This window comes from Manis pentadactyla, chromosome 6, assembly GCF_030020395.1.
Source record: "Manis pentadactyla isolate mManPen7 chromosome 6, mManPen7.hap1, whole genome shotgun sequence".
NCBI lineage: Eukaryota > Metazoa > Chordata > Mammalia > Pholidota > Manidae > Manis > Manis pentadactyla.
This window is the reverse complement of record NC_080024.1, coordinates 109639958-109764759: the sequence shown is the minus strand read 5'-3', so window position 1 is coordinate 109764759 and position 124802 is coordinate 109639958. Positions and strand designations below refer to the sequence as shown.

Sequence of the window (124802 nt, the reverse complement as noted above, 5' to 3'; positions counted from 1 at the left end):
AATGACATGGTGTCTGGACTTGCTTTCAAACACTGCAGTGGTTGGTGGGCTGGGGGGCGGGGTGACAATAATGCAGGACTGGCTGTGTATTGATAACTGTTGAAGCACAATGATGGGTGTATGGGGGTTCCTTATACTGCTCTTTCCACCTTTGGATATATTTGAAATGTCCCATAATGAAAATTTTTATACTGAAAAATTTTGCTTAATTTCACCTTTTCCTTGAAAATGTTGTTGTTTTAATGAGAACAAAAAGAAAGTTTCCTATGATGAATCAAGAGGAATTAGAGTGAGAAACCAAGAATGAGACAGGTCAGAGGTTGGCCTCCCAGTAGATGGGATGTTTGTATCCCCCCAAATTCATATGTTGAAGTCCTAAGCCCCGATGTGATGGTGTTAGGGGCCTTGTGGGGTGCTTAGGTCATGAAGGTGGTACCTCTTCAATGGGATCAGTGCCCTTATCAAGCAGGCCCAGAGCTCGCTCTTTCCACCACATGAGGATACAAGAAGTCAGCATATGCAGCAAAGAGGGTCCTCACCCCAACCCGACCATGCTGGCACCTGGATCTTGGACTTCCAGCCTCCAGAACTGTGAGAAATAAATGTCTGTTGGCTATAAGCCACCCAACAGTGGGAGGTATTGTTAAAGCAGCCAGAACAGACTGAGATGGCCCTTAATTCCTGAGGAGTGGCAAAGCCAAATTAGACACTCACCCTGGGACACGCTCTGCTCTTCCCTGATCAAATGTGTCAGGACAGACACCCATGTCAGTTAAGAAACAGGTCCTCAGATGAGCCGGGGCTGTCTGGGGATGCTGACAGCACAAGGAATGTCGTTTGCAGGCACTGACTCCCTCTTTACAGAGAGAGTGCAAGAGCTCGGCCATTACCTGGGCAGGGACAGGAAAATGGGCTCAGGTGAGAGCCTAGGAAGTCCGTTCTCCTCTCTGAAACTGGGCTTTTATGATGCGTGTCTAGTGAAAGCTTCTATTGTTTTTCTGATTTACTTAACAAGGCACAAAGTCATGAATACATAGACAAGAATTTCTGGCATGGGGTCACTGCTGAAGTGGCCTGGGCTTTGGTACCAACTGTATTAGTTTCCTATTATTGTTCATAACAAATTACCCCCACAAACACAGTGGCTTAATATAACACAAGTTTGTTCTCTTACCATTTTGGAGGTCAGAACTCAAAATCAATTTCATAGGGCTAAGGTCAAAGTATCGGTAGAGTAGCTTCCTTCTGGAGGCTCGGAGGGGAGAATCCATTCCCTTGCCTTTTCCATCTTCCAGTGGTGCCTGTGTTCTGGGCTCGTGGCCCCTTCCCCATCTTCAAAGTGCATCACTCCAGTCTCTGCCTACTTCCTGCCACTGCCTTCTCTTCTGGCCCCAACCCCTCCTGCCTCCCTCTTACACAGACCCTGTGATAATGCTGGGCCCACCCAGAGAATCCAGGATCATCTCAAGACCCTTAACTTAATCACACCTGCAAAGTCCTTCTTCCACTGGAGATGATATTTGCAGGGAATGAGGACGGCCATCAGTCAGTGACTTCACCGGCCACAGTGCATTGCAGGGAGCACATTGCAGCTGCTCCAGACTCAAGTCATGCTTCTCAAACTGAGGTGTGTTCATCCAGGGCCACTGGACTAGGTTGGGCAACTCTCTAAGCCACAGGAAGACTGTGGCACATTAACTGTGTTTCATGAGAAGTGATTTAAGACATTGATATTTAAATAAACATGAACATGTCTAGCATAGAATGCAAAGTTCTCATGCAACTTAAGGATGAAAATGGAAATCTTCAAAAAGAAATGTTCCCAAAAAACAAACAAACAAACAAACAAATAAATAAATAAAAGAAATGTTCCCATTAGTGTTACTTCATCCCAAGATCCATAGGTTGGTTGACTCTCCTCCACCATTGGAGGCATCCAACCCCTGGCTTTGCAACTGAAGAAGCAGAGCATAGAGGCTAACTGCTTCTTAAAAGCACAGGGGGCAGAGCAAGTGCAGCCCCATTCGTGGGAGTTGCTGTGTGTTGCTCAGACACCCCAGCTTTCCGGGCCAAGCTGCCTGGGAGTCAGTGGGACCGAGGAGGACACGGCACCGGGTCCCACTCCTGATGCAGCTGAAGAGACTGCTGCATGTGCTGCCTGGGCCAGCTTGTCCCAGGCACCACCCACCCCAAGACCTCCCTGGTGGGGCCATAGCATCCCTGGGAGGCAGATTTTCTCAAGGGTAATGGGAAGACTTTAGGACATAATTTGCCCACCTGCTAAATACTTGATTCTGTTTTTCTTAGAATTTCAGCAGTGTTATGGACTGATTGCTTGTTTGCTTGTGTCCCCCCAGATTTCATTTGGTGAAGTTCCAACACCCAGTGGGATGGTATTTGGATGTGGGGCCTTTGGGATTAGATGCAGATGAAGTTATAAGCGTGGAGCTCCCATGATGGATTTAGTGTCCTTATAAGAGGAGGAAGAGACCGGAGTTCCCTCTTTCCACTCTGCCATGTGAGGATATGGCACCACAGGGCCCTCACCACACACAGAATCTACAGGCACCTCGATCTGTGACTTCTAGTCCCCAGAACTGGAAGAAATAAATGCTTGTTCTCTGAGCCGCCCTGTATGGGGCGCTTTGTCATAGTAGCCTAAGCTAACTAAGGCACGCAGGATTCTGATAAAACACTCATTTACATTTATAGGCATACATGTGAAAAAGCAATTAGTAAAAAGGAAAATTACAGATTATTATCCCTGATGAACATAGATGCAAAAATTCTCAATAAAATGTTAGCAAACCAAATCCAAAAGTACATCAAAAAGATCATCCATCATGACCAAGTGGGATTTATTCCAGGGAGGCAAGGATGGTACAATATACATAAATCAATCAATTTCACACACACTTAACAAAAAAGACAAAAATCAAATGATCATCTCAACAGATGCTGAAAAGGCATTTGGTAAAATTCAAAATCCATTCATGATAAAAACTCTCAAAAAATGGGTATAAAGGGTATGTACCTAAACATAAAAAAGACCATATATGACAGACCCATAGCCAACATCATACTTAATAGTGAAAAGCTGAAAGCTTTCTCTCTAAGATTGGGAACAAGACAAGGACGCCCACTCTCCCCACTTTTATTCAACATAGAACTGGAGGTCACAGCCATGGCAAGCAGAAAACACAAAGAAATAAAAGGCATTCAAATTGGTAAGGAGAAGTTAAACTGTCACTATTTGCAGATGATATGATATTATACATAAAAAACCCTAAAGACTCCACCAAAAGACTGTTACAACTAATAACTGAATTCAGCAAAGTAGCAGGATACAAAATTAATATACACAGAAATCTGTTGCATTCCTGTTTACTAACAATGAACTAGCAGAAAGAGAAATTAGAAAAACAACTCCATTTACAATTGTACCAAAAAGAAAAAAATACCTAGGAATAAACCTAACTAAGGAAGAGAAAGACTTGTACTCTGAAAACTAGAAGACCCTCATGAGAGAAATTAAGGAAGGCACCAAAAAATGGAAATCTATCCCATGCTCATGGAGAGGAATAATTAATATTGTCAAAATGGCCATCTTTCCCAAAGCAATTTACAGATTCAATGCAATCCCTTTCAAAATAAGAACAGCATTCTTCAATGAACTAGAACAAATAGTTCTAAAATTCATATGCAACCACAAAAGACCCCAAATAGCCAAAGCAATCCTGAAAAAGAAGAACAAAGCTGGGAGGATTATGCTCCCTGACTTCAAACTTGGCTACAAACCTACAGTAATCAAAACAGTATGATAGTGGCACAAGAACAGACCCATAGATCAATGGAACAGAACAGAGAGCCCAGATATAAACCCAAGCATATATGGTCAATTAAAATATGATAAAGGAGCCATGAGTATACAATGGGGAAATGACAGCCTCTTCAACAACTGGTTTTGAAAAACTGAACAGCTACATGTAAGAGAATGAAACTGGATTATTGCCTAACTCCATACACAAAAATAAACTCAAGATGGATAAAAGACCTGAATGTAAGTCATGAAACCATAAAACTTTTATAAGAAAACATAGACAAAAATCTCTTGAATATGAACATGAGCAACTTCTTCCTGAACACATCTCCCTGGGCAAGGGAAACAAAATAAAAAATAAACAAGTAGTACTACATCAAACTAAAAAACTTCTGTACAGTAAAGGACACCATCAGCAGTACAAAAAATGCAATGTACAGTATGGGAGAAATATTTGTAAATGATTTATCAGATAAGCAGTTAACATCCAAAGTATATAAATAACCCATATGCCTCAACACCCAAAAAATTAATAACTCGATCAAAAAATGGGTGGAGGACCTGAACAGACACTTCTCTAAAGAAGAAATTCAGATGGCCAACAGGCACATGCAAAGATGCTCAATACTGCTAATCATCAGGGAAATGCAAATTAAAACCACAATGAGATATCACCTCACACCAGGTAGGAGGGCCACTATCCAAAAGACAAGAAAAAGCAAATGCTGGCGAGGGTGCAGAGAAATAGGAACCCTTCTACACTGTTGGTAGGACTGCAAATTGGTGCAACCACTGTGGAAAGCAGTAAGGAAGTTCCTCAAAAAACTAAAAATAAAAATACCATTTAACTCAGGAATTCCACTCCTAGGAATTTACCCAAAGAAAACAAAATTCCTGATTCAAAAAGACATATGCACCCCTATGTTTATAGCAGCACTATGTACAATAGCCAAGATCTGGAAGCAACATAAGTGTCCATCAATAGATGAATGGATAAAGATGTGGTACATATACACAATGGAATATAATTCAGCCAAAAAAGAAAAGAAATTCTGCCATTTGCAACAACATTGATAGATCTAGAGGGTATTATGCTCAGTGAAATAAGCCAGGAAGAAAGACAAATACCATATGATTTCACTTATTTGTGGAATTTAAAAACAAAGCAAAACAGAAAGAAGAAAACAGCATTAGACTCAAACTGAGAAGTGACTAGTAGTTACAAAAGGGAAGGGAAGTGAGTGGGAGTGGGGGGGAGTGAGAGGGGTCGTTGAACCACTGTGATGTACATTTGATTTTTTAAAAAGTAATTAGTAATGCTTATTTGGAAACAGTGGGTTTGAATCTAATGACTCACTTGAGAAAGTGGGAAATCCACATTCTGAGCCTCCTCCTCCTCCTTCTTTCCCTCTCCTCTCAAGATGCTTCTAGATGCCCTTTGCTGTTCCCTAAAGCAATTATCCTCAACCAGGGTTGCAAGGCTCTGGTTTGGGAATGACATCTGTCAGGTTCCTTTAGAAGATTCATATGTAAAAATTCAAATATGCTGCAACAGCATAAATCACAAACGGACACAAGCCAGTGTGGACCACTTCCCACAGCACATGATCACCTGGGACCATTGTTGTCTGATAGTTATTTTTTAATCCAATACAACTAGCACCAGTGTGTGAAGGCAAAAGAAGTGACTGCCCTGGTGAACTACGTGCAGAGAATTGGACAGAGATGAGCCGTCTCCATCCAGTGGGTGGCTAAGACTGCATTTGCCTGTCCACACTCAGGGCGTTTCTTGGCCAGCATTCTGTTGCATGGTTCAGAACGCCCTGGTTTTGCTCAAATTCAGTAAGCTTTTAATTGCAAGCCCTTTGGGGCTATTTCACTCCCTCAGAAGACTCCACAGGTTTCCTGACAGAAGCTATTCTATACCTTCATACACGCCAAATGAAAGACACTCACGGTGCAGTGACTCAGGCTATCATAGGTCACTAAAGATGTCCAGAGCTAGCACCAAAATATGGGAAGGGCAAATTGTTACTATCCTGTGCCAATCTCAAACCATGAAAGCTTGAGTAGCATTGGGTCAAGAAGAATCTTTTCAGGTTGCCTATTTATGGGTCAAGAAAAAGAAACTCCATTCAATAGCTGGGAAAGTACTGAAAACTTGGATTTTGGCAAAAGGCAAAAAAAGTGTGTTGGAAGTAAGAATAAGTAAGCAGTTTTTAGAAGCTCCGTTGTTGAACAGCATGGCTCATTCAAAATTCATGAGGTTCCCAAAACTAGGTTTACATGATGAGCAAATCAAAGCATCTGTGAGCAGCAAACACATTAAAATCGTATGCCAGGCAAAATCACATTTGCATGATGAACACTGTAACATTGCTCTAAAGAAAGATCAGTTCCTGGAACTTGATGAAAACTCAAGAATGCAAAACAATGTCGGTTCTTAAGCAAATGGGGCCAATGGCAAGATGGTGAACAACTCAGAAAAGGAAATCTCCCTATTTTACACACTTATACCTCTAAATACGTTGTGTGCATTTTTGCATTCTTAGCTGAGGGAGTTTGGCTGTCCCTTTTACAACCTTCTGTGGGCCACTATTAGAAATGGTAGTCTCTTATGTCGAGCTATAAAGCTGTACATCAGTACATCTTTAAAATGACATGTGTGTCAGGTCTCATTTCTCTTAACTCTCCATATAAGTAACATGTAAACCTAGTTACACTTTTTTTGCAATGTCTGATACAATTCATGCTAATATTAAAAGTGGCCACATTTGCAAATCCCTGCTTCAGCCTTTTGTTTTTTCCTTCTTTTTTTTTTTTTTACTGAACTGATTTTATTCATAAGGAGGTTGGTTTTTTGTTTTGTCCGCATTTCATTTCACCAAATTATCAGGTGCAAGCTCAATATTTACTTTCAAGGCTCATACTCCTTAGGTAATATTTTTCCTACTGTGATTCAAATGTTGCTATGTAAACAGAAATAATGATAAAATAAGTTTTGCAGAATACGTTCACCGAGCTGATGGGTTCAACAGCAAGGATGACTGCTTCGCTAGTGCTGATTAGACTATTCCTGATAGACTGGTTTAATATCCCATTTTTGGGAGAAGCTGAAACTATGAGCTAAATCTCAGTTTGATTACATGGGCTTACTGTAAGTGACATTTGGGCCTATTGTCTAGTTTTTAACAACTTACATATGTACACTGGGTGTGAGTGTGTGATTCCATTAATTTTTTAAAAACCATGCATACACATACACACTTAAAAAAACATGAATGCAATCATATTGAATTTATTTTTCTGTAACTTGCTTTATCACTTAATATAGTGCATTATTCCATGTTGGCATATGTACAGCCATCTCTTATTTTTTTAATGTATATTGGTTTCAAATACACAACACAGTGGTTCAACAGTTACACACATTATTAAACCCTCACCTCCACTAGTGTAGTTACTGTCAACATAGAAAGATGTTACATAACCAATCGTTATATTCTCCATGCTGTACTACCATCCATGTGACTAACTTATATTACGATTGATAATTTTTGTGCCCCTTTATCTCCCTCAACCTCCACATCCACCCACACCAACCCCTCCTCCATGGTAACCATCAGTCACTTCTCAGTCTCTAAGGGTTGACTGCTGTTTTGTTCATTCTGTTTTGCTTTGGTTTTACATTCCACAAATAAGTGAAATCACACAGAATTTGTCTTTCTCCACCTGGCTTATTTCACTGAGCATAATTCCCATTAGCTCCATCCATGTTGTTGCAAATGACAGAATTTCTTTTTTATGGATGAATAATATTCCATTGTATATATGAACAATATCTATTTTTATCTATTGACAGACACTTTGGTTGCTTCCATAAATTGGCTATTGTAAATAGTGCCATGATGAACATAGATGTGCATGTATCTTTTCAAATCAGGAATTTTCTTTTCTTTGGGTAAATGTCTAGAAGTGGAATTACTGGATTGAATGATATTTCTATTTTTAGCTTTTTGAGGAACCTCCTTATTGCTTTCCACAGTGGCTATATCAATTTACATTCCCACCAACAGTGTAGGAGGATTTCTATTTCTCCACATCCTTGCCAACATTTGTTATTTCTTGTCTTTTGGATAGTGGCCATTCTAACTGGTGTGAGGTGATCTTATTGTGGTTGTGATTTGCATTTCCCGATGATTAGTGATGTGGAGCACCTTTTCATGTGTCTGTTGGCCATCTGTATTTCTTCTTTGGAAAAAATGTCTGTTCAGTTCCTCTGCCCATTTTTTAATTGGGTTATTTGTTTTTTTGGTGTTGAGGCATATGAGTTCTTTATATATTTTGGATGTTAACCCCTTATCTGATAAATCATTTACAAATATTTCTCCCATACTGTAAGTTGCTTTTTTTGTTCTGCTGGTGGTGCCTTTGCTATACAGGAGTTTTTTAGTTTGGTGTAGTCCCACTTGTTCATTTTTTATTTTGTTTCCCTTGTCTGTGGAGATGAGTCCAGGAAAAAATTGCTCATTCTTACGTTCAAGAGATTTTTGCCTATGTTTTCCTACTAAGAGTTTTATGGTTTCATGTGTTATGTTTAGGTCTTTGATCCATTTTGTTTTCTTTTGTGTATGGAGTTAGACAATAATCCAGTTTCATTCTCTTACATGTAGTGTCCAGTTTTCCCAACACCAGTTATTGAAGAGATTGTTTTTCCCCATTGTATATTCATAGCTCCTTTATCATATATTATTTGACCATAGATGCATGGGTTTATATCTGGGCTCTCTATTCTGTTCCATTGATCTGTGGGTCTGTTCTTGAGCTAGTACCATACTGTTTTGATTACTATAGCTCTGTAGTATAGCTTGAAGTCAGGGTGCATAATACCTTCTTTCAGGATCAGTCACATCATTCTTTTAAACATGTCTGTCTTTTAAAATTTGCAGATGGATGTTTGTGCTCTTTTTGCTTTTGTTCTTATTGATTTGGGATAGGAAGCAGGCAATTATAATGACCTGGAGAGGGCTGGAGGGGTGTTGGTGCGACCACCTACTTAAGCATGCAATGACTCATCCAGGAGGATGATAACCAGGCTATGTGTGTGTTTGGTTGCGGGGGGAGGGCACAAACATTACTTGGCTTTCCATCTCTACAGAGGAGGGAGGGGAAAGCTGGAGGGTCCCCAAATTCCATCCTTTGAGAAAATGTTCCATTTCATTCTGTGATAGATTTTATCAGGACTTCAAAGACATTGTAATGATATTAAATGCTTTCCCGTTTCTTTTTTCTCTTTAAGAAAGTATCAAAGATAAACTTCAGATGTTTAGAATGTCAACTCATCTAGCTCAATACTTATATGTGTTGCCAAGAAAGAAATTCCCAGAGGAAACATGTCAAAATGATCTCTGTGAAAGGGAAAAAAAAAAGCTCATTGCAAATGTCAGTGGTCAGCAATATTCTTGAAATATAGCTTTTGAAATATCGAAAAGACTAGGAACAAATAATTCTGGCAAGGATGTGAACAAATGGGCACCCTCCTACACTGCTGGTGGGAATGTAAACTAGTTCAACCATTGTGGAAAGCAATATGGAGGTTCCTCAGAATGCTCAAAATAGAAATACCATTTGACCCAGGAATTCTACTCCTAGGAATTTACCCAAAGAAAACAAGTTTCTCATATTCAGAAGGACATATGCACCCCTATGTTTAGTACAGCACTATTTACAATAACCAAGATATGGAAGCAACCTAAGTGTCCATCAGAGATGAATAGGTAAAGAAGAGGTGGTATATATATATACAATGGAATACTATTCAGCCATAAGAAAAAAACAAATCCTACCATTTGCAACAACATGGATGGAGCTAGAGGGTATTATGCTCAGTGAAATAAGTCAGGCAGAGAAAGACAAATACCAAAGGATTTCCCTCATTTGTGGAGTATAACCACAAAGCAAAACTGAAGGAATAAAATAGCAGCAGACTCACAAACTCCAAGAAGGGACTAGTGATTACCAAAGGGGAGGGTGAAAGGTATTGAGAGGTATCATGATTAGTGCACATGGTGTGTGGGGTGTCATGGGGAAGACAGTGTAGCACAGAGAAGACAAGTAGGGACTCTGTGGCATCTTACTACACAGATGGACAGTGACTGCAATGGGGTGGGGGGGGACTTGATAATAAGGGTGAATGTGGTAGTAACCACATTGTTTTTCTTTTGAAACCTTCATAAGATTGTACATCAATGATACCTTAATAAAAAATAAATAATAGCTTTTGAAAATCATGTTTCTTAAAATTAATTGTCTGAAAATCCTAGTTGGACTTTCCTTCCCCATAACTTTCAAACAACCTCAAATGTAGTATTAACTGGTGATTTGTTTTTTATAAGAATGGCACTGAATCTCCTCAGCAGTTAGCTTGCATAAGTTAGTAAAATGAGATAACATCATGAGTGCTGGGGTAGGAGGTCAGGAGAAGGAGCCAAGCAGATGTGCCTCTGTGGTCCAACTCCCAGCCTGGAGCTTTCCCAGGGCAGTTCTGCTTTCCTAGCCTCAGAATTTGCTATTTTAACAACTGCCATCAGGGGAGACCTATGAACCCAAAATTGACACTGGGGATTTTAATCTTCCTCAAGTTAGTGCAGAGGGGATTTCACAAAGTGTAATTCTCTTGACAAAAATGCTGATGCTGCTTTCAAAATGTAAAAGTGTATTTCCAAATTCTCCTCCCCAGCATGTGGGGCACAGAGGACCCATGTGAATGGCTTATCCCATGGAGCCAGAGAGGGAGAAATGAGGCCTGAGAATTTTAGAACAGCATTTCCCACTGTTAGGGAGGGAGCCCCCTGGGGCATCCTAGATGATTTCTAAGCAATGACTTCATAAATCAGGTTTATGGCAGCAAGCTGGCACTTCCCACAGGAGGGCTAAGGGGTCCACTTTGTTAGAAGATAGAACAGTCCTTGTTTCTATTTCAATTTTAACAAATAACACAGCAATTACTTTTAAGATTTTTCAGCCTTAAAACGGAAAATTTGAGAGTCACCAAATGTTTATACAATAAGCAGTTCAAATGAGCCAGCTCACACATCAGTTACCCTGGGGTTTGGCTCTTTGCATGAGGGGACCGTTTTGTAGTTTGCATTATTCTATCCTTAGTTCTGTATTGTTAAATTCAGTCTTCATAAAACTGCTGCCCAAACTAGGAAAGCAGAATGAAAAGGAAATCCATGAAATGGGAGAACATATTTGCAGATCATCTATCTGAAAAGGTATCAATATACACAACATATAAAGAACTCCTAATACTCAATAACAAAAACAAATCAATTAAAAATGAGCAAAGGTATTGAATAGATATTTCTCTGAAGAAGATACACAAATATTTTCATTACATCTTTAACATGTATTTATCTGATCACAATTCCTACATAGCATATCAAACAATCTCTGGTTCTTCATAAATCAATGTTAAAAGGGAAAATATAGTTTAAAAAATCCAATTTGGTTTTTCACTTAAAGAGAAAGTGCTCTAGTCACGTGATTTCTGAACAAACAGTAACAAATAGTTTGATACTAAACCGAAAAATTTTTTTAATCAACTGATATTTTCTAAACAAAAACTGAAACCATTTCAGACAGCTACTTTGGTCTATTTTTCATGACATAATGCTCATACACTACAATCTAAATTTTTTTTCTTATTTCAACAAAATCGTATCAATATAAGATATAAATTACTTTTTTAAAAAATCACAGAGTACATACAGGAGGACTCGTGATGAAAAGCATTGTGTCTCGCCCACAGCAGGCCTGATCACATAGGCAATCACTCTTCTATTTTTCATTCTTCTGGTAGTTACAGTCATGATTCTAAACCTTGTGTTCATATCATTACTTTTAGATCAGATAGATATTAACTAACAATTTCCCAAAGTTAAGGATTTAACTCACACTATTGCTCTTCTCTTCTCATTTTTTGGTAGTTATTTTTAGTTCTTTTTTTAAAACCTTTGTAACTTGAAATAGTACACTTAGACCTCTATTTCTTATTTTATTGAGTTTATATAATATTCCTTGCCTCCGCAGGATATAAGATTAGGATTCCTCTTCAACTTTCACCTCTCACCTTAGGTTCCTTGTTGTCCTCTGTGGATTGTCTATAGGTTGAAACCCATTAAACAGCATGTACGTTATTATCACTATGTAGGTATTATTAACTGCAGAGGTTTTCTTTTTAATGCTAGAATTCTATTTCCTTCTGTAAGTGGCCACTGTAAGTCAGCACTCTAGTGTCACCTCAAAAAAGTGTTCCTAGAATCATAAGCAAAAAAGATTCTCTTTTCTAATACTCTACCAATTGCTAAAATCATACTACCTTCTAGAGTGCTTCCTGTTTGCCCCATGACTATCTTATGCAACTTTCTCTTTTTTCTGGAGTTTCTAAGTGCCTTTCTTTCATCTTTTCAAAAAGAAACATGCCTTCTGCCTAATAGGCTTCCGGGTCAGCTTCACTCTTTCTTGTATCCCATGTCTTCCATTCTCTTGGCTTTCTGCTCATCTTACTGAAATATATCAAGAACTTCCTAAAAGCGAATGTGTGGGAGGTACATTTAAAAATTCTTGGATATGTGCAAATATCTTCATTTTGCTTTCTCATTCAATTAACAGGTTGAATGCATATGGCATTTTAAGTTAAAAATCATTTTAAATTAAGTCAGGATAACTAGATGTACCACTTCTTGATCTAAAATAAATTCATCTGTTTATTTTGGTATTTTTCTTCTTGGTGCTTGTTTTCTTAAATACCTGGGGATCTTTAATTGTTCATATTTACTCTCTGGCCAATTATTATTAATGAAACTACCTTACATGAAGGGTTGCCATGGATACAAGATGAGCAGAGACTTTTTTTTTTTTCTTCTTAAATAATTATTTTTTATTGAAGGGTAGTTGACACACAGTATTACATTAAATGAGTTTCAAGTGTACAACACAGTGGTAGAACATTTATATACATAATTCTAGGTTCCAGCTATCACCCTACCAGGCTGTTACAAGATCTTGACTATATTCCTTATGCTATACATTACATCCCGGTTACTAATTTATTTTACCATTGGAAGTCTGTCCTTTTTTTTTTTTTTTTTTGTGAGGGCATCTCTCATATTTATTGATCAAATGGTTGTTAATGACAATAAAATTCTGTATAGGGGAGTCAATGCTCAATGCACAATCATTAATCCACCCCAAGCCTAATTTTTGTCAGTCTCCAATCTTCTGAGGCATAACAAACAAGTTTTTACATGTAGAACAAATTCTTACATAATGAATAAGTTACATGGTGAACAGTACAAGGGCAGTCATCACAGAAACTTTCGGTTTTGCTCATGCATTATGAACTCTAAACAGTCAGTTCAAATATGAATACTCATTTGGTTTTTATACTTGATTTATATGTGGATACCACATTTCTCTCTTTATTATTATTATTTTTAATAAAATGCTGAAGTGGTAGGTAGATACAAGATAAAGGTAGAAAACATAGTTTAGTGTTGTAAGAGAGCAAATGTAGATGATCAGGTGTGTGCCTGTAGACTATGTGTTAATCCAAGCTAGACAAGGGCAATAAAACATCCACGTATGCAGAAGATTTCTCTCAGAACGGGGGGGTGAGGTTCTAAGCCTCACCTCTGTTGATCCCCAATTTCTCACCTGATGGCCCCCCTGCGACTGTGCCTGTCTTAGGTTGTTCCTCCCTTGAGGAATCTTACCCGTCTCTGGCTAACCAGTCATCTTCCGGGGCCATACAGGGAAATGTGAAGTTGGTAAGTGAGAGAGAAGCCTTATTATTTGAAAAAGTTAGCTTTTTACTTCTTTGCATATTTATGCCCTGTGGCTTCTATGCCCAGCATTTGTCTTGAGGTATCTTTACCACTTGGAAGAATTATGATACTCGGTAAATTTGATATGAGGCACGAATTCTATTTAAGGGTTGTAATTAGGAAGGAAGAAGAAAAGCTATAGAAGTAGCAGGCGGAAGAAAACATGGGAAGATTGATTATTTCTTTGATATATCTTCTTGTAGAGTAACTTCAGCATGTACAGGTTTTAAGCTACTACTTAAATTGCACACACACATTAACATAATAGGAGTATAGTTACATAACCAAAGCATATCTGTAATTATCAGCCATCTCCAGTGAAACCAAGAAAACCAGTTAGGCACCTTAGGCATTTGTGAAAACTTATCTATGATATGGTGGATATTGTCCAACTGAACTTGAACAGTCTGAGAGAAATCAGACAAATTAAAACAACCCATTCCTGGGGACTGTTCACATGCCATATGTTCTTTTAACAGTAAATAGTCTGTAGTTGTAAGACTTTGGAGTGCTACAATTTGCACTTCTCCAAATTCTTGGTTGAGTTCCAACAGTATAGATCCAGTCAAATTTTGTTGTTTTACTGTATGCACAGGCCAGCTTAGATATCTCCTTCCTCATTCCCATGGCAAGTCCAGGAACTGGTGGGATGAGTGCATCTACAGCTGTAGCAGTGCGTGGATCTTTGTTGCGGTTTTTTGATGATCATCTTCTGGCATGAGTCTTCCAGAGAGTGCTGATGTTGGAAGTTCTCTTTCATATCGTATCTTAGTTCATTTTCGGGGTAGCCCAATTAGGCTTTGATCCTCTGTATAAACACAAACAGACCCTTTGCCTACACTTTTATATGCCCTTTATACCCTTGTGTAGAACTCGTTGGAGGTTACCACACAGGAACTGCCCTTTTTTTTTTCTATCACTAATCTACACTTACATGACGAATATTATGTTTACTAGGCTCTCCCCTATAAACCCCTTTACAGTCACTGTCGATCAGCATAGCAAAATGTTGTAGAATCACTACTTGTCTTCTCTGTGTTGTACAGCCCTCCCTTTTCTCCTACCCCCCCATGCATGTTAATCTTAATACCCCCCTACTTCTCCCCCCCTTATCCCTCCCTACCCACCCATCCTCCCCAGTCCCTTTCCCTTTGGTACCTGTTAGTCCATTCTTGAGTTCTGTGATTCTGCTGCTGTTTTGTTCCTTCAGTTTTTCCTTTGTTCTTATATTCCACAGATAAGTGAAATCATTTGGTATTTCTCTTTCTCCGCTTGGCTTGTTTCACTGAGCATAATACCCTCCAGCTCCATCCATGTTGCTGCAAATGATTGGATTTGCCCTTTTCTTATGGCTGAGTAGTATTCCATTGTGTATATGTACCACATCTTCTTCATCCATTCATCTATTGATGGACATTTAGGTTGCTTCTAATTCTTGGCTATTGTAAATAGAGCTGCAATAAACATAGGGGTGCATCTGTCTTTCTCAAACTTGATTGCTGCGTTCTTAGGGTAAATTCCTAGGAGTGGAATTCCTGGGTCAAATGGTAAGTCTGTTTTGAGCATTTTGATGTACCTCCATACTGCTTTCCACAATGGTTGAACTAACTTACATTCCCACCAGCAGTGTAGGAGGGTTCCCCTTTCTCCACAGCCTCGCCAACATTTGTTGTTGTTTGTCTTTTGGATGGCAGCCATCCTTACTGGTGTGAGGTGATACCTCATTGTAGTTTTAATTTGCATTTCTCTGATAATTAGCGATGTGGAGCATCTTTTCATGTGTCTGTTGGCCATCTGTATTTCTTTTTTGGAGAACTGTCTGTTCAGTTCCTCTGCCCATTTTTTAATTGGGTTATTTGTTTTTTGTTTGTTGAGGCGTGAGAGCTCGTTATATATTCTGGACGTCAAGCCTTTATCGGATGTGTCATTTTCAAAGATATTCTCCCATACTGTAGGGATCCTTCTTGTTCTATTGATGGTGTCTTTTGCTGTACAGAAGCTTTTCAGCTTAATATAGTCCCACTTACTCATTTTTGCTGTTGTTTTCCTTGCCCGGGGAGATATGTTCAAGAAGAGGTCACTCATGTTTATGTCTAAGAGGTTTTTGCCTATGTTTTCTTCCAAGAGTTTAATGGTTTCATGGCTTACATTCAGGTCTTTGATCCATTTTGAGTTTACTTTTGTATATGGGGTTAGACAATGGTCCAGTTTCATTCTCCTACATGTAGCTGTCCAGTTTTGCCAGCACCACCTGTTGAAGAGACTGTCATTTCGCCATTGTATGTCCATGGCTCCTTTATCAAATATTAATTGACCATATATGTCTGGGTTAATGTCTGGATTCTCTAGTCTGTTCCATTGGTCTGTGGCTCTGCTCTTGTGCCAGTACCAAATTGTCTTGATTACTATGGCTTTATAGTAGAGCTTGAAGTTGGGGAGTGAGATCCCCCCTACTTTATTCTTCTTTCTCAGGATTGCTTTGGCTATTCGGGGTCTTTGGTGTTTCCATATGAATTTTTGAATTATTTGTTCCAGTTCATTGAAGAATGTTGCTGGTAGTTTCATAGGGATTGCATCAAATCTGTATATTGCTTTGGGCAGGATGGCCATTTTAACGATATTAATTCTTCCTAGCCACGAGCATGGGATGAGTTTCCATCTGTTAGTGTCCCCTTTAATTTCTCTTAAGAGTGACTTGTAGTTTTCAGAGTATAAGTCTTTCACTTCTTTGGTTAGGTTTATTCCTAGGTATTTTCTTTTTTGATGCAATTGTGAATGGAGTTGTTTTCCTGATTTCTCTTTCTGTTGGTTCATTGTTAGTATATAGGAAAGCCACAGATTTCTGTGTGTTGATTTTGTATCCTGCAACTTTGCTGTATTCCGATGTCAGTTCTAGTAGTTTTGGGGTGGAGTCTTTAGGGTTTTTTATGTACAGTATCATGTCATCTGCAAATAGTGACAGTTTAACTTCTTCTTTACCAATCTGGATTCCTTGTATTTCTTTATTTTGTCTGATTGCCGTAGCTAGGACCTCCAGTACTATGTTAAATAACAGTGGAGAGAGTGGGCATCCATGTCTAGTTCCCGATCTCAGCGGAAATGCTTTCAGCTTCTCGCTGTTCAATATAATGTTGGCTGTGGGTTTATCATAGATGGCCTTTATTATGTTGAGGTACTTGCCCTCTATTCCCATTTTGCTGAGAGTTTTTAACATGAATGGATGTTGAACTTTGTCAAATGCTTTTTCAGCATCTATGGAGATGATCATGTGGTTTTTGTCTTTCTTTTTGTTGATGTGGTGGATGATGTTGATGGACTTTCGAATGTTGTACCATCCTTGCATCCCTGGAATGAATCCCACTTGGTCATGGTGTATGATCCTTTTGATGTATTTTTGAATTCGGTTTGCTAATATTTTGTTGAGTATTTTTGCATCTACGTTCATCAGGGATATTGGTCTGTAGTTTTCTTTTTTGGTGGGGTCTTTGCCTGGTTTTGGTATTAGGGTGATGTTAGCTTCATAGAATGAGTTTGGGAGTATCCCCTCCTCCTCTATTTTTTGGAAAACTCTAAGGAGAATGGATATTATGTCTTCCCTGTATGTCTGATAAAATTCCGAGGTAAATCCATCTGGCCCGGGGGTTTTGTTCTTTGGTAGTTTTTTGATTACCTCTTCAATTTCGTTGCTGGTAATTGGTCTGTTTAGGTTTTCTGTTTCTTCCTGGGTCAATCTTGGAAGGTTATATTTTTCTAGGAAGTTGTCCATTTCTCCTAGGTTTCCCAGCTTGTTAGCATATAGGTTTTCATGGTATTCTCCAATAATTCTTTGCATTTCCGTGGGGTCCGTCGTGATTTTTCCTTTCTCGTTTCTGATACTGTTGATTTGTGTTGACTCTCTTTTCTTCTTAATAAGTCTGGCTAGAGGCTTATCTATTTTGTTTATTTTCTCGAAGAACCAGCTCTTGGTTTCATTGATTTTTGCTATTGTTTTATTCTTCTCAATTTTATTTATTTCTTCTCTGATCTTTATTATGTCCCTCCTTCTGCTGACCTTAGGCCTCATCTGTTCTTCTTTTTCCAATTTCGATAATTGTGACATTAGACTATTCATTTGGGATTGCTCTTCCTTTTTTAAATATGCTTGGATTGCTTTATACTTTCCTCTTAAGACTGCTTTTGCTGTGTCCCACAGAAGTTGGGGCTTAGTGTTGTTGTTGTCATTTGTTTCCATATATTGCTGGATCTCCATTTTGATTTGGTCATTGATCCATTGATTATTTAGGAGTGTGTTGTTAAGCCTCCATGTGTTTGTGAGCCTCTTTGCTTTCTTTGTACAGTTTATTTCTAGTTTTATGCCTTTGTGGTCTGAAAAGTTGGTTGGTAGGATTTCAATCTTTTGGAATTTTCTGAGGCTCTTTTTGTGGCCTAGTATGTGGTCTATTCTGGAGAATGTTCCATGTGCACTTGAGAAGAATGTATATCCCGCTGCTTTTGGATGTAGAGTTCTAGAGATGTCTATTAGGTCCATCTGCTCTACTGTGTTGTTCAGTGCTTCCGTGTCCTTACTTATTTTCTGCCCAGTGGATCTATCCTTTGGAGTGAGTGGTGTGTTGAAGTCTCCTAGAATGAATGCATTGCAGTCTATATCCCCCTTTAGTTCTGTTAGTATTTGTTTCACATATGCTGGTGCTCCTGTGTTGGGTGCATATATATTTAGAATGGTTATATCCTCTAGTTTGACTGAGCCCTTTATCATTATGTAGTGTCCTTCTTTATCTCTTGTTACTTTCTTTGTTTTGAAGTCTATTTTGTCTGATATTAGTACTGCAACCCCTGCTTTCTTCTCACTGTTGTTTGCTTGAAATATGTTTTTCCATCCCTTGACTTTTAGTCTGTACATGTCTTTGGGTTTGAGGTGAGTTTCTTGTAAGCAGCATATAGATGGGTCTTGCTTTTTTATCCATTCTGTTACTCTGTGTCTTTTGATTGGTGCATTCAACCCATTAACATTTAGGGTGACTATTGAAAGATATGTACTTATTGCCATTGCAGGCTTTAAATTCGTGGTTACCAAAGGTTCAAGGTTAGCCTCTTTAGTATCTTACTGCCTAACTTAGCTCGCTTATTGAGCTGTTATATACACTGTCTGGAGATTCTTTTCTTCTCTCCCTTCTTGTTCCTCCTCCTCGATTCTTCATATGTTGGGTGTTTTGTGCTGTGCTCCTTCTAGGAGTGCTCCCATCTAGAGCAGTCCCTGTAAGCTGTTCTGTAGAGGTGGTTTGTGGAAAGCAAATTCCCTCAGCTTTTGTTTGTCTGGGAATTGTTTAATCCCACCGTCATATTTGAATGATAGTCGTGCTGGATACAGTATCCTTGGTTCAAGGCCCTTCTGTTTCATTGTATTAAATATATCATGCCATTCTCTTCTGGCCTGTAGGGTTTCTGTTGAGAAATCTGACGTTAGCCTGATGGGTTTCCCTTTATCGGTGACCTTTTTCTCTCTAGCTGCCTTTAACACTCTTTCCTTGTCCTTGATCTTTGCCATTTTAATTATTATGTGTCTTGGTGTTGCCCTTCTTGGATCCTTTCTGTTGGGGGTTCTGTGTATTTCCGTGGTCTGTTCGATTACTTCCTCCCCCAGTGTGGGGAAGTTTTCAGCAATTATTTCTTCTAAGATACTTTCCATCTCTTTTCCTCTCTCTTCTTCTTCTGGGACCCCTATAATACAGATATTGTTCCTCTTAGATTGGTCACACAGTTCTCTTAATATTGTTTCATTCCTGGAGATCCTTTTATCTCTCTCTATGTCAGCTTCTATGCGTTCCTGTTCTCTGATTTCAATTCCATCAATGGCCTCTTGCATTCTATCCATTCTGCTTATAAACCCTTCCAGAGTTTGTTTCATTTCTGCGATCTCCTTTCTGGCATCTGTGATCTCTTTCCGGACTTCATCCCATTTCTCTTGTGTATTTCTCTGCATCTCTGTCAGCATGTTTATGATTCTTATTTTGAATTCTTTGTCAGGAAGACTGGTTAGGTCTGTCTCCTTCTCTGGTGTTGTCTCTGTGATCTTTGTCTGCCTGTAGCTTTGCCTTTTCATGGTGATAGGAATAGTCTGCAGAACTGGGACGAGTGACGGCTGGAAGGACTTCCTTTCTTGTTGGTTTGTAGCCCTCCTCTCCTGGGAGAACAGCAGCCTCTAAGTGACTTAAGTAAAATAATAAATATTAAAACAGAATAAGATAAATGAAAAAATTTATATTGACATTGTATATCCTAATTTTTTAAATAGATCAGTTTCTTGATTATCTGTTACAATTATTTATTGCAAATTTTTAATATTAGCCTATTAAGTCACTATATTTTCAAATATTTCTACTGTTTAACTTTCAAAAGTAGAAGTTTAATTCCTAATAATTCTTCAAAGGTTTTCCATAATTATATTTTTGTTTACTAATGAACAAATTCTTTAGTTAGAAATGCTACTTTAGGAGGAGATTCAAATATGCAGTATAAATTAGACAAGCATTAAGAACTAGTGACTATTTGTTCTTTAATTTTTTTCATGCTTACTCCTTCTAGAGCATGACTATTCTGATCAGTCTAATCAAACTAATCCAATACCCTATTCTAAAAAAATGAAAATATGACAAACACATCACACTGTCAGGTTTTTCTTTCCTAGTTAATGTTAACCAAATTACATAGCAAATATCACTTGTTAAATTTAAAAAGTCTAATTTGGCTTTATGTATAATGGATTTACAAGTATGAAATAATTGTGAAAATTACAATACAGTTGTTAAAATGTTTTTCTTCAAATAACTTATCTAGAGGTGGAGCCAAGATGGCGGCGTGAGTAGAGTAGCGTAAATCTCCTCCCAAAACCACACATATTTTTGAAAATACAACAAATACAACTCTTCCTAAAAGAGAGACCAGAAGACACAGGACAACAGCCAGACTACATCTACACCTGCAAAAACTCAGCGCCTCACAAAGTGTGTAAGATACAAGCTGCGGCCAGGCGGGACCAGAGTGCCCCTCACCCCAGCTCCCGGCGGGAGGAGATGAGTCAGAGCGGGGAGGGAGAGGGAGCCTAGGACTGCTAAATACCCAGCCCCAGCCATCCGCACCGGAGCGCAGACACAGTGCATGCATGGGGTGCTGGAAACTAGGGAAACAGGACAGTAAGACCTGTGAGCGGGTCCCTGTAGCCGGCGCCCCTGGGACAAAGAAAAGCGAGTGCTTTTTGAAAGCCTTAAAGGGACAGGGACCCCAACCTGGACGGAAGCATCCTGGGACACTTAGCCCAGCAGCTGGGAATCCCGTGGAACTCTGGGCACTCTAACCCCCTGAGCAGCATGGCAGCTTGGAGGCCCCTCATGGATATAAACAGCCTCCTGGCAATTTCCCCTTTGACGCGGCTCCACCATATTGTAGCAGGAGCCTGAGGCAGGCCACGCCCACAGCAACTGCGGAGCTAAACTCCATAGCGGCCGGGCAAGAATCAGAAGCCCCGTCTCCATGCAGCTGCCCAGCACAAGCCGCTAGAGGTTGCTGTTCTCCAAGGAGAGGAAGACCACAAACCAACAAGAAGGGACGTTCTCCCAGCCGTCACTCGCCCCAGCTCCACAAACTATCTCTATCACCATGAAAAGGCATAAAAATTTGATACAGAGCAAAATAACAACCCCTGAGAAGGAGATAGACCTAACCAGTCTTCCTGAAAAATAATTCAAAATAAAAATCATAAACATGCTGATGGAGCTGCAGAGAAATATACAAGAGCTAAGGGATGACGTCCAGAGGGAGATTACAGAAGTGAAACAAACTGGAAGGATTTATAAGCAGAATGGATAAGATGCAAGAGGCCATTGATGGAATAGAAACCAGAGAACAGGAATGCATAGAAGCTGATGCAGAGAGAGATAAAAGGATATCCAGGAATGAAACAATATTAAGAGAACTATGTGACCAATTCAAAAAGAAAAATATCCACATTATAGGGGTACCAGAAGAAGAAGAGAGAGTAAAAGGGATAGAAAGTGTCCTTGAAGAAATAATTGCTGAGAACTTCCCCAAACTGGGGGAGGAAATAGTTGCTCAGACTAAGGAGGCACACAGAACTCCTGAGAGATGGGACCCAAAGAGGACAACACCAAGACACATAATAATTAAAATGGCAAAGATCAAGGACAAGGACAGAGTATTAAAGGCAGCCAGAGAGAGAAAAAAGGTCACCTACAAAGGGAAACCCATCAGGCTATCATCAGACTTCTCAATAGAAACCTTACAGGCCAGAAGAGAATGGCATGATATATTTAATGCAATGAAACAGAAGTGCCTTGAACCAAGGATACTGTATCAAGCACAATTATCATTTAAATATGAAGGAGGGATTAAATAATTCCCAGACAAGCAACGGTTGAGGGAATTTGCCTCACACAAACCACCTCTACAGGGTATTTTAGAGGGACTGCTCTAGATGGGAGCACTCCTAAAAAGGGCACAGAACAAAACACCCAACATACGGAGAATGGAGGAGGAGGAATAAGAAGGGAGAGAAATAATCATCAGACTGTGTTTATAGTAGCTCAATAAGTGAGTGAAGTTAGACAGTAAGATAGTAAAGAAGCTAACATTGAACCTTTGGTAACCATGAATCTAAAGCCTGCAATGGCAATAAGTACATATTTTTCAATAATCACCCTAAATGTAAATGGACTGAATGCACCAATTAAAAGACACAGAGTAATAGAATGGATAAAAATTCAAGATCCATCTATATGCTGCTTACAAGAGACTCACCTCAAACCCAAAGACATGCACAGATTAAAAGTCAAGGGTTGGAGAAAGATATTTCACGCAAACAACAGAGAGAAAAAAGCAGGTGTTTCAGTACTAGTATCAGACAAAATAGACTTCAAAACAAGGAAAGTAACAAGAGATAAAGAAGGACACTACATAATGATAAAGGGGTCGTTCCAACAAGAGGATATAACCATTATAAACATATATGCACCCAATACAGGAGCACCAATATATATAAACAAATACTAACAGAATTAAAGGAGGAAATAGAGTGCAATGCATTCATTTTTGGGAGACTTCAACACACCACACACTCCAAAGGACAGATCCACCAGACAGAAAATAAGTAAGGACACAGAGGCACTGAACAACACACTAGAACAGGTGGACCTAATAGACATCTACAGAACTCTACACGCAAAAGGAACAGGATACACATTCTTTTCAAGCACACATGGAACATTCTCCAGAATAGACCACATACTAGGCCACAAAAAGAGCCTCAGAAAATTCCAAAAGATTGAAATCCTACCAACCAACTTTTCAGACCACAAAGGTATAAAACTAGAAATAAATTGTACAAAGAAAGCAAAAAGGCTCACAAACACATGGAGGCTTAACAACATGCTCCTAAATAATCAATGGATCAATGACCAAATTAAAATGGAGATCCAGCAATATATGGAAACAAATGACAACAACAACACAAAGCCCCAACTTCTGTGGGACACAGCAAAAGCAGTCTTAAGAGGAAAGTATATAGCAATCCAGGTCTATTTAAAGAAGGAAGAACAATCCCAAATGAATAGTCTAATGTCACAATTATCGAAATTGGAAAAAGAAGAACAAAAGGGGCGTAAGGACAGCAAATGGAGGGACATAATAAGATCAGAGAAGAAATAAATAAAATTGAGAAGAATAAAACAAAAGAAAAAAATCAATGAAACCAAGAGCTGGTTCTTCGAGAAAATAAACAAAATAGATAAGCCTCTAGCCAGACTTATTAAGAGAAAAAGAGAGTCAACACACATCAACAGAATCAGAAACAAGAAAGGAAAAATCACGACGGACCCCACAGAAATACAAAGAATTATTAGAGAATACTATGAAAACCTATATGCTAACAAGCTGGAAAACCTAGAAGAAATGGACAACTTCCTAGAAAAATGCAACCTTCCAAGACTGACCCAGAAAGAAACAGAAAATCTAAACAGACCAATTGCCAGCAACGATATTGAAGTGGTAATCAAAAAACTACCCAAGAACAAAACCCCCGGGCCAGATGGATTTACCTCGGAATTTTATCAGACATACAGAGAAGACATAATACCCATTCTCCTTAAAGTTTTCCAAAAAAGAGAAGAGGATGGAATACTCCCAAACTCATTCTACAAAGCCAACATCACCCTAATACCAAAACCAGGCAAAGACCCCACCAAAAAAGAAAACTGCAGACCAATATCCCTGATGAACGTAGATGCAAAAATACTCAACAAAATATTAGCAAACCGAGTTCAAAAATACATCCAAAGGATCACACACCATGACCAAGTAGGATTCATCCCAGGGATGCAAGGATGGTACAACATTCAAAAATCCATCAACATCATCCACCACATCAACAAAAAGAAGGACAAAAACCAAATGATAATCTCCATATATGCTGAAAAAGCATTCGACAAATTCAACATCCATTCATGATAAAAACTCTCAACAAAATGGGCTTAGAGAGGAAGTACCTCAACATAATAAAGGCCATATATCATAAACCCACAGCTAACATCATACTGAACAGCGAGAGGCTGAAAGCTTTTCCTCTGAGATCGGGAACAAGACACGGATGCCCACTCTCCCCACTCTTATTCAACATAGTACTGGAGGTCCTAGCCATGGCAATTAGACAAAACAAAGAAATACCAGGAATCCAGATTGGTAAAGAAGAAGTCAAACTGTCACTATTTGCAGATGACATGATATTGTACATAAAAAACCCTAAAGACTCCACTCCAAAACTACTAGAACTAATACCAGAATTCAGCAAAGTTGCAGGATACAAAATTAATACACAGAAATCTGTGGCTTTCCTATACACTAACAATGAACTAGCAGAAAGAGAAATCAGGAAAACAATTCCATTCATAATAGCATCAAAAAGAATAAAATACCTAGGAGTAAGCCTAACCAAGAAAGTGAAAGACCTATATCCTGAAAACACTCTTAAGTGGAATTAAAGAGGACACTAACAAATGGAAATTCACCCCATGCTCCTGGCTAGGAAGAATTAATATCATCAAAATGGCCATCCTGCCCAAAGAAATATACAGATTAGATGCAATCCCTATCAAATTACCAACAGCATTCTTCAGTGAACTGGAACAAATAGTTCAAAAATGCATATGGAACCACCAAAGACCCTGCATAGCCAAAGCAATCCTGAGAAGGAAGAACAAAGTGGGGGGGGGATCTCACTCCCCAACTTCAAGCTCTACTACAAAGCCACAGTAATCAAGACAATTTGGTACTGGCACAAGAACAAAGCCACAGACCAGTGGAAAAGTATAGAGACTCCAAACATTAACCCAAACATATATGGCCAATTAATATATGATAAAGGAGCCATGGACATACAATGGGGAAATGACAGTCTCTTCAACAGATGGTGCTGGCAAAACTGGACAGCTACATGTAAGAGAATGAAACTGGATCACTGCCCATACACAAAAGTAAATTCGAAATGGATCAAAGACCTGAATGTAAGTCATGAAACCATAAAACTCTTAGAAAAAAACATAGGCAAAAATCTCATGGACATAAACATGAGTGACTCCTTCATGAACATATCTCCCCGGGCAAGGGAAACAAAAGCAAAAATGGACAAGTGGGACTACATCAAGCTAAAAATCTTCTGTACAGGAAAGGACACCATCAATAGAACAAAAAGGTATCCTACAGTATGGGAGAATATATTCATAAGTGACAGATCCGATAAAGGGTTGACATCCAAAATATATAAAGAGCTCAGGCACCTCAACAAACAAAAAGCAAATAATCCAATTAAAAAATGGGCAGAGGAGCTGAATAGACAGTTCTCTAAAGAAGAAATTCAGATGGCCAACAGACACATGAAAAGATGCTCCACATTGCTTGTCATCAGAGAAATGCAAATTAAAACCATAATGAGATATCACCTCACACCAGTAAGGATCACCATCATTGAAAAGACAAACAACAACGAATGTCGGCTAGGTTGTGGAGTAAGAGGAACTCTCCTACACTGCTGGTGGAATGTAAATTAGTTCAACCATTGTGGAAAGCAGTATGGAGGTTCTTCAAAAAACTCAAAATAGAAATACCATTTGACCCAGGAATTCTACTTCTAGGAATTTACCCTAAGAATGCAACACTCCAGTTTGAAAAAGAAAGATGCACCCCTATGTTTATTTCTGCACTACTTACAATAGCCAAGATATGGAAGCAACCTAAATGTCCATCAGTAGATGAATGGATAAAGAAGATGTGGTACATATACACAATGGAATATTACGCAGCCATAAGAAAAAAACAGATCCTACCATTCGCAACAACATGGATGGAGCTAGAGCATATTGTGCTCAGTGAAATAAGCCAGGCGGAGAAAGACAAGTACCAAATGATTTCACTCATATATGGAGTATAAGAACAAAGGAAAACTGAAGGAATGAAACAGCAGCAGAATCACAGAACCCAAGAATGGACTAACAGTTACCAAAGGGAATGGGACTGGGGAGGATGGGTGGGAAGGGAGGGACAAGGGGGGGAAAAAGAAAGGGAGCATTATGATTAGCATGTATAGTGTGGGGGGGCATGGGGAGGGCTGTGCAACACAGAGAAGACAAGTAGTGAATTTACAGAATCTTACTACGCTGATGAACAGTGACTGTGAAGGGGTATGTTGGGGCGACTTGGTGAAGGGAGGGGGCCTAGTAATCATAATGTTCTTCATGTAATTACAGATTAATGATACCAAAAAAAAAGTAATCAGTAAGTCAGGAATTAATTTATAGCTGAAGTCAGTTTCTGTGTATGCTGCCTGGTTCCAAATATATACCTCAAAGCTGTGCATGACATACAGAACCATACAAAGATCAGAAAACATACAAAGGTCAGATCTTGTTATTTGTGAATTTGGTGAGTGATACCATTCGGATCACTGCTTCAGGGGTGTTTTCCTACAAGTCTTATATTTTTCTCAAAATAAAGGAGGTCTTCCGATTAAAAAAATAAATAAATAAATAATAAGTTATCTATGATACACCACACAAAAGCTCACTTATCTCTCTGCCTACTTATTTATCTATATTCCAATGACTGATTCTAGAATTGATATGATAATGCTAATGACCCAGATTAACCAAAAGTAATCACAAAAAAGGGGAACGAAATTTAAGAATTATGCTATCTTACTTTAAGACCACTCTTAGGCTATACTAGTCAGTGTGGTACTGGTATAAAATAGATAAATCAATGGAACTGAATAAAGAGCCTAGAAACAGACCAACATTTATACATTAAAAAGTTATTTATTTTTTTACCAAAGCAGCTCAATGAGGAAAAGAAACGCTTTTGGTAAGTGGTACTTCAACAACCAGGTATGCATATTGAAACAAAATGAACTGCCACCTAAATCTCATCCTTAACCAATAAATAACTCAAAATGTATCATAGACCTAGACTTAAGAGCTAAAACCATAAAGCTTCCAGAAGAAAACATTTAAAAAGTCTTTATGATCACAAGGTAGGAACATATTTCTTAAACAGGACCTAAAAAGTAGTAACCATAAAACACATTTAAAATTTTGATTTATTAGACTTGTGTGAAATTTTAAAAATTCTACCCCCTAAAAGACACAGTTAAAAAGATAAATAAGCAAAAAAGGAGAAAATATTTGCAAAATATGTATTTAATAAAGGATGTATATCTATAATAGAGAACTCTTACAACTCAATAATAGAAAGACAAAAAACCCTATTTTTTATAAAGGCAAAAGATTTGAGGAGACACCATAAGAAGGAAAATCTACTAATGGCCAAAGCAAATGGAAAAGTGTTCAATATCATTAGTTATCAGGAAAATGCAGATTAAACCACAACTGAGTTACCAGTACAATCAACAAGAATGGTCAAAAATAAAAAAACTGGCAACACCAACGTGGTGAGAGTCAGAATAACAAGAACTCTCATGCGTTGTTGGTGGGTGTATAAAATGGTGCAATCATTCTGGAAAAAGTTTGGATTGTTACACAAGCATCTACTTCATGACTAAGTTATTCTATTTTTAGGATTTTGCCAAAGAGAAATTAACAACATGATCATAAAAAACTTGTACGAGGTTGTTTGGTTGGGAGACAGTTTTCCACAGGTCTCTGGTCTTTCAAGGAGAAGAACTGGCTATCTTTTCTGAGATGCAAGTGTTTAAAGAGAGAATAGCCTTACAAGATAAAAGATAATGTCTCCTTCAAAGGCAATCATAAAAGATTCAGCATCCCCAAGCTCAGAGTTTGTCTTCTGTGATATAAATCATGAATGCAGTTGTCACTTGGCCCTGTCATGTCACCCAATGGAAATGGAGCTTAGGAATTGGTACAAACAGTGACACTCTGGCTATTATTACTGTGTGCAATAAAACACCTTGTCTGACTTAGGAGTCTTGCATCTCCTGCTAGCATCCACGAAAATAAGTAGCAGGCTATCCTGCAAGTGGGGTAAAACCTCAGGCCCTGCACAGTTCTTGACATGTTCATGGCAGCTTTTCTTCCTAATTGCCTTAACGTGGAAACAACCCAAATGTCCATCAATGGGAGAATGGATGAAATGTATTGTGATATATTTAGATGATAGAATACCAATCAGTAACAAGGAATGAACTACTGAAACACGCACATGAGTGATTCTCAAAAACAGGTTGAGTGGAAGAAACCTCACACAAAATAATACTAACTGTATTATTGCACTTGTATGAAGTTCTAGAATAGGCACAACAAATCAATGGTGTAAAAACTGAGAACAGCAATTATTCCTTGGTGAGGGTCAAGCAAGGGGACTGAGTAGGAAAAGGCATGAAAGAAGTTTCTTGGGTGATGAAAATTTCTCTATCTAGACAGGGATTGGGCTGAGCGTTGCATTTCTCAAAATCATAAAATTGTACCCTTAATATTGATCTATTTCACTGCATGTGAATTTCCCTTAGAAGAAAAAAGGGCTACAAGCATATATTAAGATCTAGTTAAGAAAACATAGGTAAAAATCTCTTGAATATAAACATGAGCAACATTTTATTGAGCATATCTCCTCAGGCAAGGGAAACAAAAGCAAAAATGAACAAATGGGACTACATCAAACTAAAAAGTTTCTGCAGAGCAAAGGACACTATCAGCAGAACAAAAAGGCATCCTCCAGTATAGGAGAATATATTCATAAATGACATATCTGACAAGGGGTTGACATCTAAAATATATAAAGAACTCACATGCCTCAACACCCAAAAAGCAAATAACCCAATTAAAAAATGGGTGAAGGATCTGAACAGACACTTCTCCAAAGAAGAAATTCAGATGGCCAACAGGCACATGAAAAGATGTTCCATATTGCTAATCATCAGGGATATGCAAATTAAAACCACAATGAGATATCACCTCACACCAGTTAGGATGGCTCACATAGAAAAGACTAGGAACAACAAATGCTGGCAAGGATGTGGAGAAAGGGGAACCCTCCTACACTGCTGGTGGGAATGTAAATTAGTTCAATCATTGTGGAAAGCAATATGGAGGTTCCTCAAAAAACTAAAAATAGAAATACCATTTGACCAGGAATTTCACTCCTAGGAATTTACCCAAAGGAAACAAGATCCCTGTATCAAAGAGACATATGCACCCCTATATTTATCACAGCACTATTTATAATAGTACACATATATGGAAGCAACTTAAGTGTCCATCAGTAGATGAAGGGCTAAGGAAGATGTGGTACATATACACAATGGAATATTATTCAGCCATAAGAAGAAAACAAATCCTACCATTTGCAACAACATGGATGGAGCTAGAGGGTATTACGCTCAGTGACATAAGCCAGGAAAATAAGCGGGAAATGACAAGCATCAAATGATTTCACTCATTTGTGGAGTATGGTAACAAAGCAAAACTGAAGGAACAAAAGAGCAGCAGACTCACAGATTCCAAGAAGGGACTAGCGGTTGCCAAATGGAAAGGGTTGGGGATGGTGAGTGGTGAGGGAGGGAGAAGGGGATTAAGGGGAATTAGGATTAGCACACATAATGTAGGGGGGTCATGGAGAAGGCAGTACAGCATGGGGAAGACAAGTAGTGATTCTATAGCATCTTACTACACTGATGGATAGTGACTGCAGTGGGGTGTTGGGGGGACTTGATAATATGGGTGAATGTTGCAACCATATGTTGCTCATATGAAACCTTCATAAGATTGTGTATCATGATATCTTAATAAAAAAGATCTAGTTAAGTATATACAAGTTAAAAATTTTAAGGATAAAGTATACTTATGTCTGCAATTTGCTTTGAAATGCATTTAAAAATGGATCAATGGTTAGATAATGGATGGAGAACAGATAGATATGTGATCAAACAAACAGAGAAACATATTATCCATTGTAGAATCTAATAGGAGCGTATCACTGTATAATTCTGCCAACTTTTCTATGCGTACAAAACTTTTCATTAAGAAAATTGGGGGGAAATGCACATTAATAATAACAATGCAGTTAGATATATATTTCACTGGAAAGCAGTTTGTTAATGAAATTAAGATCGGGAAATATCACTCAAAAGCCAGACATGTCAGTCTTTTCAGTACTTGCAAATAAGCCAAAAATCCAGAGACGTCTATCAGACGAGAGAGAGAGAGAGAGAGAGAGAGAGAGAGAGAGAGAGAAAATGAAAGATGATGGCAAGGTTTCTAGTCAGCATTAATAGAGTTTTTTAATTTTTCCTTTTAGCTACATAAAACTGAACTAATAAGAAAGTATCTTTGATTAAAGATGGTGGCATAAGATGTGAGACAGAGGCTTCCTCTTAAAACCACATATAATATGAAAATATAATTAATAAAATGAATCCTGAAAGACCACCAGAAAGGAGGACTGTGCCAGACTGCATATACCTGGAGAAAAGAGCAGACCTCATGGAACAGGGTAACGTATCAAAGCTGTGGCCTGGTGGGACCCAAGCCCTTCCCCCACCCCAGCTCACCGAATGGAGGAAGAGAAACAGAGCGGGGAGGAAGTGGAGGCCTGGGACTGCTGAATACCTAACTCCGGAGATCTGCTCTGGGAGCACAAACCTACATTTCATGGTGCTTTCATGAGACTCTCGTGATTGGGGGATTGGAAAGCTAGGACAGGCAGAATTCCTGGAGAGACTTAGATTCCAGCCACTTGTGGAAAGCAGGGGTCCATATCTGGTTGCTCTGGGAAAAAAGAAAGGTAGGCAGTCTGAGAGACTTCCTAACAAGGAAGCCCTTAGCAGGAGGGCTGCTAAAGGGGCAAGGATCGCACAGAGTTTACTGCTCAGGAGAAAGGACAGGTAGACAAAATTGTCCGGGTGTGCTCTGCCCAGCAGGTTGGGAGCTTTCATGATTTCCAGGTGCTCCAGTTCCCTGGCTGGCTACACAGCTTCAAGCACCCCCTCCATGATAGGCAGCCTACTGTACCTTTCTCCCAGCCAGCCCCACCTGGCTCACAAACCGGCAAACCCTACCCTGTCATTAGGCCAACCAGACTGAAGATCTGTCTACAGCAACTTTAAATGCAAGGCATAGAGGCTTACACCTGTGTGCTCGGCCCACTGGTTCAGGCAGTGGAGACACACATAGCAGCCAAGAAGCAGGAAACAGCTCTTTCCTTCCCCCAGGCACCAATACCACTCCCCTGCAACCCCTGACATTGCTTCAGGGGCTGAGCAGCTCCAGAAAGTAGAGCTTCTGGGCACTACAGGGCGCCATATACAAATATGAAATGCCAAAGGAACCTGGTTCAGAGTAAAATTAATGTAACTCCTGAGAAAGATGACATGGACCTCATGACTCTTCCTGAAAGGGAGTTCAAAATAAAAATCATTAACATGCTAATAGAGGTACAAAACGATATTCAAGAACTCAGAAATGAATTCTGGTCAGAGATCCAATCATTGAAGAGCACAATGGAGGGAATTAAAAGCTGATTGGATATGGAGGAGGAGATGATAAATGAAATAGGAACTAGAGAAGAAGAATACAAAGAAGCTGAGGCACAGAGAGAAAAAAGGATCTCTAAGAATGAAAGAATATTGAGAGAACTGTGTGACCAATCCAAACGGAACAATATTTGCATTATAGGGGTACAAGAAGAAGAAGAAGAGAGAGAAAGGGATAGAAAGTATCTTTGAGGCGGTAATTGGTGGAAACTTCCCCAATCTGGGGAAGAAGATAGTCTTTCAGGCCATGGAGATCCACAGATCTCCCAACACAAGGGACTGAAGGAAGCAACACCAAGATATATAGTAATTAAAATGGCAAAGATCAAGGATAAGGACAGACTATTAAAAGCAGCCAGAGAGAGATATAAGATCACATACAAAGGAAAGCCCATCAGGCTATCATCAGATTTCTCAGCAGAAACCTTACAGGCCAGAAGGAAGTGGTATGATGTATTTAATGCAATGAAGCAGAAGGGCCTCAAACCAAGCTTACTTTATCCGGTGAGATTATCATTTAAATTTGAAGGAGGGATTAAACAGTTTCCAGATAAGCAAAATCTGAGAAAATTTACCTCCCACAAACCATCTCTACAGTCTATTTTGGACAGACTGCTATAGATGGAAGTGTTCCTAAAGTTTAATAGCTGTCACCAGAGGTAATAAAACAACACAGTAAAGAAAGTAGAACAGCTAATTACTAAACAAATGCAAAATTAAATTAACTATCCCCAAAGTCAATCAAGGGGTAGACAAAGAGTACAGAATATAACACCTAATATATAAAGAATGGAGGAGGAAGAAAAAGAAGGAGAAAAAGAAAAGAACCTTTAGATTGTGTTTGTAATAGCATATTAAGTGGGTTAAATTAGACTCTTAGATAGTAAGGAAGTTAACCTTGAACCTTTGGTAACCATGAATCTAAAATCTGCAATGGCAATAAGTACATACCTATCAATAATCACCCTAAATGTAAATCAACTGAATGCACCAATCAAAAGACAAAGAGTCACGGAATGGATAAAAAAACAAGGCACATCTATATGCTGCCTACAAGAGACTCACTTTAAATCCAAAGACATACACAGACTAAAAGTGAAGGGATGGAAAAAGATATTTCACACAACTAATAGAGAGAAAAAAGCAAGAGTTGCAGTACTTGTATCAGACAAAATAGACTTCAAAACAAAGTCACAAGAGACACAGGATATTACATAACGGTAAAGGGGTCAATCCAACAGAAGGATATAACCATTATCAATGTATGTGCATCCAACACAGTAGCACCGACATATGTGAAACAAATACTAACACAGTTAAAGGAGGAAATAGAATGCAATGCATTCATTCTAGGAGACTTCAACACACCACTCACTCCAAAGGACAGATCAACCAGACAGAAAAGAAGTAAGGACACAGACACACTGAACAACACATTAGAACAGATGGACCTAACAGACATCTACGGAACTCTACACCCAAAAGCAGCCGAATACACATTCTTCTCAAGTGCACATGGAACATTAAAAAAAATAGACCATATAGTAGGCCACGAAAAGAGTCTCAGTAAATTCAAAAAGATTAAAATTGTACTGACCAGTTTCTCAGACCACAAAGGTATGAAACTAGAAATAAATTATGCAAAGAAAATGAAAAATCCCACATGGAGGCTTCACATGGAGGCTTCACAACATGCTCCTAAATAACCAATGGATCAATGACCAAATAAAAACAGAGATCAAGCAATATATGGAGACAAATGACAACAATAATTCAACACTGCAAAATCTGTGGGAAGCAGCCAAGGCCATGCTAAGAGGAAAGTATATTGCAATACAGGCCTACCTTAGGAAAGAAGAACAATCCCATATAAGCAGTCTAAACACACAATTAATGAAACTAGAAAAAGAAGAACAAATGAGGCTCAAAGTCAGTGGAAAGAGGAACATAATAAAGATTAGAGGAGAAATTAGTAAAATTGAGAAGAATAAAACAATAGAAAGAATCAATGAAAGCAAGAGCTGGTTCTTTGAGAAAATAAACAAAATGGATAAACCTCTAGCCAAACTTTTCAAGAAAAAAAGAGAGTCTACACACATTAACAGAATAAGAAATGAGAAAGGAAAAGTCACTACATTCACCACAGAAACACAAAGAATTATTAGAGAATATGATGAAAAATTATATGCCAACAAGCTAGATAAACTAGGAGAAATGGACAAATTTCTAGAAAAATACAACCTTCTAAGGCTGACCAAGGAAGAAACAGAAAATCTGAACAGACCAATTACCAGCAATGAAATTGAATTGGTAATCAAGAAACTACCTAAGAAAAAAACTCCTGTACCAGATGACTTCACCGCTGAATTTTATCAAACATTTAGTGAAGACCTATATCCATTCTTCTTAAAGTTTTCCAAAAAATAGAAGACGAGGGAATACTTCCAAACTCATTCTATGAAGCCAGCATCACTCTAATACCAAAACCAGGCAAAGACATCACAAAAAAAGAAAATTACTAACCAATATCCCTGAAGAACATAGATGCAAAAATACCTAACAAAACATTAGCAAACCAAATTCAAAAATACATCAAAAAGATCATCCTTCATGATCAAGCAGGATTTATTCCAGGGATGCAAGGATGGTACAACATTTGAAAACCCATCAATGTCATACACCACATCAACAAAAAGAAGGACAAAAACCACATGATAATCTCCATAGATGCTGAAAAAGCATCTGACAAATTCAACATCCATTCATGATAAAAACTCTCAACAAAATGGGTATGGAGGGCAAGTTCCTCAACATAATACAGGCCATATATGACAAACCCACAGCCAACATCATACTTAACAGTGAGAAGCTGAAAGATTTTCCTTTAAGATCAGGAACAAGACAAGGATGCCCACTCTCCTCACTTCTATTCAACATAGTACTGGAGGTCCTAGCCACGGCAATCAGACAACCCAAAGTAATAAAAGGCTTTCAGATTGGCAAGGAAGATGTTAAACTGTCCCTGTTTGCAAATGACATGATATTGTACATAAAAAAACCATAAAGAATCCACTCCAAAACTACTAGATCTAATATCTGAATTCAGCAAAGTTACAGGATACAAAATTAATACACAGAAATCTGTGGCATTTCTATACACTAACAATGAACTAGCAGAGAGAGAGAGAAATCAGGAAAACAATTCCATTCACAATTGCATCAAAAAGAATAAAATATCTAGGAATAAACCTAACTAAGGAGGAGAAAGACTTGTACTCTCAAAACTACAAGACACTCATGAGAGAAAATAAAGAAGATATCAATAAATGGAAACACATCCCATGCTCATGGATAGGAATAATTAATATTGCTAAAATGGCCATCCTGCCTAAAGAAATCTATAGGTTCAATGCAATTCCTATCAAAATACGAACAGCATTCTTCAACAAACTAGAGAAAATCATCCTAAAATTCATATGGAACCACAAAGACCCTGAATAGCCAAAGCAATCCTGAAAAGGAAGAATAAAGCAGGGGGAGTTGTGCTCCCCAACATCAAGCTCTACTACAAAGCCACAGTAATCAAGACAATTTGGTACTGGCACAATAACAGACCCATAAACCAATGGAACAGACTAGAGAGTCCTGATATAACCCCAACCATATATGGTCAATTAATATATGATAAAGGAGCAATGGGAAAATGACAGCCTCTTCAACAGCTGGTATTGGCAAAACAGGACAGCTACATGCAAGAGAATGAAACTGGATTATTGTTTAATCCCATACACAAAAGTAAACTCAAAATGGATTAAAGACTTGAATGTAAGTCATGAAACCATAAAACTCTTAGAAGACAACATAGGCAAACATCTCCTGAATATAAGCACAAGCAGCTTCTTCTTGGACGCATCTTCTCAAAAAAGGGAAACAAAAGCAAAAATGACCTCATGGAACTACATCAAACTAAAAAGTTTCTGTATGGCAAAGGACGCCATCAACAGAGCAAAAAGTCATCCTACACTATGGGAGAATATATTTGTAAATGACATATCCGACAAGGGGTTAACATCCAAAATATATAAAGAACTTACATGCCTCAATACCCAAAAAGCAAATAACCCAATTAACAAATGGGCAGAGGAAATGAAGAGACAGTTCTCCAAAGAAGAAATTCAGATGGCCAACAGACACATGAAAAGATGCTCCACATCACTAATCATCAGGGAAATGCCAAAATTGAGATATCACCTCACACCAGTAAGGATGGCCAGCATCAAAAAGACTAAGAACAACAAATGCTGGCACAGATGCGGAGAAAGGGGAACCCTCCTACACTGCTGGTGGGAATGTAAGCTAGTTCAACCATTGTGGAAAGCAATATGGAGGTTCCTCAAAAAACTAAAAAGAGAAATACCATTTGACCCAGGAATTCCACTCCTAGGAATTTACCCAAAGAATACAACTTCTCAGATTCAAAAAGACATATTCACCCCTATGTTTATCACAGCACTTTTTACAATAGCCAAGATATGGAAGCAAGCTAAATGTCCATCAGTAGATGAATGGATAAAGCAGAGGTGGTGCATATACACAATGGAATACTATTCAGCCATAAGAAAGAAACAAATCCTACCATTTGCAACAGCATGGACAGAGCTGGAGGACATTATGCTCAGTGAAATAAGCCTGGCAGAGAAAGACAAATACCAAATGATTTCCCTCATTTGTGGAGTATAACAATGAAGCAAAACTGAAGGGACAAAATGGCAGCAGACTCACAGACTCTAAGAAGGAACTAGTGGTTACCGAAGGGGAGGAGTGTGGGAGGGTGGATGTATAGGGAGGGAGAAGGGGATTGAGGGGTATTTTGTTTAGTATACACGGTGTGGGGGTTCACAGGGGAAACAGTGTAGCACTGAGAAGATACATAGTGTATCTGTGGCACCTTGCTGCAGTGATGGACAGTGACTGCATTGGGGTATGGGTGCGGACTTGATAATATAGGTAAATGTAATAACCACATTGTTTTTTCATGTGAAACCTTCATAAGAGTGTATATTACTCATACCTTAATAAAAAAATTTTTTTTAAAGATATCTTTTAAAATATAATGGACAAGTTTATTAGTAACATGAACCATACAAGTTATCCCCTAAATCCATCAAAATTCTATTAAGCCAATCAAAATTTTATTAAATAATTGACACTTATTATATAATTGTGTGAGTTTAGATAGTTCAAATTTATGACACTGTTGTATTATATTTCATATGTTGTATGTATATGCACATATATTTTGTGTCTTTTTATGTTTATGACATGATTTTGATTATATTTATAATGCTGTTATTGTTTAAATGAATTCTTATATTTTTCCAAAGGATAATTTGTATCACATGTCTCAGCAACACAATTTGGAAAAAAGTGCTACTTGTATTTTTAGGTAAAGAATTGTGGTTGATGAGTTTTTTAAGTGTTTCACTATCTAGATCCCATGTGGGGAGATTGGACTGGCTGACCATGGATTCAGCCCTGTATTTTGCTCTTTGCTTTGTCCCCTGAGCACTGAAAATGCAAATTATAGGTGCTTTTTTCCCAAACAGAGAGCATCATTATTTTCCTCATTCATAATGTGTTATTTTTGTAAATAGTTCAAAGAATATAGACAGAGTGAACACATTCTCATATATATTCCATCCAGGAAACTACATTTGCTGTTTGCTGTATGTCACCTACATCTTTCATGCCAAGACATAAAGATACATAGTACTTTTTAAAAAGATACATAGATTTCTATGGCAATAGATATACCATAATTGATTTTAATTTTGGTCCCTTATTGATGGACTTTTAGGTTCCAATGTTTTCATTATTTAAAATAACATTATAAATATTCTTGTGCATGACATACTTGTCCAATTGTAACATAGGAATATGTTTTTGGATCACAGTTCATGTATACTTTAAATTTTTTTAGATATTCTTGGAAATATGACCTCATGGAAGTCTTGGAAGTCTGCACCAATTTATAGTCCACTAACAGTATAAAAGTTCTTTAGCTTACTACTTCAGCTTACAGAAACCTGCAGCTCCTATATTGCAAAGTAAAATATTTAACCAAAGAACTTTCCTAAATATTCATTAGAGGGACATTTCTCATCCTTTGTTTACCAGAATGACTCCCAGTCATTTCAATCAAAGAGTCAATAAATGTTACTGCAATTGATATTCTTTTGTTGTCTTAGACCCAAATATAAACTTCCCAGGGAGATGGTAGCCCACCTTATTTTTAAAAGTCTATCTTGTTTTAAAAGCTTCTAACACCCACTGCAAGGAAATCTTTTAGATGGTAACATCATTTGTTTTGATTAAGGCTCTTTTCTTTTTGTTTCAGCTTCAGTGGAAAGATGAAATACCTGATCACTTAAGAACTAGATTTTCAGTCATTAAAGGCATGTCTCCTCAAGCATAACTAAATCCAACAGGACTGAGATACTCAGTTAAACAAGGACTGATCTCTATCCTCCGGTTTGGAAAGCTCTGTGTTAGGCACCAGAGGAAGGAGTGGGTAAAAGGGAGGGGCAGCAGCCCAATGTCTGTTTGAAAAAATCACAAAACAAAACTATTAAGTGCTTCAGAAAGACTATAAAGTGAATGTTTTTGGTTGAGTCACAAATGGCATATCTAGGTGGCTCCAACCAGAGCCAGACCATAAATAGATCAGTGAACCAGAAATTCTAACTCCCCATGAAACAGCCCAGTGTGAATTCAACTATTTGAGGCTTTGGCCAGTCCAGTCTTTAGGGAGGTTAAGAATCTTGCCCCAGGTCAACTGTAAGTAGTTAGTGACAAATCCCAGGCTAAGCACAAAATCTGACTTTGGAGCCAATTTCACTGCATTGGTCCTTTTTTTTTTAGCTTAGAATAAGAGTTTTATTTTATTTTTGTTGAGATATAATTGTCATACAACATTATATTAGGTCCAGGTTTACAACATGACCTGATATTTGTATATATTGCCAATTGATCAGCACAATAAGTCTCATTAACATCCATCACTTCACATCATTACAAATTCTTTTTCTTGCAATAAGAACTATTAAGAGCTATCATATTATTTTTTGAAAGTGCCAGAACAACCTTATAAAGTAGGTAGCATTAGGACCATTTTTGCAAAAGACCTAACTGAGGTAAGAAAATACGCTTAGCAAAGTATGGCCCATGGGCCAAATCCAGTCATTTACTTTTCTAAATACAGAATTTTTGAAACATAGCCATACTCATTTGTATACATATTGTCTATGGCTACTTTTGCAATACAACAGCAGAGTTGACTAGTTCTAGCAGAGACCCCTATGGTCCCCCAAAACCTGTTTTAATTTGGCCCTTTAAGAAAATCTTTGCTCACCCTTACATACAGTGGGAATTAGGATCAACATTCAAACTCAGGCCTGCCAAATTCCAATTTGTGCCCCATTACCTAGTCCAGTTATATCTGCTCATGGTGTATACAGATTTTTGCAAAGCTTTTGACAGCATTTCTCTTATCCCTCCTGTGGGCACGTTAGAGTACTGTGGCTTGCATGTATAGTTACATGTTCATTCAGGGTCTGTAGATAAAGACCATCCCAGTTATCCCAGCTGAGCCCCTTTGACCTTACTGGTCACTACAGTAGTTGCAGCCTCCTCGTTATTGGACGTTAAGTGCTGCCACCTGGCCTCTTTTACTTTGGGGCCCCATCTTCCCCATGGGTATAGACAAATCCAACTCTACGCTCTCCTCCCATCATCCCAGACCTGCAGAGACTACTGAATGCCTTATTGATGCTGCTGGCCCTCTCACAAACACATTTCTAACGGCCTTGGTGAATGGTGAGTCCTGGGACCCTCCTGTGAAACAGAATCCTCTGGTGGGTCTTCTGGCCACATATAATATTCCATCCCATATCCTTCGGCATTTTTTTTCTTTCCTCTACCATCTGCTAGAGAAAGTCAGACATTTCTACTTCACTGAGTGTTTGGCATTGCTTTTTCCAAGCTTCTAAAAGCTGCCTGTAAGTCTGGGGAGAGAAAATCCCGGGGCAAAATACCTCTAAAAACCGAAATCAGTCAAAGGGAGAAATAAAGTTTAAAACCTGTTTATTGCTTACAGACTGCAGTCCAGGGCCTTCTTTCTCCTCTGCTCTGGAAGAAGCAAGCAAGCAAGTAAGCAAGCCCCTCCCTTTAAACTCTCAGGTTCAGACACACCCTCGGTTGCCCAGGTAATTACCCACTGACAGGGAGATGAACCTCTCTCCACCCCTGAGGATATGCAAATGCACTAAAGCCAGGCGAGATAATCTGGAAATGCTACAATTTTACCCACACTGCCCAAGCATTGGGTTAGCCTTATTCCTGGGACTCCTTGTCATTTTGACAAATCTCATGTTCTGAAAAAATGTCCCAAGATAATACATTCTTGCTTGTCCAGTCTTCCATTCTGACCCCTTTGAACAAGAACCTTCAAAATCCAATCCCTCCTGTGTGGTGACCTCCAATGAGTTCTACACAAGGGTATAAACGGCATATAAAAGTGTAGGCAAAGGGCCTGTTTGTGTTTATACAGAGGATCAAAGCCTAATTTGGCTACCCCAAAAATCAACTAAGATACGATATGAAAAAGAACTTCCAACATCAGCACTCTCTGGAAACTCATGCCAGAAGATGATCATCAAAAACCCCAACAAAGATCCACGCACTGCTACAGCTGTAGATGCATTCATCCCACCAGTTCCTGGACTTGCCATGGGAATGAAGAAGGAGATATCTAAGCTGGCCTGTGCATACAGTAAAACAACAAATTTGACTGGATCTATACTGTTGGAACTCAACCAAGAATTAGGAGAACTGCAAATTGTAGCGCTCCAAAATCTTACAACTACAGACTATTTACTGTTAAAAGAACATATGGGATGTGAACAGTCCCCAGGAATGGGTTATTTTAATTTGTCTGATTTCTCTCAGACTGTTCAAGTTCAGTTGGACAATATCCACCATATCATAGATAAGTTTTCACAAATGCCTAAGGTGCCTAACTGGTTTTCTTGGTTTCACTGGAGATGACTGGTAATTACAGGTATGCTTTGGTTATGTAACTATACTCCTATTATGTTAATGTGTGTGCGCAATTTAATTAGTAGTTTAAAACCTATACATGCTGAAGTTACTCTACAAGAAGATATGTCAAAGAAATAATCAATCTTCCCATGTTTTCTTCTGCCTGCTACTTCTATCACTTTTCTTCTTCCTTCCTAATTACAACTCTTAAATAGAATTCGTGCCTCATATCAAATTTACCGAGTATCATAATTCTTCCAAGTGGTAAAGATACCCCAAGACAAATGCTGGGCATAGAAGCCACAGGGCATAAATATGCAAAGAAGTAAAAAGCTAACCTTTTCAAACAATAAGGCTTCTCTCTCACTTACCAACTTTACATTTCCCTGTATGGCTCCGAAAGATGACTGGTTAGCCAGAGACGGGTAAGATTCCTCAAGGGAGGAACAACCTAAGACAGGCACAGTTGCAGGGGGGCCATCAGGTGAGAAATTGGGGATCAACAGAGGTGAGGCTTAGAACCTCACCCCCCCTGTTTTGAGAGAAATCTTCTGCATACGTGGATGTTTTATTGCCCTTGTCTAGCTTGGATTAACACATAGTCTACAGGCACACACCTGATCATCTACATTTGCTCTCTTACAACACTAAACTATGTTTTCTACCTTTATCTTGTATCTACCTACAACTTCAGCATTTTATTAAAAATAATAATAATAAAGAGAGAAATGTGGTATCCACATATAAATCAAGTATAAAAATCAAATGAGTATTCATATTTGAACTGACTGTTTATAGTTCATAATGCATGAGCAAAACCAAAAGTTTCTGTGATGACTGCCCTTGTACTGTTCACCATGTAACTTATTCACTATGTAAGAATTTGTTCTCCATGTAAGAACTTGTTCGTTATGCTTCAGAAGATTGGAGACTGACGAAAATTAGGCTTGGGGTGGATTAATGATTGTGCATTGAGCATTGACTCCCCTATACAGAATTTTATTGTTGTTAACAACCATTTGATCAATAAATATGATAAAAAAAATACACACTTCCATTTGTAAAATAAATAAGTAACCAGGATGCAATGTATAGCATAAGGAATATAGTCAAAATATTGTAACAACTTGGTATGGTGATAGCTGGTACCTAGAATTATCATGTATATAAATGTTGAATCACTGTGTTGTACACCTGAAACTAATGTAATACTGTGTGTCAACTACCCTTCAATAAAAAATAATTATCTAAAAAAAAAAAAAAAAAAAAATCCAATCCCACGGGAACTCCCTTGGCTCCACCCAGTAGTACAAGCTGGCCAAGTCAAGCCTCCTTTGGTGGAGTCTCCTTCTCCAATATCAGGCCCAGCATGTCCCCATCCAGTTTATGCTGGGAACCCTAATTATTGCGCTGGCCCCCAGGACAGGTGGTGGGAGCAGTTTCTGAAGGGTACACCTGTTACATTGTCAGGGAGAGGCCTATGCTGTGAATTTCAGCACGGTGAAGGTATTTGCTTTTACAAGGGAAGGGTGGAACACTTAAAGTCATAGAGTTAAGAGGTATCTACAGAGGGAACATTCTCAAAGGCATACCTCCAGTTGTCTCAATTCTGTATTTTAGAGTTCCAGGTTTTCCTAACCAGGACTTTGACTTTAGCATAACAGACCTGTATTTGGCTGACAGTTCAAACATCCCTGAAGCTCATCTGTGTCTGCTCTTCTACTGCAGGAGATAAGGGTCTGTTTGTATGCTGTCATAAAAAAAAAAGCCTATGACTCTTTTCTATTAACTGCTTATTAATGATACTCAGTCTTCAATTACCCTTCTGCAGAGCATTAATACAATTTATTGCCAACTGTCCAACTCAGTTGTCATGGAAGACATTGTATCCCTCATATTTCTCAAATTTCTGAATCATTTTATCTGAATGAGTATTCTCCTTTCCCCAGATATTTTCCCAGTTTATCACTAGTAAAATATTTAGTAATTGGGTCACAATCTTGTGTCAGCACTATCTGTGCCCACCTACCATTCAGGGTAGCATTCTCAAAACCTGCCAAGTGGTAAGTCAATAAATCCCAAATCCCATCTTTCCATCTGTTTTCTCACACCCCAATTTCTGTATGATTTGCAACAACCTGAGTCTTCTGAGTGGCAAAAACCGGTATGGGACATGAAGTATAAGAGACTTATTAGTGGAAACAAATGTTAAGGGAAGATGAGTACACTGGGAAAGATATCAGTCATGACACTGGTATGATCCCTGTAAAGGGAGGGAGCAAAGGAAGGAAGGAAGATAGGAAAGAAGGAAGAAATAATGAAGGAATGTTCAGAGTCCAATGCAGTTATAACACAGTTTTGGCAAGGCTATGGAGAGTCTTCAAGTCAAAGAGACTCATGAGAGGGATTATGCATCTTACAGGAATGGGTTTGTCTTAGGATTCCTGCCACTGACTGGGAAGCAACCAATGTGGAAAACGTGGCCTTTGAGAGAATGCAGTGGGCCTTTGGGGCCTAGTATCTAGGACCATCAGTCAATTAGATTTCCGACAGTCAGAGATCCAAGAGGTACATTCCTTAGCTACTACCTCACATGCCAAAGGAAAAGGGGGAAACATTTTTTTTTAATTTTAAAAGATTTTTTTCTAACCTTATTGAGATATTATTGACATATAACATACGTAAGTTTAAAGTGTACAATATGACAACTTCATACATGCATATATGGCAAAATGATTATCACAATAAGGTTATCAATACTTCCAGGGGAAACATCTTTTGGAGGAAACTAGAAGTTTGGCATACCCAACAAAATAACCCTGTCAGACCACCTGACAGTGAATGAGGTCTATAAGTCCCAACTGGTGGTGGGAATCTTAAACTCAGGTCCTTATTTAAATGTCCAGACTGTATATGAGCAGGATTGTAATACTGTAAAATGCTTAGGCAGCAACTCAGAAACAGCTGTTTTCTTATCATACAAGGTCTCAAAAAAATGGAATCTTCACATATCATTCTCTGAAAGCTACTGGAGGATGTGCTCTGCCAAAATGAAAAGTAAACCAAGAAAGAGTAAGACATAGCCCAGGAAAGAAGGGATCCATTATGGTCTGAATTGTATCCCATGTGAATTCATATGTAGAAGTCTTAACTATAGTACCTGAGAATGTGACTATTTTTGAAGATAGGACCTTTAAAGAGGTGATTAAAGTATAATGAGATCATATGGGGGGGTCTAATCTAGGGTGATTGGTGTCCTCCTAAGAAGAGAAGATTAGGACACAGACACACACAATGGGAAGACTGTGTGAGGACGCATGGAGAAGGCCATCAGAAGCCAAGGAGAGGGATCTCAGTAAAAAACAATCCTTGCCAACACCTTGATCTCTGACTTCCAGCCTCCAAGACTTTAAGATCAAGTCTTATTGATAAGCCACCCAGTCTGTGGTACTGTATTATGAAAGTCCCAGCAAACTAATACAGAATCCAATGTAAAAAAATGAAGGGAAGGCCCAGGATGATGATAAAGGAACACCTGAAGCAAGTAATGGAAATTGGGCAAGTCAGAAGTATCCAGGAGAGATGTCATCAAGAAGGTGAAATAAATAGAAAATTAAGTATGTTTAAATATATTGAACATACAAATGAGAGAATTTGGGAACAAATTACTTATTACTTAGAAAACTAAATTAAGTCATTCAAATATAAAGCAATTATCAACTCTCCAGAAAAGAAAAAAATACAGGAAAGGAAAGGCAGTCATGGCACATTACATGATGTATCTGTGAACATAGTCTTAGTCATGTAAACACTGAATGCTGATCATATGTCCCAAAACTAAAAGTTGTGCAGGAAGGCAGAAGACTTGAAGAACTATATTATATTTTAAGCTGCATGGATACTTGACAAAATTGAAAACAAAAATTTTAGAATGTCATGGAAGACAACTGTATACTTTTAGATGTTGAAATTTATCTAGACTAAAACTATGATCTATGAGCTCAAATTCTAAATTGTTAATATTCTAAAAAGTCTCAATATAATCACAAATAACTTTTAAAAAGCAAATGTTTTAATTTAAATTTATGACATACATTTTACCATTTCCCCCCCAGAAATGATTAAACAAAGCACCATCCTTACAACATATGATGGAAATCAAAATAACTTTGCTACAGTGAATGGATGCTTATAAGGCAATTTTTTAAATCTGAATCAGCTATCTAGTTCATCTACTGCTAGAAAATTTTTTGGATTAGGAAGAACTGGAGGGAGGATAGTATTCATTTACTTTCAACAAGTCAGTCACCACAATTATCCACTCTATATTTTCTTCTATATTTAGTCTATGGTGGTGCTAGGAAAAAAGTCTGTAAGTTGTAAAAACTCAACTAACAAAAAGGCTTATCATGCTTTGTTTAGAGAAGAGGGGATTGACAAGCTGTATCAGGGAAAGGTGAAAATTTAGAGAGAGGGCTCCCTCAACTTCATCAAGTAAGCAGAAGAAGAAAGAATTTGGCACAAGTATAAAGGCACAAAATAAATAATTTTCCTGCATCCTCCTCCAATCCCCAGGCCAAATTTTGAGTCACATGATTTAGTATAGTTTTACTGTTAGTTTGAAAGATTGCAAAGAACATTCAAACATGATCATAATTCAAATGTAAGAATAAAATGCATTCTAGTATTAACTATAAATTATTTAGTATAATCTCTGGGATTGCATCAGTTAGGGTTAAATCCAGTCAGACTGGCTCTAGAATTCATGATCTTGACCACTGTGTGATATAAATATTTAACTGAAAATAAATGTATACTTAACTTAAATGTACAGTGCTTGGCACAGAGAAGTCATTCCATAAATAGCAGATGTCATTTTAAGGGGAGAAAGAAGACATACAAAGTTAAGAGGTAAGCCATCCGAGAACGCAAATGTAGAGGTGTGTTTGTCAGCCCATGGAGGAGTCTACCAGGAATGAACCCAGCACAAAGGAAAAACCAAAGCTGCTGCATTTGAAGCCATAGAACCAACGTGCTTGAGTCTGTATCTTGGGCTTCTTGGCTGTGTATGCCAATAAACTATTTGTTAAAGCAAATTTGAACAAGGTTTCCATCAGTTGCTAGTGGAAGAGCTCTAATAGCCTTATTGCACCAAATTTTATTAACCATCTACTAAGACACTCCCAGTCATTAATGTTAGACTGGTGAATATGCTTATGATTTTTATTCTTGTACTTACTTCCACAGTGCTAGCCAACTGCCTAACAGACAGCCAGTTCAACAAAAGGTGTCAATTCACAATAATTTAGATTCTGGAGGATATAAAACTGTTCCCAGGAGAGTGAAGAATTCTTGCCACAGATTGCAAATAAATGGCCACGAATTCTTTTCTGTGCCTCCCATCTAGAGATCAAGTCTATTTCTCCATCAGTTGAATCTGGAGCTTTTCATGTGACTTGCTTTGGCCAGTGGCACTTCAAAAGGACTTGTGCACTGAGATTGCAGGTTAGCCTTTTGGAAAGTGAGAGCCCATTGCAGAGACAGGCTCAGCCATCCTAATTGCCCCAGGTGAGTCTAACCCCCACCTAATCCACCAACTGACTAGATTGAAAGAGTAGCAGAATAGCTAAAAGCCACTAAATCATGGGGCAAATTGTTGCAAGGGGCAATTTGTTGCACAGAGCAAAGGTGAACTCATACACTTCTGACACTTATTTTTGTAATTAGTTCTGAATACTCTATCTTTTATATGATATATACAAATATAAAATTTATTAAATATAAATTTAATAATACAAAAATGGGAAATTTTAACTATGTAACAGGGCTATGACCCAGTGAACTGTTTAGGGATCAAGCCTCAGGTGCCAGTCCTAAGGATTCAGGCAGCAGCTGTTGAATTCTTTACTCTGTTCATCGGAAGCTGGGATTGTCTTTAGTATATTTCACTCAACTTATCTTTCAAAAACATAACAGCATTACTGAGATATAATTTCCATGCCATAAAACTGATCCTGGTAAAATAAAGCATACAGTTCATGATGGGTATCAGTCTATACTTGTTTTACTGTGATATTCTTGCTTTTGGTACCAGGGTGCTATTGGTTTCATAAAACCAACTCAGAAGTGTTCTTACTCCTCTATTTTCTAGAAGGTTATTAATAGGCTTGGTATTTTTATTCCCGTAAAATATATATTTTTTTATTCATTTTATTTGTATTTTTATTTTGGCATCATTAACAATTAGATGACCAACATTATGGTTACTAGACTCCCCCCCATTATCAAGTCCCCACCACATACCCCATTACAGTCATTGTCCATCAGTGTAGTAAGAGGCTATAGAATCACTACTTGTCTTCTCTGTGTTGTAGTCTTCCTGATGCCCACCCCCCTGCTACATTATGTCTGCTAATTGTAATGCCCCCTTTTCCCCCTTATCCCTCCCTTCCCATCCATCCTCACCAGTCCCTTTCCCTTTGGTAACTGTTAGTCCATTCCTGGGTTCTGTGAGTTTGCTGCTGTTTTGTTCCTTCAGTTTTCTCTTTGTTGTTATACTCCACAGATGAGTGAAATCATTTGACACTTGTCTTTCACAGCCTGGCTTATTTCACTGAGCATAATACCTCTAGCTCCATCCATGTTGTTGCAAATGATGGGATTTGTTTTCTTCTTATGGCTGAATAATATTCCATTGTGTAGATGTATCCCCTCTTCTTTATCCTTTCATCTACTGATGGACACTTAGGTGGATTCCATTCCTTGGCTATTGTAAATAGTGCTTCGATAAACATAGGGGTGCATATGTCTTTTTCAAACTGGGCTGCTGCATTCTTAGGGTAAATTCCTAGGAGTGGAATTCCTGGGTCAAATGGTATTTCTATTTTGAGTTTTTTGAGGAACCTCCATATTGCTTTCCACAATGGTTGAACTAATTTACATTCCCACCAGCAGTGTAGGAAGTTTCCCCTTTCTCCACATCCTCACCAACAATTGTTGTTTGTCTTTTGGATGGTGGCCATCCTTACTGGTGTGAGGTGATATCTCATTGTGGTTTTAATTTGCATTTCTCTGATGATTAGCGATGTAGAGCATCTTTTCATGTGTGTGTTGGCCATCTGGATTTCTTCTTTGGAAAAGTGTCTGTTCAGATCTTTTGCCCATTTTTTAATTGGATTATTTGCTTTTTGTTTGTTGAGGTGTGTGAGCTCTTTATATATTTTGAATGTCAACCCTTTATTGGATCTGTCATTTATGAATATATTCTCCCATACTATAGGATGCCTTTTTGTTCTGTTGGTGGTGTCCTTTGTTGTACAGAAGCTTTTCAGATTGATGTAGTCCCACTTGTTCATTTTTGCTTTTGTTTCCCCTGCCTGGGGAGATATGTTCATGAAGAAGTTGCTATTTTTATGTCCAAGAGATATTTGCCAATGCTTTTTTCTAAGAGTTTTATGGTTTCATGACTTACATTCAGGTCTTTGATCCATTTTGAGTTTATTTTTCTGTATGGGGTTAGACAATGATCTAGTTTCATTGTCTTACATGTAGCTGTCCAGTTTTGCCAACACCAGCTGTTGAAGAGGCTGTCATTTCCCCATTGCATGTCCATGGCTCCTTTATTGTATATTAATTGACCATATATATTTGGGTTTATTATCTGACTCTCTCTTCTGTTCCACTGGTCTGTGGGTCTGTTCTTGTGGCAGTACCAAATTGTCCTGATTACTGTGGCTCTGTAGTAGAGCTTGAAGTTGGAGAGTGTGATTCTCCCTGCTTAATTCTTTCTTCTAAACATTGCTTTGGTTATTCTGGGTCTTTTGTGGTTCCGTATGAATTTTAGAACTATTTGTTTCAGTTTGTTGAAGAATGCTTTGGTATTTAATAGGGATTGCATTGAATCTGTGGATTGCTTTAGGCAGGATGGCCATTTTAACAATATTAATTCTTCCTAGCCAAGAGCATGGGATGAGTTTCCATTTGTTAGTGTCCTCTTTAATTTCTCTTAAGAGTGTCTTGTAGTTTTCAGGGTATAGGTCTTTCACTTCCTTGGTTAGGTTTATTTCTAGTTATTTTATTCTTTTTGATCCAATTGTGAATGGAATTGTTTTCCTGATTTCTCTTTCTGCTAGTTCATCATTAGTGTATAGGAAAGCAACAGATTCCTGTGTATTAATTTTATATCCTGCAATTTTTCTAATTCAGATAATAGTTCTAGTAGTTTTGGAGTGGAGTCTTTAGGATTTTTTATGTACAATATCATGTCATGTGCAAATAGTGACAGAATGACTTCTTCTTTACCTATTTGGATGCCTTTTATTTCTTTGGGTTGTCCGATTGCTGTGGCTAGGACCTGTATGTAGTACTATGTGGCTAGTCTGTATGTAGTACTATGTGGAATAACAGTGGTGAGAGTGGACATCCCTGTCTTGTTCCCAATCCTAGGTGAAAAGCTTTCAGCTTCTTGCTGTTAAGTATGACATTGGCTGTGGTTTTGTCATATATGACCTTTATTATGTTGAGGAACTTGCCATCTATACCCATATTGTTCAGAGTTTTTATCAAGAATTGATGTTGAATTTTTCAAATGCTTTTTCAGCATCTATGGAGATGATCATGTGGTTTTTGTCCTCCTTTTTGTTGATGTGGTGGATGATGTTGATGGATTTTCAAATGTTGTACCATCCTTGCATCCCTGAGATGATTCCCACTTGATCATGTTGATCCTCTTGATGCATTTTTGAATTCGGTTTGCTAATATTTTGTTGAGTATTTTTCCATCTATGCTCATCAGGGATATTGGTCTGTAATTTTCTTTTTTGGTAGGGTCTTTGCCTGGTTTTGGTATTAGGGTAATGTTGTTGGCTTCATAGAATGAGTTTGAGAGTATTCCCTCTTCTTCTACTTTTTGGAAAACTTTAAGGATAATGGGTATTATATCTTCTCTGTATGTCTGGTAAAATTCAACCATCAATCCATCTGGCCAGGGTTTTTTTTCTTAGGTAGTTTTTGATTACCAATTCAATTTTGTTGCTGGTAATTGGTCTGTTTAGATTTTCTGTTTCTTCTGTCAGTCTTGGAAGGTTGTATTTTTCTAAAAAGTTATCCATTTCTTCTAGGTTATCCAGCTTGTTAGCATATAGATTTTTCATAATATTCTCTAATAGTTCTTTGTATTTCTGTGGTGTCCGTCATGATTTTTCCTTCCTCATTTCTGATTCTGTTTATGTCTGTAGATTCTCTTTTTCTCTTAATAAGTCTGGCTAGGGATTTATCTATTTTGTTTATTTTCTCTTGGTTTCATTAATTTTTTCTATTGTTTTAGTCTTCTCAATTTTATTTATTTCTTCCCTGATATTTATTTTGTCCCTCCTTCTGCTGACTTTGGGCTTCATTTGTTCTTCTTTTTCCAGTTTCAATAATTGTGACTTTAGACTATTCATTTGGGATTGTTCTTCCTTCTTTAAATAGGCCTGGATTGCTATATACTTTCCTCTCAGAACTGCCTTTGCTGTGTCCCACAGAAGTTGGGGCATTGTGCTGTTGTTGTCATTTGTTTCCATGTATTACATGTTGTTAAGCCTCCATGTGTTTCTGAGCCTTTTGTTTTCTTTGTACAATTTATTTCTGGTTTTATACCCTTGTGATCTGAGAAGTTGGTTGGTAGAATTTCATTCTTTTTTAATTTGCTGATGCTCTTTTTGTGTCCATGTATGTAGTCTATTCTGGAGAATGTTCCACGTGCACTTGAGAAGAATGTGTATCCTGTTGCTTTTGCGTGTAGAGTTCTGTAGATGTCTGTTAGGTCCATCTGTTCTAATGTGTTGTTCAGTGGGTCTGTGTCCTTACTTCTTTTCTGTCTGGTTGATCTGTCCTTTGGAGTAAGTGGTGTGTTGAAGTCTCCTAAAATGAGTGCATTGCATTCTATTTCCTCCTTTAACTGTGTTAGTATTTGTTTCACATATGTCGGTGCTACTGTGTTGGGTGCATATACATTTATAATGGTTATATCCTCATGTTGGACTGACCCCTTTATCATTATGTAATGTCCTTCTTTGTCTCTTGTTCTTTCTTTGTTTTGAAGTCTATTTTCTCTAATGCAAGTACTACAACACCTGCTTTTTTCTCCCTATTGTTTGCATGAAATATCTTTTTCCATCCCTTCACTTTTAGTCTGTGTATGTCTTTGGGTTTGAGGTGCATCTCTTGGAAGCAGCATATAGAAGGGTCTTGCTTTTTTATTCATTCTATTACTCTGTGTCTTTTGATTGCTGCATTCCATCCATTTACATTTAAGGTGATTATTGACAGATATGTACTTATTCCCATTGCAGGCTTTGGATTCGTGATTACCAAATGTTCAAGGGTAGCTTCTTTACTATCTAACCATCTAATTTTAACTCTCTTATAAACACAAGCTGATGTTTCTTTATTTCTCTCCCTTATTATTCTTCCTCCTCCATTCTTTATATGTTAGGTGTTTTATTCTGCAGTCCTTTGTATTTCCTTTGACTGCTTTTGTGGATAGTTGGTTTTTTTTCTTGTCTTTGGTTAGTATTTGGTTGGTCTGCTTTCTTTGCTGTGCTTCTATTTTCTCTGGTGACATCTATTTAGCCTTAAGGGTACTTCCAGCTAGAGCAGTCCCTTTAAAATATCCTGTGGAGGTGGTTTGTGAGAGGCAAATTCCCTCAACTTTTGCTTATCTGGAAATTGTTTAACCCCTCCTTCAAATTTAAATGATTATCGTGCTGGATACAGTATTCTTGGTTCAAGGCCCTTCTGTTTCATTGCATTAAATATATCATGCCATTCTCTTCTGGCCTGTAAGGTTTCTGTTGAGAAGTCTGATGATAGCCCAGTGGCTTTTCCTTTGTACGTGATCTTTTTTCTCTCTCTGGCTGCCATTAATACCCTGTGCTTGTCTTTGATCTTTTCCATTTTAATTATTATATGTCTTGGTGTTGTCCTCCTTGGATCCCTTGTGTTGGGAGATCTGTGGGCTTCCATGGTCTGAGAGACTATTTCCTCCCTGGAAGTTTTCAGCAATTATTTCTTCAAAGACACGTTCTATCCCTTTTTCTCACTCTTTTTCTTCTGGTATCCCTATAATGTGAATATTGTCCCATTTGGATTGTTCACACAGTTGTCTTAATATCCTTTCATTCCTGGAGGTCCTTTAATCTCTCTCTGACTCAGGTTCTCTATATTCATGTTCTCTGATTTCTATTCCATTAATAGTCTCTTGCACCTCATCCATTCTGCTCTTAAGTCCTTCTATTGATTGTTTCATTTCTGTTTTATCACTCCTGACTTAATCCCTTAGCTCTTGCATATTTCTCTGCCAGTCCATCAGCATGGTTATGACTTTTATTTCGAATTCTTTTTCAGCAAGATTGGTTATATCTATCTCACCAGGCCCTCTCTCTGGGGTTGTCTGAGTGATTTTTGACTGGACCAGATTCTTCTGCCTTTTCATGGCGATAGAAGTGATCGCCAGCAGGTGGCGCATGTGTCAGCTGGGAGAACAAAGTCCCTTCCTGTTTGCTGGTTGCCTTTCCCTTCTCAGCTGTGCTGGTTACCCGCACACTGGGAGCAGTCTCTGGGATAATCTCCTGAGCTGCCATGGGCAGGGCGGCCCTTGGGATAGCCTAGGGCATTGTGGGGGGTCGCAGATGAGCCAGGTGTGTTCTCCTGCGAGAACAGTGCACTTTCCTTCCTTCCGGACCTTGCTCCACCTTTCTCTGTCTCCCATGCCTCCACGTTGAGCTGTCTTTCTTAAATATTTTGTAGAATTCACTGGTGAAGACATTTGGACCTGGACTTCTCTTTGTGGGAACATTTGTATTTACTGATTCAAGTTTTTACCCTGGTCTGTATCTATTCAGATTTTGTGTTTCTTTTGAGTTAATCTTGGTAGTTTGTTGTGTCTAGGAGAACTTGCATTTTCATCTTCTTAAAAAATTATTGGAATTATGTCCATAATACCCCTTTATGATCCTTTCATTCCATAAGGGCTATAATGCTATCCCTCTTTTGTTTTTCATTTTGGTAATTTGTATCTTCTTTTTCTTAGCATAGTTCAAAGTTTATCAATTTGGCCTTTCCAACAAACAAGATTTTGGTACTTTTCTCTATTTTCTTCTGTTTTTAATCCATTGATTTTGATGTTGATCTTCATTATTTCCTTAATTCTTCTTAATTTAGGTTTGATTTACTCTTTTGCTATCTTCTTGAGATGGAAGCTTAGATTATTGTCTTCCCTTTAATGTAAACATTTAATTGCCAATGGTTTCCCTCTGAGCACAGATTTTGGTGTTTTCCTTAAATTCATTATGCTGTATTTTTGTTTTCATTCAGTTCCAGATAATTTCTAATTTTCCATATAACTTCTTCTTTGGCCCATGGGTTATTCAGAAATGTGTTAATTTCCAAATATTTGGGGATTTCTCAGATTTTTTTCTGTTGATTTTGTAAATTAATTCCATTGTAGAACATTTTGAGTATGTTTTCAGTCATTTTAACATGTATAGACTTGTGTACATCTGACACCAATATAGTATTACTATCAACCATATTCTAATAAAAAATAAAGATTTATTGAGTCTTGTGGCTTGCTATATGATCTATCCTAGACCATGTTTTGTTTGTGCTTGAAAAAAATATGTATTCTACTGTTGTTGGATGGATTTTCCACATATCTCAAATATTTCAAGTTGGTTGATAGTGTCACTCAGGTCTTTTATACCCTTGTTGACTTTCTTTCTTGTTCTATCAATTGCTGAAGGAGAATTTTGAAACATCCAACTATGCAGAATTGTCCATCTCTCCTTTCAGTTCCAATGATTCTTGTTTTACATGAACTAGAATTTCCTTTCCTTTTATGGTTAAATAATATTCTACTGCATAGAAGTCCACATTTTATTTACCCATTCATCTCCCAATGGATACTTGGGTTACTTCTGCCTTTTGGCCATTGAGAATACTACTACTGTGAACATGTATGTACAAGTATCTCTGAGCCCCTAATTTCAATTATTTTGGGTATATACTTAGAAATGGAATTGCTGGATCAAAAGGTAATTCTACTTCATATTTTGAGGAACCATCATACTGTTTTCCATAGCAGAAGCACCATTTTATATTCCCTCCAACCATGTGTTTTTGAACTCACAGCACATTATCAAGTCCATTCACTCTCACAGCAAAGCTGGCAGGTTTTTGGCTAGCCCCACCCACACTAGTTAAACTACCATTCTGGGGCAACAGGGCAGTATAGAAGGTGGCTCTGGGAAGAAGGTCATGGACATCTACTATTCCTACTGAAATTTCTGGCAGTTTCTCAAGAACAAATGTTTCTCAACAAAGATGTATTTGATTTCCAGTGCCCTGAAATCTTTGCTTTTGACAATTTTGCCTAGTTTTATACTTGTATGCAGAGGAATTGTTGACTGTGTCACATAGCCATAGCTGAAAGTCTCTTCCAGTTTAGTTTATAAGGAACCTGTATTAGTGAGGACCTTCCAATATCATGTAAAAGAAATCCAACTGAATTAGTTAGGACTTTTAGAATTTTTAGTCTTAGAATCCCCCCTGCTCCTCCACCCCTCCACCCCCATACACACTGGCTGAAAATGTGCAGGACATTTATGGCTCACAATTCTGAAGTCTATAGGATGGTCTGCAGGATAGGCCAAGCAGGTAGTGCAGCTCCAGTGATGCCACCAAACAGAAGGTTCTTCCCCTTTCCAGCACTCATTGGACAGTACTGACATCATCTTCAGATTGTGCTAGTGCCTTTCCCCTATATCCTATCCCTCCAGGTTTTCCCCTTATAGAAGCAAAATAGTTGCCACATTCCCAGACCTCCATGATACCAGGAGAGCCAGGATGCTGCAGTTTACTAGAAGCCCCAACTCAAGACTCTGTGGCGCTCATAGGCTTTGAATGGATCACATGACCATCTCTAGAACTCTCAGCCACCAGAGGGAATTGGTTATGCTGCATGGCTTAAATGGGAGAACGAATGCCTGGAAGGCAACCAACAAATCTGTTCCACAACCATACAAATTAGCCCCATGTAATAATAAATAACTGTATTGGCTCACCCAGTTAGGCTCACATGCTCAAAGCATTTAAGGAAGAACTATACAAACCTTGGCCTCTGAAACTGAAACCACAGTCTTCATGGTCAGGTTTAGGTTTCTCTCCATACCCCCACCCCCATTTTTGGCCTCATTCTTGCTACTGAAGAGACTCTTTATATTAACATGGTCATCAGCAGTAAAATAAAAAAAACTCCTCTCCCCCTTCCTTCTGTCTGTCCATATGGCAATCTCAACCAAGGGCTTAATATGCCCAGCTTGGGTCAGTGCCTCGGCATTGGCTCATCAGTCTTCTGAAGCCTAGTACTGTAATTGGCATAGTAACATGTCCAACCCACTGGTCAAGAGGACACTGTTCTGCTGTCAAGAGGGTCAGTAAAAAAGCTTTTCAAGCAGTCAGAAAACAAAGGCTACCACAGACCACCTTGTTTTTTAAATTGTGAGAGGGTCTTGAATGTCTGGCCGAGGGGATGAACTTTACAGAGTAGGAAATGCAGAGTACAGGGGAGAAACCTACTGTCAGATTTGAGAAAAGCTGATCTGGGAGGTAGAGTGCATCTTGGATTACAGAGGTTAATTTACACATGTAATTAAGTTCTGAAGAGAGAATAGCACTTAGAAATGGAAGTGGTTACGAAGGACCATTCATTACAAAATAGAGTGCCAAATTTTATGAAGGAACACTTTGAAAGAGCCGATTTCCAGCCATGCAATAACAGCACGATTCTTCCAAACTTTGTCAAGGAATTCTGGAGGAGTTCTAACACAGCTGTTCCTTTGTAAATGATGAGCCAAAGAGGGAAGTGATAAGACAGCTGACCCACTGCCCCCAAGAACCAAAGGCTGGCCCTTATCAACACCCATTTAGGAATTCTGAGGAGGGTCCTGATGCAGTTCTACACCCGTTAATCCTCAGAGGCCCACGGTGCTCTCTTTTATCAACCCTCCGCTCCCCCCTCCCACCCCGCTCCCCTCAAGAGTCCCCACCAAGCCCAAGGTCGGGCAGATGCCACCACCCAGCAGCAGGCTGGGCCGGCCTCCGAAGCTGGTTTAACTGGTTAGGACGACTGAAGCCCGCAGGCACAAAAGGTGTGCGTTTCGGAAGATGAGGAACAGGCTGGCCAGGCCGTGGAAAAGACTATGTCAGCACCACCACTGGTGCAGCCCCAAAGTCGTCCTCACCGACACTCGACCGCGGTAGGATTACGTCCCACCCAGTCCCCCAAGACCAGGAATTGCGCAGGCGCCCGCTGGGCACTAGCGCGGCGCGTTCTCTCGCGCGCTCCCTCAGTCGCCTCAGCGATCCCCTCGGCCGAGAGAAGAGCGGTGCTTCCTGGGTGTTGTAGTGTGTTTTTCGACAACGGGCCCTCAAGTAGAAAGGACGGTGCGTTTCCGAGAACTACGTCTCCCAGCGTGCTCCACGCGAGGGCGAAGGGCGTTTGCCCTTGTCGGCCTTAGCCGTCAAGCGCAGAGAGCAGGACCCGGGAAGTGGGCTGCGGCGGGAGGAGGGAATGCGCGTGCGCGCTGGGCCGGCTCGTCCAGTTCTGTCCCAATCATTGTAAACAGGCGGAGGCTGGGGCGGGGTAGGAATGGGGCGCTCGAGGCCGTCCAGGGGTGCAGCGCAGGCGGCGGCTGCGGTGGGTGCGGCGGCAGTGTGAGCGCGAGACGACGGGGGCGGGCGGTCGCGCGGCGGCAGGTACAGGTCAGTAGCGGGCAGCGGCGGCATGCAGGGGTCGTGGCGGATCCCCCGCGTGCCGGGGAGCCCTCTCCGCACCACCTCGCAGCCTTGTCTGTCAGGCGGCGTGCGGGGCTGGAGTTGGGGGAGTGGGGGGCGTGGCTGCGCCTAGTGCGGTTCCTGCCTGTAGGCATTTCCCCAGTTCTCGCCCCCTTGTTGGCCGTTCCTCCCACTTGCCGGCCGGGCCTTGCTCAGCACCTCTGCGTTTGTGACTTGGTGCTCTCGGGGTCTGGAGGAGAGTCAGGAACCGAGCCCTTCCCCCCTTGAGTCGGCCAGGCCTTAGGGCAGCTCTTGGGCACACTGGAACGGAGAGAGGGCACTCAGTCTTTTATGTAATCACACTATTTTTATGCATCCGGAATATTGCCCCGTCTCCAGTGCTTTCTAGTGACTAGGAAAAGGTTCATGGTCCCAACCGCTGGCGTGGAAGCAGTGGGGCTCCTGTGGGCGCTGCGGTCCTTAGTTCAGGTTTTAGTGCGAGTATACGGACAGATGTGTTGATGAGAATTCTTTTTGCAACTCATTTTCAAGTCTGCTCGTACCGAAATGCTCTTACTGAGGTCTTTTTTTTTTTGATTTATCGTTGTGAGTGAAACAGGTTTTACAAACTATTCCACACCTCGGTCTCATCTGAAGTAATTACGCAGTTTCAAGTTTTGGTATTCATTATTGCAGAGCCTCCCTCTTTACCAAGCAGCCTGTCCACCTTAAGGCCTAATAGACTTCTGGAAGATAATAAAAAATTAATTCAAGATAATTTGAATGTGCATGAAAAGAAGTATAGTCGCTTGAACATTGCGTGAATACCCCATCTCACCTCATTAGGAAAGCTTTCTCTTAATTATTGTTTAGTGGAGTGGGCAAGTTCAAATACTTCAGCACTTTGGGTAGCATTCCATCATTCTTAGCAGTTATTTACAAAAATATTTCAGTGGTGGTAAGGAACAGGCCTACTTTTGGTTTGGTGATTATGGAGGCAGCACTTCTAAATGAATAAATGGAACCATGAATGAGAAAGGTAACCTCACTTTCTGCTTTTTGAATTACCTTGATGATTTGTTAATTCTTTTCAGATATCTTCCCGAAAATGAGTAATTGCTTTAAGCTGTACTGGTAGTCGGAGAGGTGGGAAGTTAGTAGAATGGTTCCCACTTTTCAAAGTGACCCATAGGTTTAATTAAGCTGAGTTGGCTAGTTTAACAGTAACCATTGAGGAGTAATTTTTTAAACAAAGTACCTTGAAGCAATGTGACATAACTTAATTTACTATTCTCAAAACAGTATTTCTTATTTTAGATTTTCAGGGACCATTTCTCCCCTAATTTAGAAATCAGAAAATGCACATTTACTTTAATTTGTACAGTTGTATTTGTGTACCTGTTTACTTTGCAAGGAGAGACTGGGTCCAGAATGTAACCCCAAAGTATGTTCTTTCTTTTTTTTTAAAGAAAATCCTTAATAGAAACTTATGATAGTATCTGTGGTAGGAGTAAGGAAAAATGCAGATGATTTAATATAAAGGAATTACTGTGTAGTACGTACTCTGCCACGTGAAGAGGACTTACGTATGGATAGGACAGTGCCCCTGCCTTCAGGGTGGTAAAACTTTATCTCTTACTTGAAATGTCAACAAGCACAATCTGTTTTTAAGATTGCTCTTGTTGCAGAAAGTATGTGGGGGTGGGTGCAGTGGGTGCACAAAGGAGATAAAAATCAGTTCCGTCAGGGAAAGAGGGAGAGATTGAGTAAGGGGGCAGTAGTAAGGAAAAGGTAGGTATAGGAAGGGTTGAAAACAGTAAGTATACAGGCTTAAAAAGGATGGGCATTTTGGTAGAAGGAACAGTGTGAGCAAAACATGGGAGTCTAAACTTACACAGGGAGTTGTAAGGTTTGCAAGTATAGCCAGCAAGGATGTAGGGTGGTGGAAAGACATGAAATTGGAGAGGTAGGCAGAGACCAAATTATGGGTAGTCTTGTATACAGTCAAAGTAACTTCGACTTTATCTTGTAAACATAAAAGTCATTGAGACAGGATAAAGATGAGGGGCCTAAACCAGCTAAACCCATTTCAACTCTCTGTTGTGTATCAAGCATTATATTAGGTACTTTATGTTCTTTAACTTAAAAAAAGTTTAGGCATGACTGAGGCAGAAAATGAGGGAAAGGAAGTTAAGGCAGAGGGAAGGTTGGACATGATGGGTCAGAGAGAACCTGGAACACTAAGAATGGGAAGTTCTGTACAGCTGGTGCACTGGCTTTAAGTTGTTAAGTAGTAGATGATGAGGCTACACAGGTAGGTCCCTGCCATTCTAAGTATTCTAGAGTGTTTTCTCTAGGGATATAATAGATTTTATGTATTTTAATTTAATCCAGGGTCATGATCAGGTTTTCATTTTAGAAAGATCATTCTGCTATTGTAGAGTATAGATTTCAGAAGGGATGGTGGGGAGATAAGAGAGGATGCAGAAAGACTGTTAAGAATTTTTGTAGTAATTGAGGTAACAGATGTGGCCCTAAACTAAGGTAGTGTCAATGGAGATAGAGAGGAGTAGGTTAATAGCACAAATATTTAGAAGATAGAATTCATAGGATTCAGTAATAGATTTGGGGAGTGAGAGAGAAAGTAGGATAAGATGACTTGGATTTTAACTTGGGTCATTGAATGCACAATGGTAAAGTATACTGAGAGAAATTCAGGAAGAGGAGCAGATTTGGGAAGAAACAATATTTAGCTTTTGGATATGTTGAGGGGGAGTCAAATATAAAATATGCAGGTGGAAATCTGCTACAGAATTTAGTGCGTGGTGTTTGGAATACAGGAGGGAGGTCTTGATATGAGAGTTACCAGGCTGTTAATGGGTGGTAGCCAAAACCTTTGATTTAAGTAAGATCACATAGGAAGAGTTTATTGATGGAGGGTTAAGTAGCTCTGGTAATAGGCCATGGAGAACAGTAACATTTAAAGCCAGATAGAGGAAGAACTGGATAGGGAAATTCCAAAGTGTTTAGAGCTGTAGAGAAATCATGAAAAAATGTCATAGAAACCCAAATGGGATCATTTCAGAAAGAAGCTATACTTAGCTATACAGCTGACTCTCCAGAAAAATAAAAATAAAAAAGGGAAGCTGTACTTAAAGTGCTTTGAGAACTTGATATTAGGAGGAACAAGGATTATTAGAAGTCTAATGAACTTGACAACTAAGTGAGGTTTTGTAGCAGTCTACTTAACGCTACCATTTGGGGAAGGAGCTAGGTTTCAGTGAACTGGAGTTAATAGGAGATCAGGGAGTGGAGAAATCAAATGTAGATTATTTTAATAATAAGCAAGTCTTAGATATGAAGGGAAGAATGGAAAGAAGAGTTAGCAGAGGGGTAATAAAGGAATAAGGGAGGGATATATAACGTGGCAAAGACTTGAGCCTATATTTTTCTTATATAACAGCTTTATTGAGATACAACTTACGTACATAAAATTCATCCTTCTGAGGTGTACATTTCAGTAGTTTCTAGCATATTTAGAGTTGTGCAACCATCTCCACAATCAATTTTAGAACATTTTCTTTACCCCAAAAAAGAAACCACCTACTCATAGTCAGTCACCTTTCCTCCTGTTCCCACCCACTAGCAACCACTACTCTACTAGCAACCATGGATTTGCCTATTCTGGACTGTCATATAATTGAAATCGTATATGATCATTTGTGACTAACTTCCTTTACTCAGTATAACGTTTTCAGGGTTCAACCATACTGTAGCACATATCAGGACTTCGCTTCTTTTTATTGTTGAATACTGTTCTATTGTTTTGTCATACTATGTTTTAGTTATCCATTCATCAGTTGATAAACATTTAAGTTGTTTTTACTTTATGATTCTTATGAATAATGCTGGTACAAAAATTCATGTGCAGGTTTTTGCATGAATGTATTTTCATTGCTTCTGGGTATATACCTAGGAATACAATTGCTGGATCATATGATTAACATTTTAAACATAAAATGGAACTGCCAAACTGTTTCCCAAAGCAGCTACACCTTTTCACTATCCAGCATAAGGATTTTAATTTCTCCACTTTTATACCATCACTTTTTATTTTCTGGTTGTTAAAATTTTAGAAATCCTAGTGGGTGTGAATGTTACCTCATTGTTGGTTTTATTTGATGATGTGCTTGTTTTGACTGTTTGTATATAGTTTTTGGAGAAACAGCTATTCAAGTCCTGTACCCATTTTATAATTGGATTGTTTGTTTTTGTTGAGTTGCCAGAGTTCCTTCATATATTCTGAATGGTAACCCTTATCAGATAGGTGATCTGGTATTTTCTTTGACTCTGTAGGTTGTCTTTTTATTTTCTTATATATAATGCCCTCTAATGTACACAAGTTTTTAATTTTTTCTTTCTGTTTTTCACAATTTTGGTATCATATCTAAGTATACCCATTGCCAAATTTAAGGACAAGAAGATTTATGCTGTGCTTTCTTCTAAGAGTTTTATGGTTTTAATCTTTATGTTTAGGTATTGATTCATTTTGAGTGAATTCTTGTATATGGTCTGAGATAAGTCCATTTTCTTGCATGTGGAAATCCAAATGACTCATCCTCATCTGTTTAAGAGACCATTCTTTCCACATTGAAAATTCTTGACATTCTTGTTGACAGTCAGTTGGCCACAGATGTTTGGGTTTATTTCTGCACTCTTAACTGGATCACTTTGGTCTATATGTCTATACTAATGCCAATACTATTCTAGTTTTGTAGTACCTTTTGAAGCCTGGAAGTGTGAGTCTTCCAACTTTTTTTTTCCATTATTTTTTTGTGACTGCTCAAGACCCATTGCATTTTCATACTAAACTGAGGATCAGATTTTCCATTTCTTCAAAAAAGACTTGAAATTTTGATAGGGTTTGCATTGAATCTATAGATTGCTTTGAGATACAGCAATACTTTCCTGTCTTAACACTACTAAGTCTTCTAATCCATTAGCAAGGAGTGTTTTTTCTATTTATTTAGGTCTTTAAAATTTTTTCTTAGCATTGTTTTGGAGTTACTGGTGTATAAGTCATTCATCTCCTTGGTTACATTTCTTCCTATTCTTTTGGATGCTATTGCAAATGGACTTTTTAAAAAATTTCACTTTTGGAATGTTCATTGTTAGTATGTAGATACACAATTTATTTTCTGTCTTCCACTTTTGTTTGTAAATTTGCTAAACTCATTATTAGCTCCAATAGTTTTTTTCTCTTTATTTTTTAAATTGAAGTATTGTTGATATACAGTCTTATATTAGGTTCAAGTATATAACACGGTGGTTCAACAATTACCCATATTAAATCCTCACCCCCACTAGTGTAGGTAATATCTGTCAACATAGGAAGATGTTACAGAATCACTGACTATATTCTCCATGCTGCACTACTGTCCCTGTGACTGACTTATATTATGATTAAGAATTTTTCTGTCCCTTTATCCCCTTCATTCTCCCTATACACCCACCTCAGCCCCTCCCCCAAGGTAACCACCAGTTACTTCTCAGTGTCTATGAGTCTACCGATATTTTCTTCATTTTGTTTTGTTTTGTTTTGTTTTTGTATTCCACAAGTAAGTGGAATCATATGGTATATGTCTTTCTCTGCCTCGCTTATTTCACTCAGCATAACACCCTCTAGGTCCATTCATGTTGCCCCAAATGGCAGGATTTCTTTTTTTTTTGATGGCTAATAACATTCCATGTGTACATGTACCACATCTTTATCCATTCCTCTATTGATGGACACTTTGGTTGCTTTCATATCTTGGCTATTGTAAATAATGTGGCAGTAAACATGGGGGTGCATATATCTTTTTGAATCAGGGATTTTGTTTTCTTCAGGTAAATTCATAGAAGTGGTGTTACTGGGTCATATGGTATTTCTATTTTTAGTTTTTTGAGGCACCTCCTTACTGCTTTCTACAGTGGCTGCACTATTTGACATTTCCACTAATAGTATATAAGGGGTCCCATTTCTCCACATCCTTGCCAACACTTGTTATTTCTTATATTTTTGGGTAGTGGCCATTCTAACTGGTGTGAGGTGGTATCTCATTGTTTTTGATTTGCATTTCCCTGATGATTAGAAACATGGAGCATCTTTTGATGGGTCTGTTGACCATCTGTATTTCTTTGGAGAAATGTCTGTTCAGGTTCTCCACCAATTTTTAATTGGGTTATTTGTTTTCTTGGTGTTGAGGCACATGAGTTCTTTATGTATTTTGGATGTTAAGCCCTTATCAGATAAATTGTTTATGAATATATTCTCCCATACTGTAGGATGCCTTTTTTGTTCTGCTGATAGTGTCCATCACTGTACAGAAGCTTTTTAATTTGATGTAGTCCCCCTTGTTCATTTTTTATTTTGTTTCCCTTTCCAGAGGAGATGTGTCCAGGAAAAAATTGCTTGTGCTTATGTTCGAGAGATTTTTGCCTATGTTTTCTCCTAAGAGTTTTATGTTTTCATGTCTTACATTTAGGTCTTTTATCCATTTTGAGTTTACTTCTGTGTATGGAGTTAGACAGTAATCCAGTTTCATTTTCTTGCATGTAGCTGTCCAGTTTTCCCAACACCAGTTATTGAAGAGATTATCTTTTTCCCAGTGTATATTCATGGCTCCTTTATCATATGTTAATTGATCATATATGTGTGGGTTTGTTTTTGGGCTCTCTGTTCTGTTCCATTGATCTATAGGTCTGTTCTTGTACCAGTACCATACTGTTCTGATTACTGTAGCTTTGTAGTATAGTTTGAAGTCTGTGAGCATAATACTGCCAGCTTTGTTCTTTTTTCTTAGGATGGCTTTGTCTATTTGGGGTCTTTTGTTGTTCCATATGAATTTTAGGATTATTTGTTCTACTTCATTGAAAACAGCCATTGGCATTTTGATATGGATTGCACTGAATCTGTAAATTGCTTTGGGCAGGATGGCCATTTTGACAATATTAATTCTTCCTGTCCATGAGCATGGGATAGATTTCTGCTTATTTGTGTCGTCCTTAATCAGTGTCAATTTTTTGTGAGACATTATTTTTTTGTGTTGTAAAATTTTATTAGAATAATTCATAAGGATAGTTTAAGAAATAAAATACAACTTGTACAGCAATACTACAGCAGGCCTGAGACTGCTGTTCCCAAGGTTGGCCCTTGGCTGGTAAAGTTCCCCACTGTATATAAAACTTTTCATAAATGATAAGAGTGGCTCATTGTGCCTCAACTATTTGTAAAGGAGGGTCGTTTATGCTGAATATCTGCTTTCTTTCTGGGAGTCTGGAATTTTGGTACCTGCTAGGCAGAGGGTGCCTATATGATCAGGATCTATAAAGACCTTAGGCTCTGAGTCTAAGGAACTGCCCAGCACACACTACTTCATTACTGTGGCTGGAAGACTTCAGTTTGCCCCGGTGTTTCCACTCGGGCAGTCTTGGAAGCTTGTGCCTAGTTTCCTTTGACTTCACCTCATATGCCTTTTCCTTTGCTGTTTTGCTCTGTATCCTTTCACTGTAAAAATTCTTAGCAATGAGTTTGTATGCTGAGTTTTGAGTACTTCTGGTGAGTCACTGATCCAGTGGGTGGCCCTGGGGACCCCCCACACAGTATACTGAAAGACTTCCAGTAGAAAATGCTATTCTCTGCCTCTTCTTGCATCCCTTCCGGACTTAGTTGGGTTTTTCTTAGCTATTTTTATTGGTATTTATTTCCTTATTTATAAATAATAAACTGCTGTTTCTTAAGATACCAGTTTTAAGCATTGTCCATTCAGTAGGCATTAAGGTAGGTGAGGATTTAGGTCTTACATCATTACCTGAGTTTTCTGCCCTCAGGCCTCTTACTATAATTGTGCCTGTCACATGTTTGATTAAATCAGTATTCATTGTTTTCAATGTGATGATTAGACAAATATTGTGTAGTGCTGAGCCAGGCAGCGACTGCAATTTCATTTTCTCATCTATCTTTTTCTTTTTCTTAGAGTCAATGGTCATGTCTTTTTTTTTTATTAAGGTATCATTGATATACACTCTTATGAAGGTTTCACATGAACAACATTGTGGTTACTACATTCACCCATATTATCAAGTCCACCCCACACCCCATTGCAGTCACTGTCCATCAGCATAGTAAGATGCCACAGAAACACTACTTGTCTTCTCTGTGCTGTACTGCCTTCCCTGTGACACCGCCCCCCAACCATGTGTGCCAATCATAACACCCCTCATTCCCTTTCTTCCTCCCTCCGCACCCACTATCCCTAACCCTTCTACTTTAGTAACCGCTAGTCCCTTCTTGGAGTCTGTGAGTCTTCTGATGTTATGTTCCTTCAGTTTTGCTTCATTGTTATACTTTACAAATGAAGGACATCATTTGATACTTGTCTTTCTCTGCCTGGCTTATTTCCCTGAGTATAATACCCTCTAGCTCCATCCATGTTGTTGAAAATGGTAGGATTTGTTTTCTTCTTATGGCTGAATAATATTGCATTGTGTGTATGTACCACCTCTTCTTTATCCATTCATCTACTGATGGACACTTAAGTTGCTTCTATATCTTGGCTATGTAAATAGTGCTACAATAAACATAGGGGTGCATATGTGTTTTTGAATCTGAGATCTGGTTTTCTTTGGGTAAATTCCTAGAAGTAGAATTCCTGGGTCAAACGGTATTTCTATTTTTAGATTTTCGAGGAACCTTCATATTGCTTTCCACAATGGTGAAATAATTTACATTACAGCCAACAGTGTAGGAGGGTTCCCCTTTCTCCGCATCCTTGCCAACACTTGTTGTTCATTGTCTTTTGGATGTTAGCCATTCTAACTGGTGTGAGGTGATATCTCATTGTGGTTTTAATTTGTATTAACCTGATAATTAACAATGTGGAGCATCTTTTCATGTGTCTGTTGGCCATCTGAATTTCTTCTTAGGAGAACTGTCTCTTCATATCCTCTGCCCATTTGTTAATCGGGTTATTTGTTTTTTGGGTGTTGAGGCATGTGAGTTCTTTATATATTTTGGATGTTAACCCCTTATTGGATAAGTCGTTTAAGAATATATTCTCCCTTTTTGTTCTACTGATGGTGTCCTTTGCTGTACAGAAGCTTTTTAGTTTGATGTAATCCCATTTGTTCATTTTTGCTTTTGTTTCCCTTGCCCAAGGAGGTATGTTCATGAAAAAGTTGCTCATGTTTATATTCAAGAGAGTTTGCCTATATTTTCTTTTAAGAATTTTATGGTTTCATTATTTACATTCAGGTCTTTGATCCATTTCGAGTTTTCTTTTGTGTGTGGAGTTAGACAGTAATCTTCTTACATATAGCTGTCCAGTTTTGCCAACACCAGTTGTTAAGAGGCTGTCATTTCTCCATTGTATATCCGTGGCTCCTTTATCATATATTAATTGGCCATATATGTGTGGGTTTATATGTGAACTCTCTATTCTATTCCACTGACTTATGGATCTGTTCTTGTGCCAGTAACAAATTGTCTTGATTATTGTGACTTTGTAGTAGAGTTTGAAGTTGGGAAGCGTAATACCCCCACCCCCCGCCTGGTTTTATTCTTCCTTCTCAGGATTGTTTTGGCTATTTGTGGTCTTTTGTGGTTTCATATGAATTTTTGAACTATTTGTTCCAGTTTGTTGAAGAATGCTGTCAGTATTTTGATAGGGATTGCATTGAATCTGTGAATTGCTTTAGGCAGGATGGCCATTTTGACAATATTAATTCTTCATAACCATGAGCCCTGGGATATATTTCCATTTATTGGTGTCTTCTTTAATTTTTCTCAAGAGTGTCTTATACTTCTCAGGGTATAGGTCTTTCACTTCCTTGGTTTATTCTTAGGTATTTTTTTCTTTTTGATGCAATTGTGAATGGAATTGTGTTTCTGATTTCTTTCTGCTAGTTCATCATTAGTGTATAGGAATGCAACAGATTTCTGTGTATTAATTTTATATTCTGCAACTTTGCCGAATTCAGATATTAGTCAGGGTTTTTTATGTACAGTATCATGTCATCTGCAAACAGTGACAGTTTAACTTGTTACTTGCCGGTCTGCATGCCTTTCATTTCTTTGTGTTGTCTGATTGCTGTGGCTGAGACCTCCAGAACTCTGTTGAATAAAAGTGGGGAGAGTGGGCATCCTTGTCTTGTTCCTGATCTTAAAGGGAAAGTTTTCAGCTTCTCACTGTTAAGTATGATTTTGGCTGTGGGTTTGTCATAAATAGCCTTTATTATGTTGAGATGCTTGCCCTTTATACCCATTTTGTTGAGAGTTTTTATCATGAACGGATGTTGAAGTTTGTTGAATGCTTTTTCAGCATTTATAGAGATGATCATGTGATTTTAGTCATTCTTTTTGTTGATGTAGTGGATGTTGTTGATGTATTTTCAAATATTGTACCATCCTTTCATCCATGGAATAAATCCCTCTTGGTCATGATGTATGGTCTTTTTGATTTATTTTTGAATTTGGTGTGCTCATATTTTGTTGAGTGTTTTTGCATTTATGTTCATGAGGGATATTGGTCTGTAATTTTCCTTTTTTGTGGTGTCTTTGCTTGGTTTTGATATTAGAATGATGCTGGCCTCATAGAATGAGTTTGGAAGTATTCCCTCCTCTTCTACTTTTTGGAAAACTTTAAGGAGAATGGGTATTATTTCTTCTCTAAGTGTCTGATGAAATTCAGTGGTGAAGCCATCTGGTATGGGATTTTTGTTCTTGGGTAGATTTTGATTACCAATTCAATTTCATTGCTGGTAATTGGTCTGTTCAGATTTTCTGTTTCTTCCTGTGTCAGTCTTGGAAGGTTGTATTTTTCTAGAAAGCTGTCTGTTTCTTCTAGATTATCAAATTCATTAGCATATAATTTTTCTTGCTATTCTCTATTAATTCTTTGTATTTCTGTGGTATCTGTAGTGATTTTTCCTTTCTCATTTCTGATTCTGTTTATGTGTGTAGACTCTCTTATTTTCTTGATAAGTCTGGCTTGGGGTTTATCTGTTTTGTTTGTTTTCTCAAAGAACCAGCTCTTGGTTTCATTAATTCTCTCTATTGTTTTTTTATTCCTCCCAATTTTATATATTTGTCCTTTTGTTGTTATTATGTCCCTCCCTGTAGTGACATTGGGCCTCATTTGTTCTTCTTTTTCCAGTTTCATTAATTGTGAAGTTAGACTGTTCATTTGGGATTGTTCTTTTTTGAGATAGGCCTGAATTGCTGTATATTTTCCTCTTAGAAGGGCCTTTGCTGCATCCCACAGAAGTTGTGGCATTGAGCTGTTGTTTTCATTTGTCTCCATATATTGCTTGATCTCTGTTTTAATTTGTCATTATCCATTAAGAACTAAGGAGCATGTTGTAAAGCCTCCATGCTTTTATGGGCCTTTTTGTTTTCTTTACACAATTTATTTCTAGTTTCATACCTTTGTGATCTGAGAAGTTGGTTAGTACAATTTCAGTCTTTTTGAATGTACTGAGGCTCTTTTTGTGTCCTAGCATGTAATCTATTCTGGGAAATGTTCCTTGTCCACTTGAGAAGAATGTGTATCCTGTTGCTTTGGGTTGATTGTTCTGTAGATGTGTGTTATGTCTACCTGTTCTAATGTGTTGTACACTGCCTCTGTGTCCTTACTTATTTTCTGTCTGGTTCATCTGTCCTTTGGAGTGAGTGGTGTGCTGTAGCCTCCTAGAATGAATGCATTGCATTCTATTTCCCCCTTTAATTCTGTTAGTATTTGTTGTACATATTTCGGTGCTCCTATGTTGGGTGCATAGATATTTATATTGGCTATGTCTTCTTGTTGGACTGACCCCATATCATTATGTAATGTCCTTCTTTGTCTCTTGTTAGTTTCTTTGTTTTGAAGTCTATTTTATATGATACAAGTATTGTAACTCTTGCTTTTTTCTCCCTATTGTTTGCATGAAATATCTTTTCCTATCCCTTCACTTTCAGTCTTTGTAGGTGTTTGGGTTTGAAGTGAGTCTGTTGTAGGCAGCATATAGATATATCTTGCTTTTTTATCCATTCTTTAAGTCTTTTTATTGGTGCTTTCAGTCCATTTACATTTAGGGTGATTATTGATAGATATGTACTTATTGCCATTGCAGGCTTTGGATTTATGGTTACCAAAGGTTAGATGGCAGCTTCTTTACTATCTAACAGTCTAACTTAACTCACTTATTATGCTATTATAAACAGAATCTAAAGATTCTTTTTTTTCCTCCTTTCTTTTTCTTCCTCCTCCACTCTTTATATGTTAGATATCATATTCTCTATTCCTTGTGTGTACCTTGACTGACTTTGTGGGTAGCTGATTTAATTTTGCATTTGGTTAGTAATTGGCCTGCTTCCTTTATTGTAGTTATATTTTCTCTGGTGACAGCTGTTTAGCCCTAGGATCCCTTCCATCTGGAGCAGTCCTTAAAATACACTGTAGAGATGGTTTGTGGGAGGTAAATTCCCTCAACTTTTGCTTATCTTGGAATTGTTTAATTCCTCCCTCAAATTTCAATAATAATCTTGCCAGGTAGAGTATTCTTGGTTCAAGACCCTTCTGTTTCATTGCATTGAATATATCATGTCACTTCCTTCTGGCCTGTAAGGTTTTTTTTGAGAAGTTTGATGATAGCCTGATGGGTTTTCCTTTATAGATTATATTTTTTCTCTCTCTCGCTGCTTTTAATCCTCTGTCCTTGTCCTTGAACTTTGCCATTTTAATTATTACATGTCTTGGTGTTGTCTTCCTTGGGTCTCTTGTGTCGGGAGATCTGTGGACTTCCATGGCCTGAGAGACTGTTTCCTTCCCCAGAGTGGGGATGTTTTCAGCAATTATTTAAACAAAGACACTTTCTATCCCTTTCTCTCTGTCTTCTTTTTCTGGTATCCGAATACCGTTCCGTTTGGATTGGTCATAGAGTTCTCTTAATATTCTTTCATTTGTAGAGATCCTTTTTTCTCTCTCTTCCTCAGGTTCTTTGTATTCCTGTTCTCTAATTTCTATTCCATTTACCATCTTCTCTACCTCACCTAATCTGCTTTTAAATCCCTCTATTATATGTTTTATTTCAGCTGTTGTATTTTTCAATATATCTACCTTTCCCTTGAATTTGTCCCTTACCTCTTGAATATATTTCTGTAGCTCCATTAGTATGCTTATGACTTTTATTTTGATTTCTTTTTCAAGAAGATTGGTGATTTCAGTTTCACTGAGCCCTCTCTCTGGTGTTTGAGGCATTTTGGGTTAAACAAGGTTCTTTTGTCTTTTCATAATCCCTTTTTTATGTGATGTTCTCTTCTCTCAGATGAAGGCTGGGTGGTGCAATCTTATTTCTGGTCACACTTTTAGGATTAGTTGCATTTGCTGTATTTTTGTATTGTATGTATTTTTGGAAGGAGATTTCTGCCTCACTTCTCATTCCACCATCTTTTTTCTGAATCCGAGTAGACCCATTCTTAACTGGTCATGTCCTACTTTTATTTGCTATTTTGCTCTGTTCTTATGACAAATTTATCCAAAAGCTCTAGCAGTTCTTTACTAGATCTTACCATTCTTTTCTAAATATTCAAATATCTATAAATCCTACCATCCTTGTGACCTCTTCTTCCGACTGTGTCATGTGGACTGTGTCTCCATTAGTTGGTCACAATCCTGCTCTTCTGGGCTGCATCAACAGTTACTGAGATTCTTGAGAAAATATATTCCTTGCCACTGTATGTCTGAAAATGCCTTTTTTGTACCTATCCACTGGAATGGTTGCTGGAAATAATTTCCTTTCAAAGTTTGGAAGATATTCCTTTATTCTCTTCAAGTTTCCAGTGTTCCCTGTTGGCAGGTTGGTCCTGAAACTTTTAAGTTGTTTACTCTGTTCTCTTCCCAGCAGAAATCTTTTAGCATCTTCCTATTACCTTGGGCACTGAAACTTCATGGTATGCTTTGGTGTGGGCCTGGGGCACTTCGTCGTTGTGAATGATCTGGACCCTCTTGGCCTTTTATTCTGAGAACATTTCTTTACACATCATTTGAAGAACAAGAATATACTGTGTGTGTACAAATACTGCTTACAAAATTGACATTAGTAGGATAATACTGGTTAGTGTTCCATATGGAATATATTAATAAATCAGTATTTGGATTCCCTTGTAGAGATTTAGGTTGGAGAGTTTTAAAAATAGTTTGCAGATTATTTTTAAAAGCTATAAAAACAAGGAAATGCTGCTGCTGGTTAATTTTAGCTTGGTACTTATAATAAAGAACATTTATAAAATGCTGAATTTGTTCAACTTGTAAAACTAGTTAAGCAACCTCTTGGTTTTCTGGAATAGGCCTTTTCCTGTGTAGATATTATCAAGTTTAAAAAACCATTAGAGTTATTCACAAAAGCTCATTTTGGGAAACTTTAATTTAGTAGCCTTTCTTCCCTACTTACATTGCTTTGTCCTTTTGCATGAGTGAGTGATTCTCACCATGTGTGCTGATAAATACTGGTACATAAGCAGAAAAGACTGTTTTAAGAACAATGTATATTCTTGTTCTTTGGAAAGTAAATGTTTTAAAGCCATTGTTAGTTTTCAGTCTAGTTTTATGAATCTTTTTTAAAAGTCATTTGTAACTGTCATAACTGTTCTTTTTCCATGAAATAATGTTCATTCTCAAAGGTATAATTGTTTTTGTTTCCAAAGTAAAAATCCAGATATGTGGTTTTTTGCTTTACACTTTTAGATTAATACTTTTTGTTAGATATTGTGAAAGTAACATTTAAAAAATTATTTCTGGAGAGAAATCACTCTTTTGCATAGGAAACAGCTACAGGCTTCTGTTTGGGAAAGATTGGAAATAGTCTTTCATTTTGTAGAGATTTGGGTACTGGGGTTGGAGAAGGTTGTCCCTAGAGGTGGGAGTAGCAATATTTGAAAAGCAAGGCCCACAGTTTTATGACTCATGATCACAGTCACCCGTGTATAGCATCCTTAGCATTCTTGGCTTTTTTTCCCCCTTCTGAGAGATTTTATTGAGGTTTATATTCAGTGAAGTACAGATTAATACTTGTTTTTTTAACAAATGTGTATGTACATATAGCCCATGTGCCTGTCAACATGGAACATAGCCATCAACCCAGAAAGTTCTCTCTTGCTATTTTGTACTCAGTTCCTGCCTCTTCCTCACACCCCCACAACCATAGTTCTAAATTCTTTAGACAGATGAATTTGCCTGTTGCAGAACTTCATGTAAGATACAACCATGCAGCATCCTACAGTATGGGAGAATATATGTGTAAATGACATATCTGACAAGGAGTTAACATCCCAAATATATAAATAACTCACATGCCTCAACACCCAAAAAGCAAATAACCCTATTAAAAAATGGGTGGAGGATATGAACAGACACTTCTCCAAAGAAGAAATTCAGGTGGCTAGCAGGCACATGAAAAGATCCTCCACATCGCCAGTCATCAGGGAAATGCAAATTAAAACCACAATGAGATATCACCTCACACCAGTTAGGATGGCCAACATAGAAAAGACTAGGAACAACAAATGGTGAGGATGTGGAGAAAGGGGAACCCTCCCACACTGCTGGTGGGACTAGTTCAACCATTGTGGAAAGCAATATGGAGGTTCCTCAAAAAACTAAATATAGAAATACCATTTGACCCAGGAATTCCACTTCTAGGAATTTACCCTAAGAATGCAGGAGTCCAGTTTGAAAAAGACATATGTACCCCTATGTTTACTGCAGCACTAATTACAATAGCCAAGAAATGGAAGCAACCTAATTGTCCATCCGTAGATGAATGGATAAAGAAGATGTGATACATATACACAATGGAATATTATTCAGCCATAAAAAGAAAACAAATCCTACCATTTTCAACAACATGGATGGAGCTAGAGGGTATTATGCTCAGTGAAATAAGCCAGGTGGAGAAAGACAAGTACCAAATGATTTCACTCATGTGGAGGGAGCATAAGAACAAAGAAAAAACTGAAGGAAGAAAACAGCAACAAACTCACACAACCAAAGAGTGGACTAACAGCTACCAAAGGGAAAGGGACTGGGGAAGGGGGTGGGTGGGAAGGGAGGGAGGAGGGGAATAAGGGGCATTACGATTAGCACACATAATATGGGGTGGGCACGGGGAAGGCAGTATAGCACAATAGCATCTTACTACGCTGATGGACAGTGACTGTAATGGGGTATGTGGTGGGGACTTGATAATGGGGGGAATCTAGTAACCACAGTGTTGCTCATGTGATTGTATATTAATGATACCAAAAGAAAAATAGACAAAGAAAAATAACAAATCCTTAACATTCTCACAATGTTGTAACACTGGTAACACTGTTCGTGATAATGAAATTAAAACAACCCGTTTTACAGTGGAAAAAAATATACAACCATGCATTATGTAATCTTGTGTCTGGATGTGCTGCCTTATGAATTTCATCTGTTTTATTGTGTGTATGAGTATTTTGTTCCTTTTAAAAATACACTAATACTCCATTGCATGAATATATTGCAGTTTAGCCTCTTGTTGATGGAAATGTAGATGTGTCTAGTTTTTAATCTGTTATGCATAAAGTTACTCTGATCATAAGTCTTTTGTGTATATATGTTTCCATTTCTGTTGGGCAAATACTCAGGAATGGAATTGCTAGTTCATATGGTTAGGGTTTAACTAAAAGATACTGCCAAACACTTTTGCCAAGTGGCTAAACTTTACTTTCCCACCAGCAATATATTAAACTTCCTGGTGTCTCACATCCTCACCAACATTAGGAATTGTCCCATTCTGTTTAAATTTTAAATTTCAGCCATTCTAGATGGTATGTGTTGATTGCTTTTTGTGGCTTTATTTTGCATTTCTTTGTTCAATGATGTGAAGCTTTTTTCATGGACTTAGTGACCAGTCATTTATTTCACTTTGTACATTGTTTGCTCAACTCTTTTGCCAATTTTTGTTTTGTATTGTTTGTCTTTTTATTATTGCATTGTAGGAATTCTTTATATATTCTGGATATAAGTCCTTTGTCAGATATATATATTGCAGATGTGTTCTCCAAGTCTTTGACCTTACTAATTTTCTTGATAGGGTCTTTTATTAAACAAAACTATTGTTTTCAATAGTCTAATTTGTCAATTTTTAATTTTGTAGTTAATGCTTTTTGGCCATGTCTGGAAAATTCTTACCGAAGTTCTCAAAAATATGTTTTATTTTATAAGTTTTATAGTTTTTGGATTTTAAGTTTTGGGTCTGTGATTTACCATGAATTACATTTTGTGTTTGATGTGATTGGTGGGGGGTGAGTTTCCCTTTTCTGCATGGTTATGCAGCACCATTTGTTGGAGACTTTACTTTTCCCCCTTGAATTCCTTTGGGACCTTTGTTGAAACAATTGACTCTATATATGTGGGTCTCTGAATTTTCTTTTTTGCTTCATTAATCTTTTTATCTATCCTTAGCCCAATACCACACTGTTTTGATTATTTTAGCTCTGTTCTTTTTCAGGATGGTTATGGTTCTAAAGTTCTTTGCATTTCTGAAAATTTTAGTATCAGCTTGTCAATTTCTTTCAAAAATCTTTTTGTTTTAAACATTATTGTCATTTAATTTACATGCTCTAAAATGCACCCAGTTGGAGGTGTACAGTTCTTTGTGTTTTGACAACTGTGTGTATCTATGAAACTACTGCCACAAACATAAAACATTTTATCACCCAAAAATTCTCTCATGCCCCTTTGCATTCATTTTCCTGGCTAATCACATCTGTCCCAACAGCATCTACTGATTGGCTTTCTGTCACTACTGATTAGTGTGCTTGTTCTAGATTGCCATATACATGGTCTCAGTATGGCATGTATCATTTTGTGCCTGGATCCTTTTCAATATTGTTTTTGAGATTCAGCTGTGTTGCTGTGTCTATCAATAATTCCCTTTTTATTGCTCAGTAATTTTAAGGATATAGCTTGATTTATGTTAACTGTTTGTTGACATATTTGGGTTATTTACAGTTTTTGTCTATAATGAATCGAGGTACTAGGAACTTTCATTGATAAGTCTTTGTATGGACTTACATTTTCATTTATTTTGAGTAAATACCTGGGAGTTGAACTGTTAGGGGATATAAGTATATGTTAATTTTGTAAGAAACTGTTAAGCACTTTTCTAAAGTGGTTGTGCAATTTTACAATCCCACCAGTATCAGTGAGAGTACCAGCTGTTACACATCCCTGCCAATACTTGGTATTGTCACTCTTTTTAATTTTGTAGTGGGTAGATAGTGGTATTTTGAGGTTTTAATTTGCACATTTCTAATGAGTAATGATATTGAGAATCGTTTTCTTTTCTTTTTTGACTATTTATGTATTTTAAAGTATCTGTTCCTATTTTGATCATTTTTTTAATTGGGTTGTCTTTTTGAATTGTAAGATACATATATTATCTTACACATCAATTACATACACACACACACACACACTTTTTTTTCCTGAATAAATGAGTTCTTTGTCAGATGCATGTTTTACAAATACTTTCATTGATAGGTGCCTTGCTACTTAATTTTCCTAATTTAATTTTCTTTTAAAGAGTAAAGCTTTAAACTTTGATAAAGTCTAATTTATCAATTTGCTCTTTTATGGTTGTGCACTTTGTGTCCCAGCCGAGATGTTTTTGCCTATATCTGTCAACTTGTACTGTTTTACTGAGAGAAGAGTTCTGTGTTAATGATAACTGGGGATTTGTTTCTCTAGTCTGTCAGTTTTGCTCCATATACTTGAAGCTCTATTATTAGGCGTGTACATGTGTAGAATTATGTCATTATAGTTGTGGGAATGTCCTTTATTTCTGGCAATACTTCTTGTCTTGAAGTTTATTTTGTGTAATATTATAGTCACTCCACCTTTCTTGAGATATGTGCATGTATGGTATATCTTTTCCATTCATTTGCTTTTAACCTTTCTGTGTAGTATTTATATTTAAAGTATGTCTTTTATAAACAGCATATAGTAGAATCTTGCTTTTTCATCCAGTTTGATTATCTCTGCCTTTTAATTGGAATGCTTATTTAGTCCATTGCATTTAATGTAATTACTGGTTTTAACTCTTCTGTGTTTTTGTTTTTCCTATATAGTTGATCTTATCCTTGGAGTTTTTTTATTCCTCTTTTGTTTCTTGACAGAGAGGTAGAGGTGGCTTTGTCATCACAAGGTAATGATGAAAATCACTAGCCTCTTCTGAGGCTACCCAGCAGGAAAGGAGCAGAGCATTTCAGTTATGGGTTGGGGGTGGAAGTTCAGATTCTCCAACGGTCTCCATTGACACTCTTGCAGGAGCAGGGGACTCTGGTGAACCCAGTTTCCAACTTGGCCTTCTCTGTTATCCTCCCTCCCCAAGCAAGGATGTTGGGGGACCTCATGAGGGTGCAAATCTAGGCACCCTGTTACTGGTGCAGATGGGGGTGGGCCACAGATTTTTTATGTGGGGTTTGATTGGAGTAGGCCATTGTCATCTAAAAGTTTTTGTCTTGCAGGGCAGCCCCTTTCCTGATCCTTTGGGTAGAGAGAGCAGGCTTTTGTTGTTGTTTTGTTTTTATCTGCACCCACTGAGCCCCAAGTCTGCAATGTAGAGGCAAAAAGAAAGCTCAGGGAAATCATGACTTTGTTGCTCCTCAGATCCCCTGGTCCCTAACCTGTCTTCCTTCTCTCAAGTCTGTTTTTGTCTGTCTTTTTCTTCTTTTTTAAAATCTGTTATCCAGGATTTTTTTTTGTATTTACCAGGGGGAATAGGAAGAAAGTACTCTTTCTTCACATATTAACGAATTTATGTCAGTTACCCTTTTGCCTCAGAGTAGGAATTTCTACTTTCTGTTGTTTTATTTTCTTACCATTGGCTGTATATACTTAAATTTGCTACAGACTGTTGAAGCCTCTCTCTTCTGCCCTTGAATTGGCTGAAGTTTAGTAGCTCCCCAGTGCTCAAAACAGTGTGCCCTAATGCAAACACATTGCTGTTTCTGATCAAATCATCCCATGTTCAGGCCCTCAGTCCTTTATATATCTACTTAACAGCTTCTCCTCCTTCCATTTATTCCCAACTATAGGTGAATCACGTCAACAAGTATTTCTTTAGAGTAGTTTTTGTAAGATAATCTGTTAAATGTTTTATGAACAAACCTCTCTTCTTGGTCCATCTAGTATGGAAACTGAATTGCAGTAGTAAATGAACAAGGAGAAAGTGCACTTAAGTGTAAATTGCAAGACGCTCTAAGAATGCAGAGGAGGGCATGATCAAAATCTCTGGCATTTCTTGTTGGTATTACTGCCCTTACCCCTCTTAGCCCTAGTTTCGTCACTTCCCGGTTTTGGAGTTGGTCATGACTCCAACATTCAGTCTGAGCTCCTCAGCTTGGCATTCACTTGGCATTCAGTTCAGAGCCCACCTTGTCTTTCCCATTGCTTTTTCACAGAAACTGCTTTGGTTCAGACTGGTCTTCTTGCCATTCTCATGATACACCCTGTCTTTCTGCTGGTGTTTTTAACTGCACTGTTCCTCCTGGTGCAAATGTGCTGTCTTTGTGTGTGTAGACATAAAGGGCAGTTAGGTGGAAAGAATGTGTGGTTCAAGTCAAACAGATTCCAGTTTGACATCCTATTTACTCTGTGACTTAGGTAAGTTACTTCGGTTCTCTAAGTCTTAGTTCCCCTGCTTGCAAACATGGGAAAATGTGTCTTCTCACAGGTTGTACTAAGATTAATGTATGTGAAAGTTCCTAAAGCCATAGGAACCCAAATAAAATTTGTATTCCCTTTCTTTTTTCCTTAATTAAAATTTAAGGCGAGTGTTTCTATAGCATCTTACTATGCTGATGGACAGTGACTATAATGGGGTCTGTGGTGGGGACTTGATAATGGGGGGAATCTAGTAACCACAATATTGCTCATATAAGTGTATATTAATAATACCAAAAAAAAAATTTAAGGCTAACGGCCAGGTTCATTTCTTCTAGCCTTTGTCTTATCAGTGGTGTACAACATGCTGAGCACGTAGAAGAGACTAATGATAATTAATTTATTAAGTAACCATTCGAGTAGTTCACGTATGCCCTGTGTTGTGTTACATGCTGGGTGCACACATTGTTTGGCAAGACACACACATACATAGGCAGTGGTACATGTAGTGCTGGAGTTGAGGCCTGAGATTCTGGGAGCACAGGACGGAGGTATGTATGGCTTAGACTGGACGTGGTGGGTCATGAGGGAGGGTTCTTAGAGAAGGTGTTGCTGGTACGTAATCCTTTAAAAACAAGTAAACAGATTTAGGTATAATTTACATACTATAAGATTCACTCACTTTAAGTGTGTAATTTGGTGATTTTTAATAAATTTACCAGTTTGTGTAACCATCATTGCAGTCCATATCTAGACCAGTTCTCTCTCTCCGAAAGGACTTCTCATGCCCATTTACAGGCTTAATGTTAAAGAGTGGGTGTGGATAAGCCATGCAAAAATGCTGGAAGGACTGGGTTCTAGGGGTTGAAGACAGCATGTGCAAAGGCAGGTAAGCGTAAACCAAAATAGATCAGTGTGGATGGGATGCCTTTAAACTATAAACTGCATTTCTGTAGTATAAAGCTGTGCTCCTTCCCGCAGCTGTGTTTTGGCTTCCCAGATCTTTGGAGCTCAGTTTCCTCATCTGTAATGTACAACTTTTAGGCTGGTTGAACTCTAGCCCCCTCCAAACTCACAAATCCTGTGATTGTTAAAACTTAAGATGCTTTTAATTAAAAGAAAATAGAATGTACTTTTTAGAAATAATAGCTTAACAGAAAAAAATTATAGTGATGCTGATAGATCCTTTAATGGAATTTTCTCCTGTTTTCAGTTCTTCCCTGATTATATAAGCAATAATGTATACAGGGTAGAAAATTTATAAAATGCAGAAAAGTCAAAAGAAGAAAAGTTAGCTTACTTATAATATTACAATTCAGAAATAATTGTTATTGTTCTCTTCTATTTTTTGTACATATGTTTAAAAATGGATACTGTACTGTAAATGCTTTTTTCCTACATTATTAAATATTATAAAAAACATTTTTAATGCATGATTGTTACAAAATTTTTTAAAATGGCCTTGTCATTTTTAAAAACAGTAATAGTAATAAAAGTAATAAGTGGACAGATTCAAAGTATACAGAAGGGATAAAATAAAAAATAAAAACTTTCTCTTTCTCCCCTTTTACCACCTCCAGGAGTTAACAGTGGTTAATTATTTCTTAAATGCTTTCAAAAGTTATGGGAGTATGACTGTATATTCCATTATTTGGGTAAATCATAATTTAACTGATGTTCAGTTGATAGTCATTTAGGGTATTTTGTTTCTGCTTTTACAGTGCTGAAAGGAATATCTTCATGTGTGCATCTTTGAATTCTTATGAAAGTATATTTGAAGGATAAGTCCTAAAAGACAAATTCCTGGATCAAAGAGAGTACATTTAAAATTTTGATAGATATAACCAAATTGCTTTTCAAAAAAGACTGTGCTTATTTATACATCTACCATTAGTAGATACTTTTGTAAGTCCTTGTTCCTGTCCTTGCCAACACTGGGTATTACATACCTCTTTTGTTCTTTGCCAGTCTGATGTTTGAAAATGGTAACTTATTGTACTTGAACATTATTTTCATATGGACATCAGTCATTTTTCTATGAACTGCTTCACATCCTTTCTGTAGGTATCTTGGTTTGTTTATATTTTCATTGATTTGTGATAAGTATTTGCTTTTTTAAAGAAATTACCTATCACAAATTGCAGAATTTTTCTTTCACATTTGTCAACTTTGTTTATCGTCAGATTTATCAATCTTGTCATTTAGTGCTATGGATTTTTTAAATAGCAAAATAATCTTGAAAATGAGTGTAAAGAGAAACAAATGATTCTAATAGTTTTTCAAATGAATATCATGAAGACATAAAAATCAGTAAGGACTAATCTAAGTAACTTTTGAATAGTACTTACATTATGTATCCTCTGTCTAAAGAAGAAAGAAAATGCAAACAAATCTTCACCTCTTCTTGTGGTTGTCCTGTATAGTGCTCACTGTAGTGAATCTATTGTGTGTATTTTAGGATTGAGAAAATGAGGGTTTCTTTGTTTCTTTCAACAGTACCTCAGTACAAAATAGAATAGTTATCAGCACATGAACTATTTAATATCACATAATGTGGGACTGAGGTAGAGCAGGAACATGGGACAAGCATCATTGTTAATTTTTCCTGCCTATGAAAAAAAATGCTGAGATATAAGTAGTATAGTAAGAAGGGACTCTTATCTTAAGGCTAAGATTCCATTTTAAAACCAGGGAGTTAGGAGGCAAGATTCCTAACCTATTTTATGGTAATCAGCCAATAATTGACTCTATCTTAAGGCAGGGCAAGCAGTCCTAAATGATAAGTTCCCACTGCTTGAGGGTAACCACTATCTTGAAGAACAGGGTCAAGAAATCCCTTGTGTTAATTTATCTTACAGTATATCTAGAGGACTAACTATGCATGATGACATAATCTCTCTCACCAGAGATAGATGAGAGACCACATGTCAAGCCTACACCCCCTGGCCCTTTGCCCCATTCTTGAGATCCTTAAAAGACAGAAACCTAAGCCTTTAAGTGTTCCTCCTCTCTGAGATTGTCTGTACTTCCCTTTCTTCAAGTGTGTACTTTGCCTTAAGTAAAGCCTTCTCTCTGCTCAATTCACTGCATTTTGTCTCTGCACTCTTCCAGTGGTGTCTTTGTTACTTCGCTATTTCATTCATTTTTCTAGACTTAAGCACTAGTCTTCTCTCTCTCTGTCCTATTTCAGACAAGTAGGGAAGAGCTACTAAGATCTTTGATTTGGGCTTGCAAGCTCCCATCACCTGGGTGACCCGGACAGGACTGCAGCTGTATGATCATGCTCTTTAGTAACCTGCCTGAAAATCTCCTTTCTTTGCCTTTGGGAAGTTCTTTGAACATAATCTCACTCCATCCAGTGCTCTGCAGCTCCCCCTAATCCTGGATTTGTAGGGGTTTAGTTACCACGCCTCTCAGGTTGTCTTGCCAATGGGTTTCAGCCCCAGGCAAGTTCACTATGGATTCAGTGTGACCAAAGGAAACGTTCATGAGGTGAAAAGGTTATACCCAACTTTATTTCCACGGGGCAGGTCAGTCACTAAAATCCCATTCAGAGCGAGTCTGCATGCAGCAAGCTGGTCTCTGCCTTTGGGCCTCTCTGCCCACACAGCTGTCCTCTGGGCCTCTGTCCTTGGCATTGCCACCACTCCAGCCTCTGCTCTGCTCTCCTCTCCTGCAGCCTTGCAGCCGTGCCACTGTGTCGCCCAGAGCACTGGGCGAGGCCAGTAACAATGCACTGCCCACACGTGTGTATTGAGCTAGCCAACCAGGGCCAGGCGAGAATCCTGGCCACACGAACCTTCATTTTATCCACACAGATTCAAGCAGACTGGAAGCCAGGTGACCCTGGCTTCAGGAATTGGCAAGGGATCTGCCCTGTGCTGAGCAGGAGTTCAGTGAAGTTCCCTTTTCTCCCTCTGCTCTTCCTTGCTCCTGCTGCCTGCATGGCTGCTGCCATTCACTACTACTCTCGCTTTAATGAATTCATTCCTTCCTTACACTCAACTGATCTGTTTGAGAATTCTTTCTTGATCAGTCAAGAACCGTCCCCCATCCAGGCTGAGGTTCCACCTAGTACACAGGGAGAGATCTCCCAGATGCAGCTGCCCAACAAAAAAACTACAGTTAATGATCTGTAATTGTGTGGATCATCAGATACATTGCTTTAACCATATTGTACATTTTAATTATACCAGACTATTCATGTTTGTTATATAAATAGTCCATGTAATTTCTTATTTATAGTTGTTTGGCCATAACTTAAAGAAAAATAGTAAGATTTTATATTGGATAGCAATAAAAATGAACCCCCTTAGAATGGTGAGTTCTTTTTAAAAGGAACTCTATATGTTGCTTTAAGAACTGATTTTCATTTGGTTTATTTTTCTAATACTTGAAGATCCCAGTGCTTTCCACTGAGAACTGAAACGTGCATGGAATGTAACTTGAGATGATATAATGAATGAGTATCATTAAAGGGGTTGGAGGAAAAATACTTTTGATTTGTAAATGCAAGTTTACTGTGGTGTTTTGTGTGTGCATGGTGCTTCTGTGTTTTGGTGGTGGTGATGATCTCTTTCCCTCTCTGCAGGTGTAATGGATAGGTAACAGAGAAACCTTCTCACCGTCTCATCAGGGAGGCAGAATGACCGAGTGCTTCCTGCCGCCCACCAGCAGCCCCAGTGAACACCGCAGGGTGGAGCATGGCAGTGGTCTTACTCGAACCCCCAGCTCTGAGGAGATAAGCCCTACAAAGTTTCCTGGTTTGTACCGCACTGGCGAGCCCTCGCCTCCCCATGATAGCCTCCATGAGCCTCCCGATATAGTGTCTGATGATGAGAAAGACCATGGGAAGAAAAAAGGAAAGTTTAAGAAAAAGGAGAAAAGGAGTAAGTGCCATTTTTCTCTGTGCTTTAGATATATTTTAGATAAACTTCTGCTCTAATCACATGTTCCTATCCTCTGGAAATAAATCCAATCAAAGATGTGTGTTTGACATTTGCTGTTCCCTTAATGTTTCAAGGTCTCGATATTTGTATACTTGAATTCTGTCTTAGGGTTTTACTCTTACAAATAAATTTGTGGAAGTGGTAGTTTTCTGGTGGAAGTTTGTTAAATTGGTCATTTTAAATAAAATATAAAAAGTAGATGTTGGAATTTTACCCTTATAGAATCTTACTTTCTTGGTTAGGTTGTATAGGCCATTGGGTACACTTTCTTGGAGCTGTAAAAAAAGTCGTTATTCATTTGTCTTAAGCGAATGCCCTGACGCTTTCCATTTATAGCTCCTGTTAAGTAGGGAGGACGAATTTTTTAAGCATAGCTCTTTGGTGTGTTAAAAGCAAATCAGTTGAGTTATTTTCAGTTAAATATTGCTGTATTTTCAGTTTCACAATGTTTTTAAGTTAATTTGTTTTGAAGCATAATGTTAAGGTAGAATGCACAAGTAGTGTACAACTTGTTGAGTTATCACAAAATCGATATGCCTGTGTAATTACTACAAGGATCTGGAAACAGAGCATTATCACACCCTAGAAATTCCCTTTTATTGTCCCTTCAAAGGGAATCCTCCACCCCTCCCAGAGGTAAGCTTTTCTCCGCATAGCTTAATACTGCCTGATTTTGAACTTACATAAATGGAAGCATATTTCCTTTTGTGTCTAGTTTCTTTTGCCCAGTGTTATGTTTGCTAGATTCACCCAGTTATTCTATGTAGCAGTAATTTGTTCATTTTTTTGCTAGATTTTGTTTCATTGCATTAATATGCTAGAGTTTATTCATTCTGTTACTGGTCATTGTTTTCAGTTACAAACAGTGTTTCTGTTGTATGTGTTTATGTTGTACATGTTTGTGCATTTATGTTGTATATATGGCTAGGAGTGGGATTGCTCACTAATAGAACATGCTTATTTTAGCATAAATTGATCCTGTAAAACAGTTTTCCAGAGTGGTTGTACCAGTTTATGCTCCCACCAGCAGTGCCTCAGAACTCCAGTTGCTTTACATCATGGTATTGTGCTCCTAAAGATTTCTGCTGTTCTGGTTGGTGTGTGGTTTGTGGTATTTTTATTAGAGGGCAATTTATGAAATACTTTAAATGTTTAATTTTAAGATAGTTAATAAGGCAACTGGCTAAAGAAAAGGAGAGTTGTAGATAATAAAAAACAACAAAACTAAAGATAACTCTGATATGATATAAAGCAATTGTCTTTGTGTGAAAACCAGGGCTTCTGCTACAAGGAAATAGGCTGATGGATTTGGCCACCATCCAGAGATAGGGAATTTCCTGGTTCTGTCCTGCAACCAGATGAAGCTTCAGTCCTTGCTGCAGTCTCCGGAAAGAACTTAACAGCTAGTGATAGGAGAATGGAGTGTGATAGGGGAATGACTGGAGCATCTAAACAGCACTGCAGTTGTGTCATGGTTTGAGATTGCCGCAAATTACAGAGACCAAATGGAAAAATTGAAAAGATCTAAGCTAAGTAAAGTAAGAAAGGTAGAGGACATTGTTCAGGTGCTGAAAGAATGTTCTATTCTATAGAAGGATTATTTCCATTAGTCCTTTATGTAGAGCCTTTCGTGTGTCTATGATATTTAGTTTACCAAAATTCCACGTAACATATATAAAATAAAACCAGCTGCAAGGATATAACTGGTTCTCTGCATGCCATCCTCTTGTGGTCCAGACATGTTGTTGCAGCATTTTTTTAGCTGAAAAGAAGCCCATTTCATGGCTGGGGAGTACCCAGGAGGGATTGCTATAAAGTGAAAAGCTAGGTAGTTAGTGCCAGGTAGCACTTTTTTTTTTCTTTTTGATTCTGTTTTCAGAAAGCATATGGGCAGTTTGACGACAAACAAACATAAAACTTACACTGCCTGCATCTCTTTGGCAGCTGAAGGCTATGCTGCCTTTCAGGAAGATAGCTCTGGGGATGAAGCTGAAAGTCCTTCCAAAATGAAGAGGTCCAAGGGAATCCACGTTTTCAAGAAACCCAGCTTTTCTAAAAAGAAAGAGAAAGATTTTAAAATAAAAGAGAAACCCAAAGAGGAAAAACATAAAGAAGAAAAGCACAAAGAGGAAAAACATAAAGAGAAGAAGTCAAAAGACTTGACAGCAGCTGATGTTGTTAAGCAGTGGAAGGAAAAGAAGAAAAAGAAGAAGCCAATTCAGGAGCCAGAGGTGCCTCAGATTGATGTTCCGAATCTCAGACCCATTTTTGGGATTCCTTTGGCTGATGCGGCAGAGAGGACCATGATGTATGACGGCATTGGGCTGCCAGCGGTGTTCCGCGAGTGTGTGGATTACGTAGAGAAGTATGGCATGAAGTGCGAAGGCATCTACCGAGTTTCAGGTATTGGGGACACCCACTTCCCTTAAAATTCAGTGCTATTTTTCAAAGGAAGGAAAAAATACTAACTTGTGAGGAAAATTGTGACATGGGTCCTAAGCCTTATTCATTTCTTTGATCCTTCCAGTTGAACAAAAATCTGCCACAGTGTGTGTGTGTGTGTGTGTGTGTGTGTGTGTGTGTGTGTGTGTGCGCGCGCGCGCGCGCGTGCGTGTGCTGGCAGTTTGCTTTTTTTATGATCCTTCCATTGACGAATCTATACGAGTTGTTCACAGTTTGCAGCAGCCCAGAATGAGTCTAAGCAAAACGTATGAATGTGTCCCCTAAACTTGGGTGAGCTCAGACTCTGCTTTATTCTTCTCACCTCTTTTCCTCTCTGAGCAGAGGTTCAGTGTTGTGAGGGAGATAGCAGAAGGATGGACATCTGGGTTAAGGATGCCTCTTGGCCTAGAAATACTTTCATTGGCACAATCATAAAATGTATTTCCTGGGTTCAGCTAAAGGGCATGAAATGTTATTTGCTAACTGTTTAGGCCCCAAATGTGAGTGCTTCTGTCAGCCATGTGCAACTATTGCATATATTAGTGAAATTGGTTTTCCATTTATCTGTGTTCCACGTGTATAAAAATTTGAATTTCATATTTGGAAAGAATGTAATTCATATTGGGTATCTGAAATTAAGCAAAATGTATACTATTTAAAGTAAAAGGATTTTATTTCTTACCAAGCAGTATGACTTTTGTATTGGTATAGGACGAAAGTCCTGACCTGTGGCAACATTTGTGTTCCAAAGCATTACATTCTCATAATTTAGTTTCTTGGTACTAGAGATCTATTTTATAAAATTTATTGTTGGTCATATATACTTTCATGATGAGTTAAATCATACACATTTAAAATATAAAGAAAGATTACTTAGTTCTTCCATTTAATTGGTTTGTATACATTTCTAGAAAGTAGATTTGGTATTTAAGGTTGAGAAGGGTAGGCATTTTTGATAATTTGGGGAACCTTTACATAATCCCATAGATAAATGTTATCATTTAGGAGTATTTTGGCTAAAATGCTATTTTATAGAAAATGAAATAAATGAAGTATTGAATTTCAATTTATAACTCCTTAGTTACATAGAAATAAACACACTTAAATGAATTTGAAAAGTTGACTCAAGAATGATTTATAATGAATGATTTTTAAAAATTTAAATAACACTAACATAGCTGCTTCTCTCACATGATTTTGATAGGCATGAAGAAATTTTGTTTTTAGAAGAAAGTTTTTCAGAAGAGTTTCTACAGCTTTGTTCAAAGGATTCTTTTGTCTTTGGTCTTTGGTCTGTTTTTCATGTTTGCACTCTTTTGTGGAGTCACAGCAGAACTTTGCGCCATATGTGTGTGTCACAGCATTCAGACTGAGCTCTTCGCCTGAGCATTGACTCCTCAAGGCCATGCTCTTACTTGGATAAATTTTTTCTTTCTTTCTTTAGGCCCTGGCAGTATGCTGCATTCAGGCACACTGTGGATTACAGAGTTTATGGCTCTGACTTTTCTTTTTGAATGCTAATAATACTTTATTCTGCTGGAGGTTTTTGGTTCTCAGTTATTTATATATATGTTCCGGTTTTAAAACTAGTATGTCCTGTGATGCCTTATTGGAAGAGTCCAGTTCTTAAAAGGAAAACATTTTCATAATAATTTCAGAGTAACAACTCTGTCAGTGTTTCTGTCTAGTAAGAAAAGCAAACAATTTGATTTTAGAAATCCAAATTTCACTTTTTTTTTGTTCCAGCTCTGTTCCAGGTTAAGAAAACATATAAAGAATTGAAACTTAAAAATAGAAATTAGATGGGGATTATTTAATGGAGAATAATTTTCAGAATGTGTTTAGATAGTAGACTCACCTTTTGCATTTATGGTACAATTTTTACTTACAAGTAATTACCCACAACTTTTTGAAGCATGTAAATGTATTCTGAGTTATGTTTTATGTTGGTAGTCTTGTGACTAGTTAGAAAATACAGTTTGCCTGTTCCTATAGAGCAACCTTGCTTGGACTGTAGTTTAAGTTTTGCCTGAATTTTTACCATTCTATCTAAATTGAAAACAACTCTTTTTCTGAATTGGTTGGCATATTTACTTAATATGTCTGTGGTTGCTCTGATTTTTTGTTCTGAATATTGAGTTTTTCCATTATCATTTAGTTTTTGGTTAAATTCCCCCTTTAGTCTTGTATATTGTCTTATTTACAGAGGAATTTACCCTGTGCAGATAAATACTTGATAGCTAGAGGTTTGCTGTTGTCTGATTGGCTCTTCTCAAGTCTCCCCCCTGGGGTGGGTACAACAGAGGAGAAAGCTGTGTGTTTGATTTTTTTTTTTTCTCGATATTCTTTTTCTCTTCTGAATTTGAATATTTTAAGGAATTAAATCAAAGGTGGATGAGCTGAAAGCAGCCTATGACAGAGAGGAGTCTCCAAATTTGGAAGAATATGAGCCTAACACTGTAGCCAGTTTGCTGAAGCAGTATTTGCGAGACCTTCCAGAGAATCTGCTTACCAAAGAGCTTATGCCCCGCTTTGAAGAGGCGTGTGGGAGAAGCACAGAGAGTGAGAAAGTGCAGGAATTTCAGCGCTTACTGAAAGAACTGCCAGAATGTAACTACCTTCTGATTTCTTGGCTGATCGTGCACATGGACCATGTTATTGCAAAGGAACTGGAAACAAAAATGAATATACAGAATATTTCTATAGTGCTCAGCCCAACCGTTCAGGTATATCATGGCCTTCTCTGAACATGTGCGCTCTGATGCTGGCCCTGGGGAGTCAGGGGAACATTACCTGTTGCTGAGTTGCATATGAAACAATTAACCTGCAAAAGTAGATAATGGATTAGCCTGAATATTGATCTTTTTCTTTCATAATGTGGACAGTGCCAACATACAAGCTAATGGGCATATTTGTCCTTCAGTTTGTAGCTGTAACTTTCCCAATGTACAGCTGTGTAACTGTGTGCAATGAATATTGTGTGTACAATCTTTGGTGTAGGCTTATAAGCCAGTAGCTGATGAGAGTGATCTGTCATGAGTAGAGGAGTAGCCTACAGTACCCACAGTTACAGAGTTCATCTATGGATTTTTAAAGATTCAGATACTTCTTGAAATAGCATTGTTGCTTAATTATATCATGTACATATCAGACTCAGACACAAGGGGCCTTGCATTATTTGTTTGGCCAGGAATTTAACCTGAGGGTTTCCTTTATAAATGTAGATCCCAGAGAAGCATTTTATAGGAGTAATTTCAAGGAATTGGGTGGTATGTTCATTGGTATCTCTACAACATAAATATATGGCTTTCATTATTGCTGCTCACTTATTATTGACATAGAGCATATATTTTCTTTTATGAGAGTTATTGATATTTTACTCAAGCCAAACACAAATGGCAAAAAATGAGATGCTTGTTATGTTTTTTATTGTAAGCACTCTTTTTTGGCCAGTATACTATGTTATTATTAGTAATGCTTTTATTAGTGTATTTTCTTTTACTAAAGATTCTTTTATTGAATTGATTGTATTTTGGAAGCAAAATGTTTCTCAAATTTCTATTTGATCATTCATAGAAGTCAGGATTTCAGAATTCAGTAAATGTTACATCGCTACTTAATATTACTAAATTAGGGATGATAGTATCATGGAAGATTGAAGACTGTTATAAGAGTAAGTTTTAGGTAGATAATAATTTCTTTTATTAGCTTTTCAGCCAACCTAATGTCCTGAACTCCTAGCATATGAACATCGTATTTAAACACTAGCTGTGCAGATGTGGCCAGAAGGCATTTTGTTTCTGGAGTGAGGGCTCTCACTCTCAGCCCAGCTTTCCAACTGCAAGTGTTCTTCCTTCCTGTTCCTCAGGACATCCAGTTGTGTGTGTTACAGGGTCTCAAAATAACTTGATTTCTTAAATCACTTACTATCATAGTGCTGAAAAAGAACAAATTGGTGGTCATCAGCTTCTGCATCTTTTTCCTAAGAGTGCTTGAGTTACCCATACATGACTTAGGTCATATTCTTCCATTTTCTTTGTAAAATTGGCCCCTCATTAGCAAAGCATGTCTAGTCACTACTGAGGAAAACTTCCATTCATGTGTCCAGGATTAAAGGATGCCCTTTGTGATAGACACACAAAAATTAAATAAAAAGGTAAGTTTAATAGTTTTCTTGCAAATCTTTTAATTTTTTTCTCCTTAGATTAGCAATCGTGTCCTGTATGTGTTTTTCACACATGTGCAAGAGTTCTTTGGAAATGTGATACTAAAGCAAGTGACAAAACCTCTTCGATGGTCTAACATGGCCACTATGCCCACACTGCCAGAGACCCAGGAGAGCATCAAAGAGGAGATCAGAAGACAGGTGTGTGTTCATCCGTATGCTTTGGCCCTAAAACCTTTGCTCTGACGCTTTTGGAGACTACTGATGATGATGGTGATGACTCTTGTTCATTGAACACCTTCTGTGTGTTTAGAGCTATGTGTTAAGCACATTTTCATGGCACACTGAAGCCAGGAATTTCCATCTGTGCAGTTTCATGCCAGTTAAGTCAGAATATCATCATGGAAAGAGCACAGATCTTGAAATCAGAAGGCCTGGCTTTAAATTCTTGCTTTGCTTCTAATTAACTGACTGACTATAGGCAAATCACTGCATCTCATTAAAGCCTTGGTGATTCCATTTTAAAATAAATTCCTTTCATAGGTTTGATGTGAAGATTACCATAAATGAAGTAATGCATAAAAGATGCTGAGCATGGTGCCAGGCTCATTGTAAGCAGTCCAAAAACATTAGCTTATTTGGACAAGTTTGCTCTGATTGGCCATATTTGACAGACAAGAATACTGAAATTTGGAGAAGTTAAATAACTTAGTCTTTTTCAAGTGGTTACTAAGCTATAGAACCAGAATTTGACCCCTAAATCCTGTGCTTTTCCACCATGCTACTTTGACAGAAGAAACAGAGCCATTTGGTTGTATGTGTGTTTGGCAAGCTGAATAAGAAATTCAAGACTAAATGAGAAATCTACTTACATTTGATAATTGTTACACCTTTTATTTGCATACACATTTATCAAATCCCTGCTTGCTTTTTTCCCCTTTTATCTGCTCTGAGCTCCCATTTATTATTAGTTGACATGTTGGGGGAAGGAACGTGAATTAACTACTGTGCCAATGTAAATTAATAGATGAGAAACCAGTGCTCAGGCAGAACAAATAAAAATAATTTTTCAGTCATATCCTTCAAAAAATAAATTCATGTCATTATTTCATTCCTTTAATGATAATTGAAAAATAGTTGATCTTACCTTTTTGAAATTGCATGTGGCTTTAAGATAATAAGACCTGGAATACTACTCAGTATGTGGTATACTGTTTTCTAGGAGTTTCTTCTGAACTGTTTACATAGAGATCTGCAGGGTGGGATAAAGGATTTATCCAAAGAAGAAAGATTATGGGAAGTACAAAGAATTTTGACAGCCCTGAAAAGAAAACTGAGGGAAGCTAAAAGACAAGTGAGTAAATTTTTTACTTTGGTACACCATGTTTATAATATAAAAAGAATGCACTAGAATCTAAAATAGTATTTTTAAGTTATTTGCTTTAAAAATACAATATATACATGCCTCTTGAAGTGCCCTGATAGGGAATTTATTTGCTCAGATGTTACCAATTCTGGATTATTGATCCTTCAGCTTGGTATCTAGGAAATGTTTCATTTAATTTAGGAAGTTGGTTTTTTTTCTTTAAACAGATGATTTTACTACAGGATCTTTTATTTCCTGCTTGTACTTGTACACAGAGTTTTCTAAGGATGAGAAGCAGTCAATCAGTGACTGAAAGGGAATTTGAGACCTTTGAGTCAGTTCTTTGGAAACACGTGGAGGTACTAAAGATCAAGAAGGATTTTCTTTACCGAAAGTAGGAAGAGTCACATGTGACTCCTGATAAATTTGGGGTACTTGAGTTAGACTTTTGATCTCCCCTCTATAGAGTGTTGCTGAGCTCTGGGACTGTGAGCTTCCCACCCACACCAAGGCTGATATCCCAAATCGCTGGGCCCTTTGAAAGTCCACATGTTGATTCAACAGCAGGATCTAAACAGAACTTCCAGGGAGAGAGCATGATCAGTGGTGGGTTGCCATTATTGTTGTGCTAAAAGAAAGATAACCCATGTATTTTTATTGTTTTGAGGTTAGAGATTGGCATTTATGTGGATGATAGCTTTATCAGAAAGGAAACAAACATTCATGAGATTTTTACACATGCACTCAAGGATGAGCAGACTAGCAGAAGCTGTCTATGTATCTTTCTTCTTTTCTCCTGCTTAGCAAATTATCTTCTTTTGCTTCCTATTCCTGTGTTGTTATTATTCCCTTCATGATTCAGCCTGGAATTGGTTTGTGTGACTAACCAATCAGGCCTCATGATTGTAATTGTTAACTGTGTGGCATTGCTCATCAGCCTTTAAGTGAAGGATGTCTATTTGGTTCTCACTTTTCTTGCTTCTGCATCTTGGATAAAGGAGTCATGACACAGCAAACTAGAACCAAATATGGAAAGCAGTGGATTACCTTTACCGATTTTCTGATGCTATATATTTTCATGACTTCTCCTTAATTCACAAAATGCTCAAAAGTTTCTATCAAGTTGATTTGAACTTTGAGGAATACGTAACTTATAAAGATAGAAGCAATGTAGTTCATATGTTAACAGGCTAAAAATAAGAAAAAAACCGAGATCACATCAGTAGAGGGAGAAAAAAACACTTGACAAAATTCAACATTTATTCATGATAAAAACTGTCAGCAAATAACTTTATCAGCCTGATAAAGAGCATCTCTGAAAAATCTACCATTAACATTGTACTTACTAGTGAAAGTCTGATGCTTTTCTCTAAGAAATGGTTGCACAAGGCAAGGATTTCTGCTCTTACCACTTATATTCAACAGTGTACCTCCATAGAATGGAGGCTCACTCTAGCCAGTGCAATAAAGCAAGAAAAAACAAAAGCACACAAATTGGAGAGAAATAAATCTTTATATGTACACAATGTGATTGTTTATAAAAAATTTAAGGGATCTATAAAAAAGCTAGTAAGTGAATTTAGCAAGATGTAGGATTTAATTAGAAATTAAAAAGTCTTCCCAAGTTTACATGGAAATACAAATGACCTAGAATAAACAATTTTGAAAAAGAGTATTGTAGGTGTCAAACTGCCTGATTTTAAGATTTACTATGAAGCTACAGCAATAAAAAAAGTGGGTACTGGATAAGAATACGTATAAGGAATAGAAAAGTCCAGAATTAGACCCACACATATATGGGCAATTAATTTTCAACAAAGATGCTATGACCATCCAATGAGGAAGAATTTTCTTTTCAACATGTAGTGCTGGAACAATTGTAGGTAGACACACACACACACAAATGAAAAAAATAACTTTGACTCTTTCTACAGAAATTATACAAATTTAACTCAAAATGAATCATATAGTAAAAACTCAAAAAAAAAAATCCAGAAGAAAATACAGAAGATGTTGTTGACTAGGTTAGGCAGTGATTTCTTAAATAGGACAAAAAACCCACAAATTATAAAGAAACATTTGTTAAATTAAATTTCATCAAAATTTTAAAAACATGCTCTTCAAAAGACACTGCTGAGAGCATGAGTATGCAAGCCAGAGGCTGTGACAGAATATCTATTAAAAACATTATCTGGTAAAGGAATTGAGCTAGAATATATTTTAAAAAACTCTTACACCTTAATAAGACAATTCAGTTTTTTTAGACTTTGTTTTTAGAGCAGTTCTAGGTTCACAGCAAAATTGAGAGAAAGTTACAGAGATTTCCCATGTACACCTTGCCCTCTCACGTGCATAGCATCCCCCACCAGAGTGCGATACATCTGTTACAATAACAATTCCATTTTAAAAAGACAGAAGTTTGAATAGGCACTTCACAAAGATGATACACAGATGGCAAGTAACCACTTTCATAGATGCTCAACAGCATAAGTTATTGAGGAAATACAAATTAAAATCACAATGAGATAGCACTACACACCAACAAGAATGGTTAAAATTTAAACTACCAAGTGTTGACAAGAATGTTGAGCAACCAGAACTTTCGTATATTCCTCTTGATAATGGAAAATGGTACAGTAATTTTGGAAAACAGTTTGGCAGTTCTTACATAGTTAAGCATACGGTTTATATGGCCCAGCAATCCCACTCCTAGATGTTCATATAAGAGAAGAGAGCACATAAGAAATGTGCAAAACATCGGTAGTTGTAATAGCTCAAAATTAGCTCAAATGTCCATAAGCTGGTGAATGGATAAACAAATGTGAGCACATTTATATCATGGTATATTACTCGGGAAACTACTGATACAAAGAATAAAATAGATGTATATAAAAGAAGTGAAAAAAGCAAGATAAAAAAGACCACTTAGTGATTGATTCACTTTATGTGAAAAGAAAAGGCAAAGCTAGCAATGGAAAGCAGGTCAGTTGCTGCCAGGGGCCAGCAGATTGTGGAAGTGCCAAGAATACTTTGTGTGGTGATGGAAATGGTCTATTTAATGATTGTGGTGGTGGTTACTTGATTGTATACATTTGTTAAAACTAATTGTATGCTTAAAATTGATTCCTTCAAAATAAATAGAGTATAGAAAGTAATTTATATGGAAGGGTTGCAGAAACGGGGAGCACATTAACCAGACTTAAACATTTTTCACAGGGAAGCCACAGACTAAGACATACATGTTATTTTTCCTAGCCCAGTTAACAAATGCCCATCTATCCAGATGGTTCCTATGATGGTTACTGTTATTTTTTCTTTTTCTTTGATTTTTTAAATTTATTTTTTATTTTGGTATCACTAATATACAATTACATGAGCAAGATTATGGTTACTAGACTCCCCCCATTATCAAGTTCCCACCACATATCCCATTACAGTCACTGACCATAAGCATAGTAAGGTGCTATAGAATCAATACTTGTCTTCTCTGTGTCATACTGCCTTCCCTGTGCCCCACCCCCCACCGCTATATTAATGCGTGCTAATCTTAATGCCTCCCTTCCCACCCATACTCCCCGCTCCCTTTCCCTTTGGTAACTGTTAGTCCATTCTTGGGTTCTGTAAGTCTGCTGCTGTTTTGTTCCTTCAGTTTTTTCTTTGTTCTTATACTCCACAGATGAGTGAAATCATTTGATACTTATCTTTCTCTGCCTGGCTTATTACACTGAGCATAATACCCTCTAGCTCCATCCAGGTTGTTGCAAATGGTAGGATGTGTTTTTTCTTATTGCTGAATAGTATTCCATTGTGTATATGTATCACCTCTTCTTTCTCCATTCATCTGCTGATGGATACTTAGGTTGCTTCCATTTCTTGGCTATTGTAAATAGTGCTGCAATAAACATAGGGGTGCATATGTTTTTTTCAAACTTGGCTTCTGCATTCTTAGGGTAAATTCCCAGGAGTGGAATTCCTGGGTCAAATGATATTTCTATTTTGAGTTTTTTGAGGAACCTCCAAACTGCTTACCACAATGGTTGAACTAATTTACATTCCCACCAGCAGTGTAGGAGGGTTCCCCTTTCTCCACATCCTTGCCAGCGTTTGTTGTTGTTTGTCTTTTGGATGGTGGCCATCCTAACTGGTATGAGGTGATATCTCATTGTGGTTTTAATATGCATTTCTCTGATAATTAGCGATGTGGAGCATCTATTCATGTTCCTGTTGGCCATCTGAATTTCTTCTTTGGAGAAGTGTCTGTTCAGATCCTCTGTCCATTTTTCAATTGGATTATTTTTTGTTTGTTTGTTGAGGTGGGTGGGCTCTTTACATATTTTGGTTGTCAACATCTTATCAGATATGTCATTTATGAATATATTCTCCCATACTGTGGGATGCCTTTTTGTCTACTGATGGTGTCCTTTGCTATACAGAAGCTTTTTAGTTTGATATAGTCCCACTTATTCATTTTTGCTTTTGTTTCCCTTGCCCGGGGAGATATATTCATGAAGAAGTTCCTCATTTTTATGTCCAAGAGATTTTTGCCTATGTTTTTTTCTGAGAGTTTTATGGTTTCATGACTTACATTCAGGTCTTTGATACACTTTCAGTTTACTTTTGTGTATGGAGTTAGGCAGTAATCCAGTTTCATTCTCTTACATGTAGCTGTCCAGTTTTGCCAACACCAGTTGTTGAAGAGGCTGTCATTTCCCCATTGTATATCTATGGCTCCTTTATCATATATTAATTGACCATATATGCTTGGATTAATATCTGGACTCCCTATTCTGTTTCACTGATCTGTGTGGGTCTGTCCTTGTCTTGATTACTGTGGCTTTGTAGCAGGATACACCCTGCTTTATTCTTCCTTCTCAGGATTGCTTTGGCTATTCGGGGTCTTTTGTGGTTCCATATGAATTTTTGAATTATTTGTTCCAGTTCGTTGAAGAATGCTGTCAGTATTTTGATAGGGATTGCATTGAATCTGTAGATTGCTTTAGGCAGGATGGCCATTTTGACAATATTAATTCTGTGTATCCAAGACCATGGGATGAATTTCCATTTTATTAGTGTCCTCTTTAATTTCTCTTAAGAGTGTCTTGTAGTGTTCAGGGTATAGGTCTTTCACTTCCTTGGTTAGGTTTATTTCTAGGTATTTTATTCTTTTTGATGCAATTGTGAATGGAATTGTTTTTCTGATTTCTCCTACCGCCAGTTCATCACCAGTGTATAGGAATGCAACAGATTTCTGTGTATTAATTTTGTATCCCACAACTTTGCTGAATTCAGATATTAGTTCTAGTAGTTTTGGAATGGATTCTTTAGGATTTTTTATGTACAATATCATGTCATGTGTAAATAGTGACAGAATGACTTCTTTACCAATTTGGATGCCTTTTATTTCTTTGGGTTGTCTGATTGCTGTGGCTAGGACCTCCAGTACTATGTTGAATAAAAGTGGGGAGAGTGAGTATCCTTGTCTTTTTCCTGATCTTAGAGGAAAAGCTTTCAGTTTCTTGCTGTTAAGTATGATGTTGGCTGTGGGTTTGTCATCTATGGCCTTTATTATGTTGAGGTACTTGCCCTCTATAACCATTTTGTTGAGAGTTTTTATCATGTATGGATGTAGAATTTTGTGAAATGCTTTTTCAGCCTCTATGAAGATGATCATGTGGTTTTTGTACTTCTTTGTGTTGATGTGGTGGATGATGTTAATGGATTTTCGAATGTTGTACCATCCTTGCATCCCTGAGATGAATCCCACTTGATCATGATGGATGATCTTTTGATGTATTTTTAAATTCGGTTTGGTAATATTTTGTTGAGTATTTTTGCATCTGTGTTCATCCAGAGATATTGGTCTTTAATTTTTTTTGTGTGTGGTGTCTTTGCCTGGTTTTGGTATTAGAGTGATGCTGGCTTTATAGAATGAGTTTGGAAGTATTCCCTCCTCTTCTCTTTTTGGAAAACTTTAAGGAGAATGGGTATTAACTCTTCTCTAAATGTCTGATAAAATTCAGCAGTGAAACCATCTGGTGTGGTGTTTTTGTTCTTGGATAGTTTTTTGATTACCGATTCAATTTCATTGCTGTTTATTGGTCTGTTTAGATTTTCTGTCTCTTCCTGGGTCAGCCTTGGAAGGTTCTATTTTTCTAGAAAGTTCTCCATTTCGAGTCTCATTGTATTCTCTAATAATTCTTTGTATTTCTGTGGGGTCCGTTATGATTTGTCCTTTCTCATTTCTGATTCTGTTGATGTGTATAGATTCTCTTTTTCTCTTAATAAGTCTGACTAGGGGTTTATCTATTTTTTTATTTTCTGTAAGAACCAGCTCTTGGTTTCATTAATTTTTTCTATTATTTTATTCTTCTCAATTTTATTTATTTCTGCTCTAATCTTTATTATGTCCCTCCTTCTGCTGACATTGGGCCTCATTTGTTCTTCTTTTTCCAGTTTCAGTAATTGTGAATTTAGACTATTCATTTGGGATTGTTCTTCCTTCTTTAAATACTGTATATTTTCTCTTAAAATTGCTGTATACTTTCCTCTTAAGAACTGCCTTTGCTGTGTCCCACAGAAGTTGGGGCATTGTGCTGTTGTTTTCATTTGTCTCCATATAGTGCTTGATCTCTGTTTTAATTAGGTCAGTGATCCATTAATTATTTAGGATCATGTTGTTAAGTCTCTATGTGTTTGTGAGCCTTTTTGTTTTCTTTGTACAATTTATTTCTGGTTTTATTTATACCTTTGTGGTCTGAGAAGTTGGTTGTAGAATTTCAATCTTTTTGAAGTTACTAAGGCTCTTTTTGTGGCCTAGTATGTGGTCTATTCTGGAAAATGTTCCATGTGCACTTGAGAAGAATGTGTATCCTGCTGCTTTTGCATGTAGAGTTCTGTAGATGTCTCTTAGGTCCATCTGTTCTAGTGTGTTGTTCAGTGCCTCTGTGTCCTTCTTTTCTGTCTGGTTGATCTGTCCTTTGGAGTGAGTGGTGTGTTGAAGTCTCCTAAAATGAATACATTGCATTCTATTTCCTCCTTTAATTCTGTTAGTATTTGTTTCATATATGTTGGTGCTCCTGTGTTGGGTGCATAGATATTTATAATGGTTATGTCCTTTTGTTGGACTGACCCCTTTGTCATTATGTAATGTCCTTCTTTGTCTCTTGTTACTTTCTTTGTTTTGAAGTGTATTTTGTCTGATCCAAATACTGCAATACCTGCTTTTTTCTCCCTATTGTTTTCATGAAATACGTTTTTCCATTCCTTCACTTTTAGTCTGTGTATGTCTTTGGGTTTGAGGTGAGTCTCTTGTGGGCAGCACAAAGATGGGTCTTGCTTTTTTATCCATTCTATTATGCTGTGTCTTTTGATTGATGCATTCAGTCCATTTACATTTAGGATGATTATCAGTAGATATGTACTTATTGTCATTGAGGGCTACCAAACGTTCAAGGGTAGCTTCTTTACTAAATAACTTAACTCACTTATTACACTATTATAAACACAGTCTGATGATTCTTTATTTCTCTCCCTTCTTTTTCTTCCCCTTCCAGTCTTCATATGTTAGGTGTTTTGTTCTGTACTCTTTGTGTTTTCCTTGACTGATTTTGTGGATAGTTGATTTTATTTTGCATTTAGTTAGTGTTTGGTTGGTCTACTTTCTTTCCTGTGGTTTTATTTTCTCTGGTGACATCTATTTAGCTTTAGGAGTACTTCCATCTAGAGCAGTCCCTTTAAAATACACTGTAGAGGTGGTTTGTGGGAGGCAAATTCCCTCAACTTTTGCTTATCTGGCAATTGTTTAATCTCAAATTTCAATGATAATCTTGTTGGATACAGTATTCTTGTTTCCAGGTCTTTCTGTTTTCATTGCATTGCATATATCATGCCGCTCCCTTCTGGCCTGTATGGTGTCTGCCGGGAAGTCTTATGATAGCCTGATTGGTTTTCCTTTGTAGGTGATCTTTATTCTCTCTGTTCTTGTCTTTGATCTTTCCCAATTTCATTATTATTTGTCTTGGTGTTGTCTTCTGTGGGTCCCTTGTGTTGGGAGATCTGTGGACTTCCATGGTCTGAGAGACTATTTCCTTCCCCAGGTTAGGGAAGTTTTCAACAATTATTTCTTCAAAGACACTTTCTATCCCTTTTTTCTCTCTCTTCGTCTTCTGTTACCCCTATAATGCCAATAGTGTTCTGTTTGGATCGGTCACACATTTCTCTTAATATTCTTTCATTCCTAGAGTTCCTTTTATCTCTCTTCCTCAGCTTCTCTGTATTCCTTTTCTCAGATTTCTGTTCCATTAATAATCTCTTGCACCTCATCCAGTCTGCTCTTAAATCCTTCTGTTGTTTGTTTCAATTTTGTTGTCTTCCTCTGGAATTTATCCCTTAGCTCTGGCATATTTCTCTGTAGCTCCATCAGCAGGCTTATGACTTTCATTTTGAATTCTTTTTCAGGAAGATTGGTGATTTCGGTCCCACCAGTCCCTGTCTCTGGTGTTTGAGGGATTTTGGACTGAACAAGTTTCTTCTGCCTTTTCATGGCAATGGAAGTGGTTGCCAGTGAGTGGCCCATTTTTAGCTGGGGACACAAAGTCCCTTCCTGTTTGCAGGTCGCCTTACACAGCTGTGCTGCTGGTGCCGGTTAACCACACATAGGGAGAAGCCTTTGGGTTAATCCTCTGTGCTTTCATTGGCCAGGTGGCCGGCAGGATGGCCTTGGGCACTGGCGCATTTCTCAGGCGAGCTTTGTGTGTTTTCCTGTGAGAACTGTGCCCCTTCTTGCTTCCAGATTTCTGCACCGGTCTCCACTGCCTGTGCCAGGCAACTGCACACAGGGAGCAGCCTCTGAGTTAATCCCCTGAGCTTCCATGGCGGGCAGCCCTTGAGATGTCCTAGGGTATTGGCGGGGGTTGCTGGTGAGCAGCGCGTTTGCCACAAGAACAAAGCCCCTTTGTGCTGCTCGGAGTCTGTGCTGGTCTCCACTGCCTGTGCCAGGAAACTGCACACAGGAAACAGCCTCTGGGTTAATACCCTGAGCTGCCAGGGGTGGGGTGGCCCTTGGGATGTCCTAGGGCGGTGGTGGGGTTTCAGGTGAGCAGCATGTGTTCTCTGTGAGAACAAAGCCCCTTTGTGCTTTCCGGACTCAGCACCAGTCTCCACTGTCTGTAGCAGTCAGCTGCAGGCATGGGGCAGCCTGTAGGTCTCGGTGTGTTCCGCTTGAAGGGAGAAGCCTCTGTATGGTTGCTGTGGGTGGGGCTGCTCCCCCCCACATTCTGCAGCAATGGCAGGTCAGCCGGTTTGCTTACAGTTCCAGCAGGGGGAAGGAATGGCAGGCTACTTATTGCCGTGAAGGGCTTTGGCGCTGCATTGCCACCCAGGGGGTTAGGGCGCCTGAGTTCCTTAAAATTCCCAGCCTGCTAAGCTGAGTGTGCCAGGACAATTTTGTGCACCTGTTAAACCCTTGTCCCTTTAAGACTTTGAAAGCACCCACTTTTTTATCCCAGGGAAGCTGGCTGTGGAACCTGTTCACACTCTTAGTCTCAGATTTTGCTTTTCGGTTCCTCTTATATCCAGTACACCATGCAATGTGTGTCTATGGTCCCGGTGCAGATTACTAGGACTGGTTATTTAGCGGTCCTGTGCTTCCACTCCCTCCCCACTCTGATTCTTTTCCTCCCCCTGGTGAGCTGGGGTGGGGGGAGTACTCGGGTCCCACCGGGTCACAGCTTTGTATCTTAGCTTTTCTGTGAGATGCTGAGTTCTCACAGATGTAGATGTAGCCTGGCTAGTGTACTGTATCTTCTGGTCACTCTTTTAGGAATAGTTGTATTTGCTGTATTTTCAAAATATGTATGGTTTTGGGAGATTTCCGCCAACCTGCTCACATCACCATGTTGCAGTTTCTCACCTTCTCTTTCATATTTTTAAAATTGAAATATAGTTGATATATAATATTAGTTTCGAGTATACAATATAGTGATTAAACCATTATACTCATTATTAAATCCTTACCCCAACTAGTGTAGTCACTGTCAATATAGAAATTACAGAACCATTGACTGTATTCTCTGTGCTGTACTTTCGTTCCCCTGTGACTAATTCATATTATGGTTGATATTTTGTGCCTCTTTCCCTTCATCTATTTCACCCACCCATCCTAGCCCATTCCCGATGATAACCACTAGTCACTTCTCAGTGTCTATGAATCTACTGGTTTTATTCATTTTGTTTTGTTTTCTTTTTACATTCCACATATAAGTGAAATCATGTGGTGTTTGTCTTTTGCTGTATGGTTTATTTTACTTAGCACAATAGTAAATCCATCCATGTAGTCACAAATGAAATGGCTGTCGTTTTTTCAATTCTAGGAAATGAGAAGTAAACCTCTAGAATGGTGATGGTGTGAATTTGTGAATATGTGTATGGGCTGACCTGGTTCTTTTTCTTTTGTCTTACTTGACAGGAGTGTGAAACCAAGATTGCACAGGAGATAGCCAGCCTTTCAAAAGAGGATGTTTCCAAAGAAGAAATGAATGAAAATGAAGAAGTTATAAATATTCTTCTTGCCCAGGTAAGATAAACTCTTTTTCTGTATTTTGTAAGGTTCTTCTCTTTTAAATAAAAATTGTATATATAAGGTGTACAACATGATGATTTGGTATCCCTGTTCATAGCAAAATGATTACTACACAGTTAATTAACATTATCTCCTCCCTTGTTACCTTTTCTTTTTCTTTTGTGATGAGAGCATGACATCTACTCTCAGCATATTTCCAGTATTCATTGAAGTATTATTGACTATAGTCATCATGTCTGTACATTGGATCTCTATACTAACTCATACTAAATTGTAACTTTGTATCTTTTGACCAAACTCTTCCCATTTCCCTTAGCCCCCGTGAAGCCCTGGTAACCACTGTTCATGCTTCTATGAGTTCTACTTTTTTTCTTAAAATTCCACATATAAGAGAGATCATACAGTATTTGTCAATCTCTGACTTATTTCACTTATCATAATATTTGCTAATTTCATAAACCAGATTTCCTTCTTTACTTTCTCATGGCTCAATAATATTTCTGTGTGTGTGTGTCTGTGTACATGTTACATCATCTTTACACTTCATCCATTGTTATTTGGGTGGTTTTCATATTTGACAATTCTGAATAATGCTGCAGTGAACATAGGGGTGCAGATATCTCTTCAATATCCTGTTCTCGTTTCCTTTGGTTATTGGTCCAGAAGTGGGATTGCTATATCATATGACAGTTCTATTTTTTATTTTTTGAAGAAACTCAACATACTGCTTCCATAATGACTATGCCAGTTCACATTACTGCCAACAGTGTACAAGAGTCCCTTTTCTCTCATCCTTACCAATACTTGTTGTCTTTTGTTTTTTGATAATAAGCATCCTAAAAGGTGATATGACATGGTGGTTTTAATTTGCATTTCACTGGTGATTAATGACATTGAACATCTTTTCATGTATCTGTTGCCCATTTGTATGTCTTCTTTTGAGAAACATCTCTTTAGGTCCTTTGCTTATTTATTTTTTTGCAGTTACCAAAGATTTGATTTATTTTATTTTATTTTAATTTAATTTAATTTAATTTTACTAATTTTAATTTAATTTATTTTATTGTTTTATTTAATTTTATTTATTTTACTTTTATTTTATTTAATATTAATTTAATTTTAATTTTATTTTATTTAAGTTTATTATTTAATATATTTAATTTAATTTAATTTAATTTAATTTATTTTATTATATTTTATTTTATTGTTTTATTTTATTATATTTTTGTTTTATTTTATTATTTTACTTATTTATTTTATTATTTTTAGTTTTTTATTAAGGTATTATTGATATACACTTATGAAGGTTTCACATGAAAAAACAACGTGGATATGACATTTACCCCTATTATCAAGTCCCCACCCATACCGCAATGCAGTCACTGTCCATCAGTGTAGTAAGATGCCACAGATTCACTGTTTGCCTTCTCAGTGCTACACTGTTTTCCCTGTGACCCCCAACACCATATGTACTAAACATAATACCCCTGAATCCCCATCTCCCTCCCTTCTGACCCGCCCTCCGACACCCCACCCCTTTGGTAACCACTAGTCCCTTCTTGGAGTCTGTGAGTCTGCTGCAATTTTGTTCCTTCAGTTTTGCTTTGTTCTTATACTCCACAAATGAGGGAAAACATTTGGTACTTATCTTTCCCCACTTGGCTTACTTGACTGAGCATAATATCCTCCAGCTCCATCCATGTTGTTGCAAATGGTAGGATTTGTTTCTTATGGCTGAATAGTATTCCATTGTGTATATGTACCACATCTTCTTTATCCATTCATGTACTGATGGACACTTAGCTTGCTTCCATATCTTGGCTATTGTAAATAGTGCTGCAGTAAACATAGGGATGCATATGTCTTTTTGAGTCTGAGAAGTTGTATTCTTCAGGTAAATTCCAAAGAGTGGAATTCTCAGGTCAAATGGCATTTCTGTTTTTATTTTTTTGAGGAACGTCCATATTGCTTTACACAATGGTTGAACTAGTTTACATTCCCACCAGCAGTGTAGGAGGGTTCCCCTCTCCACATCCTTGCCAGAATTTGTTGTTCTTAGTCTTTTTGATGCTGGCCATCCTAACTGGTGTGAGGTGATATCTCATTGTGGTTTTAAGTTGCATTTCCCTGATGATTAGTGATGTGGAGCATCTTTTCATGTGTCTGTTGGTCATCTGAATTTCTTCTTTGGAGAAGTGTCTCTTCATATCCTCTTCCCATTTTTTAATCAGATCATTTGCTTTTTGGGTGTTGAAGTGTGTGAGTTCTTAATATATTTTGGATGTTAACCCCTTTTCGGGTATGTCATTTACAAATATATTCTCCCATACTGTAGGATGCCTTTTTTGTTCTGTTGATGGTGTCCTTTGCTGTATAGGAACTTTTTAGTTTGATGTAGTCCCATGTGTTAATGTTTGCTTTTGTTTCCCTTTTTCGAGGAGGTGCGTTCAGGAAGAAGTTGATCATGCTTATATTCAGGAGATTTTTGTCTTTGTTGTCTTCAAGGAGTTTTATGGTTTCATGACTTACATTCAGGTCTTTGATCCATTTTGAGTTTACTCTTGTGTATGGGGTTAAACAATAATCCAGTTTCATTCTCTTGCACGTAGCTGTGCAGTTTTGCCAACACCAGCTGTTGAAGAGGCTGTCATTTCCCCACTGTATATCCATGGCTCCTTTATCATATATTAATTGACTATATATGGTTGGGTTTATATCAAGGCTCTCTAGTCTGTTACATTAGTCTGTGGTTCTGTTTTTGTGCCAGTACCGAATTGTCTTGATTATTGTGGCTTTGTAGTAGAGCTTGAAGTTGGGGAGTATAATCCACCCAGCTTTATTCTTCCTTCTCAGGATTGCTTTGGCTATTTGGGGTCTTTTGTGGTTCCTTATGAATTTTAGAACTATTTGCTTGAGTTCATAAGAGAATGCTGTTGGTATTTTGATAGGAATTGCATTGAATCTGTAGATTGCTTTAGGCAGGATGGCCATTTTGAAAATATTAATTCCTCGTAACCATGAGCATGGGATGTGTTTCCATTTATTGGTATCTTATTTAATTTCTCTCATGATGGTCTTGTAGTTTTCAGAGTATAGGTCTTTCACTTCTTTGGTTAGGTTTATTCCTAGGTATTTTATTCTTTTTGATGCAATTGTGAATGGAATTGTTTTCCTGATTTCTCCTACTGCCATTTCATCACCAGTGTATAGGAAAGCAACAGATTTCTGTGTATTAATTTTGTATCCTGCAACTTTGCTGAATTCAGATATTAGTTCTAGTACTTTTGGAGTGGATTCTTTAGAGTTTTTTATGTACAATATCATGTCCTCTGCAAACAGGGACAGTTTAACTTCTTCCTTGCCAGTCTGGATGCCTTTTATTTCTTTGTGTTGTCTGATTGCCTTGGCTAGGACCTCCAGTGCTATATTGAATAAAAGTGGCGAGAGTCTGCATCCTTGTCTTGTTCCCGATCTTAAAAGAAAAAACTCAGCTTTTCACTGTTAAATATATTGTTTATTGTCTGTCTGTTTGTCATCTATGGCCTTTATTATGTTGAGGCACTTGCCCTCTATACCCATTTTGTTGAGAGTTTTTATCATGAATGGATGTTGAATTTTGTCAGATGCTTTTTCAGCCTCTATGGAGATGACCATGTGGTTTTTGTCCTTATTTTTGTTGAAGTGGTGGATAATGTTGATGGATTTTTGAATGTTGTACCATCCTAGCATCCCTGAGATGAATCCCACTTGATCCTGATGGATGATCTTTTGATATATTTTTGAATTCGGTTTGCTAATATTTTGTTGAGTATTTTTGTATCTATGTTCATCAGGGATATTGGTCTGTAATTTTATTTTTTTATGCTGTTTTTGCCTGGCTGCCCTCATAGAATGAGTTTGGAAGTATTGCCTCTTCTTCTACTTTTTGAAAAACTTTAAGGAGGATGGGTATTAGGTCTTCACTAAATGTTTGATAAAATTCAGCAGTGAAACCATCTGGTCCAAGAGTTTTGTTCTTAGGTAGTTTTTGATTACCAATTCAATTTTGTTGCTGGTAATTGGTATGTTCAGATTTTCTGTTTCTTTCTGGGTCAGCCTTGGAAGGTTGTGTTTTTCTAGAAAGTTGTCCATTTCTTCTAGGTTATCCAGTTTGTTGAAATATAATTTTTCATAGTATTCTCTAATAATTCTTTGTATTTCTGTGGTGTCCATGTGATTTTTCCTTTCTCATTTCTGATTCTGTTTATGTGTGTAGACTCTCTTTTTTCTTAATAAGTCTGGCTCGGGATTTATCTTGTTTATTTTCTTGAAGAGCCAACTCTTGCTTTTGTCAATTCTTTCTATTCTTTTATTCTTCTCAATTTTATTTATTTGTGCTCTCATCTTTATTATGTCTCTCCTGCTGAGTTTGGGCCTTATTTGTTCTTCTTTTTCTAGTTTTGTTAATTGTGAGTTTAGACTGTTCATATGGGATTGTTTTTCTTTCCTGAGGTAGACCTGTATTGCAATATACTTTCCCCTTAGCATGGCCTTCACTGCGTCCCACAGATTTTGCAGTGTTGAATTATTGTTCTCATTTGTCTCCATATATTGCTTGTTCTCTGTTTTTCTTTGGTCATTGATCCTTTGGTTATTTAGGATCATGTTGTGAAGCCTCCATGTGTTTGTGGGATTTTTCATTTTCTTTGTATAATTTATTTCTCTTTTCATACCTTTGTGGTCTGAGAAACTGGTTGGACAATTTTAGTCTTTTTGAATATACCAAGGCATTTTTATGGCCTAGTATATGATCTATTCTTGAAAATTTTCCATGTGCACTTGAAAAGAATGTGTATTCTGCTGCTTATGGGTGTAGAGTTCTGTAGATGTGGGTTAGGCCCATCTGTTCTAATGTGTTGTTCAGTGCCTCTGTGTCCTTCCTAATTTATGTCTGGTTCATCTGTCCTTCAGAGTGAGTGGAGTGTTGAAGTCTCCTAGAATGAATGCATTGCATTCTATTTCCACCTTTAATTCTGTTAGTATTTTTTCTCATATGTAGGTGGTCCTGTGTTGGGTGTGTAGACATTTATAATGGTTATATCTTGTTGGATTGACCCCTTAATCATTATCTAATGTCCTTTTTTGTCTCTTGAGACTTTCTTTGTTTTGAAGTCTGTTTTGTGTGAAAGAAGTACTACAACTCCTGCTTTTTTCTCCCTATTAGTTGTATGAAATATCTTTTTCCATCCCTTCACTTTTAGTCTGTGTTTATCTTTGGGTATAAAGTGAGTCTCTTGTAGGCAACATATAGATAGATCTTGTTTTTTTATCCAGTCAGCGACTCTATGTCTTTTGATTAGTGCATTCAGTCCATTTATATTTATGGTGATTATTGACAGGTATGTACTTATTGCCATTGCAGGCTTTAGATTTGTGGTTACCAAAGGTTTAAGGTTATCTTCCTTACTATCTAAGAGTCTAACTTAACTCATTTAACATGCTATTACATACACAACCTAAATGTTCTTTTTTTCTCCTCCTTTTTCTTCCCCCTCCATTCTTTATGTATTAGGTATCATATTCTGTACTCTTTTTCTATCCCTTGATTGACTTTGAGGATAGTTGATTTAGTTTTGCATTTGCTTAATAATTAACTGTTCTTTCTTTACTGTGTTTTTATTTCCTCTGGTGAGAGGTATTAAACCTTAGGAACATTTCCATCTATAGCAGTCCCTCCAAAATACACTGTAGAGACACTTTGTGGGAGGTAAATTCTCTCAGCTTTGGTTTATCTGGAAATTGTTTAATCCCTCCTTCAAATTTAAATGATAATCTTGCCAGATAAAGTATTCTTGTTTTGAGCTCCTTCTGCTTCATGGCATTAAATACATCATGCCACTCCCTTGTGGCCTGTAATGTTTCTGCTGAGAAGTCTGATGATAGCCTGATGGGCTTTCCTTTGCATGTGATCTTATTTCTCTCACTGGCTGCTTTTAATAGTCTGTCCTCATCCTTGATCTTTGCCATTTTAATTACTATATGTCTTGGTGTTGTCTTCCTTAGGTCCTTTGTGTTGGGAGATCTGTGCACCTCCCTCGCCTGCCAGACTATGTCCTTCCCTAGATTGTGGACATTTTCATCAGTTACCCCCTCAAAGACACTTTCTATCCATTTTTCTCTCTCTTGTTCTTCTGGTACCCCTATAATGCGAATATTGTTCTGTTTGGATTGGTCACACAGTTCTCTCCAAATTCTTTCATTCTTAGAGATCCTTTTTTCTCTCTGTGCCTCAGCTTCTTTGTATTCCTCTTCTCTAATTTCTGTTTCATTTATTGTCTCCTCCACTGTTTCAAATCTGATTTTAATACCCTCCATTGTGCTTTTCAATGATTGCATCTCTGACCGGAATTCATTCCTGAGTTCTTGAATATCTTTCCATACCTGCATGAGCATGTTAATGATTTTTATTTTGAAATCCCTTTCAGGAAGATTCATGAGGTCGATTTCATTTGAATCTTTGTCAGGTGTTGTATTCATAATTTTACTTTGAACCAGGTTTCTTTGGTATCTCACATTTGTATATGGTGCTGTAGTGCCTAGAATCTCTACTCTCTGGAGCTGCTCAGAACCTGAAGCAATGCTGGGCGTCTCAGGGTAGTGGTATTGGTGCCTGGCGGGTGGAAAAAGCTGTTTTCTGCTTCCCAGATGCTATGCCTGCCTCCGCTCTCAGAATCAGTGGGCCAAGCACACAGGTACAAGCCTCTCTGCTTTGCGTTTGTAGTTGCTGTAGTCAGATCTTCCCTCTGGGTGGCCTAATGCCAGGGTAAGGTTTACCAGTTTGCGATCCAGGTGAGGCTGGCTCGGAGAAAGGCGTAGTAGGCTGTGTATCATGGAGGGGGTCCTTCAAGCCGTGTAGCCAGCCAGGGAGCTGAAGCGCCTGAAGATCAAGAGAGTTCCTAACCTGCTGGGCAGAGTGCACCCAATTTTGTCTACCTGTCCTTTCTCCTGAGTAGTAAGCTCTGTGCAATTCTTGCCCCTTTAGCAGCCCTCTTGGTGTTAGGAAGTCCCTCAGACTGCCCGTCTGTCTTTTGTACCAGAGCAGCCATACATGGATCCCTACTTTCCACTGGCGGCTGGAATATGTCTCTCCAGGTATTCTGCCTGTCTTAACTTTCCAACCCCCTAATCATGAGAGTACCATGAAAGCACCATGAAATGTAGGTTTGTTCTCCTAGAGCAGATCTCCGGAGTTAGGTATTCAGCAGTCCCAGGCTTCCACTCACTCCCCACTTCATTTCTCTTCCTCCCGTTGGTGAGCTGGCATGGGGGAAGGGCTTGGGTCCTGCTGGACATGGCTTTGGTACGTTACCTGTTCCGGGAGGTTTATACTTTTCTCAACGTGTATGCAGTTTGGCGCAGCCCTGTTTCTTGTTGCTCTTTCAGGATTAGTCTTATTAATTATATTTTCATATTATATGCAGTTTTAGGAGGAAGCCTCTTTCTCACCTCTCATGCCGCCATCTTTAATCCTCCCTTTCCTTATTTTTTAATGGACTTGTTTTCTTGATATGGAGTTGAGTTCCTTATATACTTTGGATATTAACCCCTTTTCAGTTGTATGGTTTGCAGATATCTTCTCCCCTATTCTATAAGTTGTGTATTGAACTTTTCAAGTTCTTCTTTGCTCTACAGAAGCTTTTTAGTTTGATGCAATCCCATTTGCCTATATTTGCTTTTGTTGCCTGTGCTTTTGGGGTCATATCTAAAAGATCATCCAGGTATGTCAAGAAACTTCTTCCCTGTGTTTTCTTCTAATAGTTTTATGGTTTCAGTTTTTACATTTAAATCTTTAATCCATTTTTAGTTTTTTATATATGGAGTGAGATAAAGGTTCAGTGTCATTCTTCTGCATGTAGAAAACCAATTTCCTGGCATAATTTATTGAAGAGGCTGTCTTTTCTCCACTGTGTGCTCTTGGCACCTTTGTCAAAGTTGAATTGACCATAAATGTGTGGATTTATTTCTGGGCTTTCTATTCTGCCCCATTGGTCCAGATGTGGGTTTGTGACTGTACCATACTGTTTTGATTATTGTTGCTTTGTGGTATATTTTGAAATCCATTAGCTTGTTGCTTCCAACATTTTCCATTTTGTTCAAAATTGCTTTGGCTATTAGTGATCTTTTGTATTTCTGAATGAATTTTAGAATTGTTTTTTTCTATTTCCATGAAAAACATCATTTCAATTCTGAATCTGTAGATTGCTTTGGACATTTTAACAATATTATTGCTTCTGATCCATAAACAATAGGATAGTTTTCCATTTATTGTGTCTTCAATTACTTGCATAATGTTTTATAGTTTTTAGTATTTAGATCTTTTGCCTTCTTGGTTAAATTTATTCTATTTAATTTTTTTATGCCCTTGTTGATAGAATTGTTTTCATAAGTTCTTTTCTGTATAGTTTGTTGTTAGTGTATAGAAATGCAACTGATTTTTGTGTTATTTTTATATTCTGCAACTGTACTGAATTTATTAATTCTTATAGTTTTTTGATGAGGTCTTTAGGGTTTTCTATATATAAGATCATGTCATCTGCAAACAGAGACCATTTTACTTCTTGGCAATATGGATACCTTTTATTTCTTTTTCTTGTTTAATTACTTTGGCTAGGACTTCCAGTAATATATTGAATGCAGGTAGTGAGAATGGGCATCATTCCTTGTTGCCATCATTCCATTGTTTTGTTCCTGATCTTAGAGATAAGCACCTTTGAACCTTTCACTGTTGAGTATGATGTTGTTTGTCGGCTTGCCATATGTGACTTTTGTGTTGGTGTATATTCCTTATATACCCACTTTGTTCGGGGTTTTTATTACAAAATGATGAATTTTCTCAAATGCTTTTTTTGCATCAATTGAGATGACTTTTATCATATCTTTAGGTTAATGTAATGTACTCAATTTATTGATTTGTATATGTTGAACCATCCTTGCAGCCCAGAGATAAATCCCAGTTGATCATAGTATCTGATCTTTTGAATGTGCTGTTGAATTTGATTTGCTAGTATGTTGTTGAGGATTTTCACATCTGTTCAGCGGGGATACTGGTCTGTAATTTTCTTCTCTTGTATTTGTCTGGCTCATGAAATGAGTTTGACAGTGTTCCCAACAGCTCAGTTGTCTGGAAGAGTTTGAGAAAGATTGGTGTTACTTCATTGAATGTTTGGTAGAATTCACCTGTGAAGGCATCCGGTCCTGGTATTTTCTTGGTTGGGAGATTTTTGAATACTGATTTACTCCTTACTCATAATTATTCTGTTCAGATTTTTTATTTCTTCATGATTCAGTCTTGGTAGGTTGTATGTTTCCAAGAACCTACCCATTTCTCCTGTTACCCAATTTGTTGGCATATAAATGTTCATTACAATCTCTTTGTGTTTCTGTAGTATCAGTTGTAATGTTACCTTTTTCATTTGTAATTTTATTATTTATTTGTTTATGATTTTTTCTTTTAGTTTTAGCTAAAGGTTTGTCCATTGTCTTTCCAAAAAATCAATTCTTAGTTTTATGGATCTTTTGTATTTTCTAGTCTATTTCATTTATTTCTTCCCTAATCCATACTGCCTTCTGTTAATTTTAGGGTTAGTTTTTCTAGTTTCCTGTCGTGTAAAGACAGGTTGTTTATTTGAGAGCTTTCTTTTTTCTTAATGTAGGCATTTATCACCTTAAACTTCCTTCTTAGAACTGCTTTTGCCACATCCCATGTTTTGGTATGTTGTATTTCCATTTTCGTTTATCTGAAGATTTTTTTTTTTAATTTATATTTTAACCCGTTGGCTGTTGAGGAACGTGTTGCAAGTCTCTCAATGTTCATTATATAATTTGAGAAACTAAAACTACAGAAGTGTGAATCTGAACCAAACTTGTGAGATAATTTAGAGGTTCTAGAGGGATTGTGCCTATTGTATTTGGCCCTGTCTTTATGTGATGTTTGTTTAAATGTTCATCTGGAAAAAGAAATGATCTTTTCCTTATTCATTGCTTCTTACTGGACAGATGCACTACTTAGTCTCATTTTATTCTAGACGCGTCACTTAATTTCACGTCATCTACGCACAGATCTGAGTTAATAGGTATTTCCCCTCATTTACAGATTAGTGGTGTTTTTCCATATTAATGAGATGGGACTTTAATATTTTAAGACATGTTCTTGCTGGTCACAAAGTTTGGGATCCTTGAAATGGTACAGATTTTAAGTGATAGTTGTTGAAACACCTTTTAGATATTTTGATTTTATTCTTTGTGGGTGAAAGTCAGTTGTTGGAGATTATTTTATTATTAATTCATTAACTTGACATATAGTTCTTTAGTATCTACTGTATTCCAATCATAGAGCTGAAGTTGAACTCTTTTCTTTCTTCTGAATGTCTCTTCACCCTTACTCTGTTCTGGAGATTCCCAGAGCTTAACCAGACACAAATGAAGTTCTAGGCTCTAACAACATCAGAAGTATCCACTGTGGGATACTTAATGCCTTGAAAGTTTCAGTTCTTTCCTGTCATCTCTGAAAAAATACATGGTTTTGCCTAGGAGGGAGACAGAATGCCTTTCCCATGAAGAGAGAATGAATTATGTCTTTATCTCAGAGTTTTTTCAGTCTGATAATTCTTGGAACATTAGCTTTCATAGGTATGCTGAGGTGAAGGGAAGCATCTCTGTGTTTAGAGAACTTAGGGAATACTGTATATTACATCTCTGAGAGACATTTTTATGCATGGTGGGGGCTTTGCATAGTTCACTTTAGGACTTGACCATGGTGTCTTTCAAATTCGATTGCAAGCACTCATCCTCTCCTTACCTGTTTGCTTGGAAAGAAATGCCACAGACCTTCACCTGCCTCCAGCTCCTTATTTTCATAGCCTTACAAATCTCTGTTACCTCCTAAGTTTCTCTGCTTTGCTTCTTTTCTCTAGTTGGAGGGGAGGGTCTAGCTAGAATTTGGGCAGATAGGGATTTTCCCCATTGGTGATCTAACTAGTTTTAGAAATGTATATTCTGCGAAAGCAGAATATTTACTGTTTAAATATTATATCTGGGGACCTGGGTTGAAGAGGATGGTGGCTTGTGGTAAGGAGAGAAATTTTCTTCTGTGAACATCTTTTCTTCACTAGATCTGCTTTAAGGTACTGCTAACACCAGCTGCACATCTCCTGAGTCCTTTTGTTTCCTGGTAACATTATTGAAGGCCACCTTGGCCCTAAAATAGATACTCTCTTTACTGAGAAGTGGGAAGGCATTCAAAAAGGACTCAGAAGCAAAAGCAGACTTAGTCACTTAAACTTTGTCTTTGTGCCCAGTGTTGTAGCTTCATAGGAACCTTTACAAAAGGACATGGGATTCCTAGGTGGCATTTTATGTCTTGAGAAAAATCTAGTCATTTCTCTCCAATAACTCAGTTTAGTTTTTCTCAAAGAAGGCTTTTCTTAACATTAAGGAAACAGGATACTTTTTGGTTTTACAGCACAAGCTTTCCCATAACTTGGGTGTTACATGTATAGGGCTAAAGAATTTAGGGCAACATAGGAGACCCCAGAAAAGTGGCATTTCCTAGACTCAAACTGTAGTTTACCAATGATCATTATTTTAGGAGAATGAGATCCTGACTGAACAGGAAGAACTTCTAGCCATGGAGCAGTTTCTGCGGCGACAGATTGCCTCAGAAAAAGAGGAGATTGAACGCCTCAGAGCTGAGATTGCTGAAATTCAGAGGTAAAGAAAAGCTAAGGATTTTAAAGTTTCCAAGAATGTTTACTTAAATATAAGCATAATTGTTTCAGCTTTCAGACTTTCATATATAAGAATTAGGTCTCTTAGATTAATCATCTTTCAGTTTTAGAATGGTGTTAATTAAGCAGACTCATGAAAGCCTGGAAAATCTAAAAGAAGGGAGGTGCAGCAAGGCACTCGTTGTGTGTGTGGCTGTGTGTCATCCTTTCCTTGTGTCTCACCCATGCAGCCGCCAGCAGCATGGCCGGAGTGAGACGGAGGAGTACTCCTCTGAGAGTGAAAGCGAGAGTGAGGATGAGGAGGAGCTTCAGATCATCCTGGAGGACCTGCAGAGACAGAATGAGGAGCTGGAGGTGAGTGTGGGCACCCACCAAGGACCACACTGACTTCTGGAAAGGTGGAGAGACCACTTATTTCTCCTTAGGAGTTTTCTTTTCCTCCTTCATAACCAGCTAGGGAGGCTGAGAGGAATTTAGGGGATGTCTTACTAAATAGCATGAGCCTCACTAAATTTAGGGTGTGAGCTGCCTGCTGGCCAAGCAGATGGCATACCAAGGCCATAGGCCATCCCTTAGGTGATCCCTCCTGACATTGAGTACCGCAGACGTTCTCCCCTCTTTAACAGTGAGCCTCACCTAACTGTGCTGGTTTAAGCAACGTTGATGACCTGGTCTGTGTTCTCAGAAAAAGAAGTGCTAGTAAAGAAGAAGGTGTCCTGAATCTTCCTGTGTGTCAGTGAGGGACAAAATTTTCTCTTGGCCCTTAACGTGTAAAACCATAGGTGAGAGTAAACTCAGCACTAGGAAACAAGGAAACATCTGCACAGTAAAAAGAATGCAACAGATTTAAATGATCTTGATCAGAATTTCCCTTCTTATTCCAAATAAAACATCATATCCAAATGGTTTACCTAAGGGTTGAGAGAGAAGCCATTCTTTTCTTAAAAAGGAGTTGAGGGATGTTGGGACAGCTTTGTTTCCCTTATTCAGGTATGTTCAGTTGCTAGGGCAAACCAGAGCTACCCACCACATAGAAAACCAGAAGATTCCACACAAAACCACCACCCAGAGTCCTCTCTCCAGCAACCTGTGGACACAGTTCAGAGAAGGTGAACCCCACCTAGGCTCAGGGTTCAAGACATTGGCACAGCCATGGCCGTGCTGTGGGAGAGGCAAAACAGTGGTTGGGAGCTGAGCTGTCATCAGACTCTGTGTGCATCTCCCTTGCTCCAGCTACAGTGAGCCATTCTTCCATTCTTGAGAAAAGTCTCACACTGGCACCTAATTCTGCTTTCTTAACATTTTACAGATCATATTAAAATCCTGAGCAGTAGAAAAACATAATTCTGTAATTACAGTAGAATATATATATATATATATATATATATATATATATATATATAAACAAGATAGTTATGTCACTTATCTGGCAGATAGCCAGGTCTGCCATCTTCCACTGAGATTTTTTTCTACTTGGGGCCCACTCTAAGTCTCACCCACTCTGAATCAGCAGGAATGCCTAGTTATCAAAGGCAAAGATGCACAAGTGGAACCTAGTGCTTCTGCTCATACCCTGGTAACAACTGCTCAGTCACATGGCCAAAGCTAGCTGCAAGGGAGGCTGGGAAATTCAGGTTGCATGGAAATGCCATGGTTTAGAGGAAGAGGGTGTGCTGTGCAGCCGTAAGCTTGCCATGAGGGAGGTCAGTGGGAGTTTGGGGTTTGCTACTATGTTACATTACCTCAACTTTGCTGAATGAGTACAGGTAATTTATAACTGATCGCTTTCCATAGTTGAGTAAGTAGTTTAGATGTAAAGTAATGCCATTCAGAAAAGAGAAAGGACATTCACTTTTGAGACAAATCTAGGATTTTATCTGTCTTACTCCTTCCCTCTAATTGCTAAAGTCACTTTTGTTCCCCTTATTTAAGGGATCAGCAGTCTGTTAAAAAACAAAGTGTATCTCTTATAAACACTAGAATATTTAATAATAAACTATTTTCTGTTGGTACACTTAATGTTTTCCAGATGTATTTGCTCTTTTGTAATTAGGAACAGAGTCTATATTCTTGAATTTTGTCCATTCTGGGTCAAGGTGGTTTGTGTACCTCATTTGCATATTCATGAGGTTCATGTCTTCTATTTCACAACTAAGTTGACTAAAGCAAAAGTAGATTCTCATGTAGGATATCCATGCTAACTGTTCTCTGCTCCTGAGTCATCATCTTTCTGACCTTCTTGCTTAAGTGACAACTGTTCTTTCTGTCATTCCTCAAGATAAAGAACAATCATTTGAATCAAGCAATTCATGAAGAGCGAGAGGCCATCATCGAACTGCGTGTGCAGCTACGCCTGCTCCAGCTGCAGCGAGCCAGGCCTGAGCCACAGGCGCAGGATGATGATGAGCCCGAGAGGCGCGGGGGTGCTGTCCAGCCACCCAGAGACAGTGCCCTGGAGACAAAAGCAGCTAAAGAGCCGCCAAAGGCAGGCAAGGAGCAGGCAAAGCCATCTCCAAGCAGAGACAGGAAAGAGACGCCCATCTGAGCAGCCCTGGGTCATGGATCCCCCAGGCCTAACAAGACCTGTGCATCTTACTGTAATACCAAGAGTCAGAGGCACAACTCTGCTGTACATTCTGTAAAGATGTCTTTTCTTCTCAGACTCTTCCTTCTTTCATATGTATGACTTCTCCGTGTCAGGCTCAGGTTACACAGGAGGACAAAGCAGTGGACGCATTATGGGCTTGTAGGAGACAGATGACTTCCAGATAATGTCAGCTTATTTGAAGATTAATTTTCTTTGTTAACTTAAAATAACTATTTTAACCCTTGAGTGGCTTCTTTTTAAACCAAAAGTTGTCTTTCTTTGCTTTTTTATTATGGCAGAATTGGGATCTCTTTCTCCCTATCGGGGAGGGGAGGACCCAAACAAGGTATATACTGTTCCTGCCTTGTGGATGGCCCCACAGTGTCACCCTCCAGGGTCTCTGCTTACCTAGTCACTCTTGCTTGTGCCTTTTACACCTTTTTGGTGCAGATTATATAATGGGAAGCTGCCTCGTATTTCCTGATTGGCCAGAATGGCACTTACGGGGTTACCTTTACCTACCCTCATCACCTTCTCCTTTGACAGCCTTTGACCACAGTCCATGAGCCTGAGTCACCAGGATGGCCTTGGTAGCTGCAGACAGAGCTGCCTGTGGAGCCCCCTCCAGCCCTGGAGCTGTGTGGCTGCTCCTTCCAGCTCCTTGCTGCTGGTGATCAGCAAATGCTTTTATCCTGGGTTGGTTGAAGGTAGCTGCCTTGACCTAAGACATCCATGCAGAGGATCTCTTTTTCAAACCAGGAATCTTCTATGTGACTGACTTTCCATTAAAAACAGAATGATTTAGATTGCTTGCTTGGGCTAGAATGTAAATGTCTCTTTGCCTGAATAAGCCATATATATGCTCTTAGAAGTTTCCAGTTGTCCATATTGTTTCAGTGAATCTGCTGATGACTCCCAATTGACATGATTGAGCAATAGAAAAAAATATTTAAGGATACCTGTGATCCCCCACCCAGTTTTCTTGCTTCCACCACTTCTCTGGTGACCTAAAATGTCTGGGAGGCTGGCTTGGCACCTGTGTTTAGTTGTGCTCTGTTCTGAGTAAGTGGCACCCGTGAGGTAGGTCAGCTCTCATGGCCATGAAGACAAATCCCACACACTCAAGGTGATGGAAACAAACCCCCCACATGAGGGCTCTGTCCTCTCCTCCTCCTCATTAGTATTTATTTTCAGCACCTGTTTGATGCAGTTTTTTATTCTCTACCTATTGCACTGTTGTGACTTTTTGGCCATTGTTTGATTTTTGTACAAAAAAAAGCTTTGTTATAGAAATCAGCATACTATTTTTTTAAATCTGGAGAGAAGATACTATGGTGACTGAAAATATGGTCAGGTGTCAAATATAAATGTATAAAAGCCTTCTTGCTGTCCTGTCCTATTACATGCATTTTATATTTGCTGGCAATATTGAAGGTTTCTTTTTTGTGTAAACTCTAATTTCTATCAAGGTGTCATGGATTTTTTAAATAAGTATTTCATTACAATGTCTCAGCGTTGATTAACTAATTTTTGCCAAGAACATTATTGATCAAGCAAATAAATTCAACAGCCATTTGAGGAAAAAAAAATTGTGTTTTGTACACATTCTTTGAAATAATTGAAGTCTTGTGGTTGGCAAGGAGTTGACTTGACATTTCTTTAAGGTCCAAGAGTGAACAAAATGTGTTTTAACTCAACTTTGTGTTTCTCCCCTCGGGAGAGTCGATGCCCGCTGCTGGTTACTGGGGTATGCAGCGGCTCTCCTGTCCGTCCCCAAACAGGTGCTTGAGCCCCCAAGTGAACATGTTCACACAGCCCAGCTGACTGGGCTTGGATCTGCAGCTGCTTGTGTGACCAGTGTCCTGGTTTGAGTGCAAAGTGAGCTTTGCCCTTCTATCATGATCCACAAGGCAGCTGGCCCAACTTGGTGAAAGAGCAGGTTGATTATTGCAGGTACTTTCCTTTAGGTGATGGCAGCACTAACTTGTGTGCATTCGGCAATTCCTGGTTGGCTTCAAGATTACATTTATGGAGAAGAGCTGAAACTAATAAGTCTGTTTGGTTGACTTGAGGCTTACCATAAGCAACTCCATTTGGGGCCTATGGTCTTGTTTTTAACAATATGCTCCTTTTGATCAGCACAGCCTGAGAGATGTGGTCAAAATCTAAGGAATTAGCACTCCTCCCAGTGACTGCTCTTGCAGTTTTTTTTGCAGTTTTTGCTGACTCTGCATGGCATTCACGGGTCATAATGTCAGGTTCACATTCTTTAAGCTGGTTGTTCTCTTTGTTCTTTTTCCGATGTTATATTCTCAGGGAGATCATTTGCTTGGTGGTTAGTGGCCACAAACATGCATTTAAAGCTTTTGAGAACACAGTGCATAAAGGATACTACTATGAATCTAGGCAGGATAACTGCCAGTGTCTGGAATGCACATCAGAGCCATCATCCCCAAGACTCAAATCAATCAGCAAAGACAGACCCTGTTGAAGGAGTCACTTTCTGAAGCCAATGGGTTTATTCATTTATGTTGCTGAGTCTCAACTTCCCCAGAAGAGTCAATTGAAGTGCAGCAAATGGTGTTGGCACAAACACCTTACTTGGCTAAAAGATAATGAAGGGTTATTCTATTATCAAGAACAACTTAGGCCAGGGAGTTAAAGGAATTATTTTTGTTGGACAGCTATTGCTTTAGCAGCAGATTCTGCAATATTTTCAAGAGTTAAGGAGATGTTTCTCATCATAGCCTCATTTGCACTTACTGCTAGTTAGGGGAATAGGGATCTCTTGAAGAAAGTGAATTTTGAATCATGAATATCTCCTGGTAATTTTGAATCTAGCTCAGGACTGGAAAAGTGATGGCCATAGAGGCCAGCAAGATTCAGGATCTTTAGACTACACAGGTGGTTTTATTTGGGTTGCCCTTGCCTTGTGGCCCTTTCTTTGCACAGAAGATGCAAAGGTTCTCCGGGTTTGGGGTTGCTAACTAGACATGGGGAGACAGACCCCCAGGGTTAGGAAGCCTGACATGATAGAGGGCTGAGTTTGTTCCTGAGAAGTTTGTGATAGAATTACTGGATCACCAGCATTATGGCAAATCCAACAGTTGTTTGGAGTTTGGATTCCTCCCTCCCCTCAGCAATGGTCTCAAATAAGTAAACAGTGGTATTTTCCAGGCCAGAGCAAGACTAAAGGTGAATAAAAGAACCTTTAAGACCTTCATGGATAAGAATTAGGAAAAGAATAGTCAGGGAAGGAGGAATGGAAAGAAATGTTCTTGTTTCGGCATTTTGAGAGAAAGTCTACCTTGATGCCAGCTACTTTTCTTCCTAGCCAATTTGATTTTGAGTCTCTAGCAGCACAGGTGGATGTCAGATGGAGCCTTCTTCAGCTGTGAAATAGGTACCTGTGGTTCAACATCTTGTAATTTGTCAGTGGTGTCAGTTGTCAAAAGTACTTGGTAGAGACCTTTCCCTGAATCTCACTTTTGCAAAAGCATGATTAAAGCAACTGTTGGTGGATGACAAAAGACTTACTGCCCTTGGTTAAAGATCTATGTGAGTTCATTTGATAAGGAAATGTAGTTATTAGTGTAGCATACAATCAGGATAATTTCTGGACAATAAGTTGACAAATCTGTAGAAACTTCCATTTCTGGCATACCTTTTTAGTAACTTATATCCAAACACATACAACTTAAGAAAGCTTGATCATCACTTTGAGAAAAATGTCAAAAGGTTTGAACATTTGATTAAAGAGGGTCACAGATCATTATGAAATACTACTTGGCTATATAACCGTGTGACAGTAGGATGTTAAAGGCAAACATAAGGTTATGTAAGTGTGCTCTCTTAATATCAAGAAGAATGGGTTTTCTTAAGTAATCAAAGACCTGATACAACATTAAGCACAGTATGTTATTTTGGTAAGACACAAAGTCTTTGCTGTCCAGGCAGATTACCTTAAAAGGTTAAAAAAAGACAACACCCCAAACCTTTGTTTACAATTTCTTAATAATAGCAGACAAAAAATCTAAGAAAATTGTCCTTATAACAAAAAACTAAATTTTAATTTTGTACCAGTTTAATTTTGATAGAACTCATTTTTAATAAAACTTATATAAGACCATTCAAATCTTAGCCACTTTCACCACACATAGAATTCCTTTCCCAAGACTCCTTTCCATAAACCTAACAACTTTTTTATATCCATGCAGGTTTTGTCCTGTGTTTTTCCTCTTTCTCATTCTGGAACTGAATCATTTAACTTGCCTTGCCTACTTTTCATACACAGTTGCTTCTTTTCACTCTTACTATTTCTAAGCAAATTTAATTACATATATTGACTATAATTCTTAACCCTTAGAGTCCTTAATTCCTAGTGAAAACTAAGAAGTAAGTGATTGTGGATTGTTAACACTAGCATTCTGTGGCTTGGCCAGTTTATACATTTCATAATTTCTAGAAGCATATTCTTCCTCATAGTAAATTTTCCAATGTGGCACAAAATATTTTTACTAATAATCCAAGTATCTTTAGTTTTTCTGTAAAAGGAAGCCAAAAATAGATAAGCCTTTGTCCAGTAATTAATGTTTCAGTATTTTATCTTTTTGGAAATAATCTAGATATTCAATGAATATCGGAAGTATCTCAGTATAACTTTAAGGTTTCAATATATCAAAAAGATTTTGGAAACTATTTTTAAGTAGACATACCAAAACAGCATAATTATTGTTGAAAAGTTCACTTACAAACCTTTGTCTTACATCTATTTAATTCACTTGTTAATAATTATGTTTAGTCAGGGATATTTCAAGAGATGTTAAATAGCTATCATCTTAAGTTCTCTTTCTGCTGACAAGCTGTGTAACAGTGATAACATCAGCCTACTTAACTCTTCTAGTACACCTAGGCAGATTGTTTTATGTCCACATTATATTTAATGCTTGTAACTCTAGAGACATAATTGTTTTAATTAAACTTAAATTGGCTTTTATTTAGTAAAGATTATCCTGGATGATGTGAACTTGAAAAACATTTGGATGAGTTTCTATATATCTGAGAGTATACTTGATTTATATAACACTTGTTTGTCTCTAAGCCAGTTAAATAGAGATCTTTACAAATTGGTTTTGGCAATACCATCCAGAGTTAGAAAAGAAGTCATATATTTGTTACATACACAAACACAGACATACGTAAACATACAGATATATGCAAACAGATCTTGTAACTTTCATTTAAAAATTTTAGCCATAGGACAGGTATGACAATGCAAAACTCAATAGTTAATGAAAACAGTTGGATCCAAATTGGTTTCTGGCAGATGGAATAAGTTAAGGTTACCTGCTTAGATGGCTTAAACTTTTCACTAATGCTTGTGGAGATTATTTTAAAGATTTTTCATGGGCCTAACACTCAGTAGCCTTTCCTTTTTTTCTGATAAGAATTACACAGAGAATACCAGTTAGAATATGTGCATCTCAAAAGGAAGAGAACGAACACAAGCTCCACCAAAGAAGACTTGTTTTTTTTAAGTCCCTATTTTTAGGTATACTACATGCCTTCTGAGACTGAAAGGGGTGGTTTGGGATTGGTTAAAAAAAAAAGAATAGGTGAACTTTGGATTGCTTTAGGGCTGCATTTCTGTTCTTGTGAAGAAAATTTATAATACAAGCACCTTTTTAAAAATCAAAGTATCATTGATACACAATCTTATATTGGTTTGAAATGTACAACACAGTGGTTCAGCAGTTACCCATATTATTAAATCTTCACCCCTCCTAGTGTGCTTACTATCTCTCAATGCAGAAAAATGTTACAGAATTTCTATCGACTCTATTTTCCATACTATACTACCATCTTCATGGCCAACTTATACTGTGATTGTGAATTATTGTGCCCCTTTATCCCCCTCACTCTCCGCATTCTCACCTGAACCCCTCCCCCTTGGAAGCCACTTGTCAGTTCTCAGTGTCTATGAGCCTTGCTATTTGGTTCCTTCTGTTTTGCTTTGTTTTTATACTCCACAAATAAGTGAAATCATATGGTATTTGTCTTTCTCTGCCTGGCTTATTTCACCGAATGTAATACCCTCTACATCCATCTATGTTGTCGCAAATGCAGGATTTTTCTTTTTGTGGCAAAATAATATTCCATTGTGTGTACATACCACATCTTCTTTATCCATTCATCTATTGATCAACACTTAGGCTGCTTCCGTATCTTGGCTATTATATAGTGCGGCGATAAACATGGGGTGCATATATCCTTTCAAATCAGGGATTTTGTTTTCTTCAGGTAAATTCCTAGAAGTGGAATTATGGGATCAAACTGTATTTCTGTTTTAGTTTTTTGAACCTCCATACTGCTTTCCACAGTGGTTGTACCAATTTAAATTCCCACTAACAGTGTAGAGGGGTTCCCATTTCTCTGCTTCCTTGTTATTTCTTGTCTTGTGGATAGTGGCCATTCTAACTGGTGTGAGGTGATATCTCATTGTGGTTTTGATTTGTATTTCCCTGATAATTAGTGACGTGGAACATGTTTTCATATGCCTGTTGGCCATTTGTATTTCTTTGGAGAAATGTCCAGGTCCTTTGCCCATTTTTCACTTGGGTTGTTTCTTGGGTGTTGAGGCTTATTAATTCTTTATGTATTTTGGATGTTAACCCCTTATCTGATAACTTGTTTACAAATATATTCTCCCATAGGGTAGGATGCCTTTTTGTTCTGCTGATGGTCCTTTGCTGTACAGAAGCTTTTTAGTTTGATGTAGTCCTACTTGTTTTTGTTTCCCATGCCCGAAACGTGTGCAGGAAAAAGTTGCTCATGCTTATGTTCAAGAGATTTTTGCCTATGTTTTCTTCTAAGAGTTTTATAATTTCATGACTTTTTCAGGTCTTTGAGACATTTTGAGTTTACTTTTGTATATGGAGTTAGACAATAATCCAGTTTCATTCTCTTACATGTAACTGTCCAGTTTTCCAAACACCAGCTGTTGAAGAGGCTGTCATTTCCCCACTGTATATCCATGGCTCCTTTATTGTATATTAATTGACCATATATGCTTGGGTTAATATCTGGGCTCTCTATTCTATTACACTGGTCTATGGGCCTGTTTTTGTGCCAGTACCAAATTGTCTTGATTACTGTGGCTTTGTAGTAGAGCTTGAGGTCAAGGAGCATAATTCCTCCTGCTCTCTTTTTCCTTCTCAGGATTGCTTTGGCTACTCGGGGTCTTTTGTGCATATGAATTTTAGAATTATCTGTTCCAGTTCATTGGAGAATGCTGTTGGTATTTTGATAGGGATTTCATTGAATCTGCAGATTGCTTTAGGCAGGATGGCCATTTTGACTATTAATTCTTCATAACCATGAGCATGGGATGTATTTCCATTTAGTGGTATCCTCTTTAATTTATCTTGAGTGTCTTGTTTTCAGAGTATAGTTCTATCACTTCCTTGGTTAGATTTATTCTTAGGTATTTTATTCTTTTTGATGTAATTGTGAATTTCCTGATTTCTCTCTCTGCTAGTTCATAGTTAGTGTATAGGAATGCAACAGATTTTTTTGCATTAATTTTGTATCCTGCAACTTTGCTGAATTCAGATATTAGATCTAGTAGTTTTGGAGTGGATTCCTTAGGGTTTTTTATGTATAATATCATGTCATCTGCAAAAGGGACAGTTTAACTTCTTCTTTACCAATCTGGATGCCTTTTATTTCTTTGTGTTGTCTGATTGCCATGGCTAGGACCTCCAGAACTATGTTGAATAAAAGTGGGGAGAGTGGGCATCCTTGTCTTGTTCCCGATCTTAAAGGAAAAGCTCTAGCTTCTTGCTGTTACGTATGATGTTGGCTGTGGGTTTGTCATATATGGCCTTTATCATGTTGAGGTACTTGCCCTCTATACCCATTTTGTTGAGAGTTTTTATCATGAATGGACATTGGATTTTGTCGAATGTTTTTTCAGCGTCTATGGAAATGATCATGTGGTTTCTGTCCTTCTTTTTGTTTATGTGGTGGTTGATGTTGATGGATTTTTGAATGTTGTACCATCCTTGCATCCCTGAGATGAACCCACTTGATCATGATGGATGATCTTTTTGATGTATTTTAACTCGGTTTGCTATTATTTTGTTGAGTATTTTTGCATCTATGTTCATCAGGGATATTAGTTGGTAATTTTCTTTTTCTGTGGTGTCTTTGTCTGGTTTTGGTACTAGAGTGATGTTAGCCTCGTAGAATGAGTTTGGGAGTATTCCCTCCTCTTCTAGTTTTTGAAAAACTTTAAGGAGGATGGGTATTAGGTCTTCACTAAATGTTTGATAAAATTCAACAGTGAAACCATCTGGTCCAGGGGTTTTGTTTTTAGGTAGTCATTTGACTACCAATTCAATTTCATTGCTGGTAATTGGTCTGTTAAGATTTTTTTGTTTCTTCCTGGGTCAGCCTTGGAAGGTTGTATTTTTCTAGAAATTTGTCCATTTCTTCTAGGTTATCCAGTTTGTTACCATATAATTTTTCATAGTATTCTCTAATAATTCTTTGTATTTCTGTGGTGTCCATAGTGATTTTTCCTTTCTCATTTCTGATTCTGTTTATATGTGTAGAGTCTCTTTTTTTCTTGATTAGTCTAGCTCGGGGTTTATCTGTTTTGTTTATTTTCTCAAAAATTAGCTTCTTCTTTCTTCTATTCTTTCTATTGTTTTATTCTCGATTTTTTTTTTCTGCTCTAATCTTTATTTCCCTCCTTCTACTGACTTTGGTCCTCATTTGTTCTTCCTTTTCTAGTTTCATTAATTGTGAGTTTAGACTGTTCATATGGGATTGTTCTTTCCTGAGTTAGGCCTCTATTGCAATATACTTCCCTCCGAGCACAGCCTTCGCTGTGTCCCATAGATTTTGTGGTGTTGAATTTTTGTTGTCATTTGCCTCCATATATTGCTTGATACCTCTTTTTATTTGGTCATTTATCCACTGATTATTTAGGAGCATGTTATTAAGCCTCCATGTGTTTGTGGGCTTTTTTGTTTTCTTTGTGTAATTTATTTTTAGTTTCATACCTTTGTGAACTGTGAAGCTGGTCGGTACATTTTCAATCTTTTTGAATTTACTGAGGCTCTTTTTTCTGGCCTAGTATCTGATCTATTCTTGAAAATGTTCCATGGGCACTTGAGAAGAATGTGTATCCTGTTTTTCTTGGATGAAGTGTTCTGTAGACATCCATTAGGTCCATCTGTTCTAGTGTGTTGTTCAGTGCCTCTGTGTCCTTATTTTGTGTCTGGTGGATCTGTCCTTTGGAGTCCGTGGTGTGTTGAAGTCTCCTAAAATGAATGCATTGCATTGTATTTCCCCCTTTAATTCTGTTAGTATTTGTTTCACATATGAAGGTGCTCCTGTGTTGGGTGCATAGATATTTATTATAGTCATATCCTCTTGTTAGACTGACCCCTTTTTCATTATGTAATATCCTTTTTTGTCTCTTGTTACTTTTTTGTTTTGAAGTCTAATTTGTTTGATACAAGTACTGCAACTCCTGCTTTT

At 37.9% G+C, this 124802-nt stretch overlaps 1 protein-coding gene across 1 annotated transcript; it reads left to right on the top strand.

The window, feature by feature from the left end:
- Positions 1-56520: 56520 nt before the first annotated feature.
- Positions 56521-116842, top strand: RALBP1 (ralA binding protein 1). The gene is made up of 10 exons (XM_036880697.2): positions 56521-56674; positions 81992-82289; positions 84294-84752; positions 87168-87517; positions 88996-89157; positions 90179-90310; positions 100788-100895; positions 112528-112649; positions 112897-113020; positions 114945-116842. The coding sequence occupies exons 2-10, from the start codon at positions 82046-82048 to the stop codon at positions 115209-115211; spliced, it is 1968 nt and encodes a 655-aa protein (XP_036736592.1). The 5' UTR covers positions 56521-56674; positions 81992-82045; the 3' UTR covers positions 115212-116842.
- The last annotated feature ends 7960 nt before the right edge of the window (positions 116843-124802 follow it).

Bases quoted from the DNA above. Each gene is read 5' to 3' on its own strand.
- RALBP1 (XM_036880697.2), top strand. From the start codon at position 82,046: ATGACCGAGTGCTTCCTGCCGCCCACCAGCAGCCCCAGTGAACACCGC. The intron at 84,753-87,167 runs GTATTGGGGACA...GAATATTTTAAG, and splicing joins AGGCATCTACCGAGTTTCAG to GAATTAAATCAAAGGTGGAT. The intron at 90,311-100,787 runs GTGAGTAAATTT...CTTACTTGACAG, and splicing joins TGAGGGAAGCTAAAAGACAA to GAGTGTGAAACCAAGATTGC.